The 116,612-nt window shown below is 48.8% G+C and overlaps 1 protein-coding gene across 3 annotated transcripts; it reads left to right on the forward strand.

Moving 5' to 3' along the window:
- Positions 1-29,904: 29,904 nt before the first annotated feature.
- On the forward strand, positions 29,905-108,270 carry TRAM2 (translocation associated membrane protein 2). Of its 3 annotated transcripts, none has more exons than XM_032864533.1 (11): positions 29,905-30,145; positions 71,414-71,477; positions 93,917-94,095; positions 94,603-94,719; positions 100,728-100,786; positions 101,931-102,015; positions 102,556-102,626; positions 105,149-105,253; positions 105,539-105,682; positions 106,583-106,746; positions 107,685-108,270. In XM_032864533.1, exons 1-11 carry the CDS (start codon positions 30,026-30,028, stop codon positions 107,756-107,758), a joined length of 1,182 nt encoding a protein of 393 aa, XP_032720424.1. In that variant the 5' UTR covers positions 29,905-30,025; the 3' UTR covers positions 107,759-108,270. The 3 variants fall into 3 exon arrangements, with proteins under 3 accessions (XP_032720424.1, XP_032720425.1, XP_032720426.1); XM_032864534.1 differs by having other exon boundaries at positions 29,906-30,145; positions 93,986-94,095; XM_032864535.1 differs by lacking the exons at positions 29,905-30,145; positions 71,414-71,477 and adding an exon at positions 81,112-81,140 and having other exon boundaries at positions 93,986-94,095.
- Positions 108,271-116,612: the final 8,342 nt, after the last annotated feature.

A 116,612-nucleotide genomic window follows, 5' to 3' on the forward strand; every position in this document is an offset into this window, starting at 1 on the left:
GTGTAGGTGAAGCCTGGTGATATGTCATCCAAGCTGGGGTTAAGTAAATGGTAATCACCCTCCACGCAGGTTTAACTAGTGACATTTTCCACAAGGCATAAAGATGTTGACTTTCATGCATACTTGGCCAAGGGTCTGTGGATGTTGCTTGCCAGCTGTGAACCATATGCTGCCCACCCAGATAGCCTCTGGATCTCCGTTCCCTCACAAATGGCCCAGCTAGGGCACCCTCATGTCAATGAGACTCGCTGTGGCATACACGGTGTAGGTCATGGTTATACATTCACACACAAATATTGATAGAGTGCCTTGTATGACACCATGCTAAGTCTATGAGAGGTGAGAAAGAACCACAAATACCAACACAACTAAAGCATTCCCTGAGCCTAAAAGGAATTTACGATCTACTCAGGCAAAGTGCATCCCTCGAGAAGAAAAACAGCACAAACTTTTAATACAGCATTATAAGAGATGTGGGGATCCCAAGATACTCTGTCCGCACTCGATAATATGTCCAAAAATCAAGAGTGACCTGAGTTTGTAGGACAGAGATAGAGCTTACTTTTTGTTGGAGGGAAGATCTTATGGAGGAAAGTTGAGCGGGATGCTTTTGCTGTTCTTATTCAAACCTGGCCTGAGGCTAAGCTAAAACATGCCAGATGAGTCAAGGAGAGATAAAACCATTAAACAACAGAGTGCCTGGCTTGCACAACCCAACATCCGCACTTGAAGCCTTTTCCTCTGCGTGACCAGTTCTTCTGATATTGCATAGCCTCAGCCTAATATTGCAACCTTTACTGTGCTGAGACTTTAAATTCACCGAACTTACTGTTTTAGGACCGGTAGGAGCTTTCAGCTGTCAGTTATGAAGGATTAGTCAAATCCCTGGATAATTAATAAACCAGGAAATGGAAGCCATTTCACCCTAGAATTCAGGATTGTCGAGGCACATCAGGGAGGATCCTGGAGACCAACAGAACATGCTAGACCTGATGGGCGACCCTAACCTACAACTCTGAAATCAGATCAGAGGTCAAAGCCTGCCTTTTCTGTGCAGAACCTTGGTGGGAAGGAAACCCTCTGAGATGGGATACAAAGAGTGTTCTCTGCTCAGTCCCTCCTACAAGGGGGGGAAGACAATTGGAGGTATAGAACTGTATAAGGTTGCTCATCTTCTATTCTAATCCAGAAACCCTGAGAAATTAAGAATACCATAAAAGCTTTCTAACATGATGGTTATCATAGAGCCTTGGAGATCAACCAAGGCCTTTCTACTTAAAGCCTAGGACAGCTGTTTAGCATACTGAGAAAGGGCTCCCATCTAAACGGTGAGGTGTCGGACATGGGCAGAATGAAGGAAGTGATTTCAGGTTAAGAGCAAATCCTCAGGACCAGTACCACTTGGCCTCTTGTTCACCCACAAACTCCTTTTCCTTCAAGCTTCGTCTCCTCTGGAAGTCTTCACTCACTTTGAGCCACCACGTTCCCTGCCCCACCCTCTATAATTGCATATCACATGGTAATGCAATGAGTCATTCAACCACATGAATCCCTCTTTAGACAGTGAATTCAGGGAGGGAAGAGACATCTTAATCACTTTCTATTCTCAGTGACTACTACATGTCTAATATGTCATAAGGATTCAATGTAAGTTTATAGACAGAATGAGTCCTTGGGAATAATAAGTTGATAAAGTTGTGGCCCAGGGGCCTGTTTCTCAAACTGGAGTCCTGGGGGCTCCAGACAGGTGTTTTGCGGGCCCCCAAGGGAATGTGGGGGAGAGCACTCCCAAGTGTCCCTTCCCTCCTGTAACAGTCTTTGATCCAAGTGGTTCTGCTTTTGGGTCTTTTAAATAATAGGAATTTGTTTGTTTGAAAACGGTTTCAAAACTGCCAGAAAAGTCCTGGAGGTAGAAAAAAGAAGAGCCTTTGGGACTATATGATACAGTACCAGTGGGCTATTGTTACAGGATAAAGGGGAGGCAGGCCACTCAGTAGTGTCGTGGAACAGGGTCATAGCCACAAGACTGAGTGTGGGCTAGTAGAGAGAATACCTGTAGAAGGAGAAAAGTGGTCAAAGAGATCTTCTGAATCACTCCTCAAGGGCCTCCATTTGGTCACTGGCTATGGACCAGCTTCCTTAATTTGGCAGACAAGGCCCTCCTTCCTTCTCTTGTTCTTCCCACTGTCTCACTCTATATTCCAGCTGATCTTGTCTCAAATACAACATGATATTTCTTGCCTCAAGATCTTTGAACACGCTGTTCCCTCTGCCTAGAAAACATCTTTCCTGCTCTTCTTTTCTGGGCCAGTGCTTCTTTGAGTTTCCATTGAAATGTCCCTTTCTGACATCCTACGTCCCTCAAACTAGACCAGGGTGGATCCTTTATTCCCTGGATTTCTAATTTAGTGGGCTTATCACAATTGCAGTAGTCTGTTCAAGGACTGCTCTTATTCCCCCAGATGGGTTTTAAGTTCTGAGAGAAGGAAGTTCACCACTATAGTATCTACACCTAGCACAAATTCTTTAAAAAATGTGATTGGCAACCTCTAAAAGTGCCCTGATGATCCCTACCTGCTAGTATGCACAGCCTGAGTCATCTCTTTACCTGGAGTAGCTTGCTTCAAACCCATAGAATTCAGCACTGTTGAGGGTATGTGATTTCCATTATTAGGCCACCAAAGATGGTAACTTCGTTTTCCTGATTACCTTCTCACTTTACATGCTTTGATGAAGCCAGCTCATGTGTTGGAAAAGCTCAAGAAATCAAATCCAACAGCCACATGAGCTTAGGAGGAGATGCTTCCTCCAGTCAGCCTTCGGATGAGATCAATGCCCTGGCCAACACATTGATAACAGCCTTGTGAGAGAACCTGAAGCAGAGGACCCAGCTAAGCATGTCTCGACTCCTGACCCTCAGAAACTAAGAAATAATAAATGTGTGTAGTAGTGTTAAGCCACTAAGCCTTGGTGGGTAATTTCTTACACAGTAATAGATAACTAATAAGACAAATAAGTGAATAAATCAGTAAGTGAATGAATGAAACTGAAGATCTCACTAAAGGAAGGGGAAGTTAAGACTGGGGTGGGGAGGAAATGGTCCGATGTGCTAAGACAGAGGCACTTGGTGATGCTTCCTGTTTGATTATGTTTTTCTCAACTGAAGAATCTGAAGGCGGGCCTTGGGGAAAAACTTGTCCAAAGTTTTCAGAATCAGAAACCCATCATGTGAGTGGACATTTTGTATGCCAAGGCACTATCTGATATCATTCATGAGAATTTGTGTTTGTAAATGAAGAGCAAAGATACATCCTCAGTGATACCAGTTTGGATGCAATTTATATCAAAACATACAGTCTGGGGGTTCCTGGGTGGCTCAGTGGGTTAAGCCTCTGCCTTCGGCTTAGGTCATGGTCTCAGGGTCCTGGGATCGGGCCCCACATCGGGCTCTCTGCTCAGCAGAGAGCCTGCTTCCCTTCCTCTCTCTCTCTCTGCCTGCCTCTCTGCCTACTTGTGATCTCTGTCTGTCAAATAACTAAATAAAATCTTTAAAAAAAAAATACAGTCTGGCTTGGTAGGCCTTTATTTGAAGTGGCTGTATTTCAAATCTTGATCCAAGTGACCCTCTCTGAGAATCTTTATCTCATTTGTATTTGACATTGAAAATGAAAACAGCATTAATAAATTGGACTAGGTTAGTGGGCTTTGGTTGGGTCTACAGTGCAGATATAAATAATATAAAATCCTTGATAGAGCTATAAATACTAGCTTTATCAATAGCTCTCATACTTTATAATTTTCCACTGCATTTCAGAATGCTGACTCTTACCATTTTCCTAGATTGGTTTCCTCACTTCAGAGTGATAAAAGAGTACAAAAAGTAATGATGTACTGTGGGGTGCATTCATGTTCCAATGTTCAGTTTTAATAGAGGCCTACAAAGAAGTTCCTTTCCTACCTTCTTAAATCTCTTATTTTCCCTGCCCAGTTATATATGGGAACTATAACTGATTATGAAATTTGCCTTGGGTTAAGCTTGTTTCAATAGGAACTACTAATTACTTTATCACTAAGGCATTGTAACCTGCCCTAACTTTTAAAGTTTATTTACTTTCAGATAAAGGGCATATTTTCTTCCTATTATTTGTAATCATTTTCTTAATCTTCTCCTAGAAACCAAATCCTATTACAATTGCTCATTATAAAAAACTCATGTTTGCTTTCTGGAAATGCATAAATGCTTCTAATGGCACAATGTACCTTTGTGTGTATCCAAAAAGAAATGGAGAAATTTGAAGCAATTTGAATGGTAAAATCTTGAAGTTAAAGATGAGTTATGGAGTGCTTATTTGAGTTACAAACTTCTTAAAGTTTAAACTTCATTACTGGAGCCCCTGGGTGACTCAGTCAGTTAAATGTCTGACTCTTGATTTAGGCTCAGGTCATAATCTCTGGGTTGTGAGATCGAGCCCCACATCAGCCTCTGTGCTCAGCAGGGAGTCTGCTTGAGATTCTCTCTTATCCTCTTCTACTGCCCCTATGCCTGCACATTCTCTCTCTCTCAAAAATAAATAAATCTTTAAAATCTTTAAAAATTAAAATAAAATCATTATTTGCAGAGGGATGCATTGCACTATTCCTTAAAATGTCCAGCTCTTGAACAAGTTGCAAGAGCAAGAATCTATTTTTTTAAGCTTTTGAAATTCCAGTATAATTAACATACAGTATTAGATTAGTTTCAAGTATACAACGTAGTCAGTCAACAATTCTATATGTTACTCAGGGCTCACCATGGTAAGTGCACTCTTACTCCCCTTCACCTATTTCACCCTTCCCTCCACTCACCTCCCGTCTGGCAACCATTGGCTTGTTCCCTATAGTTACAAATGTTTTTTTGATTTATGTCTTTTTTTCCTTTGTTAATTTGTTTTGTTTCTTAAATTCCATGTATGAGTGAAATTATATGGTATTTGTCTTCCTCTGACTGATCTCACTTAGCATTATATCCTCTAAATCCATCCCAGTGGATGCAAATGGCCAGGTTTCTCTCTGTTTTACGGCTAATATTCCAAGACCAAGAGTCTTGAAGCTGTGGGGTATTAGGGGCCACCACCAAGAGGTAATGGATCAGAAATGAAGATACAGTAGCTGTGAAATTGTAATAGGAGTGTACTGGGGCTGGAGAGGCACACACCTTATGCTCAAGTGGGCTGGGAAAACAGCCTGTGAGTTTCTCACAAGCTCTCACCCAGAGTTACCTTGGTCTGCGGCAACAATTCAGACAGTGCTTGAAGGAGAAGGCTTAGTCTCACCAGCATCCTTGCCCTCTCCTGTGCTTCCACAAGATAGGATTGGGGGAGGGGTGTATGAACTGAATTATCATGAGACTAGAGTAGAGAGGTTTGGAATCCAAGAAATGTCCCTGGATGCTGGGATCCCCTGCCTGCCTTCCTGACCTTTGCATACAGCTAAGTCAACTGTGGGTGTGCTTCAACAACTGGCCTCTAGGCCAGGGTTTGGGAGTGATTCCTGGCTACCTTGGTTCTCCAGACTTTTGTTAGTGTTAAACCACTCCAATCTGTCTTCCACCTAGATCCTGGTCTAGGTGATTAGCCCCTGCTCTCTGCTATAGGGTCATTTCCCCTTGTCACAGAGGGCCATTCTCTGTGACATTCTTAACTCAGCTACTTTCTTCCCTCTCACTCCATCAAGGAAATTCAGGAACCCCTCCATACCATATGGAGACCCAGTCACTGTGCCAAGTTTACTTAGGAGTAGCTATCTCCTAGGTTTGCTGTAGGACAGCTTGCAAGGCAAGCTCATCCCAGAGTCCAAGTCGTAAATTAAACAGAACAAAACAAACAAAATGCCCGTGTCCTTGGCATCACTCCCTACAACTCCCCACACTTCCCCTAAAATAGAGAGATAGGGAACCTCCAATTGACTTCCTGCCTCAAGTGACTCTAGTTCCTCTTCCCACTATTAATTCAGGCAAGAAGAAGAACTTTTATTTCACTTTTCAGAATACCTGAGATCCCCTTCTGTCATATCCTTTTCCTTGCCAACTCCAGCCTCAAGATCCTCTTCTGTCATATCTTCCACCTTGCCAACTCTAACCTCAAGGTTGAGATGTAATGACTGATTAGATAGCATATGAGAAAGATCCACTTACCCATAAAGGAACTAATTCAGGAGGCATTTTGAAATATTACACCTCTTCTGTAAGTCAGCAGGAAATATATCATCTGATTTGGAATGAAAAGTGTAACTTGATTCTTTAAATATACTTAGAAATTCATTGGATGCCACATATGTGTCAGCCTTTAAAAATGATGAGCTTTCTGCCACTCATTGCATGATTCTATTTATATGACATTCAGGAAAAGGCAAAACTATAGGGACAGCAAACAGATCAGTATTGCCTAGGGTTAGGGCTGGGGAGAGGGGTTGATGAAAAAGAGGCACAAAGGAACTTTCTGGGGTGATGTATCTCGATTGTGGTCGTGGTTACTTGATTGCATATGTTCGTTAAAATTTGTAGAAATCTATACCAAAAGGGGTGGATTCTATTGCATATAAATTACACCTAAATCAACCTGACTTGTACCAAAAAGTGATGAGCTTTCCTATTGCCCAGATTAGAGCTGACACATACTGAGCACTTAGTAAAGAATGCTCTGTTCCACCACGCTGATTGTATTAGCTCATTCAGTCTTCATAGTAACTCTCTTAGGAAGGTACTGTTTTATTATGATCATCTCTGTCCTACTGAGAAGGGAAGTGAGACCTCAAAAAGTTGAGTAACTTGCATGAAGACCACACAGTGAGTACAGCTGGAATTCAAACCCCAGATCTGTTTGGTGCCAAAGAGTGTGGGTTTCGCCACTGTGTTCTATGGCCTCTCAAGATAAACTAGTGTAGGCTGATAAATATTCAAGAAATAAACTGGTCACACCTATGTTTGCCTGTACCTGACCCTTCTAAGAGTCTTCTTCCATTCATCACATTTACTCTCAGATCAGAAAGGCAGTGGTACACCCCCACCCCAAACAGGCACACATCCCAGGAACAGATTTCCCCCTTTGCCCCATTGCCTCAGAGTGAGAGACCCATTTCTGTCAGTAGCCTTCAGTGAACTGAGAATGACTCAGATCTGGGTGAATGTTTTTTAGGAGGATCCCCCAGAAAGTTCTAGGGGTTGTGTGGCCCTCCTGACCGAGCCCCCCTCCACTATGGGCCTTGCAGTTCCAACCAACTTGCCACCACAACCTGGTACAACAAAGATGGCAGACTTATCTCCTGCTGACAGAGTTCCCTCTCAAGGTCATATTTTTGTGACCTGGGTCTCCAGCTCATGCTCCCTTAACAGCAAATGAATGAAGCACTGTGTGCATTAGTGGTTGGTGCTAGCCCACCCCAGAAATCAGGGTGACCAAGGGTCTTCCCCACTGCTTTTTTCTACAACAGATGGCTTTTCCTAAAAAATTCTGGAGGTCAGGGTAGAATAGTGGTAAGATAGAGCAAACTTGTGGGGATTCAGTGTTGGTTCTTACCCAGGAAAAGGAGTGCCAAGTCCCATACTGGTCTTCCGGCTCTCCGCACGTGGTACGTTTGCTGCAAAGCCCACTTCCCATTAGCAAGGCAGTCAGGGAGTGCACTCTATTATGACAGAGGCTTTGGGCATGTGTCGAACCCACTGCAGTGGAAATCTAATTGGTCATGTAGCAGTTTGCTCAACCAGGGACCTTGGATCAGAAGTAAACAGTGCAAACACACTGAAAGGGCAGTGATGCACCCCAGCCAATACCACTTTGTGTTTTCATCTTATCTGCTTTACTTAGGGAGCAATTTGGTCCTCCAAGTGGGTGAGTCACTGATGCCCATGGGCCTGGAGGAAAGTGCTTTGGAATCAAGACAAGACCACCCAGGCCATAGCTTAACTCATCAGTCATCAGCCTTTATTGGGACCCTGGGCCAAAGCGCAGGGCTGGTCTACCATCTCACCAAAGCACTTGCCCCCTATTCTCACTATTAAGGGGACCTGTTGGTACATTTGGTTAATTTATGATGAAGACAGGGAAGGCTAGGAGAGGTTGGGTACGTTTCGGTGGGATGGTGAGGAGGGGAGAAATACAGGTGTCAGAGCAAGGTTACAGATAGGGGGCCTTTCCTGAGCTGATGGAGAGCCTCAGAAAGATGCTCTTGAAGCCAGGGACACCTTGACACTGAGAAGAGAGGATGGAAAATAGTCAAGGAGAGCCTTAAGGAATAAATTTTGTCTGTTCCTGGTTTGGGCTGAAATAGAACCTATTTGTGCAACTCTAAATTGTTTTCAGTTGTTTGTACCTCTGCATATAGGAGTTTTCCTTTTGTCTAGAGAAGCCATGAAAATACCGGACTTCTGATGGGAAGGATCATGGTCAAGGGAATAAAGGCCTAGAGGAGTAAAGACTAGAGACAAAAAGAGCAAAATCTTGTTCATATTTACCTTTGCAGCCCAAGCCTGAAGGATAAAGAATATGCAAAACTGAGTGGGACTGGCACAAAGCAGCCGAGAGATCAGCCAAGATGCCAACACAAGGCCAGTCTTCGCTCCCAGACAGTGGGTGGAGAGACGAAGGAATGGGACTCCTGGAATTTTATCTCCTCAAACATTAGAAATCACATGCCTGAAACCTATAAAGCCATCTTACGTGCTTAAATAGAAAAGAATATTGCTACATTTAGAGTCATCCCGTTTCTTAGAAATCTCTTTTGTTATTTCAGTCCTCTTAAATCTTGTGGCTTCCATAATCTTTTGTTTCATTTAACAGAGAGCTTTTGGGTGACTGCCTGTGCAAACCTCTTGACAAAGCTTATTGCCACCAGTGTGAAAAGATGGGCATTTCCTAAAATTGCTCTGTGTTCTATGCTCAAACCATTACGAAAGAAACATTAGTGTATTCAAAAACTGAGCACCCACTGTATACAAAGCACCGCACTGATAAGGGAGGATTGTGTTTATCACGAGTAAGGCTGCCCTAGCAATTCTGAAGATGGTGAATCCCTGATTTAAAGGAAATGCCATGGGGCGCCTGGGTGGCTCAGTGGGTTAAAGCCTCTGCCTTCGGCTCAGGTCGTGATCTCAGGGTCCTGGGATCGAGCCCCACGTCGGGCTCTCTGCTCAGCTTCCTCCCCTCTCTCTGCCTGCCTCTCTGCCTACTTGTGATCTCTGTCAATTAAATAAATAAAATCTTTAAAAAAAAAAAAAAAGGAAATGCTATGAGATGGGACACTGAGTTACGAAGTTTCCATTTCCATGATTACTTTAACCTTCTGCAACCTCCCCCAAACCCCACCCGCCCAACTTGGTTTTTTGTTTTGTTTTGTTTTGTTTCTCATCTAGAAAACACACAAGATCACATTTCATTGATTTAGGTAGCTTGTTCATTGATTTGTAAACACGGATCAAGAAGCCAGACCATCATTTGTGTAAACTTGCCTTGCTCAAAGCCATGGAAACTAAAATAAATCAGACCTTGGGCCAGCAAGTGGTCAGCATGACCTCAGGAGTCAGAGACTGGGTGCTCCTCTAAGCCTGCTCTATGCTTCTTCCCATGTTGAATAGTGGTTCACTGATGCCTTGCCCTGCCCGCTTGGTTTCCTAAGCACCAGAAGATTCTTGTCCTCCCCAACCCCAAAGGTTTAGTTATCTGCAGAATGCACCTGTATGTACAATAGCAGATTCCATTCTGGTTCCTAACACTGGGGAGGCCTAGAAACTTTGAGAGCACGAGATGTTTCAAGTTTAGCCTTCAGAAAAAAAGCAATATAGGTTGGTTTGTAGAAAATTTGGGCAGTACAGAAAAATACAAAGAACAACTAGAATTTTCCTTTATATTTTCTAGCATTTTTTATGCATATAAGTCAAAGCCACCCTTAAGAATATATTTCAGAGTAAAAACAGTGATTGTGATACTGTTGTTTCTGCTTATTCTATAAGATTGCCCAAGACTCCATGGAACTTTCTTCATCCTTTGTCTGACCCTCTGACCTGATCAAGAATAAGCCCCATTCTTGGCTGGAGAGGGAGCAGATTAAAATTCTAAATATAGTAAGGCAGTCCCTTCCCAATTATCTGGGATTATGTAAGACACTTCCAAGCAATGCGGTTTCCCTGTTTTGTTCTTGGTGTGGGGAGGTGCGCATGGAGGGGAATGCCAAGAAATACACTGGAGTTATTTGTCAGTCTGGAGTGGTCCTAGGGCAAGCAGCAGGGGCAGGCTGGGAACACAGACTCCCAGGGTCCATCCCAGACCTCCTGATTGAGAACCTTTATTTTCAAGAGATCCCCAGGTGCTTCTGAGCCATGCACCTCAAGTTTGAGAAGCACTAGCCTGCGGGCCCCTTTTCTGACCTTCCTCAGCTGGTACTGATTGTCAGGATTTGTCCATAACGTTCACACCTCCTTAATGTTGGAACCAGCAATAAAAATCCCACCTCCGTGGGAGTAAACACCTTTTCCTCAGGCCACAGCTCACATTCTTTTGGGAAAACTCTAAATGTGTTACTTTCTAAAGACCCTAAGAGTTGTGGGGTGCTCCAAATGGAAGGTCAAGGGAAGAAGCCAGCCCCTCACCCTGCAAAGTCCATTCCGGGGTCACAGCTGTTGTGTTTGGGGGTCCCGAAGTCATTGTAAATCATTCACCCCAGTCGGGGACAAGAGAGAGACTCATAACAGAGCTCTTTCAATTCTGCTAGGGGAAAGATCCACAGTGATTTTTCTTTTCCTCCCCCTTCTCCACAGCCACACCTGCCTTATTTGAGGACCCAAAAGGATGCATTTAATCTTTGCTCGTCCACCAGGGGGCCCCAGGAGGCACAGGCAGGGCTCTCAGATCCTGAGGACCCTAATCAGACTCGCTAGGATCAAGGACTCTGAGTACAGTGTGGCCACCGATAGAGGGAGAAAAAGAGATGACAGAAGCCAAAACAGTGGTGTCTGTCTGGGCCGCCAGCCACAACCATGTGTGGGCCTCGGGATGGATGTGGAACCAGCCTAGGCGGAGCCCTCTGAAGGGCTGCTTTCATGAGGCCTCCCCAAACCAGGTGGGTGTCCCTGGGCAGCCATCTGAAGCCATCTGGAAGGAGTGGTCCTCCCCCTTCTCGGCCTGGAAGCACCTGGGGATCTCTGTCAAGTCATTCCCCTCTCTCTTCAGACTGGAGAGATGTCTCAAAGCCTTTCTGTCTGGCTCGCTCTGGTTCTGGCCCTGGGGCCTCCTCTGTCTTCTTGGGAGCATCTGACAAGCCCCCTGGCTTGGCCGTCGAACTGTCTTCTGGGGCCTGTCCACTCCGAGGCTGGGCTGCCCAAGCTCCTGGGGACCGATCCACAAACTCTTCCATGGGAGGATCTGATGCTTGTTGGGGTGCAGTCCCCAAAGCAGCAGGGGGAAAGGGGAAGGATGGTTAAGAGTGGCTTCTTGGGGGGCGCCTGGGTGGCTCAGTGGGTTAAAGCCTCTGCCTTCAGCTCAGGTCATGATCTCAGGGACCTAGGATCGAGCCCCACATCGGGCTCTCTGCTCAGCAGGGAGCCCTGCTTCTTCCTCTCTCTCTGCCTGCCTCTGTGCCTACTTGTGATCTCTCTCCCTGTCAAATAAATAAATAAATAAATAAAATCTTTAAAAAAAAAAAAAAAGAGTGGCTTCTTGACCCTTGGGGAACTTACCCACATCCCCCTGTCCATCCTGGCAACCTCTGCTCATGTATAAAGCCAGCAACCATGCTGATTTTCCTTCCAGAGGTTATGGAGCACAAGTGAGCGAAAACTCAGGCCCTGGCATTGCAGAGACTGGCGTCCAGATCCCGGCTCATCATCACTAGCCGGGCGACCTGACTTGACTTTCTGAAATTTTAGGCCTCAATTTGCACCTTTCTAAAATGCGGACAATACCAGCCACCTAAGTCATTATGAGGATCAAATGAGACGCTGAATGTAAAGCTCTTAGCACAGTGCCGGGCGCTTAGTAAGTACTCAGTAGGAGGTAGCTGCTGTTGTTGTTATTTTTATCTAAGAATGGACAGCAAGTCATGCCAGATAACCTCACGCGTCAGTGCTATGTCCCAGGAAGCCTGAGAGTTTCAGTTCTGGATCTGCTTGGAATTAACCTTGTGTGCCCCACGTTCTTCAACTGTAAGATGCAGAGGACACTATCTGGCTCTTTGTTTTTGTAGCTAACAGTGATCAATGCTAACTTGCTTTTGCTAATTCACTTGATTCTCACCACATCCCTTTTGGACAGAGAGAAAACTGAGGTACAGAGGCACTATGCCCAGGGTCGAGCAGCTAAAACACATGGAGCTGAGCCTCCAGCCTAAGCAGTCTGACCCCAAAGCCTGCATCTCTGCCTTTCTTACTGTGAAAAATCTAGTGGTTTAATAAGTATGAAAGTGCTTTGGGAGTGGGAAGCATGATACAAATGTGATGGTATCAGTATTTATCCAAGTCTCTTGGTGTTTGGTCTTCAACTGGGATCCTTAACCTTTCCTGGCAGGACATGACATTGAGGGGCTACTTTAGGTTTTCCTGAAGCCTTTTAATCACTGCCTGTTATGAACTGAATAGTGTCCCCATGACCACCAAATATATGTTGAAGTCTTAGCCCCTAGTACCTCAAAAAGTGACCTTATTTGGAAATAGGGTCATGGAGTTAAAATGAGGTCCTTCAAGTGAGTCCTAACCCCATTGAACTGGTGTCACGTGGACACAGAGAAGCACAGAGGGAAAATCTGTGGCAGAAGTCACAGCAGAATGCAGCATGAACATGGAGGACTATAGTAATCATCTCTAAGCCAAGGAATGCTGGAGGCCATCGGAAGCTTGGAGAGAGACACAGAAAATTCCTTCAGTGCCTTTGGAGACTGAGAGACAGAGATCACCGCTCTGCCAACACTTTGATTTTGGACTTCTAGCCTCCATCACTGTGAGGTAAAAATTTTCTGTTGTCCTAAGCCATCCCATCGGTGGGTACATGATATGGTGGCCCTAGGAAACCAATACAGATCAAGGAAGGTGGAGGTGAAGGAGACGCGTGGAAAACTCGAGGCTGACAATGGGTAAAACAATAGTGAGAGGGGCCACATACCCCTAGATGTGCGTGTGTGTGTGTCTGTGGGTGTGCCAATGTGTGTGTGCACGTTTTGACAGTGTAAAAATCGATCTGTGAGTTCACCAAGCTTGAAGATCATTCCTCTATAAGAAGATCACTTGAGAGGCAAGATGAACATGAAATTCTATTCCATCTCCACTGGAACAGGTAAGAAGGAGGAATCTTCTCTCCGAGGTCATACAATGGATTCCAACCCATTTGTTCTGCAGCAGAGAAAGTGAGGTGCGGGGGAGCTAAGCTTCCTAGACTCTTCCAGCAGCAGATAACAGAGTACGACTGGAAATCGAGTCTTCTGACTTCTGACTCTTCTGCCCCAAGGAGCGGGGGGTACCATTCTGTCACACCAACTCTCAGAGTCTTCCTTGTGGTTGGCACACAGGAATTATTCTTCCTGTCACACTTCTTTCAAAGATTACATTCTGGTCCTTTTTAAAGGAAACTTAATTGAAATAGAACATTCATACAGAAACATGTCCATCGGTGGACAGCTCAGTGAGTCCACATCCATGTAAGTGGCGCCAGACAAAGAATTAGTACATCTCTAGCACCGCTGAAGCCTTCCTGCCTCTCCCAGTTGCTAACGCCAACAAAGGAACCACTATCCGGACTCCTAACATCACAGATTGGTGTTGCCTGTTTCTGAGCTTGACATAAATGGGATTTCACAGTACTCCTTTGTGTCTGCCTTCTTTCACTCCACATTAGGTTTGTGAGATTTGTCTGTGTTTTGCATATGGAGTAGTTCCTTCTCACAGTGATAGATTATTCCACGGTTCTGGTCTTTTGAACAAAATCAGGGGGTATGCGGAGAGAGAAGCCTCATGAAATAATTCAAGCTGGTCCTTAAAAGTTAAAGCAAACAGATTATGGGAACAACAACAACAAAAGTTGTTTAATCTTTACCAACTGGATCCAATTTATTGGCCATCTATTAAAAGCCATTTAACCAGATCACTCCCCAATCTCCTTTTCCTCTCCTGTTTCCCTGGATTCCCACAGCCTGGCTGCATCGCACTGGGCTGCCCCAGTCTGGACGAACGGAATGGGGGCTGGAGGTTAACAAGCTGTGTTCCACCTGGGTGAACCCATCTCGACTTCAGAGTACCTTGGAGATTGTTCTGTCCCTCACTGGACCAGTGGGTCTCCTGTCCATCCAGCAGCCCCACAGGCTGGGGAGCTGTCTGTCACAACTGAAATTCCGGAGCTCTTCCCCTTGTCGGAATCAGCCTTCAGGATAAAGCTCCCGCAGCCCCAGGCCAGCCAGAGCAGAAGGGAGCCTGCAGGAGTGCGTTGGTCCTCTGCCCAATCCCTCCCCTTGCAACCTCCGCTTTCTCAGGCTCTGGCCCTCATTCCCCAGAGCTGTGTGGCTGGATGGGGCTGCCCCCTCTTCTCAGCTTTCCCTGGCCAGACCACAATCCAGCAGATTTCTTCATGCTGACCAACCCTTCTGGGGTCTCCCTTTTCCGGGTAACGATGACCTAATCCTAAAATGCAGTTTTAAGGGAGCTCCAATGCAAATGAGTGGGACCGCCTTCTTGAGCCTGAGTCCATATATGGTATGGTACAGTCCCTGAGGCAGGAGGAGGAGTGTGCTGAGTGTAATGCTGCACAGCTGATTCACTGGCTGTCCCGCTCCCTTCAGTTTCCAGTGACATCAGCACTGCACCCATGACAAAAGCTCAAGACAGTGAGGGGCAGGACTTCTTGGAAGGCTGCAATGTAGTTTTTCTTTCTTTCGAGGCTCCCTACTTCCTGGGAGACCGTCCTTTCTTGAATGTAACTGGGTGCTAAATCGACTTGGTGCCTTTTCTCCTTAGGTCTCTTGTTGTGGGCGTGGTCGGGGAGGTGAAGGGAGGAGACAGAGCTCCAGAGGCTTGCTCAAGCCCCGCCCACACGGACCCTTTGGAACCGGACGCAGTCACAGGGCCCCACCCTGACACTGGGCAGAGTCCAGTATTCGCAGCCCTTATGGGGAGCCTGGAATTTTCTTTGGTCTCTCCCGTCAGTTTTTATTTGTTTGGCTTTCGGTGAAGTCTGAGCAATGGAACCAAGAAATTCTCAAACACAGGAAAGAATATTGAAGGCCGAGTTATCAGACTCTCTTCAAAAGTCGTTCATGGATACTCATGTTCTTTTTATTAGCATCCTCACCACCATTCCAGTACCTTTTCAAAGCAAATCGGGGGCACCTGGCTGGCTCAGTCTGTTGCGTGTCTGACTCTCAATTTCGACTCAGGTCATGGTCTCAGGGGTCGTGTGAGATTGAGCCCTGTGTGAGACTCTGTGCTTGGCAGGGAGTCTGCTGAAGATGCCCTCTCTCACTCTCTCTCCCTCTCCCTCTGTCTCCCTCCCCATTCTCTCTCTCTTAAATGAATAAATGAAAAAAAAAAAAAAAAAAAAGAAAAGAAAAGGCAAATCCTTGTACTAGACCCTAGCAGTAGTGGGCCAGAACCAGTTCAAATGGTATGCAAACCAATTTATTAAGTCTTCAGGAAATTTGCAAGCTGATCATGAAACACAATAATTATTAAAAATTAAGTTACATAAAATTAAAACAGAATAAATTAGATTTAAAACAAAGGTAATAACTAATCAAAAGTCATTTACTGCCCAATTATTTTTCCACTTTTTACTATTTTCTGTCCTCTTGAGGTTATTCACATCCACTGTATTTGTATGGTGGAAATACCATATGATGGTGTGTTTCCACACAGTCCTCCTAACTCCTTGTTCAGTAATGTCACGTTGGGACCTTCAAATCAGCCATGATGAGAGATTTACTCCATGGGAGGGGCACCTGGGTGGCTCAGTAAGTTGAGCATCAGATCATGATCTCAGGGTCCTGGGATGGAGTCCTGTGTCAGGCTCCTTGTTGCTGCTTGGCACTTCTCTCTCTCTCTCTCTCTCTCTCTCTACCCCTTGCTATCTCTGTTGCTATCTCTCTCTCTTTCAAATAAATAAAATCTTTTAAAAAATTTACCCCATGGGAAACAGTACAAATGAGAGCTTCCCCACCCCTACCCCCCCTACCCACCGACCCTCTCCCAGAGCCAGTTGTTAATCTTGACTAGCACATCACTGATGCTGGGGTCCACTGAAGAATGATTCACCCCCTGTGCTCAAGATGCTTAGAATGTAGTGAGGGAGACAAATCCTTCCAGACTTCAGTTGGACAGTGTCTCCTCTAAAGGAGGAATGAGGAAAAGGACGTGGAGGAATGAGCAAAAGGACGTGGGCTTTCAAGTTGGTGAGACCTACAGGGGCACCCCAGGTCTGCCACTTACTGGCCAGGTCACCTTAAATAAGTTGCTGGATGTTTTGAATCATTTGCCAGATGGGAGTGATAACATCCCCTCCTAAGACTGTTGCAAAGATGTAATGGTAAAGATAAAAGGATATGGAAAGGGCGTTTCTGACTGATGGAGCAGCAGGAAGAATGACACGAAAGCATAAAAGTGAAAGGGCTTCTCAGGGACTGGCCAGCAGCCTACTGTATCTGCCTATTAAGCTACACCAGAAACATCAAGATGGGCAGAATGTAGGTATGGTGTGACCCTGGACAGGCTAGAGGGAGGGAAGAGCTAGCCTGGATGGTACAGAGCTGGGAGACAGACCCACCATGAGGGCAGCCCCAATCCAGGCCATCAAGTTTAGAGGGCAGCCCAAGTTCAGGCAGCCTCCCGATGATCATCTCAACCAGGAGGTACAGACAGGCAGGTGGCGTTATGGACTTGGGAGATCTATTCAGCCACAACTAATCCCCGGCCATCACCAGTAATATAAGAGCTTTGCCCAGCCCCTAAAGAGAGGGAAACAGGAGCGAGGCAGGAGATTAGGCTGTTTCAGTAGCTCCACACGGTCACCAAAAGGCAAGCTTTTCTTTTCACTCTGATATTCCCACTGCTTTTCTCAATGCGTTAGCTTTTGTTCTTGGTGTTGATGCCTAATGCTGGTAGGTAGGAGCAGGGCAGGACTCCTCAAAGCCCATCTATTTATCAGGGAGCAATATCCCCCCCACCCAGCAGATACCTCTTTATAGCTCCTCAGCCAGAGTGGGTCACAGGCTGTGGAAGACAGAACCATGACCTCCGAAGATGCTCCCATTCTTGTCTCCGGGAGCCTGTGAATATATGACCGTGCATGGCCACAGGGACATTGCAAATGTGATTAGGGTAGAACCTTGAGATGAGGAGGCTCTTCTGGACTATCTGGGGTGACCAGTCTAATCCCACAAGCACAGCTGGGGGACAGAGATGGCTGTGTGAGGATGATTTGTCGCTGGTCCTGAGGTGGAGAGGGCTATGTGTAAGAACTTGAAAGAGGTGTCTCAACCCTAATAGAGGTCCCTAACCGACAGCCAGGGACCTCAGTCATATAGTAGGGAACCAAATTCTGCCAATCCCCAAAAGAGCAAGGAAACCAGTTCTCCCCTAGAGACTCCAGGAAGGAACTCAGCCCTGCAGACACCAATTTTTAGCTCAGTGAGATCTGGACCCAACTTCTGACCTACATGAACACGAGATAATACCTTTGTGTGGTTCTAAGCTAGAATTCTAGTCATATGCGGCAGTAATAGTAAATGAATGCATACGCACACTCCTAAAAACAATGACAGCAAAGGAGACTGGGATAACCAGTCCTGACTTCGTCCATTTAGGGATTGTCCCCTGGGGTTGGGTGATCCACGAAGTTCCCAAGAGTGCTGGCAAGTGTCTGTAAAATTAGGAAGGAGGGAAGTTGGCAGCAGGTTTGGAGCCAACAGCAAGGAGTACAACAGCCAGTAAGTGCCAGGACAGACATGCCAGATGTTTTCAGCTGTCTTTCTGTCAGATTGGTCTGGTCATTAAACATTTTACGTATCGCCCATGGCTATGAATAGAGGGACCTGTGAATGCTGGGGAGATCACCTCCATTATACTGGACCCCATCCCGATTGGGAGGGAAAAGTCTTAGAGAACTGGCATCCAGGTCGCCACCCTCTGGCTGAGCTTCTAGAGCTCCAATCTGGAAAATGCTACTTACCTCATCACATTTAAGAGGCCTTCAGTTGTAAGATACACCATGATTTTGTGAACCACCGTGAGAGAAAAAGTACTGCCGAATAATGCTGTGCCGTCGGTTTTAGGATCCATGTTATGTGAAGAAGATGTTAAAATGAGATAAAAAGGTTCATCTTCCAATTGACAGAAAAGGGTGCTACAAATCTTTTACCAGTCATAGAGAGGAGCTCGGGACATGCTGTCTGCTCAGTCAAAATTGGCAGGGGAGGTCCGCCTGAGTCTCCAGGGGAAGACTAGAGGTCAAGGTGGGAAGGTGAGAGTGTGCTCGTGGAGCTCCTTGAAGCCAAGCTAGAGTGCCGACTTCCTCCCGCAGGCAAAGGGCAGTCGCTGAGGGGATCGCGGTAGGGGCGCTGGACAGCGGGGTCATATGGCCCCTGGTATCTGCAACAGTATTTATGACTCCATCTCCTATCAAAGTGTGAGGGCTCACACCCTCTTACCTGAGAGAGGTGGACTGGAACGGCTGCCTAGCACTGGACAGTATGTCTGCCCACTTCCAGACGGGGATACACTCAAAGAACAGGTGCTTCATCTTTTTCCCTGGGGCTGGCCATGAGTCCAAGAAATTTGGGGATCTCTCTGAGTGCCTTTATAATGAGGAAAATTATCAGTGTCACTGTACAGAAGTGCCCCAGGAAATCATCTCCTTTCCATAATTTTTCCCATCAGGAGAAGGACATTTGGAAAACGAACGTGGCTGGCCTGAAGTGACCCAGCGTAGTGGCGGGAGGAGGCTGGAATCCAAGTCCCCTGCTACCCCCAGTGCATGCTGGGAGAGGTAATCCAAGGGATGCGGGAGTGGCCACCCCCCAGGCACATCAGGGTCTGCCTCTCTCTAGCCTCACATCCCATCTTGTTCCTCCTCTAGAAACCAGGGCTAGGAATAGTACCTGCCTAAGAGAGAGGATTGTCTAGAAGACTGCATTAAGAAACGGTGAGAGCCGTAGACCATTGCCTGCCCCCTAGCAATTGCCTCGGGAAGAGGGACTGTTAAGTGTCATTCTTTCCTGCACTCTCCAGCTGCCCGCAACACCTCCCTCCTGCTATCAAGCTGGAGGTCTGAACTTTGAGACTTAGGGACAGAGGCATCTGTGGAATTTGCTCCCCTTGCTAATCTGGTAAAGTCAACAAATCATTTCTGTTCAACCCAGAGGAGCCGCTGGAGATGTGAGGACATGGCCTGCAACAGTTTCACGTGGGGGCACGGAGTGCTTGCTGGATGGAGGGAGAGTCAGCAGCCTGACTGGGGGAAGGAGGAGGCTTTTTAAGGGCTGGGGAAGCCCATTGAGTGTGGAGGGGAAAGGGAAGGGGCACAGGAGCCTTGAGGCGCCAGGGCGGGGGCACTTGGCATGTGAATGGAGTGGAGAAGGCCAGGAAGGGGGATGTGGTGTGGGCCTGTACACTAGAAAGGAAGGGGACTCAGTCTATGAAAAGAACCATTTTCTGTGGCGCTCAGGAAGGGCCTCTCACTGGGGATTTCCTACCCAGGGCTCCAGGCCTTGGCCGCCTTCCCAGGGAAAGGTGGTGTTTGTCGTGGGGAACTTGCACACTGCAAGTCTTTAGTTCAGTGACGAATGGGGCCCACTCTTGTCTCTGGCACTGCCGGTCTCCCTGAGCCTCCTTCAGCTGGGAACAAAATGCTCTTTGCTTGAACCACCTACTTCAGCTGTCTTCATGCAAGACAGGGACACGGAGGTTGAGGCAGAAGTGCAGTGGAGAAGAGTGGAAGCTATGAATAATGCTGGACTAAGGGGAGGTGAGAGCCACGAAGGGGGAGCCCCGAACCTTGTACAGAGGGGGCTATTTCAAAGGAATAGGCCCTTGCCACAGGGCTTTGGGGTAGCCCTAAACATGCTGGCCAGCCCCAGGCCCCTGGTCGTGCTGTCCTGGCTAGGCAGAGGAGCTCTGTGTGGTCTAAGGAAAAGCCTCCTTGGAGAGAGTAATTTCAAAATCAAAAAAGAAAAAAAAAAAGCACAATCAACTCCCTTTTCCAGTCTTTTCCAACCCCAATCAAAAAAGTACAGTATGTGCTATTGAAAAATCACGTCTCAGAAGCAGTGCACACGTTCTGACAGCATCTGCCAAGATTTCCGAAGAGGCTGATAGAAACAAAAGTGTTCCATTTTCGTGTTGTATAATGAGGAGATGGAGTCCTTGCACACCTGTTCCGGCAAGACAATGATGATGTTATTACAGGAGACATTGTGCTGCAAAGATCATTCCTCTCTCTCCTGCCCCTGCCCATCACCAGCCTCACTGGGCGCTTCTCCCTTCTCCTCTCTTTACCGTCCCGCTTCTCCTTTCTTCTCATGTTTCCTCTCTTGCTTTCCCCTTTCCTGGTCTCTCATTTCTTTCCTTGCTCAGCATGCCCTGCCCACCTTGAAGAAACCCAGGGGACAAAGTAAGGAATTCCCATCCTACCAAGAGGTGGGGTGCTGAGAAGGCCAGGGGCTCGCTGCTAGGGGTCAGTTGAGAGAGGAGAGCCTTTGTGTTGCTTGTCACAGTGCTGGCAGTTCCTCCCGTAAAGGGCCCATTCCTACCAGTCAGCAAGAATCCTTGAGCCTAGTCAGAGAAACCTCTGGACCGGCCCCGTTCCCACCCTCATCAGCATGGAATCAGGAGAGATAGCAGTGTGACTAGCTATTTCCTGCCAAGTAGACAACAAATGGAAAGTGCTGAATGTATTTAATATCTAGGAATATTCCACATTGTAATCGGATACTTTCCGGATACATAATTGATTTACAAAGGAATGAAATTTTAATGTTGGAATATAAGCACAAAGAATCAGAATGTGGGAGTGAATTTCAGGGTGGAGGGAGCCTTCCTTGATTACTGTTTTTCAACTCATTCATTCATTCATTCTTGGCAGCAAATGTTCACATAGGACCGACTGTGTAGCCGGGAATGAGCTGGTTCTTAAGGCACATAGATGGAAAGCTATAATTCTTGCCTCTTAGGGCCTTGAAGTCTACCCCAAGCCTAAGTTCTACCCAATCTCAATATAGCTTTGTCTTGAACATATCTCCTATGTGGAAGTAGAATCCCCTTTACTATGGAATTAACTTGGGCACCAATGTAAAAATGGAATGGTATGGATTCCTGTATATAGATCCATTAATCCACCCACCCATCCATTCTTCCATTCCATGCACTCATCCACTCTTTCATTCTATTTGCCCATCTATCTATCTACCTACCTACCTATAAATCTATCTATTCATCCACTCATGTAGGGAACAAAATGCTACGTACATCTAACCATCCACCCATCCACCTTTCCATTCATCCATCTGTCCACCCATCAATCCATCCTTCCTTCCATCCATCCATCCATCCATCCATCCATCCATCCATCATCCTTTCAAGCATGCAGGAGGTCAATTATTAGCTCAGTGGGAATCAAGGATCACCTAAACAATTATTGTGGTAAGGAGCTAGGCAAAGACAGACCCCAATAGTTGTATGTAGTGTCCATGCTTAACAATTCACAAGTGAATGGTTTCTGAACCCTGCGCTGTGATCTGAAAAACAGAGATGGGGTGAATTTCAAGGGTTGTTTGCGAAGGTTTATTGGGAATTGGCTAGATTTAATCAAAATAGTGTCTATATTTCTAGGAGTCTAGAAAGTCTAGTCTAGTCTAGAAAGTCTAGTCTAGGAAAGTGTAGGAGAGAGTGGCTCAGGGAAGGCAGTGGTTCATGCCCATCTTTCCAGGGAATTCTTGCTATTGGGCTCATCTTCAGTGTGATGGCCCCCTGCATCACAAAGGTCACTCTAACAATTACTGCTTTCTCCCTAAACATGAAAAAACTAAGGATGAGCATTTTTGTGGGCAGCTTAAGTTCCCAATATAGTTTCAATTGAACCATAGCCCCCTAAGTTGGAGAAGTCAGTGCAAATCAAGGTCTGAAATTATTCTCATGTTTCCCAAATGTTGTATTCCAGTGTTTTTTTCTGCTGTGGGAATTTTGACTGAAATTTACACTTTTCTAATGTCAACTTGAGTTGTGACTCTTTTTAAAAAATGCTCCCTTCTTCCCATATGTCAGGTGGCACATTCTTTAGTCGTCTGGAATTAATCTGTCTCTAGCTGAATGAGAGCTGGAAAGAGGAAATAGGGGGCAGTGGTTAGAGCCCTGCACGGTCAGGAGTCCTGGTTCCCACGACTTGCTCTGCCACTGAGTCACTAGCTGACACTGGATAAGTGACTCGGTTTTTGTAAGTTATTGCCTGTCTGCTAAAGAAGGGCAGGCATGGGCTGCAGAGACAGTGCTGGGGGCACTGGGCTAGGAGGGGAGAGGCTCTTGTCTTTGCCCCAACTCACCAGATCCTTATTAACCTTGGCAACTTTTTGGGCCTTCGAACTTCCTTGGTCTCTAAAAGGAAGGGAGTGGAAATATAATTTTTACAGTAGTTTCTAGTACCTGGGATCTTAATTCCACTCACTCTTATATTTAGCATATTGAATGCCTGGAGCTGATCATTTTTAACTCTCTGCTCCTCAACATGAATACAAAATTCACATATAATCACGACCTGTGACATGAAACAAATAATAATGGCAGGTTGCATTGTTTCACTGTTTTAAATTTTAAGCACATATAAAAGCTGCACGTGGTCACACAGAATGACAGAATTGAAGCCACACGTACTCTTTCTTCGGCTCTAAAATCACTGTGCTAGATTTGTTTCCAATTTGTGGTTCAAATGCAAGCTTCCGAAGTACTCTTGGGCTGGGGACATGACTGGGCTGGAAACAAGCTCAAATGATTCCAGCTGGATATGAACTTACTCAAAACAAGTGTGTACATCTGAGACCCCGTATATTAGGGGTTGACTGTATATATGAGAGTTACTAGGATTGTATATATGAGAGTTACTAGGATTAACCCGCATGTAGAAAGCAACATTTATTAAAAGATAAATAATAAAAACGTGCTAAGTTGGAACTTACATTTTTATTATTAAGACTCAACAATAGCTACAACAATTGCTTAGAACCTAGAACTGAAAGACTTGGGTGAGGTCCCATGTTTTTACCGATAACATTGTTTAGAATTGCTATAGTGATAATACAAAAAAGCCTACCCAATTTTTAGGCACTTTTGTCATTTACAAATTTTTTAAAATTTTGAAATAATTTTAGATTTATAAGAGAATTGCAAAAAATGAGATAGAATTCATAAATCTTTCACCTAGCTTATAGAAGAGTGATACAGTTATTGAAACATGGAAATTAAAACTGGTACAATGCTATTAACCAACCTACATGGTGTGCCTGGGTGGCTCAGTGGGTTAAGCCTCTGCCTTCGGCTTAGGTCATGATCTCAGGGTCCTGGGATCAAGCCCTGCATAGGGCTGTCTGCTCAGCAGGGAGCTTGCTTCCCCCCTTCTCTCTGCCTGCCTCTCTGCCCACTTGTGATCTTTCTCTGTCAAATAAATAAATAAAATCTTTAAAAAAAACACACACACACAATCTACACGCTATCTGGTTTTTAGCAGTTTTCACTAATGTCCTTTTCTGTTTCAGGGTTTTTAATCCAGGATACCACATTGCATTTAGAGGTTTATCATTGTTTTAAAATTCTTTTTTTTTTTTTTTAGATTTTATTTATTTATTTGACAGAGGGGGACCCAGCGAGAGAGGGAACACAAGCAGGGGGAGCGCGGGAGAGGGAGAAGCAGGATTCCTGCCGAGCAGAGAGCCTGATGCAGGGCTCCATGCCGGGTCTCAATCCCCGTACACTGGAATCATAACCTGAGCTGAAGGCAGATGCTTAACAACTGAGCCACCCAGGGGCCCCTGTTTTAAAATTCTTTATAAAGCAACTCCTTAGTGCTTGTTGCCGGGGATGACTGCTTTTACAGCTCTGCCCTTCGTATACCATGGATTCCACTAAACTGCTGTGATATTGGGGCAAGACGATCTGGCGGCCGTGAAGCCTCATTCTTTGGCGAAAAGGTGGTATGGAGTCTGATATCATATGCTGGGCTACCAGAGCACATACCATCCACTGTGTCAGGCTGGAGATCCTTCAGCTGGACCCTCCAACAGTAACTGTTAGGGGTAGGACATTGGCAAGGTTCATGTTCCTTCCATAAGAAATCAGAAAGCATCGCTTCTCGGCCTTTTGGCTAAGATCAAGTGTAGCATAAGAAATCAGAAAGCAAGGATGGTTTGGGGCAAGAATGCAGTGTGTCCTGTGAGGCAAAGATGTGAAAATATATAGAATAAGAAACCCTGAAAAAAATCACTGTGCAGATCCTCCTAGATGCCTGCTCCACACCTTTTCTCTTGCAATCAGAATTTTTATTTTATTCAAGTACGGGGTAGCCAGGATCTTCAAAGGAGGTGTGGAATCTCTGCAAGCTCTCTGAGGATGTCTCCCTGGTGAGGTTAAACCAATTATGTCAATTCCATTTACCTTGCCAATGGCTGGTTTAGGAATGGGCATGGGGGTGCATTACTGGCCAGTGAAGCATTAGGAGAAATCTGAGGTTTCTGGGAAAGTTTTCTTCACTCTTCAAAAGGCCCTTCTCCCCCTTGTCTGAATTTTGGGTCTTGTTGTATGAAGGAATGCATACAGAATACCTAGAGCTGTTGCAGCCACTTTGTAACCATGAGGGACAAGTTTGAGACAAAAGCAAACACAGAGTGGCAAAGTGGGAAGATAGTGAGATCTTAGTTTTCGATGAATCATTTACTTCTGGGAATGAACTAACTCAGGATGTCTTGTTATGTGAGAAAATACATTTTCCATTTGTTGGGGATAACAGTTACCTTTATACCAGCCTAGGCAACAGCACCTCTTATTCAATCATTCATTCAACCAACACTTGATGAGAATATGCCATATGGGATTCTTGTGCTTGGTGCTATTGGAAAAGAGAGCAAATGGCTAGATTCCTGCCCTGAAGGGTGACACTATTCAAAGGCAGGGTGGGGGGGTGATAAAACTCATAGACAAATACACTGCAGGAGAACGTGTTGCTACCTGAGAGGTATGTACACAGTATGGTGCCCATGCCTCCAGCCCAGTGCCCTGAAGATAGCTTCAAGAGGGAAGCACGGTCTTTACCTTTTTTTTTTTTTTTTAAAGATTTTATTTATTTATTTGACACAGAGAGAGATCACAAGTAGGCAGAGAGGCAGGCAGAGAGAGAGAGAGAGAGGTTGGGAAGCAGGATCCCCGCTGAGCAGAGAGCCCAATGGGGGGCTTGATCCCAGGACCCTGGGATCATGACCTGAGCCGAAGGCAGAGGCTTTAACCCACTGAGCCACCCAGGCGCCCCAGCACTGTCTTTATCTTGAGGGCTGGTTACCATTTTGGCAAAGGGACATGGAACAAAGGCCTTGTGAGGGGAACAAAGACATGAAGATTGGAAGCTACATGATCTGTTCTGGAGAGAGGGGCTACTCCAATTTAGTTAAGAGTTGGTGTGGCAGAATTATCAGTAGCCGTGAGGGCACAGGTGGAGAGACAGACCATATGGCCCTGATCAGTGCCATGCTTTCGGAAGTCCGAAATGCTGCGGGGTGGTCTAGCAAAGGGAACCCTGTGCTGACCTGCTGGTCTGAGTCCTGGTTCAGCTACCCACTAATTATGTGGCCCTTGGTCATTCATGTGTCTCAGAAGAGCGACAACAGGGGTTGGTAATAACCATCTTGCCTTCCTCACAGGGCTACTGTAAAGTGCAATAGAAACATGACAGGTAATTATTTCCTCCACCTCCAGATGTAACTATATATTCACCCATTCTTAGGTCCTTGCCCCAGCCTGAGGAGTTTTCCTTCCGCTTATGGTTGGAGCTGTTCTCCTTGATTTTTCAATGATCTCTAGTATTATTTTAAGTATTTTCAGTTCTGCCTTTTCTCTCTTGTTTCTTCTCCAAACATGGTCCAATCTCAAAAAAAATATGTAATTTAAAGATCCTGCCTTATATCCTCTCTATCCCCCAAGACACTATTAATTTCCCTTTCCTCACCAAACTTCTCAAAAGAATAGACTACTCTCTCACCTCCTTTTCTCATCTTCTACCCACAGTGAAGCCCACTCCAATGTCCATTTAAAAATGGCTCTAAAAAAAAAAAGATGCTCTCAAATTCCATAATGACTGCATCTAGGGGCTTCATTTTATTTGCATCCTGCCCGATTTACCCTAGCCTTGTGAAATGCCTGTGTCCTGGCTTCCGGCACCCCACACTTTGCCTTTTCTTCTCCTCCCTTCTCGGCTTGGGGTTCCCTATTTAGGATGCTGCTGCCCTCAGGCTTTTTCTCACTCAGCACACTCTCCGGGGATCGCTTACTTCCAGCCTCTCGGCTTCAACAGTCCCATTGCAGATGAACCACAAACACCTTTAATTCTGGGTTTCCCTCCCTAACTCCAGTCGAACAACCATTTTTACCTGAGCTGTCAAAGTGGCGATCTGGATGTCTCGTGACTCCTCAAGCCCAGCTTATTCAAAGGTGAGGCCATCTTCTCCTCTTATGCCTGCTCTTTCTCTGTTGTTCCACAAAAACTTTTAAATTATTTTTTATTTAAAAAAATTATATTTATTTATTTGACAGAGAGAGAGAGAGAGAGAGAGCTCAGGCCCACAAGCAGCGGGGAGAGGAAGAGGAAGAGGGAGAAGCAGGCAGGGAGCCCGATGTGGGGCTCAATCCCAGGACCATGGGATCATGACCTGAGTGGAAGGCAGCGCTTAACCGACTGCAGCACCCAGGCACGCCCACATAGTTTTTTTTAATGACGCCACCATCATTTATATCATCCCAGCTTTAAGTTTTGATTCCTTTTGGGGCACCTGGGTGGCTCAGTGGGTTAAAGCCTCTGCCTTCCGCTTAGGTCATGATCCCAGAGTCGTGGGATTGAGTCCCGCATTGGGTTCTCTGCTCAGCAGGGAGCCTGCTTCCCTTCCTCTTTCTTCTGCCTACTTGTGATCTCTGTCTGTCAAAAAAATAAATAAAATCTTAAAAAAAAAAGTTTTGATTCCTTTCACTCCTGTAGATCTTATATTAAAGCAGTTCCAAATCCGGTCAAGAGGTCAGATGGGACTGCAGTCGGCTGGGACTGTGTTCGTAAAGACTTGACGAGGGCTACAAGATCTTTCCAAGGTGGCAAGCCTGGCAAATTAGTGCTGGCTGTTGGCAGGAGGCCTTGGTTCTTGGCCACATGGACCTCTCCATAAAGCTGCTTGAGTATCTTCACAATGGGGAAGTCGGCTTCCCCCAGAACAAGTGATCTAAGACAGAAAGGGGGAAACAAAAATATCTTTCATGACCTAGTCTTAGGAGTCACACACCATCACTTATGCCATATTCTATTTATTAGAAGTGATCTGCCAAGTCCAGCCACATTCGAGAGGAGGGATCAATTGCCACTGCTTGAAGGGAGTATCAAAGAATCTGAGGACATATTTTAAAACCACCACACATGGATTGTCTTATCTTTCGTCCCTGGTAACTAGCACAGTGTTTGGCACTTAGTAGGTGCTCAACAGATATTTCTGATGGAATGGTGTATTAAAGGAGGGGGATACTCGAGGCAGGGTATCTGTGGGTAATTAGTGTGGGCCAGGTGAAGAATGTTGGGTTGGGGGATTGTTGGGAGGTTGTTCTGAGGTGCTGAGATTCATAGGCTCCATGCCCGATTGGATGAGGAGTTGGGAAGAGGTCTGTCTGGGGTTGAAGATGGTTTTGAAACTAGGACTTAGAGGGGCGCCTGGGTGGCTCAATGGGTTAAGCCTCTGCCTTTGGCTCTGGTCATGATCCCAGGGTCCTGGATTGAGCCCCGCAGCAGGGAGCCTGCTTCCCTCTCTCTCTCTGCCTGCTGCTCTGCCTACTTGTGATCTCTGTCTGTGTGTATCAAATAAGTAAATAAAATCTTAAAAAACAAAACAAAACAAAACAAAACAAAACTAGGACTTAGAGATGGCTGGGACGGCTGAAGTAGGCACCTAGTGCTTCCTCCCTGGGGTTTCGAGGTAGTGAATACCAAACCATGCATCTAAGAACCCTTTGTCTAGTTGTTCAATTGCATTTGAAAGGATTCAGGGCTGGCAGTCATCAGTATGAGCAATGTCTAAGCTATCCACTTTGCATTTCTCATTTATAAACCTGGAGGTTATAATTCCTAACTATCTTCTGGGACTTTCAGCCTGAACACAGTGTAAAGAGGTTGACAGTATCCCACTTTTTACAAGAAATTCCCACCATGATATCCTCTACAAATGATCATGCGGAAACATGAGCAAAGTATTAGGTTGAACCCTCTGAAATGCTGGTATTCTAGTTTTGACCTATAGAGAAACTGATTGCATAGGGTTCAACCTAATAGATGTGGCTGCAGTTTGAAAATATGAACACCTTTTCATAGATGAAAAATTAAGATGCTCTATAGTTCTTGATCTTTCTATTCCTCATGAGACTTGGGTCCAGCTTGAAGAAAGGTCAGCCTTGAAGTTAAATGTTTAGTCGAATATAGGCATTACTTTCTCATTTCCTGAAGTCATACAAATTAAAGACCAAAGGTTGTATGCTAAATACTGACAAGTGAAGAAACTTCAGATGTCAAATTTATCTAGGAAGTCAAGGCCTGTCTCAAGCACATTTCGTACACGTGCCATGTTTAAGAAATTGTATTTACTTAGAAGTGAAATAACTGTGGACCTAATGAAAAAGAGAATAGGAATTAAAGAGTTCTTTGTTCATTTTGCATTTTTGCACAGCTATAAAGTGATTAGTTGGCTCCTTCATTACTGGTAGGAATGAATCCAATATTTGCCTATATAAATTAATTTATTAAAAATACATTTTGTCCTTTCCAGGAGTACTTTTAAACCTTAATATTAAATAGAAACTTTACATGAGACAGTGCCTCTTTTTTCTTCTAACGTGTTTATTCTTCAGAGCAATTAATATTTGAGGCAGAATTTGGGTAAGACGTGTAGAACTAATTTATAGTAGCACAAATGTCTCAGAAGTTAGCAGACCTGCACCCATTCATCCACTCCCCTCATTGGAAAACAGGCCACCCCGGGGCAGGTTTTTTTTTTTGTTTGTTGCATTATTCCCGGCAATCCGAACCGTGCCTAGGTCACTGCCAGCTCTCAATAAACACCTGGTTGACTTGATTCATTGATCATCCGCGCCTGGCGCTGCATCCAGCAGGAAGGCCCGCCGGCAGCCCTCCTCCCTCCACCGAACCTGCGCTGCTCTCGGCCCCGCAAGGAGCATCCGGCTACCCGGCCCACCCCGCTCGGCCCGGCCGCGGCCTCCCCGGCCCTTCCCTTCCCGCGGAGGAAGAAGCGAGCGCCGAGAAGTGGGAAACCCAGGCCCACTTCCTGTCCCGGCAAGGCCGGGCGTCAGCGCCCCCCGCGGCCTGCTCCCTGGGCGCGGCAGGCGGCCCGGCCACAGCAGCGAGAATGCAGCGGGGTGCGGCGGCGGCGGGCCGGGAGGCGGGCGCCGGGCCAGGGGACCCGGGCCGCGCTCACCGCCCCGCGCGCCGGCCCCGCCCCCTGCGCGTCCCGGCGGCCAGAGGGTTAAGCGCGCGGGGGGCGGGGCCGCAGCGAAGCCGGCGCGCGGAGTGCTGGCCGCGGGTGGGGAGGGGGCTGCGGCCGGGGGCGGTTCCGGGCGGCGGGGGCGGGGGCGGGCGGAGGAAGGGGGCGGGCCCCAGAAGTTGTTGGGCGCTAGGCCGGCGCGCGGGAGGGCGAGCGGGGCAGCGGGCCGGCGGGCTGACCGGGCCGGGGCTGGAGAAGTTTGCGCGGCGGCTCGAGAGCGCAGGGTGCGGGCCCCGCCGGCCGCTGCGCGCCCGCTGCCATGGCTTTCCGCAGGAGGACGAAAAGTTACCCGCTCTTCAGCCAGGAGTTCGTCATCCACAACCATGCGGACATCGGCTTCTGCTTGGTGCTCTGCGTCCTCATCGGGCTTATGTTCGAGGTGAGCGAAACTGGAGAGGGGGTGCCCCCTCTTGTGCGTCGCCCGGCGTAGCCCTGCAGGTCCCGCGGGTCCCCGTCAGAGCCCGGGCGCCTGGCTGCCATGTACGCTCTCCGCACCCCGGCTTTGTGCACTCTGCGCCCCCTTGGCCTCCTGGTCAGCCCGGACGCCACCCCTCAGCTCAGTGCCCTGCCAGCCTTGTCCTGCTCTGCCGCCCCCTTGAGCACCCACCCTATCCTGCAGCGTTCTCTGCAGCCCTGGATCCTAAGCCTGGCCTTGAATCAACCGCAGCGCTGCCACCCTGGCCCGACTAGTGGGGTTTCCTTTCTGGTGTCCTGGAGTCAAGCCCGGAGACTCCCAGACCCGCGGTCATTGCACAATTCCCCCTCTCAGGCGGTGGCCGCCAGCTAGCTCCCTCTGGCTTTTCCAGTGGGAGGGACCTTGACTCTTTTCCACGTCTCACCTGGTTTTCCAGCTCTAATGCATCCTCACGTCTGGGATATGCTCAGGGTGTTCACGTGTGGTCCTGGCCCCATCCCAGCAGTGCCCTTCTGCCATCCTCCTGCCCCTCCTCCCTTTTTTCGCCCTTGCCTGAAAGGCGAGGTTTCATATACCCTTTATTACTCTGTGGACTGTTCATTTAGATCCATCTATAGTGGACCCAGAACTTCTCCCCTGTTACAGGGGCAAGGAGAGGGACAGGGATAGTCTCTGTTTTTAGGGGAAAGGTGATTCTCTCAGAGCTATGGGGGACAGGGGCTGGAGAGGATGGGTCCTCACCGGGACAGCAGTGCCCTGGTGTGGGCCTCACCAAGCAGAGTTTTAATAAGGCACCTGGGGGTCAGAATCCAAGGGAATGATTCTCTGCTCCGGAGAGGGAGAAAAATGTGATATCCGAAGTGGAAAGAACTGGAGAAAAGTGAGTATTAGGCTTGCTCTGGCATATCTTGTCTCAAGAGTGAGATTATGTGAGTGACACTCCCCTCACTCTCATGGATGATGTCCCCTTTGAGGCGTGCCTGGTCCTCCCTGCTGGGTTGTGTTGCTTATCTGTGTTCTTGGGCATGGGTTAGGAAGCTGTAACCATTTATAAACAGCCTTGGAATTGGAGGCTTCCCAGTGTGGCTAATTTCTCCTTCAGAAGCCCTCTCTCTCTCAGTTCCCTATCTCCCCTCTAAGGATGACAGGGGTTCTACTTAGCCCTGAAGCTGTCCTCAGGCTGGGGACACTTTCATGGTGGCGAGTCAGGGTTGGATGTGTGAATGCACCCTTGGCTGGGCTTCGGGGTCTGTAGGAAACAAACCTGGGACCAGGATTGCGGTCTGCCATCCAGATTTTGCTAGCGCTCCTCCACTTCTGTCCCTCCGTCCTTCCTTTCCCCACCCCACAACTCTCATGGTATATTCATCCTGACTCTGTCAAACCAGGGTCGTCCCTGGGTCCCCGTCTCTGCTCTGTCACTAGTCGGACTGAGGAGTTGACCGCAGCCTCAGTTTCCTTTTGGCTAAAGAGGTTAGTAAAACCTGTCTTCCTCGCAAGGTTATTGAAAGGTTTAACTGAGATCATGTAAGCAATAGAATAAGAACCCAAACAGAAGCTACAAATGTGAGAACAGGTTGCTTGCTGCTGAGACCCTGTACTGTATCATAGTACTAGCTTAATGAAACAAGAATTTTGTTTGTTGCAGCCCATATCCTCAGTATCTGTTTGCTGTCTTCTGTTCTTAAGAGGCCTCCCAGCGCCGTGTCACCAGTCTTGGAGGGAGTGGTTGGAAAGACACACGTGACAGCTGTAGCCCTTAGAGCCACAGGCCCTTTGGCCAGCGGGGTCTCTTGCATACTTGCACCTCTGCTGCATGGCAGGCAACTGCTAAGGTTCGTGGCTCTGTGGGTTTTATCTTTGCTTAAAAGAGCTGCTAACGGTTTGAGCTGGGTACCTTCTTCCCTGTCCTGCCTTCAATCTTGTGGAAAGTCCAATGCATGAAACTGGAACTTTGTGGCAGTTGAAAAGTGTTAGGAGCCCTACCTACCTGCCAGAAGAGAAAGGTCCAGGATGGAGGACATAACAGAAAAGCCCTCCCACCCCCCATCTTGGGATTGGCCTGGAGAGTTTGGAAAGGACCCTGGCAGAAATGCACTGCCAACTGACTCCGTCTTCCCACCACCCCCTGTCTGCCGAATCTTAGACCAGCAGCCGTTGGCTTTACAGCACTGGGCACCTTTTCTGGAAGGTGCGTCTGAGGTCTGTTGTGGAATTGTCCATGTATGCTCGTATGCGAGGACAGCACAGGACTTACTAGATCTTATTTAGGGTCTTCTGGGTTCTCCCCTGGAGGTGTGGCACATGTAGGGATGCGTATGGTGGGGGAGGGGCAGTCCAGCACTTAACAACCTTTTTCCTAGAAGTGAGAACGGAAGGGGGTGGAAAGGGAAGGGGAGATAGGGAGAGAGGATGTCAGGCTCTGGGGTTTCTAATTTGGGCAGAGCTAGAGTTCCTTCATTCAGAAGCTGAGTCAGGAAAACACAGTTATGATTCTTCCCACAAGGAGTGACTCTCCTGGCGGTTCCTCCCTCTGGGGTCCTCTGCCCAGCCTCTGCCAATGAGCTGGACCCCTCTGCCTCCCCCAGGCAGCCACAGCCCCTGGCATCCTGGCTGGTGGATCCTCCCCAACTCACCCTCAGCTTGCCAGCATTTAGGGGAGGCCTTCATTCCCCACGCCCTAGGACCCTAGGAGATGATGACTCCAGATTTCCTCCCTGGGGATAGCTTCCTTGGGGATCACTTCCTTTGGGGAACACACATGAAAGTGCCCCTCCCTCCTCCTTCTGGTTTAGTTTCGGGCTGTCCTAAAATTCCTTCTCTCATTTCCAGGGTGTGTGTGGGGGGGCAGGTTCTTCGCCCTGCACCCAGGTTTTCTTTCTATTCCGCAAGGCTGTTTGGAATAGAGCTGTTCTGTGCAGTCACAGCACTTGGCTAAAAAATGTCAGGAATGTGGAGCTTTATTTTCCCCCTCCTTCCCTTCCAGCTTTCTCTTTCTTAACTCTGCTTTCGGGGGAGTTGGTGCAAGTGGGAGTTTTCTACCCAGTGGTTTGGTTCTTTGGTCCTGGTGGCGGTCAAGTTGGGCCTGACCCTCCTTCAGGGTGTGGGCGGCCCGCCCGGGGGTGTGTGCGTGCGTCAGATCGGAGCAGCCTTCCCCTCCCCTTTCCCTTTGCTTTCCCGTGGCCTCTTCAGTGCCACGTTTCAAACTGAAACAGGCAGGGAAAGAGGAAAACTCTCTCATTAGTGAATGGAGAATGAGAAAAAGGCGGGCGGGGGGGTAGGGGGCGTGCATCGAACAGAGAGGAAGCAGTTATACATTACCTCTAAAATGTCATTTTGAAACAGAAACTTTTTTGTTAGTTTTAAAGCTCGTTTGCAGGCTCTGCCGGCTCTGTGACAAGGAAATATTTCTACAGTCCTAGGCCTGTCATTTGTAGATGCGGTTCCCAGTTTGGTCTGCCATGACTTAAGGGTTCAGGCCCCAGAGCTCTTTTCCAGTGGTGGCTGGTTTTGCTGCTTTCAGGGGTAGCTGCGATAGAGCTGCCTTCTTCCCTGTTCCTGACACCGTGATTGACTTGTCAGGATGACACGTGTGCTGCGTATACAATGGGAGTCCTGTTAGTGCATGGGCTCCGTGGCACGGGTTCACATCCTCCCAGACATACGGATCGGCGTTGTAACCCAAAGCCAGGTGCCCGTCCCGTCTGTTAGCCTCAGGAAACAGTTCTGCTTCCATTGTGCTTCTGTGAAGGAGACGCAGGTAAATGGCACCAGCCTGTGTCTGCGAACATCGGTTATTTCTTTGACTGTACCTTCCAGTGCACTTTTGAAGATGTTTCTCCACCAGTTTTTATAGCTTTTGACTTTATGCAGTATCCTGTCTAGGCTCTGACGTCGACGACCTTCAGTGGTGGTCTAGAGAAATGAGTCCAGGGAAACCGAGAAGGGTTACTCACTCTTTTGGGTGCCCTTGTTCTGTGGTTGGATTTCGCTCAGTGATCTGAGCAACGGAGCAGAATCTGGGAGCTAGTTCTTCTCCTGGTCAAGCCTCACATGTTAAGCCTCGCCTATGGAACCTAATAGCTCATCAGCCATCCCTGTGTCTTCCCTTGGCCAAGATGTGATATCCAGAAAGGTGGCATTGATCATTTTGTGAGTTTTAGACCCTTATTTCAGGATGAAGACTGAGACCTGTATAAAGGCCTGGCACTGTGCCTGGCCCACGAGCTCTTGATTGATGGCCTCAGTGACAACGACCATGCTGATTGCTGCTCTCCTTGGCTTCATTGCTGGGTCTTACCAGCACACCTTCCACCATCATACTGACTCGTGGGCCACCGGGGACGCGTTTCATTTTAGGAGTGACATGTGTTGCTGTGAGACCTTGCCCTCGTGATTTCCAGTGCTGGCCATTTGCTCACCAAAGGGGATTTTTGCTCTACCCTGGGTCCCTCTTTTCCCCAGGTCGCCTGGGGGACAGCTGCTCTTGGGAGAACATCTCTTTTCTGTGTGACATCCAGTGCATTAGAACAAGGGCTGTGGGTCCCTGGGCAGCCTCTGTCAGCTGTGCGCAGGAGTCAGAACAGCGAGGGGACCGCCCTGCACGCTAAATGGGTGCCACTTTTCTCTTGCTCGCTCTGTTTTCTGAGCCCTCCGTTGCTGCTTTCTCGGGGGCACTGTCCGGACCAGTCACAACAGAGCTCCTCAGTCCTGACTGTTTGTAGAGTACATGTGTTGCTATGGTGAAAACTTCACTCTGGCAGGCATGAGCTCCCTTTTGATCTGCTTCGTCGTGGGCAGGGGCCCCAGAAATCACTCCGTCGCAGAGCTGATGTGCCTCCTGTTCCCACCCTGGTAAACGATGAAGCCAGAGGGTTGATAAGACCGGATTAGAGTTCCCAAACGACAGAAGTGCTTTCTAATCAGCGAGAGCGCTCTTAGCAGGCTTCAGTGGGAAACTGCCCGATGCTATCTCTTCACCTTTTCATCCAGCGCCCTGTATCTGGTATCCACTGGTACCTAATGGTTAAAGGAAGGAGGAGGGTGGGGAAAGGAGAAAAAGAAAACAGTGAAACTACTAACATGGCTCCTGACATAGCCCTTCTTATTTCACGGGCAGACCTTTATCTTTTACACAGTCCCTTGCTCTGCCTTGATTTACCTCTGCTGTCTCAGGTGCCCCACAGTGGAGGAGAGCCCAACCCCAACCTCGTCACAGCTGGTTGGCGTTTCGAGTTCATGGTGTGGTTTGAAGAGCTTTGCAGGCAGCTCTTCTGGCCCATGTGGGTTCACACAGCGTTCCTTGCTTTTCAGCAGAGGAAGTGGAGCCAGATTGTGAGGGTGGGGGGTGGATCTGAGGGCCCCTGAAGCCCTCTGGTGAGTTTGCGGGAGCCCAGGGTTAGGTGAGGCACTGCTCCGTGGCTCTCCGCCCGAGCCACGTTGCCTCTTGACGGCTTCCCTCATGTGTCTTGAGGGGTTGGCAGCCCTTTCCCTCTGTGAAATGCTTTACTAGCCTCACCCTGTAATCTGGATGGTTTATGGGGGTTGTCATACCCATCCAGAGCCTGGCTTCCAGAGGAGAGACTTGGCCAAGGACCATTCCCTCCGAGTTAGAGCTGGAGCCAAAATAAGAATTCAGCAACGTCTGGCTCACATTTAGAGCTCAGCCCTAATGCTTCCATGAACGGGGAGTCTGTGGAATGTAGCCACAGGCTGCTTTATTTTTCTTTGTCTGAGCGGAATCTGTTTATTACCTGGAAGTAATGTCTGCAGGTCGTTGTTCCATTCGGAGGTTTTTCTGCCTGGAACAGTCACTGAAATGTGCATCTCCCTGAGCGAGAGACTACCGAGAGGGACCCAAACTCCTGTATCCCACGTGAATATAGGCGAATGGGCGGGGGCGTTACCTGCCCTGAAAGTTACTGCCTTTCGTTAGCCCACATCTGGGTAAGCGGAGCTGCCTCCAACTGTTCTATTTTCATTGCCCTTATCCTTAAGTTAATATTGTGGCCATAGCCCAAGGGCATATCTTTCTTCCACATGTCATGAGTTGAAGGGTTAGAGGGAAACCTCGAAGTCATCTACTGTTTATAGAAAAGGAAAATAAGACTCTCAGAGGTTGGGACAGTTGCCCAGGACAGTAGAGGGAATTTCTGGCAAATGTGGGGCTTGAACGTACATCTTCTGACTCAAGTTTAGGGAATTTTCTACACATTTGCCCCCTGGAATTCTCGATGGTGCCTTTGAATGCAAGGGTATGCGAGGAAGCTTGCAATTGATACATCTTTGTTAGGTGTTCCACGTTGGTTAATTTGGCAGCTGTGTATTGAATTCCGGCTGTGTGCCTGCATTGAGCTCTGGGAATGCAGATGAAGAAGTTGGGGTCCTTGTCCTCAGAGAGGTCACTGCAGGGTAGCTTGAAGCTGGTAAACTCTTTGTGGAGGGGCATCAGGCCTTGAACTTGATATAAGTGGCAGGTGCAGCTTACAGACAGACTGTCGGGCCTCAACCTCAAACCACTGCTGCTGATGGAAGGGGGTGGTTTACTGAGCCCCAACATCCTGAGTGTGGCATTGTCAGTTGTTAGAGGACAAGAACGGTGGTCATTTAGAAACCTGTGACGCACAGCGGGTAGTCTTGTACTTTATAGCTTTGAGAATAAGTGAGCTGACCAAGGCTCTGTGTGTGTGTTTGTCCCTGCTTGTGTGCACAGATGTGATTTCTAGTACTAGGAGGTCTTTATTTATTTTTTTAAAGACTTATTTATTTCCGGGGTGCCTGGGTGGCTCAGTGGGTTAAGATTTATTTATTTCATTGAGAGAGTGAGCAAAGTGTGAGCCGAGGCAGAGGCAGAGGGGGAGGGAGAATCTCTGGCAGCCTATCTGCTGAGCGGGGAGCTTGATCCCAGGAGCCTGAGGTCTCGACCTGAGCCTCAAATCAAGAGTGGGATACTTAACCAACTGAGCCATCCAGACGCCCCAGGAGGTCTTTATTGATTGAGGTTAGGAGAACTCGTCCATATGATTTCTTAAGATTTTTGCCATCAAACTCCAACATGATCTGAAATGTTCCTTTTGGGTTAATGGAAGTGACGATCATACCTGGGATAAGAAGGATAGCATCCTCAGAACCTCAGATGCCCTGTCTTTGAAGTGGGGTGAGGATTTCTTAATAAAGCTCCTGAAGTTTGCAAAAGCAGGGGTTTTTTTTTGTTTGTTTGTTTGTTTTTGTTTTTGTTTTGGTAGGCTCTATGCCCAACATGGGGCTCGAACTCATGACCTGGAGATTAAAAGTCACATGCTCTACTGGCTGAGCCAGCCAGGCGCCTCAGGGCAGAGTATTATTAATCACTTTGTTCCCTCATTTTTATTATAAAGGCATAGGTTACAGAAATTTTTAAGAAGAGACTTTTTAGTGACCCACCACTATCAGAAAGATTTCGTTGACTTTTGGGGAGGCAGAGGGCTGTGTCTACCTTGAGACAAAAGATAGAGATGTGATTTGCTGCTCCCTCCGCCTACCCCCACACTTGCTTTGAAGAATGCCCGGGATCATCCTGGTTAGTCAGCAAGTGTTTACAGTCTGGTCTGTGCGCCCGTACAGTGTGGGATCTGGCGAAAGATAGCGTTGAGAGTTGGTGAGAATGTTGCCTTAAGGCCTAGAGGTGCCGGGGATGTATTACGGGCTCCTTTCCTGAATGTGAAGAGCAGTCTGGGGGCTCCTAACCTGAAGGAGCACTCCTGGGGCAAGCAGGCCTTCCCTCCAGCAATTCCTGGAGTCCTGCAGGAAATCACTGGGCTTGCTTCACAATGCCTGGTTTCCTGCTGAGAATTCCTTGGAACTTGGAGCAGAATTGAACTTTTCAGACCCAATGCTTCTGGAGTTTAGAGTGTGTGTCCTTTGTAGTCTGACTTTGCACTGGATCAACTTTTGGCCTCTTGGGCAAGGAATCACTTGTCCGTATGGATTTTGTGACTGTTGCCTTGAAGGTAGAAAGGAATGATTGATAGCTGTTTCTCTTCGTTGTGGTGGTTGTTGTTTTAAGTTGCAGTTTGCTCTCTGGTTTGGTGCAAAGTGTGAACACGTGCTCCTCCTCCAGAGTCCTCGAGGCTTGAGTCCTGACCCGGACATGGAAGCACGTGGGGGCAAGGGCAGGGGACTAAGACCTGGTGGCCTGGATTCTTGTTGGGTCTCTGCCACTAAATGGCTACGTGGCCCATGCAAGCCCCTCGGCTCTCTGGGACCCCATTTGCTTGCTGGGTTGTCAACTGTTGTGTGGCTCGGTCATGCCATTTTCACGTGGTTACACAGAACAGGGCTGGGGAATGTGTATACGACTTAAGTTGCCAGTCAGAATTGGGTCCATATCTGGCAGGTGGCCACCAGCCACGTGTGGCCATTCCACTTCACCAACGTGAAACGAAATGGGAAGTTCAGTTCCTGGGTCACACGGGCCACAGTTCACATCTCAGGAGCACAGACACAGATAGAGCGTTTCCATCACCGCAGAGAGTTCTGTTGGACCGTGCTGGGGCACACGTTGCTTTCTGAGGGCTCGTTTCTGTTTGTTTTTGTAGTCATAAGCAGTATCTTGTGGTGTGGTTCTGTGGGGACACCGTTAGAGGCCCCGGATCACTGTGGCTAAGGTCAGGGTTCTACCTCTGGATCTGCTCTGGTTTATCACGTCCTCGTGTCTTCGCGGTGTCCTCTTGGTAAGTGGTTTCACCTCTCTGCTGTAGTTCACACGTCAGTAAAAATATGCCCCAGAGTTGTTGGGAGGATTAGGAGCGTTGATATAAAATATGTCAGAAATGTTGATATAAATACAGAGCTTGGAAGAAGGCCTGGCACAGGCTAAGTGCTTAGTACCTGCTACCTGTTGTTCTTACTGGGCTTGGACAGGCTTGGAGTGATACCTTGACTTTGCAGAAACCCCCTTTGTGTCTGCCTCCTCTGTTTGGAGCGTAGCTAAGAAGTAGGATGGCATGGGAAGGATGCGATGCAGGGAGTGGGGGTCCTGGAGCGGCCCAGGGATGGTCCCAAACCCATGTCCTGATCCCACACCCGGACTAGTTGCTCGGGCTCTGACCCCTGCTCAAAGCCCACCGCACTTTTCACACTTTTTCTATGAAGCTTGGTTATCTGGTTTCCAAGATTATAGAAGAAAGAATGAGTTAAAATGAGAGAATGGCTTCGGTAGCTGACAGCTGGAAGGACTGTCCATTAGTAAATACTTAGGAGTCATAAGAAATGAAAAGAGAAAAAGTCATGCATATTTGGTGTCATGTAGTGTACATACACAAACAACTTCTGTAGGTTTCGAGGTTACTGGGAGAGACTAGCGCACTGTAGGCTTGATCATAATGATTATCTGCAGAGAAAGTAAAAGCTCACAAACACCTTTATTTTTTTTAATTTTCACTTACTTATTTTTTAAAAAGATTTATGTGTGTATTTATTAGAGAGAGAGAGGAGAGAGCACACAAGGAGGGAGGTGGGGTAGAGGAAGTTGGAGAAGCAGATTCCCCACAGAGAAGGAGCCTGATGTGGGGCTCGATCCCCGGACCCTGAGATCATGACCTGAGCTGAAGGCAGATGCTTAATGACTGAGCCACCCAGGCACCCCTCTCACAAACATTTTTAGGAACATTACTGTCCACAAGGATTAATGTTAAAGTTTCAATACCTAGAACTTTAGCAACAGGGAAAAGTTGGATACCCAGAATCATTCAGCCCCATAAATTTCTGGCAAGCCACATTTCTTTTTGTTATAGCCTGGAAATAGAAGGCCAAGTTGGTCTATTGTACAGTGTACGTTCTTAACCACAAAATGTGGAAGAAACTTTTTTGACATTCTTCTCATTTAGCCTGGGAAATACCTTCATTCAACACTATTCAACCATCTGCCAGTCAATTTTCTTCTTCTTTTAATCATTCAGTAAGTACACATATTCCGTGCAGAATTCTGAAATCTGAAGTGGAATCCAGCTAACATACTTGCTGACATGCCTTGCTCTCCTGTGGTCATTTTTGGAGCTCCGAAACAAAGAAAATGAGATGCTTGTCGGTCACTGTTTCTTGAGTTTCATGGGTCCAGACACTCTGGGCTGACAAACTGTGGCCTTGTCAGTTGTCACTGGCCACTTCCCACACCTTCAGCCTGTAGCTGGAGCCAAGTGTAACTTGACCAATGTTGCTGGCTTCTCAGTCCCACCAGGTGGGTCGTTGCTCACGTGGCTCAATGGATGTGAATCTGGACTGAGCGATTCTGATTTCTGGCCTTGTTTTTCTGCAAACATTGATTAAAGAGAGCTTTTTTGTGAGGCATCGTTCTGGATGCTGGGAACACCAGGGAAGGACATGTTGCCCAGTTACAGGGAACCATTTTACCATGTGGTAAGGGAGATAGATAAAAGGAAATGACTACAGTTTCTTGGTGATGAGCTTTCCAGTTGAACTGCCATATTGGTTTCCCATGTCTAGCCCACAGTGGTATTCACTAAGTACTGGTCTGCTAGAGGGGTTGCTTGTCCAGGATAGGGGTGAGTGGATGTTGGTCTAGACCAGGGAGAGAAGAGGATGTGTGTTTGAGTGCACACCTGGGGCTGGCATGAAGCCTTAGCGTCCTCAGTGGGCTCGTGTCATGGGATGCCCTACGTGAGATTGGAAACGATGGGTCTGGTTGGGAGGCTGTGACACTGATCCTTGTGAAAACTGCCCCCGACCACAAAATTTCAGCCTCTACCCCAACCAGGAGGCAGAACCAGGACCCCCACATCTGAACTCTCGATTGTTGGAAGGGCAAGGCCTATTCTCCCCCAGTTTTCTTGCCTCAGGCATTCTGTGTGACACAGGCAGGCAGCTCCGGCAAGGACAGCTAAAGCTGGGTGAGAGGAACAGCCTTTCCTTAGACCTTACTGTAACCCTGAGGCATGCACTGATGTGGTGTTGCCCTTGAACATGACTATCATTGTTTTACTGTTGCATGTTGCCGGGGCAGTCTCACTGGCGTGTCCTTTGAACTTATTTAAAAGGCATTTTTTGCCTCTAATAGGATTCCTACTTGTTTAAAAAGTAGAGGGCCTCAGCTAGAGGAACATCTTTTTTTTCTGCCTTTTATTATTATTTTTTTAGCTAAATAGGCCACGAAGAGGCTTGCAGTCGAGTACTGTGGCCTTATCTATGGAAGCTGGTTCTGTTCCAGTGTTCAGGGGAGGTGGAGGGAGGGGGAGGCTTTTCTAGGCATAGGTGAGGTGGGACAGACAGGTACGTTCGTTGGTGGACAGAGGAAGGTAGGCATGGCCCTTATGGAGCATTTCATTCACCAGATTATCGAACCCTCAGTGTGTACTAGAGTCTGTACCCATATTGTGTCGACGAGGACCTGACAGGGGTGTCAGTGAAGAATTCTCTGAAGCGACCTGTCCTGTGCCTTCCATCTCTAAAATTTTGCAGACCCCTAGAAACAGATGCAATGAGACTGGCCCTCGTCTGACTTCTAGCACCTTGTTTGAACTCCTGGGGGTCTTCTTACCAAGGCCTGTTGGTGATTGTCCTCAATTGTATTGAACACCCCCTACCCCCATGAAAGGTTTATGTTGTCTCCAGAGGAGAGAGAGAAAACAAGAGCCTGTTTCGGGACAGAAACCCACAGTGGTCGGTTCTCCCTTGCCTTGTCCCCTGCATCCAAGTCCCAGCAGTTTTACCCCCTGATTTGCTCCCAAGCCCCCTCTCACAGTTCTTGGGCCTTAGCTCTGAGCCCTGAATGGTTACGTGGGTCCTAGCTTGGACCTCAGCCCGTGTCTCCTGTCCCATCCCTTTCCATACAGCTACCAGCGATGGTCATCAGACACAGAGCTGAGCCCGGGGCTCCCTTACTTCAGATACTTCCATGGTGCCACCTGAAGTCCGGGCTGGTTAGCATGGTGTTCCAGGCTCCCCTGAAGTCTGACCAGCCTTTGTCCTGGACTCCTCTGTTCCTCACTCAGGCCCTGCCCCCTCCCCCAATGCCCCTTCCCCAGGCAAACCACCTACCTGAGTTCCAGAACATCGCCTCTCTGTGCCTGCCTGCATTTGTTCATGCTCTCACCCACCCCCGGGGCTTCTCTTTCCCTCTGTCCTGTATGTCCTCCTTCTTGAACGCCTGACTCCCATGTCACACGGGCACCACCTGCACCAAATGTTGTCCCCGGCCCTTCTTCCCCAGCAGTGTTCCCTCCTCCTTTTTGCCTGCCTCTGTATTTCTCTTGTTTATTCATGCCGCCAGGCTCAGACCGAGCATTTGCCCTCTGCCAAGCCCTGTTCTTGGAGCTAGGATAAAAGACAAAAAGGCGAAGGTTCTGCCGTCACGGAGCCGAGAGTCCTTAGGGAGGTGGCAGTGTTGCTTCTGCTCTTGTGTGTAGGGCACACACTGCGAGAGTCTGGGAGGGGAGCGCAGTTCTCTGAGGAGGATTAGGGACAGTGTCTTAGAAAATGGAGAAGAGGTTTGAGCTGGGCCCTGAGGCCTGAAGGACACTGGCCAGGCAGACAGTGCACATGTGTAAAGGACAGACAGGTACAGGGGGGTGATGTGGCAAGTGGCTCCGTGTTAACCAAAGTGGGGTGGGGGCAGGGGTTACGGAAGGAAGTGATGGAAGGTGGGTCTGGACTGGCAGGCAGGGTTCGGCCTATGGTGGCTCTTGTTCAAAAATTTGGATTTACTCCTCAGCTCAGGTAATAGGGAGCCATTGAAGTTTTCGGAGCCCAGAAATGACTCCATCACATTGTGCTTGGAGGGTCCCAGGCAGTAGGGCTGGAGCTGGCTCCTTGCAGTTGCCGTAAGCTCCCTGAAAGGAAGGGGTTGCTTTGCACTTTTGCAGTATCCCCAGCGCCTCTGTGCCTAATGTGTGTAGTTGGCTGAACTGATAGAGGCTGGTTTAGTGCACACACGGGACAGTGGGTGTCTTGAGTTGCCTTTCTGCTGCCGGGGGTCATTTGCAGCTTTCCTATCTGTGCTGTTGCTTCAGGGCTCTTGGGTGCCCAGTAAGAGATGTTTGTGAGCGTATTGGGAGTGCCTGCTACTTGAGCATGTGCACGCAGGTGGGGAACCTCTAATCCAAGCCATTTAACTTTTTTTTTTTTTTTGAATAGGCAATATTTGGCAGTACGGTCACATTGTTCAAAAATCAGAAACATGGGGCGCCTGGGTGGCTCAGTGGGTTAAGCTGCTGCCTTCAGCTCTGGTCATGATCTCAGGGTCCTGGGATCGAGCCCCGCGTCGGGCTCTCTGCTCAGCAAGGAGCCTGCTTCCTCCTCTCTCTCTGCCTGCCTCTCTGCCTGCTTGTGATCTCTGTCTGTCAAATAAATAAATAAAATCTTAAAAAAAAAATCAGAAACATAAGAAAAAGAATACAGTGCAAGTGTCCCTCCCTGACCTCTTCTTATCCAGCTTCCCTCCCCTGCCCTCTCCCCAGTACCGCTTTCATTAACTTTTGTGTATCCTTCGGTTTATTAATGCAAATACAAGTAGCTGTAACCTATATGATAGATTTTGCATATGTATGTAGTATACCTGTAGACATACACAATATGCATATGTATGTGTGCCACATATACATGTGTGTGTATTCCTGTCCCCTTTCTTGTTCAGACCAGAGCATGTCGCCTACACTATTCTGCACTTCTCCTTCTTTGGTTAACAAACCATCCTAGAGCTCTTCCCACGTCAGCACTCTGAGAATTTCCTCGTGGCCGTCTAAGGTTGCCTACCCTCACGTCATGCAGGTTCGCTGTAACTCATTTCACCCGTCCCCTTTGATGGATACTTGGGTCGTTTCCAGTCGTTTGCTCTTACAAACAATGCTGCAGGGAATATCTTGGCACATAGGTCGTTTCATGCCTATACGGCCATATGTCTTATAAAATATGTTTACCGGAAGTAGGATGATTGGATCCAAGCATTAGTGCATTTGCACTTTTTTAAAAGATTTTATTTATTTGACACAGAGAGAGAGAGACAGCGAGAGAGAGAACACAAGAAGGGGAGTGGGAGAGGAGGAAGCAGGCTTCCCGCTGAGCAGGGAGCCCCATGTGGGGCTCGATCCCAGGACCTTGGGATCATGACCTGAGCCGATGGCAGATGCTCAACCACTGAGCCACCCAGGCGCCCCTGCATTTGCATTTTTGATAGAAATTGACAAATTGCTCTTGTTCTTGTTAAATACCATGCTGAAACCAAGGAATCAGCCGCAGATTCCTTGTTTACCATGTCTCGCTGAAAATGTAATACCAGTGTCGGCACTGACTTCATTCAGTATACTCTCAGCAGCTAATGTAGGGCCCGTCACAGGAGTCAAATACTTGTTGGATTTCTAAAATTAAATTGTTTGGCACATTGGGTAACGGGGTGTTCTTCCGTATTGATTATCTTTCAGCTCTTCTGTGATCTTTCTCTCTTGTCTGGCTCTTTATTTATTTATTTATTTATTTATTTTTAAAGATTTTATTTATTTATCTGACAGACAGATCAGAAGTAGGCAGAGAGATGGGTAGAGAGAGAGAGGAGGAAGCAGGCTCCCCACTGAGTGGAGAGCCTGATGCAGGGCTCTATCCTAGGACCCTGAGATCATGACCTGAGCCGAAGGCAGAGGCTTTAACCCACTGAGCCACCCAGGCGCCCCCTGTCTGGCTCTTTATACAAATATTTCTCTCCGGACACTTTCCTGCTTTTCCTTGGCCACTGTTCCTCATTCCTTAGGCCACAGCCCACCTTTCCCCAGTACCCTCCTTTGCCCCCCTGGTACCTCAGCACCAGGGGGGCAAAGGAACTTCTGCCTCAGGCAGGAACTTCTTCCTCAAGGAGGAACTTCTGCCTCAGCAGTCAGTTCCCTGGGCTCCCTTGTCCTGGCTGTCATCACCCTGCCTCTGTGGTGTGTGGCCTTGTCGCTCTGTGCGACCCGCGAGGGCAGGAGAGAGTTCTGCTCACCGTGGTGTCTGTAAGGACCCAGCACGGTACTTGGCATTCTGGTGGTTCCCCTATAATATTCTTGCAGTAAGTATGTGGCGAAGCGGAATTAACCAACGAACAACCAGTTTTCAAAGGACTTTTGTGTATTTAATTGAGGTATAATTTATATATCATAAAGTTCGCCCTTTCAAGTGTCCAGTTCAGCTGTTTTTAGTATATTCACCATGATTTGCAACTATCACCATTACTTAATTCCAGAACATTTCCATCATCTCCCAAAGAGATCAGTTAGCAATCACTTCCTGTCCCTCCCCTACCCTCAGCCACTAATCTGCTTTCTGTGTTTGGATTCACCTCTTCTGGATGCATCACGTGAATCGAATCCTATCACACGTGGCCTTTTGTGACAGCCTTCCTTCACTTCGCATAATGCTGTCAGGGTTCACCCATGTCGAAGCTTGTGTCATTCCTTCTTGTGACTAATACTCCATCCTATGCAAACACCACATCCCGTTTGTTCCCTCATCAGTTGATGGGCACTTGGCTGGGCCCAGCCGATCGCGTGAGTAATGCTGCTGTGAACATTTAGGTACACGTTGTGCGGACACAACATTTTCGGTTTTCTTGGGCCTATCTCTAGGGGTAGAATTGCTGGGTCATCAAATGATTGTAATGCACGGAAGGAGCGGGGATTGAAACTACCATTGGATCGGTTTGTTTTTTGGATCCAAGGGTTGACTCTGTCCCAAGGGCCGGTGTTGCAAATACTGTTCCTTCTTACCCAGGCTTTTCACAGCAGTGCCTGCCTATCGCAAGTTATGTTTAATAGACTTTGGCTTCATGATCATCTGTGAGTCTGAGGCAGATATCGTCAGGGTTTACACAGCACGATTTCCTGAATTCTTACCATGTGCATTGGGCTAACTCCATGGAGATGCCAAAACACACAGGACACAGTGCCTGCCCTGAAGACATCATTCATTGGAAACAACCTAAATAGCTATCTGTATTGAACAGATTAAGTCATTTATGGTGTGGTTGTACAGCGGAATCCTCATTCTATAGCTGTTTAAAAGAAGACAAGGTCGATCCTTAGGTAGTGAGATGGACTGCCCGTGTGAGGGAACAAATAGGCTGGAGATTGGTAGGCACAGGGTGAGCCTGTTTTAATAAAAAAACGTAGGTTTACATCTACACAGTCAAAATCTGGAAAGATCACAGAAGACTGTCAAGATTTATTACATCTCTAGGAGGTAGGCTGTGGAAGACTTTAGCTTTCCAAGGTTGCATGTTTCCCTTTAAAAATGTTTTTACACTGGGTGTATGGAGCTTTTCAAACTTAATTAAACTCATTAAGTTAGTGGATCGAATTTGCCCAGCTCTATTTTGGAAAAAGAGCTTGAGATAAGAGTTATATGGGAAAACACTAGATATTTGCGTGGGATCTGATACTGCATATCAGCATGTGACTAAAGCTGAGTGGGTTTGTACCTAAATGGTCTCATAAGTGGTATAGCCAGGGATGAGAGGGCACTGAGACTCTGGCAGCCAGGGGAATTTCATGAAAGAAGGGTGGGATTTTGCTTGGGCCTCGAAGGGTAGTGACATTTAGGTAGCACTTTACAGTTTATCGCAGTCAAAGAATAAATGCATACCAAGTGCTGTCATGAGTAAGCACTTCACCTATCTCCTCTTACTCAGTCTGCACTCACCGTGTGGGGCAGATACCATGATGACTCCCATTCTACAGATGAGAAAACTGAGGTTTAGAAAAGCTGAGTAACTGGACTAGGCCCCCATGGGTCATAACGTCAGAATCAAAATTCAAAGCCTGTTTGCCTGACTTCAGACCACATGTCCTGTACTCCATTTTAAAGGGAAGGAGACACTGAGATCTAGAAAATTTGAATAATTTGCCCAAGGTCACCCAGTTAGGAAACTGGGGAGCCAGGATCTGAATTTAGAAAATTCCACAGAAATCTCTGAGGGTGGTCAATGGGAGGCTGGAAGGTTCTGGGTCAGAGAGGTGTGTGAAATTCTGCATATCATGCCCCCTTTGGAGAGTCATATATCATATAAACTTATTAAAGTAGCGTCCTACATTTCTGACCTACCTGACCATCTCTCTCAAGCAGTATTTAGTAACATCCCACAGATCTCACTATGAAACGCCACCCTCCCGTCCTGTCAGGTGGCATGAGGGAAGGCAGGTTTGTGAAGAGCTTTCTGTCTCAACTTTAATAAATAGGAGTGCCAGCTCCAAGGTCAAGGTTAGAAGTGTATGAGGAAGAGCGTATTTGTTGGAATTAGTGGAGTGGAGTTCCCTGGATGGATTTGAGGCCACATCTCCACCCCCCCACACACAATTTATCAACCCTTCCTGCTTTAGAACACCTCGCTGAACATTCCGAGTGTCATAGTAATAATTGGCATAATAATTGCCACCTCGTTGTGACTTTTTGTCTCAGGAAATCAGGGTCCATTGTTGATAACAGTCACCTCATTAAACCTTCCCCCATACTTCTAACACTCAAATTAACCAACCTGTACTCAACCAAATTTCATAAAGTGTTAGAATTAATGTGTGCCACCTTTCTTCCACCCCATAACAGGTACTGTTGTTTTTTTTTCCCCCTAAAAACTGTGGTAAAATACTCATAACATAAATTTTACTATGTTAACCATTTTTTAAGTGTACAATTCAATAATGTTAAGTATATCCATGTCGTTGTGCAATCTCCAGAACTCCTTTTAATCCATTCCACGAATACTTATTGAGTAACTGCTCTGGGACACAGAGATGGTTAAGACACACTTTCTGTTCAGTCTGATGAGGAAGATGGATTAAAAAAAACCCAGTGGCTTCAGTTTGGTATGGCCAGAGTCGTGAGGTGGTCCTTATGGGATTATATCCTTGGGGGGGCTTCTGTGCTTCGCGGTGGGACCGCATTACCACCTAGAGCTTCGCCGTGGCTACATGCTGGTTGTTTCTGGCTTCTTGGTGGCTACATGCTGGTTGTTTCTTGCCCCATCGCTCCCTGGAGTAGTTTGCCACCTCTGCTGTCCAGAGCCTGGGGAGAAGTTGGGAGACTGTGCCCCTGTGAGGGCCAAGCTCTGTAGCTGAGCCCGTGTGGCCTGGGGCAGGGGTGGGGGGCAGGGTGGGAGAAGTGTGCTGTTGCCAAAAGCAGAACGGCACTAAAACCCCAAATCAATGGTTTGCCCAAATATAGCATGCTAGACCTCTTCCGCCAGCGTGTGTAAACTCAGTGTGCCTGTCCCTCAGCTTGCAAGCTCAGCATCCTCCAGGAATGACTTCTGTGATGGTTCCCGAGTGCTGTTAGTCCGCTGTGCTTTTAGAAACTGACCACAGTGACGTGGCTGGAATCTCAGACTAGGGGCATGTTGGAAACGAAATAGATCGGCTCTGAGTCGTGTTTGGTGGTGTGCATTGCCACGGAGACCTTGTGGAAGTAAAAGACAGTCGTAGACACTCAGACACTCGTACAGTACGTAAAGCTCCTTACAGAGAAGAAGGTTTGTGATGATGATTAACTCCCAGGCTCTCCTTCCCTGAAAAATAGGCTGCGGGTCTGGGGCTCGGTTGCCTTAGCCATCTGGATGCGTACCCTGATTCCCCACTGCTCGGTGCCAGCTTGTATTGGGCTCATAAATACCGCGAAGTGTGCGCAGGTTGAGAATGCAGGCTTTGAATTCAGATTGCCTCATTCTTTACCAGCTCCCTCACTTCTCTAGATAACTTGATTAAGGTACTTAACCGGGCCCCAGTTTTTTTGTCAGTAAAGCGGAAATGAAGATAATTGTGCCGACCTCATGAAGTTTTCGGAAGCATCGACCAAGCTAATAATGCACGTATAGCACTCTTACATAGCCGAATACCGCGTGAGGACTCCACCAATGTGAGCTGCTCATGAATATTAATTAATTAACTCCATGACGGTCACCGCCATCACTAGGCAGCCATTTTTCTGTGCCCCTCATTTTCATATTCCGCGTTAGTTTTGCATAGTCTGTACATTCTGGTGCATTCTGCACCAGATACAACTTTCACATTCAGACATTGCTCCGTGGGCTGTCAAGGCTGTTAAGAAGCATGTGGGTTGAGTCCATCTGAGGGCTTCTTCTTTTTTTTTTTTTTTTTTTTTATGATTTTACTGATTTGTTTGAACAGAGAGAGAGCACAAGCAGGGGGAGCAGGAAGAAGGAGAGGGAGAAGCAGGCTCCCCACTGAGCCGGGAGCCCGATGATGCCGGAGTTGATCCCACGACCTGGGATCATGACCTGAGCCTAAGGCAGACGCTTAACCGACAGAGCCACCCAGGTGCCCCTGAGGTCTTTCCTGGATGGGCTCTCATCCTGAGCCCCCAGCCCATGGTTTTCACTATGAATGTCTTTCCTTTCCAGAATTATGCCTCCCCTTTTCCCTTTCTCAAAGATCATATGGCTTCAGTACTGCTCTCTTCCTTTCCTACTTGGAAGAAAACTCTGAGGTTAAATAAGTGGAAATCAGCCACTTGAAATATTTTACATTGAGGCATGACCTGCCATAGCATCTTTTTAGACAATGGGGATTCTGTATTTTACAAATTTTTTGTTAAAGGACTTTTTTGCTCTTTGAATACTACTTATATAAACAGATTTCCTCATGCTCTTCCACAGAGCACAGTTGATTTAATTTCTATTCTGTTCTTGTGCCCAGACACTATGGTTTTTGCGATTATAGTAAAAAATACACAAACCAAATACTGATTTTTTTCCTGCTCGATATGATATCCAAATATTTTGAGATGTTAGCATTTTTAAAAGATGAGGTTTTTCCTTAATGCCTACCAGTAAGGAATTGGTTAAATTTCAAATGATGACATACATTGATATGCAGTGTCACTGAACAGTGTCCAAAACATATGGCTGTTTTTTTTTTTTTTTAAAGATTACAGAATGCCATATTGTTGTGGGACTTTTTCTATAAATGTTTGGATTTGTTTTATTTTTATAAGAGGATATCTGTAAGGATCATCATCAAAATATAATTAGTGGTTTTCTCTGTGTGTACATAGAGTTACAAGTACATTTTTTTCTTTGTACATTTCAATAAAATGTACATTATTTTGATGGTCAGAAAAGGCACATAAAAGCTGTTTTCATTTTGGAAGTAGAAAGATGGGAAGGTGGGATCAGTGACAGCCTGTTGCTTGGAGAGCAAGAAAGGTGGAGGGAGAGAGGCTGGAGCATGGGATGGGAGCTCTGTGTGTTGGGGGGAGAGGGGAGGGGAGGGGCTTCAGCAGAGCAGCTAGGGCTGCTGGAAAGATAAGCTCTTGCCCTTGATCTTAAAGATGTCATTCCCACCTACTATAAATAAAAGCTTTGCTTTTCAGAAGCCTTTTGAAGAATGGCTCAGAGGGTGAAATAGGGTTATTTGAAACCATTCAGAGGAACCTCTACAAAAGCATCAAGAAAAATGCCAAGTCAAGATCGACTAGAAGTGGAAGTGAAACTTCTCAGTTCCATATATGAACTGGAAAAGTCACATGAATGAAACGGACTGTGTTGAAAATTGAAGACTTTAAAAACAGCAATTGAACATTGAAAATTTAAGGCCCAGCACAGCAGCCCACTGTTGTCCAATTGTGGGACTGTGGAGACAGACCGCCCAGGCCACTTTTGGCTGAGACCTGTTCACTCTGGTTTACAAAGCAAACCCCCTCCTCACCGACACCCCTCCCCACCTCACACACCCTGACCCTTCCAAGGGCATAGTAAACAGGTGCTGGGGGCAGAGCAGGACAGCACTGTCCATGAGGTTCTGGGACGTTATAGGACTCCACTGCCTTGAAGAGCCTCTCTCCTGACAGCTTCCTTCCCAGTGCTGCTAGTCAAGGACTGGTGGCTCTCTTTTCCTGCCGAGGTACACACGTACCTGCCGTCTGGCAGAGGGTGCCGCTGGGAGCGGTTGCTGGCCTTACCAACACCTGTTTGTTAGGCCCCACTTGTATGTAGAGGGCTGGGTAGGGGAAGGGGCAGCACCTAACTGTGGGGCCTCCAGTAGCTTCCCATCTATAAGATACACAGAAAATAATGAGTGATAAAACCATGATAAGAAATCAGAAGAGAAATGACTAGTCATTACTTTTTGAATACTGTGATATGTGCCAGGCCTTGTGCTAGACTTGACTTTCTTATCTGGCTAATCACCTCAATAATTTCCTTTGACAGATTCTGTTATTTCTGTCCATACCAAACAAGCTAAGCAACTCCATCTCAGAGTTTGTGAGGGCAGACTTGGGATTTTGTTTATTTTGCTTTCAAAGATTTTATTTATTTATTTGACAGAGAGAGATCACAAGCAGGCAGAGAGGCAGGCAGAGAGAGAGGGAGTAGCAGACTCCCTGCTGAACAGAGAGCCCAATGCAGGGCTTGATCCCAGGACCCTAGGATCATGACCTGAGCTGAAGGCAAATGCATAACCGACTGAACCACTCAGGCAGCCCCAGACTCGGGATTTTAATACAGGTCTTTCTGAATTCAAAACCCAGGCTTATAACCATTGTACACCCCTTCCTCTCAGCAAGGAGGTTTAGAAAGCAGGTGCTTCAGATGGGAAGGAAGGAAGCACCATGGGTGCTCATGGGAGAATGGGGGAGAAGGAGGCCTAAGGGGAGAAGAGATGAGAACTGGCCCTCAAAGGAAAGGCAAAGCTGAGACATAAATGGAAGACAGAACAGAGAGCTGGTATTTCAGGCAAGAAAAAGCGTTCCAACAACTGAAGAAAGCAGTTAATAGGTGTAATGCTAACAAAAAGTTCCTGGGCTGTATAGGCTTGGGGAAATGATAGGCTAAACAGGTTGGTTTGCTGCAGGACTTGTCAGAACCTTTAATATAGTAATAATGAATACTGTATATCTGTACCAAACATATTTGTTGACTTTGGAGAGTATTTCGTGGAATAATAATCTAGACTATCCTTTGGGACACCCAGGGCAGTTGGGGGAGTTTTGATAATCAAAGGAGAAGAGGGAAGGAGGTTCAGGAATGTCAGATTAAAGGGATGTTATCCTGTAAGCAGTGAGGAGCCGTGAAGGGGGTGTCTGTGGTTTATGTGTAGCCTGGCTGTTCTGTCTAGGATGGTGGGACAGGTGGAGGGGGTTGAGTACTGAGGCAGACCATCCAGTTAGCAGCCTCTTCTGTAGGCTCGAATGAGATGAGGGTGTGAGGTTTCTTAGTAGCAGTGTGAGTGGAAATAATGGCTTTAATAAAATAATAAAGGAAAAAGCCACCAGGTGGTTGGCTGTAAGGGATAATGGGCAGCCTAGGATGTGGGCAGGAATAGGCATGCTTCCTGGGCACCAAGGAAGCGATAAAGATGCGAGGTTTGATCTGGGTATACCAAATGGAAGTTGGCCATGTGCTCTTTTGGTAGGGATGCAGGACTGTCCACTGGGAGAAAGATATGAGTGGGGGAGAGTAGATTTGAGAGTCACTGGAATAGAAGCAAGCACCGTGGCAGGGATTTCCAGGGGAGCAAGAAGGCCTGGGCTTGAACCCTGCATCCGGCATCCGGAGGTGAATCCCCGTCCTGGAAGTGCGTGGAAGAAAATCGGTGGAAGCCAAAGAACTTCTGCAAACACCCTTTTAAAAATTAAGAACCTGAGGCCTAGAGAGGGGGATGGGAGTAGCCTGCGGCCCCACATCTGGTTTGTGGTTGAGCTTCCCCAGAATGGGTCTCCTGCCTCCTCCCAGGGCTTTTTCTCTTCTGCTCTTAAGGGCTGCCGACTTCCTCTTCGTAGTAATATATAGAGCCATCTGGGGTTCGACACCTGCAGGTGTGTCAGGAGGGCTGCAGGGGGCCTTCCTAACAGGTGTGGCCACCAGTGCCCACCAGGACTTTCCTTTGTCTGTTCTTGTCCCCCCCCCACGGCCAGAGCTCTGCAGGGCGGCAGAAAGGCCCCCATGGCCTGGTGGTCTTGTGTGGTGGGCTGTGTACTCTGAATCCTGCTCCCCTTACCCTGCTGGGCTGTACATAAGAGAGCCCCAAGCGTCTGTCTTTCAGGCCAGAGACCAGGATGGCTGCCTGCGACTGCTGGCTCCTGTGTCCGCCACTGTGCCTGGCCTCCGGCTGGGGCCGACCGTGGCCCGGAGCCTGCTTGTCAGCACGTGGCTTGAGTTTTCGTGTTAACGTTCCCAAACTGGGATCGTGGAGGAGATTGAGTGTCTGTGCTGTCTGATCACGCTGAGCCTTCTCCTGCAGGCAGCTGCAAACCTTTCAAAGGGCTGTGTGTAATTGGTTTGGGAGATGTTGGCAGGGGAGGGTGGGGACCAAGATGGGGACAAAGAAGTCAGTTTTTAAAAGAAAAAAATAAACACAACAGCCTGGGGACACTGGGGTAGGGCGTGGTGCCTTGGGTACATTGAAACCCCTTTCTTCTCACCTTCCTATTTTTCCATTTCCAGAGCCCCCCTTTGGCCGGTGCCTTACTGACCCCTGCAGACCCCCTCTGTGTAAATGCGGCCTCTGCCTCTCACCCCCTCCCTCATTACACATTCCTTTAATCTGACCCACCTCCAGGTCGCCAGCTGGCAGAGACTCAGCAGATTCCAAACCCCAGCTGGTGCCAGACTGTTTACACGGGGCGGGCGGGAAGCTTGGCAGACAGCTTGCCCCCAGGCTACTCAGCTGTAGGAAAAGGTAGAAAGACGTCCCAGAGATGAGTGACCCGTTTGTTTGCAGACTCACCCTCCTCCCTCATTCCCCTTCCCCCCATGATGTCCACCCTTACTCCAATTCTTGCTCTATCCTGAGCAAATAGAAGGGAAAAGAATCTCTTTGTATTTGTCAGAGGAGGTAGCGGCCTCAGGCTCCCTGGCTTACCCCTTCCGTCTCAGGAACCCATAGGTGGCACTTTGAGCACCTAAGGCAAAGAACCTTTCAATTCCTGACTGGAGCAGGTCAGGTATTATAGAAGAGATATGATCTGTCAGTATAAAGTCAGTCTCCACTCGCAGGGCTGTGATTTTCCACGATCAGTCCTCAAGGCTCTGTGGCCCAGTGGGTGTGATGCCAGGCATGGGATTTGTTCAGGCAGCCTGAGGTCGGCGGGGGGTGGGGGGAGGAGTTGGTCTTCAAGGGCTTGTGTTGGCCTCTGTCCACAGTAAAGCCCTCCCCACCGCCGACTGACAGACAGGTGGTCACAGAGCCCCAAGGAGGGTTGTCCGTTGGCATCGTGTTCTGCCCCACTAAATCTAGTCGCCAGCACCGCTGGGCAAGTGGCAGTCAACTTCGCCTGCAGGGAGGGACTGGTCTCCTGTGGAGTGGTCCCAGCATGTGTGTCTGGGAGAGAATTTTGCTGGGTCGAAGTGCCCTGTTGCGAGTGGTTGTATCGATGTGATTCACTGTTATCCGTGTGCTGTCTCTAGTAGGTCTTTTATTTGAGGAGCATAACTGCATTGGTCCAGGTCCCACTGGAAACAGATGGGGTGATTAAAGAAAGGTTATTGAGGGCGCTATTAACAAGGGCATAGACAGGATCAGGAGAGACAGATAAGGGATGGTAAAGCACCCCAGGGTTTGCAGAAGGGGGAAGATAGCCCTAAGCCTGAAGGGCCAGGGATGGAGTGGTTATAGAACTTCTTAATATGTCAGAGGGAAAGAGAGGATGAATGGAGAGATAATCCCAGGATCTGCGACTGAAGGAGTGGGGCTGGACCTTGGATCGAGAACAGGTGGCTGCCACATCTGCCCAGCAGGGTGGGAGCCAGGTTGTGAGCACCCTCCTCGTGCCCTCTGGGATTCACGGGAAACCAGTTGTCCTGGAAGCCGGTTGATGTGCTCTGAAAAGGTCATCCGTTCTTGGCTCTGGAGCACTGGGCAGGATGGAGAATGGACATGGACGGGCAAGTGGAGAATTGTCCAGCCCAGGAGCACTTACAGACCCTCTGTTTCCTATTTGAATCCTGCCTCATTTACACCCATAGGCAATCGGAAAAGGTGGCAGAGCAAGACTGACGCCGTTGAAATACGGCAAAGTCTGACAACAGGCTTTCTGGACAGATGTTTCCTGATCTCAATAAGGCAATTTGCGTGACATGTCTACTTTCAGCTGCTTATTGCCCTGGTCTCTCGTGAGACCAGGATTGCCCTTGCTTCTTAAATTCACAGTACATCAAATGCCTTTACTTCCATCTTTTGCGGCTAGCTCAGATAATACTCAAGTACCACTTAAACCCATTTCCTTCTCTTACCCCAGTGCTTTGCACGCTCTGCCCTTAGGGATCAAGAGGAGTTTCCAGTGTAGCATTAATGGAATTCTAATCGCCCTGTCCAGTTACCACTAGTCTTTGAATATTGGTATCCAACAGGAAATTACTTTCTTAACAGTTTCACGTGGAGGAGCTCAGACTCGCTTGTCCATTAGGTAACTGATAAAATTTAATTGGTAAATTATGAAATATGGGACAGCTTTTAGAGTTTTGTGGCTGGAAATAAAGCATTTGAATCTTTATGCTACAGTGTTGCCTCCCTTACTTTGAGGGAAGCAACTGTTTCTTCATATGGGCTTGAGTAGTTTGGGGAAGCATGGTTTTGAAATGCACATTGGGCTGGAATAGGCACATCTCCATCGATGAACTCAGTAGATGGAGACAGTTGACGTTGGGGCATAGTAGCTTTTACAATAAATGAATGGATGGATGGATGAATGAATAAAAGCTTTAAGGAGTGTGATGGCCAGATTTCCCTCCCTCGTCCCATTTTAGACTTGTTTGAAACAGATGAGGATGGCTGAGGTCCAAAGTTGGCCCACACAGTGGATGGTCCCCCCAAACCCCCATGAACACATTCAGCTGGAAGGTTCCATCTGGAGTCCTCCTCCTGTACTTTCTCAGCACAGTAATGACACTGTTCTAACCCTGAGTCTTCCCCTTTACTTACCTACAATTTATGTCTTCCCCCCCCCACAAACTCTATGTCTTGCCGGCTTAGCTCAGTCCCTCCCAGAAGTCTTCCCAGAGAATATTCATCAATCTCCAAACCCAGAGCACGTAACTGATATTTTTTGAGTCCTTCCTTTGTGCCAAGGACCCTGGGGGTGCATCTCTGCCTTGAGAAAGGATGAGAGCCTTCCCTTGTCCTTTGCTTATTGTGCCCTGATCTTGTCTTAAAACTCACTTTTCATGGATCAAAGTTTTGCTCTGATCCTGAGTTTTTAGAGCCGTTGCTCAGGCAGCATGAGGCTAAGAATTCTAGCGTCATAGTCTGATGGATCTTGAGATCCAGTTCCATGTTTGGGCTTCCTAGCTGTGTGCCTTTGAGCAGGTGTCTTCAGCTTCCTGAGCCTCACTTGTTCGGTACCATATGGCCTCTGGGAGGGTGAAATGAGATGGTTTCTGTAGGAGTTTAAAGCAGCTCCTGGCATGCGGTAGGAGCTCCGTAAATAATAGTAGTAATAGTAGTAGACCTGGCGGCAGTGTTTCTAGAGTGGGAGGTTAAATGAGGTAATCGCGTTTGGGGTTTAGCACCATGCCTGGCATTTAATAAGATCTTTCACATTAGTTGTTCTTTGTAGAGTTGTTGAGGGTTGCATGAGGATAAAGTGCCTCAGCCTTGCCTGGCTCACAGTAAATGGTCAATAAAAGGTGGTCAGTTTCATCCCCTCTGAAATAAGGGAGCTGGGCTAGATAGGTCCTAGATGGGCTAAGATCACCTAGCTCCTGATTATGGTATCTGGGGGAAGGAAGTGGGTCTTCCAAGTTTTTCTGTCTCCTGTAGCACTGTGCCTTGCCCTGAGCATGCACTCGAATATTTTGATGGAAGGGTTGATTTTATATATTTTTTAATTCTGTTTTGCTGGAGATGTTGCTAAACAAAGACATGTTTCTGGAGTGTGAAAAAAATGTTTTAGCAGCTAGCTTTGCTCACGTGTGTGTGTGTGTGTGTGTGTGTGTGTTTGGGTGTGTACACATGCATACATGCATGCACACACACCCCCCCAAAACACACACTGCTTTCCTTGACACATCCATTTAGAAAACCTGGTGGGGCCATTATAAGATCCAGGAAAGAGCCCCAGAATCACCCCTGTGTCTGTGACCGCAGCCACTGCAGGTCTCAGAACGTGGACCCTGGCCCACAGCCAGACGCTTATCTGTGTGTCTGCAGGTTCTGATTCCAAGAGCCCCATCAGCCTGGCCAGAGACCGTGCAGACTGATGAAATGATAGGAAGCCAGAGGCCTCCTCCTGGCCTTTTGGCTAGCACTGTAGCCTTTACTCCCTGGAAACCTATAGGCCAGCCATCCTCATAAATCCAGCCAGGTGGCCTGGCCTCTCCCTCTTTGAAAATGAATGAAAAGTAAAGTCATGGCCACGGAGAGTAACACTGTAGCTCTCGTTCAGAGGAATTGATTTGGGGCTCATGGGTGGCTCAGTCTGTTGAGCATCTGATTCTTGATTTATGCTCCAGTCATGATCTCATCGTCGTGGGGTCTCAGGGTGGTTGGGCTCTGTGCTCAGCCAGGAGCTTGAGATCTTTCCCCCTTCCTCCCCCTAAGAGCATGTACTTTCTCTCTCTTTCTCTCCTCTCCTCCCTCTATCTCTCAAATAAATAATCTTAACAAAAATAATTGATTAAATAGAGGGCAGAAACATTTTCTAGTCCTGCCGTGAATATAATGGGGGGGGGATTTTAATTTTGGTTTTGCCTCTCCCCTACCAAGTTCTCAGTAGTCTTTCCTTTCTGTTTTCCTTTCTCAGAATTTTATATCGATTCAAGGTACATTGATTAAACATCTCTGTCTAGTATTTGTATCTAGACACTGCCAGAGCATCAGAGGGAACAGGGATCTTGGGGAACCGGGAGGGGTGGGCCCTGGTGGGGAACCCGGTCAGGGCCAGTACCCCCTCCCCCCCAAGCATCCCCCTCCTATAGTTCTTGATGCTGTTTCCTAAAGAAATTTCCCTTGGATTGATGTATTCCTCTCCAGTTCCCCCTACTTTTCTGCATACCCAACCACTCTTCTCTCCATGATCTTTCTCCTCACCACCTGTAGGTTTAAGTATCTCCCACCATGTCCCCTGACTCCCCGCCTCCGCCCCACCCCAGCCTCCCCTCTAGCTCCCAGCCACCCAGACATGCAGTACAGACCTCTGTCTCCCCACTTCCACTTCATATTCACCTACACATACTGACCTCTGCCCCCGCCCCCTTTTCTGTAACTTTTATTCTCCAAAGTTGCCTTCTGGTCCCCAAATCTAATGGACTCTTCATGCATTCATTCATTCCACAAATACTAACTGAAACCTCACTGTGTGCTGAGCACCATTCCCTCTGCTTGGGACCCATTGGGAAAAAAAAAAACAACTAAGACTGCTAGACTGCTGCCCCGCAGCCCTCCCACCCTCCACCCCCGCCGCTGTGCAGCCTGCATCTCAGCCCCAAGTTGACTTGTTCTCTCTCCCTGAAGGCCTCCCCGTGGTGACACCGACTCCTTGCTGCTGGCCACCCTTGGCTGCTAGGGGCCTCTGGGTATCCTCTGGCCTCTGGCTGGTCCTTCTCAGTCCCCAGCCCTGGACTTCTGCTGTTCTCGCTGGTGATACCACCATCTACAACATTTTTTAAATAGATTTATGTATTTATTTTAGAGAGCGAGTGTGTGTGCAGAGGGGCGGGGCAGAGGGAGAAGGAGAGAGAAACTCTAAGCAGACTCCGTGCCTAGCACAGAGGGTGGAGCTCCATATGGGGCTCGATCTCACAACCCTGAGATCATGACCTGAGCTGAACTCAAGCGTCAGATGCTTAGCTGACTGAGCCACCCAGGTGCCCCCACCATCTACAACACTTTGCATAACCATCCTGATACCTTGCATGTTTTACTTAAATTATACATTTGTATGCCTGCTTCCTGAGCGTGATCTGAGACCACTCTGGACTACTTTTACACCTTAATTTATTGTGCCATCGAATCTTCCAAAGATTACCCATCACTGTCCCGTGTCTGTGCCATAACCTTTACCCAGGCCCGTGTCACCCCTTGTTATAGCAACCTCCTTCCTAAGCTTTTCTGGGTCACCTCCCCTGCCCCAGCCCACCTCCACACCTGGAGTGGGATGTGCTCTCTGCAATGCAGATCTCCCCGTTTCACCTCCCACAGGTAGGATAAAGTCCGGTTTTTATACCTGCCGTAAAGGACCCTTAATAGACCTGTTTCCTGCCAGCTTTCCAGCCTCATCACCTTCTACACACAGACCGTTCGTTTCTCCGGGGACTCGTATTTCCCCTACTTCTCCTTAGTGCAAGCAGCCCCTTTCTTGTCTTCGCTTGGCCCATTGATCCCTTCAGGATACAGGTGAGAGAGAACATTGTTGGTGATGTTTTCCATGGAACAGAGTGATTGTGGGGAACTCAGGACCCATTTCAGTCAGGGGACCCCCTCTCATCTGCTGAACGGCTTGCGCGTGCGGTAGTCCCCCTCATCTGTGTGGTTTCCATTAGCTGCCGCCCACTGCAGTGCGGAAGCAGGTGACCGTCAGACCATCTGTAATGGCCTGATGCTGTGTCACAAGGCCCGCGTCATTCCCCTCACTTCATGACATTAAGTAGGCATATTACCATCTCACAGCATCCCAAGTAGAGGGGTGAGTACGGAACACTAAGATATTTTGAGAGAGACCTCATTCACATAACTCTTCTACATCCTGTTATAATTCTGTTTTATTATGAGTTATTGTTAATCTCTTACTGTGCCTGATTTATAAGTTAATAGCATAGACATGTAGGTTTGTATAGACAAAAACATAGTATATGGAGGGTTCAGTACTGTCTGCAATTTTAAGCATCCAGTTGGGGTCTTGGAACATATCCCTCATAGATAAGGGGTACTACTCTGCCCTCTAATAATGATCATTTTGTTGTGTTGGAAGTGAGCTTTTACATACTGGTTTATCTGACTGGGCTCCCCATTTGGGTGTTGTTTTTCCTGCCTGGGATAGGTGTTTGGAGTAGGAGGGGGAGGGGGCATTCTTGTGTCTAGGATTTGGGGGGGGGTGTGAAGCTTGGAAAGGTGAAGTGGAGTACCTGTGGGTCCTGTGAAACCACGCAGGGGCTTGATTCTCTCCTAGGCACTCAGGAGTAATGGGGGACTGTAGAACAAAGCCTGCAGTGTTTTAGGAAGATAGGATCTGTCATCTTTGCCAGAAAGAGCACTTGAGTATAGTCCTTTAATCTGCCCTCTGCAGGCCATGGCCTTGGTTCCTGCCCCGGGCAGACAGAGCAGTGGCTAACGAGTGAAAGGCGCAGACCCGCACCCCCACGCCCAGGGCCCTATTAGCAGGGAGTCTTTCCTTTCTCCCTCCCACTTGATGTGTGTCTGTGTGTGGCTGTGTTTTCCCCTCCATCAGCTCTCACTGTGTGATTGTCTTGCATGGAGATTATCTGTGTTTCTTGGCCAAAGCTTAAGGTCACTGGTGTCCCAGGCAGTTCCTGTTCCTTTTTGTATCCCCCTGAAAGAGAGTTGCCCAGTGGGCCCCGCAGGGGGGTACACCTGACCTCCTGGCTCTTGTTCTAAGGCCTGGATTTATTAGCAAGTGGGGTGTTCCACATCAAGCCTTATATGAGGGGCCTGCAGTCTCCTGTCAGCTCCTGAGGATCCCCTATGAGTTCAGACGGGGAGCCAGGCTTACCCTCTGATGGATGGTTTTCTTCCTGGGCTGTCTTTGCCTTGTGTGGGGTCACAGTCAGGCCCCTGGGGTGCAGAGAGGCTGGACAGAGAAGAAGCAGACCCAATTTGTAGATGTTATTTAAAATGTTACTTTGTATTTTTTTTTTTTAAGATATTTGCTTATTTATTGGGCAGAGAGAGACACAGTGAGAGAGGGAACACAAACAGGGGGAGTGGGAGAGGGAGAAGCAGGCTTCCTCTGAGCAGGGAGGCCGATGTGGGGCTTGATCCCAGGACCACAGGATCATGACCTGAGCCAAAGGCAGACACTTAATGACTGAGCCACCCAGGCACCCCAGTATTACTTTGTTTGTTTGTTTGTTTGTTTCAGGGATTTATTTATTTATTTGAGAGAGAGCATGGTGGGAGGGGCAGAGGGTGAGAGAATCCCAAGGAGACTCTGTGCTGAGCACGGGAGTCCAGTGCAGGGCTTGATCCCATGACCCCGAGATCACCACTCTAGCCAAAACTGATGCTCAACTGACTGCTCCCCCCAGTTGCACCTAAAATACTACTTTCCATTAGTAAAATGAGTTCTGTGGTAATGTATATGCCTGTATATTTGGGGGGTGTAGGGGGTAGGAGAGATGGAGAGGGAGATATCTTGGAATATGGCATTATAACCAAGTATTGACATTTGCCCAGACTTTATTAGGTTTAGGGGTATGGAGGGATTGGTTGGGGGCACAGTGTGGGTAGTGTTTACCTCGGGCAATGACTTCGGGGCGAGATTTGTATTTTCTGTTTATCTGTAGCACGTTTCTCTGGGAACTCTTGCCTTTTATGTTGTTATTTTCCTGCTCCACTTTGCAGATGATTTGGAATATCCCCCGTGAATGTTATTTGCTGACGAATAGGGATATCTGAGTGCTCAATGTTTTTCATTAACCTTCTTGGCCTTGATTTAATCCACTTGAATCAAATCATCATCATTAAATTCTGTGTATCAGGTGCTGTCATTCAGGTGGTCCTAGACGGGTCTTTGTAGACCCCTGCAAAACGGGCTGGATGCCAGACCAGGATGGGGCTATGATGTGTGTCCTGTAGGATCAGGAGGCATTGTTGTGACACAGAGCATGGTAGGGAGCAAAGGTGATGCAGAATCAAGAGGCAAGTAGCAGGGGCTCCCTGGCCGGACCTCTACTCCTTGCCGTGTGTGGAGGAGGATGGTTCTTACTGGTGTTAGACTGGGACCCGTCACCTAATCTCTTTCACCCCTCAGTGGAGTTAGGATGTGCAGAAACTGGGACAGCAGAGATCACACGTTTAAAATTCCTACAGAATGGCTTATTTTAAAAACTCACTTATTTGCCTCCTAGCTCTGGTGTGCTCAGTTTAAATATGGGCAGAGGTGGACATGCTGAGCGAGTCCGGGCCTCTCTTGAGGCCCCCCAACACAAATAACTGGAGGCACCTGAGGGCTCCTGGGTTGAATCAGCTGTTGGCCCCCTGGCAGGCCTGGTTTATGGCCCATGGAGATGGCTTCACTTCGCTCCATCCCTGTGAACTCACAGTTCGTTTTTCCAGCAAGCTCTAATCCCCATGGCTGGCTCTACAGACAAAACATGGAGGTTGACACACTGCCGTTTTGAATAGGAAACTTTCCAGGTGATAGAGAATAATTACAAATGGTTACCGCAGAGAGGTCACCTTCTGCCTTCTCTTTCTTCCCTCTGGAGGGTTCCCAGGCTTGGGAACCCCTGGATAATCCTTTCATTTCCCAGATGCCAAGGGCCTTGAGGGTGATTCTCCCTGACACCCACTCTTGACCACTGGCAACGATCAGATCAGAGACTTGCTGTTGTAGACACATCTGTGACGATTCAAATTGCCCCCTCCTGGTGCATCCTGCTTTATGGTGCTCAAGCTTCGTGAAAAACTGCAGTGGAGATGACATCCCGTCCCTGGCAGGGGCCCCTCTTCCGCAGTCTAGTCTGAAATGGGACCCAGTCTTCCCTTGCAGCCCGAAATCCCACACTCCAGAGCCTCTTCCTTTTCCTTTTTGATTTTTAATTGATTTTTAATTGTATATTTCTCTCATATTTATATTCTCTCTGAATAGGTGGCTTTTGGTCACGTTTAAAAATATTTCACTCAGACCAACATGCGTGTGTTAGGAATGTACACGGCGTGGCCAGTGATCTGAACTCTGCCAAACAGCCCAAGAGAAATGCTTCTGAAGAATACCGATATTTTAGCAATTATTTTGTGTGCATGCTTCCTTGTTTTCCTTTAGTTTTTAACTTCCACATGGCATTGTTTATGAGTCTGCCCTGCTGTCCAAAGGCGGGGAAAGCTTTTGGGATGGGGGACGGTGAGGAGACTGAAGTATGTAGTCAGATAGGAGACTGGAAGTATTGATCCAGGGATCTTTTTTGAGGAGGCAGATCAAGTGTATATGTTAAGGCCTTGAGAGAAAATACATTTCATGGGAAAGTGTGTATGTTATCTGAGGCTGTCCGTAAGTACCTCATAGGTCAAGTTCAACCTGTGCAGACATGGATTGCTTGAATATGCAGTCTTCTTGAAGTGATCGTTCAGTGGTGGATATAAAGGCCGTGGGGAAGAGCTGTCTTCCCACAGGCCGCCTCCTGTGTTTCAGTACATAACTAACTTCCCAAATGGGGGATGGATAGCATGACACACTCGATCTTCAGATGCATTTTTTTTAAAAAGCCCAACTTCAAAGATTTCTGAAACTCTTTGACCCTTTCTAAATTCCTGTTTATCCCAGTATAAAATGTAGACCTTGGAACCGATGCATATAATAAAGCAGGTAACATAATTTTATCATGGCTGTTCTGATTATGGACTTTTCTCAAAAGCACTCATTGTCATTTTTTAATCCAATATGGATTGTGACTGTTAAGGGTAAGTCTGTTCGGCTTTGTGGACATGGGCTTGTTGAGAATCTGTCATGCGTGTGTGTTTGTGTAGCTTTGGTAAATTCTTCTATCAAGGCAGTTTCTCAAGTGAGAAAACCAGAATCTCTAGGCGTTGCTAAAAACCACACAGAAAGGTACTGTCAGAACTCTGCCTCCTGGTTTCAGGCACCCAGCCCTCCCCGCCAGCTTCTGGTCATCCCAAACGGAGAATTTCAGAAAGTAGAAGTGAAAAGCATCTTTGTTCCAGCTGTATCTGCCTTCTATTGAGTGACTGAGGGACCGCAAACCGGGTACATCGAGTCCCGGTCATAAAAACGTGCGTGTAGGTGACCAGCTGGACTCCTGGGGTTCTCCCGAAGCAGGAGCCTCAGGGAACAAACGCTCCAGGAAAGAGGGGCTAAAAGACTCTTTATTTAAAAAAAAAAAAAAAATCTTCCTCACCAATTGGGCGTAACTTTCAAATATTTTCCTGTCTGACTGAAATTTTCCTGCCTTAGCAGCAAGATGCAAAATCAGTGTTGGGAAAGTCTGAGTTGAGTCCATTTGGCTGAGCTGGGGGACAAGGACATTTCATTTGGCCCTCCGTGTGCTTCTCAGGAGAAGGATTCCAAGCCCGCTGTCCCTTAGGGGGTCAGGGTTCCCCACATGCTGCTTCTTGTGTTCTAGTCCTGAGGTAGGAGTGGTGGTCGTGGGGCAGCAGCCGTTGGAACAGAGTTGCTTCTATGAATCAGGCCTCACACCCTCTCCTGTCTTCAGTGGTTGGTCTTCCAGCCCAGCCCCTTCCAAGTGCCCACGCTTGGTTGTATCTGCCAAGGAATGAAGAAAACCAGCCAAACCCAAGGGTGAAATGCTACCTAAGAGGAAAGCCATGAGTTTGCTTTCACTGCATTTCTTCTCTCTTATCTTTGGTGCCTGTATCTCAACTTGCACGGGAGAGACAACAGTTTGGGGCATTCTGGGAGCCTAGGTGTGCACGGGGTCTGTGGCTGGCCAGCTGGCAGGTAAGCTCAAGAGACCTTGCTTCCTTGCTCTGTCAGATACACGGGATACCCAGGCCCTGTCCCCACAAGGTGGAAGAGCAGTAATACGGTTCAGACTTGGGGGAGGACCTCCCCAAGTTGTCTGTGTAAGGCTGTGCTCCTGGGGGTTGATGGGAAGTAGGATCCAGAAGTGATAGCCTTTAAGAGCTGAGGGTAGAGAGGATCTTCGAGGACATCCATTCTACCTGACTTGGCCTGGTCCTTTCCACCTTATCTGTACAATGGGGATATTATTAGTATCTCTCCTGTAGAGCTGTTGTGAGCATTCCATGCAATAATTTAGGTAATGCCCTTAGGACCATACCAGGTGCTGACCGAGCACTTGATGACATTAACTGCCATAACTGTTGTTGCGAATGGGTGAGAAAACTGGGGTCCAGTGAGGTCACCCCCTGCCCCTCAGCAGACCTGGGCCTGGAATCCAAGTCCAGCATGCTTTGCTGGAAGTAGCTATTTGCCTAGCATCTCTGGTCTCCTTGCAAGCAAGAGCTCAGCTCCGTGTGCCCCTAAGAGACTATGGCACATGGACTGGTTTTAGTTTTGTTATGGCTTCATAGTCATGTGCTCAGTGTCCCTGCCTTTGTGCTGGATGCTCTGTTTGAATGAAAAAGTTCAGTGAAGCTCTGTGTGTGTGTGTGTGTGTGAGAGAGAGAGAGAGAGAGAGAGAGAAGGGAGGGAGGGGGATGTGGCCCCTCCTACATAATTTAGTGTTCTCCCTTTGCATTAGCATCTTAGCACATTTTCACTTTTAACCTTTCGCCCCCTGAGCCTGGCATTTAAAATGCTATTAAACCCCATAATGTTTCCTATAAACAGCCGGGATGGGAAATAATTGAAATGACATCTTTAATAAGCTCCTGTTTCTCAGCCCCGGATGCTCTGTGAACCCAACAAGAACTTGCGGAAGGGGAACTTGGTCATTGCTCTGTCCTTGCTCTGAGGTTGGCAGAGGGTTATGGAGGGAGATTTTAGAGGTGCCAAAGGACCTGTTTTTAATTAAGCACAGAGAGTAGTTTTTATGCTGGAGAAGTAGAACTGCTTTTTTGGAGTAGTCTTGTTTTTTAAACTAGTGAACATGGTGAATGAAGGAGCAGATCACTCCTTCCCCTTTCAGAGGGCTTCAGGAGAGCATTGAGCCGAACTTCTGGCCACCCTTAGCCAAGGAGAAGAAATTCCTGGACTGCATTTTTGTGGATCAGCTTCTTTCCTTCTTCCTCCTCTTTGCCTCTAGTAGATAGTTGTTGGTCCTCTCCTGCTTCTCTTTCATGCTGCCGTTCTGTTCTATGTGCCATATTGTGTATATCCTAAATCTGTTTTGGGCACACATTTTTTAAGAGTCAAACTGAACGTGCCTTTTCTGCTTATAAAGCTGTGAGGTCTCGGGAGGCCACTGTGTGTGTCGGGGCCGCACGTTTATCTTCTTCGTCTGTAAAGCAGGGACACGGACATCAGCTGGATGAGACGTTGTAAAGTGGAATCACTTCTCCCACGGAGAAGGTGCATGGCCCAGAATGGTTTCTCCTGCTGCTGCTCAGGGCTTGGGGATGGAAAAGTACTGGAATTTGGTGTTTTTGCCTTAATCAGAGTCCTAGATCCTATTCTTCGAGACTCATGTTCAGAATTTGTTAAGCATTCATCTGTGGTTACTATTACAGCTGCTTGTGGTGTTAGTTCATCAAATAGGTGTTTACAAGATACCCTATGACAGGCCCAGCACCGGGGACCCCGGGACTGGGGAGAAGAAAGGACATGACCCGAGCGTAAATGGGGGCAGATGAAAGGCACAATCCTGGTTCCCCTGTTGAATCGCTGTATTCATTTAACAGGCACTTACTAAGTGCTGGTTGTGTCCTAGACCCTACTTCAGGCTATGGATTGAAGCTAACTGAGACAAGTAAGACCCCCACTTCCCTCGTACTTCTCTTGCAGTGGAGGGAAAGTTTAAAAGGAAGTAAAGATAAACCCCATGAAGCTGTACGCTACAATGGGTAAATTTTGTAGTGTGCAAATTATACTTCAGAAAGGCATTGCAAAGGAAAATATCTTGGTCCTCGTGTAGCTGGCAGTCAGGTCTGTCCCAACACAGTTGATCCTCACCCTTCACACATTTCGTGTCTGCTGATGCTCCTACTCCCTAAAATTTATCTGTGACTCTGCAGTCAGCACTGGGCGATTCTGTAGTCATTTGTGGACACGGACACCGCAGTGGAAGCTTTGAGTCACCCCACGAGCACGTTCCCAGCTGAAGTCAAGCAAGACGAAGGCTTGCCTTCTAGTTTCAGCCCTCCTGTTGTAAGCAAGTGTCCTTTTTGTGGTCTGTTCTGTGCCACATTTGTTTTTTTTTGCATATTCGTGTGTTTCGTTGCTGATTTTGCTGTTTAAAAGGTCCTCAGCCTGGGTGCTCGAGTGCTATCTATCGTTCATAGGCATGAGGAGGCTCCTGTATGCCCCACTGAGAACATACTTGTGTCAGATCAACCTCTGTAGGCACGAATCGTGGTGCTGTTGCACGTGGGTTCAGAGTTCACTCTTCAGCTGTATATATTAAATAGAGCATCTTTATTTTTTTTAAGATTTTATTTATTTATTTGACAGAGAGAGATGCACAGCGAGAGAGGGAACACAAGCAGGGGGAGCGAGAGAGGAGGAAGCAGGCTTCCCGCTGAGCAGAGAGCCCGATGCAGGGCTCAATCCCAGGACCCTGGGATCATGACCTGAGCCGAAGGCAGACGCTTAACGACTGAGCCACCCAGGCACCCCTAAATACAGCATCTCTAAACAAAACCACACATAAACAAGGTTCTATATTGATGGGTTGATGGAAATGTTGTGACCAGAGACCATGTATTTCCATATATTTCCCCTGTATTCCCATGTATTTCCGCTAACCCAGTGTCCAGTGACTTCATTGAACAGAACTTATGTGAACAACGAGATGTGGCTGTCAGGACTAGGGAAAGAACACAGGTAGAGCCCGTATACCAAATGTCTGTCTTCTTCAAAGAAAAAAAAGTGGGAGGATTCTTTCAGGAGTTAGAGTAGCAGATTTATATACATTTTTATACACCATCAGATCCCGTCTTATTTAGCTGAGCTTTATGGTATCAAATATTGGTGAATCTGTGGAAAATCTAATGAAAATACTAGGATGTGTCAGGAAGCTTTTATTATATTCCCAGGTGTTTGTATGTTGACACAAGTCAATGGAAGTTGACCTAACGTTTTCCACGTAGCTAACTGTATTCACATACTTTGATATATGTTGAGATTTGTATTTTTGCCTATAGGATCCTGCAGTAACTATTTTGCTGACAGAGCTAAAAATGTGATTTAAATGTTACTTATAAGGTGTAGCTCCTTTCGCATTTTTTTCACTCTTTTATCCCTTGGGACAAGTTATATAAACACAGCTCAAGTCATAATGTCAAAATAAAATGAAATGAATTCCGAATGGACACATGCGTAGGAAGAGCTCTCAGAGAGCTGGCTTCAGACGTGTGGAGGGAGACGTCAGTATGGGCTGCTGAAGGGAAGAAAGCAAAGAGCACAGAGGCGATGTGAGGTTCTTATGTATTCCTGAATTGTTCAGTGCTTTCAGTGTATGTATTTCTTTAGAAATTTAAATAAAAATGTACTTAAGACATACATTAATTAAATTCTGTGAAGGGCACAGGACAAGTTCCAAGACAGAGACTGGCCTGCCAGGCTTGCCCCAAGAAGATGGTGAGGGCTAGTCTCTGCCCGAGTGGCTTACAGACTTGGCTGCCCATGGGAGAGCTCTGGGCAGCTTAGCGACGTGCTGATGCCCCAGAGGGTCAGATTTGGTGGGCTAGTGGTGACCCAGGCATAGAGATTTTAAAAGCTTCCCAGGGATTCGAATGTGCCAGCTGGAGTTGAACACCAGGACTCTAATGGAACTATACTATATCACAGAAATGGACTCTGGCCAGCTTAAGGAGGCTCTCTGGGGGTTCGCACTGTTGTTGGGGCTCTGAGGTGCTCCAGAGCAGGGCTGTGAGAACTGCAGAGGAAGCATCTGGGTAGGCACACGGCACTGACCAGCCCGTTCCTCCATTCCTGCCCCAAATACAGAGTCCAGGATAAAGTGTCTGATTGACTGGTCTTCTGTCCCAGAGAGTCTGGCCCTGTCAGCCTTCCAGGAGGAGGCTGGTCACCAGAGTGACTGCCTCCCCCAAACACACACATGCATGGACACACATACACACGCACACACAGCTGGGGAGAGGTGTTTCCCCAGGAAATGCTGGTGCCTTCAGGAAGCGGGGAATGGATACCGGTCAGCCAAAAGCTCACTGAAGGCCCAGTGGAGGCCCACTCTATCCCACGAACTTAAAAGAACTTAAAAGATGTGTGTGTTTCCTGGATGAAACTGAATGAAGATTTGTGTCTAGAACACATGCAGTAGTTGGTAAATACTTTCTTCTTGTCTGCCTTCCTTCTCTCTCTTCCCTCCTCCCACTTCCTCTGGCTCCCACGTCTTCTCTCGCAGGGCTGTCAGCCTGAGAAGACAAGGCTTACCCTCAGAGGAGTCATGGCAGACAGTACAGAGTCAGGCAGTTGGGTCAAGGATGCCCAATGGGAGTGGAGCTCAGGAGGGGACCCTCCATTCCTACAGTGGTGGGGGGGGGGGGCTTCATGATGGCATGATGGCATGTGGTGGGTTAGCACCCAGATGGTGTCAAGAAGGATCCTGGGGGTGACAAGTGCGGTGACAGAGAGGACGGCCAGAGTGATGGCAGTGGGGCAGCTCTCGTAAAAGAGTGGGAACAGAACAGCTGAGTGAAGCAAGCCAGTCCAGACTCAGCTTTCCATTCTCTGTCTTGCCCATTGAGTGGTTCCTGAGCCCTTCCCACGCGCGTCTGGGTTAGTCCCTGTGTGCAGGGGGTGGCACGTGAGGAGAAATACGAGGAGGAGACAGAGAGGGTGGTGTGGGGGCCACAGCGCAAGGCACCTCCAGTAGAAGGTGTCCTCGGACTCCGTGAGCAGTTAGGGAAGGCTTCACGGAGGGGCTGCAGGTGAGCTGGGTTATGACGGATAAATGAGATTCTGATCGATAGGATTTGGTGGTGTGTGTGTGTGCGTCGGAGGGGGGAGTGTAACGGAAGTAGGATACAAAGTGCGAGGGACTAAAACCCCCCAAAGGAAGTAGTGAGTAGCACGTTTTGGGAGAAACAGTGTCCATCTGTTCTAAAGAAACACAGGCAGTTGGACTAGAAGGGAGGTTGGGAGCCCCCTGAAAAAGGTCTTGTGGACCACAGTAGGAAGCTTTTGGGGTGGAGGCGGGGGAAAACCTGTGCGTTCGGATAGGGCTTTGTGTTTTCCAGAACGCCTTCTTATCCCTAGTCTCATTTGACTTTTTCCCTGCGAGCATGACCGAGCATGTCTCAGACAACAGCACAAACACATGCGAAGCCTCAAGCATCACTGTGGACAAAGAGCAAAGGACACCTCGCTGCAGAGGCATGGGGCTTGGTGATGGGGAGAGTGGCTGAGCACAGTCCCCTCCTCCTGGGTGTGTTGAGAGTCCAGCCCGGGAGGGTCTGCAGTGTGTCCCTCACTCCGTTCCACGCTGCTTTGGCTGTGCCCAGTGTGTTCCCCCCACGCCCACAGTCCAGGCTTCAGACCTTTTTGTTTAGAGGAGAAGCAGTCAGTCATTGCTGAGGTGTACCCAGGGGCATCCTCCCCGCTACAGAACGGTGTGGGTGGTGCTTCTGAGCCCCAGCTGCACATCAGAAACATCTGGGGAGCCTGAAACCGCACTAGCAGCTGGGCCAGCACCACCCAGAGCAGCTGGAGGACCACGGATGTCCCTGATTTTGTGGACAAGGGACTGAGGCTCGGGGTGCAAGTTCACACCCCTCGCTCATGGCAGAGGCTGCATGGGAACCCAGGTAGTCCACTTCGATCCTTAAGTGCAAGCTTTGAATCCCTGCATTTGGTCCGCTCTTCCTTCAGACCGAGTTGCCGGAGTACTGATTTGGCAGGTAACAGCCAGGTGGCAGGCTAAACCAGGCATAGCCCAAGTGAGATTTTCGAGGCAGCTTTCGAAATAAACAACCAGCCGTGCGGGGTATTCCGTCTTGCCCCGTACCCCCCGGCGCAGTGGATGTGAACTTCGCAGCTGCAGTTCTCGGTTTCTGAAGCTCGGGTGTCGACTTCTGGGGCTGCTGGCCAGCATGCGGTTAACCAGCATGCTGGGGACACCTCAGCTCCATGGAAGCTTCTTGAAGTCGGAGTCATTTTCTACCAGTTTCTGTCTTCCACAGCACCTGTGCCTAGGACTTATTACTCAATACTTGAATGGATGGCAGGCGGTCTGTGCCCTTAGCCTCTGAGCTCTCAGTGTGTGGTTTTATCTGCAGCAAGTACAAGCCTAGATACCGCCCAACGCCCCCTGTTGTTGTTTTGTTTGTTTTTAGTGCAGGCACTGGGAGTCGGGACAGTCAAGAAACACAGGGAAACAAACAAACAAACAAACAGTTCTACCTTTTGTGGTAGGATAGGCCTTCGGGTCTGAGATGCAAACAGAAAGGGCCCTGGGGGCTGGTAGCAGGATCCCCTTGTTTCTTTTGACGTGGCCAAGAAGCTGAATTGGAACATTTTTCCTTTCTTTTACAGGTCACCGCCAAGACTGCCTTCCTATTTATTTTACCTCAGTATAACGTTAGCGTGCCTACAGCAGGTAAGAAAAGCACGAGTCCCCATCTTGCCCTGGCCCCATGAACTCGGAAGGCCTTGGAAAGCTTACTGTTCCTGTCTGTGTGCATGCATGGTCTTCTTAGCTGTTAAAGCTCAGCCTCCCACATCCTAGCTCTGCTAAGAGACAGCCTCAAGCCACGTGCAGCCCTCGGCCCATGCCTCTGCCCTCTCAGGCCCCTCAGGTCCCACCATCAGGAACCAGGCACTGCACCCCTCTTCTAGTAGCAGAGTGCTGGGCGGCCTCTCGGTGAATATAGGAGGAATTTCTGTTCGCTGAATCTAGTTCTTTCTTCATTGGTACAGAGGGGAATCATCTTGTCTTCAAGAGGAGAATCTCTTCTTTGCCTGACTCTCCCAGTGACTCGCTGAAGGATTCTGGGGGCAGTCCCTTACCCCATGGCCTCCAGAGGATGTAGACTCGGGGAAACTGGGCTTTGGGGGCAGCCCGATCCATCCCCTTATTTGAGAGTCAAGCTGTGGGGCACTAGAGAGAGAGGAGGAGAACTCCATGGTCAGGAAAGGAGACAGGAGCCCCATGGCCAGTACAGATGGTGAGGAAACAAGGCCAATGCTTCCTCGTCCCTGGCGCACTCCAGCCCTGGCAGGCAGGGAGGGTTGTCGCACTCGGTGCTGTGTGTTCTGAGGTCCAATTACGCCTTCTCTGCTCCAGTCCCTCAGCTCTTTTATTAAAACTGAAGTAAAGTCAGAACACAGTGTTACACGAGCTATTCCTGTCTCCTGAAAATCCTAGTACCTCAGCCGCCTCTAGATCCAGTGGTCCATATGATTTACTAACTTGAAAAAGCATTTAGCTTTTCTCTCCTTTTTAAAAGATTTACTTGAGAGAGGGAGAGAGCGAGAAAGAGTGAGCGAGAGAGAGCACTGGAGCACGAGCAGGGGGAGGGGCAGAGGGAGGGAGAAGGAGAGAGAATTCAAGCAGCAGCTCAGCTCCTGCTGAGTGGAGCCCAAAGACTCGGGTCTCTGTCCCAGGGCCCGAAGGTCGCTACCCGAGCTGAAATCAAGAGTCAGATGCCTAACCAACTGAGCCACCCAGGCGCCCCCTTTTTTCCCTGTTTTTTAAGGAAGTTGTGATAAAACACACATAACAAACAATTTACCATCGTTTTATAACCCTTTCTAAGTGTAAGCCCAGGGGCGTTAAGCACATTCACGTTGTGCAACCGTCACCACCGTCCATCTCCAGAACTCTCTTCGTCTCGCAACACTGAAGCTCTGGACTCACTAAGCAGTAGCTCCTCACCCGCCCACCCCCGCCCTCCAGCTTCTGGCAACTTCCGTGCTACTTCCCGCCACTATGAAATTTGATGACTCTAGGTAGTTTATGTAGGTGGAATCATATAGTATTTGTCCTTTTGTGACTGGTTGAAATTTACTTTTGTATAGAAATGTTTTTCAAAATATGTGACATGTGACACTCCAAGGAAATTTATAAAATGCAGATAAACATAGGAAGATAAAAATCACACAGGACACCATCATCCAGCTAACCACCACAGTTGACTATTGATTCATAACCCACTATTTTTGCTTTTAGTAGATGATGAGCCTTCTTCCCATGCCATTAATTATTATTCTGTTCAGTAAAATATTTTGAAAAACTGCAGAGTATTTCTTAATAGGGATTACCACAGATTATCTGTTCAATCCCATGTTATTGGATATTTAAGTTTCCAGCTTCTGTTTTAAACAGTGCTACTATAAACATCCTTGGGACTAAATTTTAATGTGCATTTATGATTATTTTTCAGGATACATTCCTATTACTGGAATTTCAGGGTCAAGTACTAGGTACATTTTAAAGGTTTTATATATGCATTGTCAGAATACCCTCTGTCATCTAATTCTTGTGACCCATAAGTCCTAAGTTTTTAGGGATGGTTTTTTTTTTTTTTTTTTTTGCAAATTTAAAATGGACAGGCCTTTTCTTTTTTTAGTGTCAGAATGCCAGTGTATTAATTTATAAAGAGATCCAGCTATCAGATGTTGTATTGGTATTTTCATTGCATTTCTCCCAGAAGTCCATTTATACGGGATGCCAGATCATAACCCAACACTGCTTTATTAATTTAGCATGAGAAAGCATGGTCCTGAGGACTCTAGGAGCTGACGCGCGTGTGACCAGAGCATGCTTTTATTGTAGGAAGGGCCTCAGAGATACTGTGGGTTTGGTTCCAGACCACTGTCGTAAAATGAATAGTGCCGTAAAGCAAATCAGATGAATTTTTTGGTTTCCCCGTGCATATAAAAGCTGTGTCTACACTCTCCTGTAGCCTGTTAAGTGTGCAATAGCATGATGTCTAGAAAGCAGAGTACGCACCTTAAGTAAAAAGTAGTTTCTTGGGGCGCCTGGGTGGCTCAGTGGGTTAAGCCGCTGCCTTCGGCTCAGGTCATGATCTCAGGGTCCTGGGATCGAGCCCCGCATCGGGCTCTCTGCTCAGCGGGGAGCCTGCTTCCTCCTCTCTCTCTCTCTCTGCCTGCCTCTCTGCCTGCTTGTGATCTCTCTGTCAAATAAATAAATAAAATCTTTAAAAAAAAAAAAAAGTAGTTTCTTGCTAACAAATGCTAGCCACCATCTAAGCCTTCAGGGAGTTATAATCTCTGATCACAGATGATCGCCGCAAACATAATAATAACAAAAACCTTTGAAATAGTTTAAGAGTTACCAAAATGTGACACAGAGGCAAGTGAGCAAATGCTGTTGGGAAAATGGCACCAACACACTTGCTTGACACAGGGTAGCCATTAAGCCTTCAATTTGTTTAAAAAAAAAAAAAAAGCAGTGTCTGCAAAGGACAATAAAATGAGATATGCCTGTGTGTGTAAAGCCAGATCACGAGCAGAGAGTTAATTTTTGAGTTTGAAACATTCCCAGAGAAATTAGCAGGCAAGTGATATCCTAAAAGAACCCGTCTCCCACTGGGATGAGAAGGTAGACTTCTGGCTCCTGGGCTGAACCTGGAACCTCTGAGCATGAAGCGCTTCCCGCCAGGATTTGGTGGTATGCCACCATTGATCATATCACGCTCTCATTTATTTTTTTGTTTTGTTTTAAAGATTTATTTATTTATTTGAGAGAGTGAGAGAGAGAGAAAGAGAGGCGGGGGAGGGGCAGAGGGAGAGGGAGAGAGAGAGAATCCTCAAGCAGACTCCCAGCTGAGCCTGAAGCCTGACATGGAACTCAATCCCAGGACCCTGAGATGGAATCGAGAGACTTGATGGAATCAAGACCTGAGCCTGGAATCAAGAGTCAGACACTTAACCAACTGAGGCACCCAGGCACCCCTCATTTGTTTGTTTTAAATAATTAATGAATTGATCAATCAATCCAGACAAATGTGTATGTGCCTCCTTGACTGCAAGTCCTGGGGGTTAAGTAATTTATAAAACATGTATGATTTCTTTCTCTTTTTTTAATGAAAAATTTTAAAAATTTTTATTAAAAAAACAATCTGGGAAGGGTATGACCTATTTATTGATGAACAAAGCAGTAAGAATTCCATCTGAGTTCTCAGAAACCATGAAGAAACAAGAAGAGTGAAGTGACATAAAGTTTTTAATTTTCATTTTCAATGTTTTTATTTGGGTGGAACTGACATACAATGTTACATTAGTTTCAGGTGTACAAGTTAGTGATTAGACAAGTTTATACATTGTGCTGGGCTCACCACAAGTATAGCTATAGTCTGTCACCATTAAGTGCTGTTATAGTATCTCTGACTATATTCCTTATGCTATGCTTTTCATTCCTGTGACTTACTCATTCTGTAACTAGAAGCCTGTATCTCCCCTCCTCCTACCCCCATTTTGCCAATCCTCTTCCCTTCTCCCTTCTGGCAACCATCAGAGAACAATACAGTTTGTTCTCTGTATTTATAGGACGATTTTTCTTTTTTTTTTTCTTTTTTTTCCTTCTTTCTCATCTTCTTCTCCCCCCCCCCTTTTTTTTAAAGTAGGCTCCTTGCCTAGTGTGGAGCCCAACACAGGGCTTGAACTTACAACCTGGAAATCAAGACGTGAGCTGAGATCAAGAGTCAAGATGTTTAACTGACTGAGCTACCTAGGAGCCCTTGATTCTGCTTTTTGTTTATTCATTTCCTTTGTTTTTTAAGATTCTACATATTAGTGAACTCATATGGTATTGTCTTTCTCTGATTTATATCACTTAATGTAGTACCTTCTAGATCCATCCTTGTTGTTGTATATGGCAAGATCTCATCCTTTTTAATGGCTGTGTAATATTCTGTTCTCTCTATATATTTTGTGTGTGTATAGACACACACACACACACACACACACGCACACATGCACCATATCTTCCTTATTCATTCGTCTATGGATGAACACTTTGGTTGCTTCCATGTCTCGGCAACTATAAATAATGCTGTAGTGAACAAAGGATGCATCTTGTCTTTTTGAGTGAGTGTTTTCTCTTTCTTTGGGTAAGTATCCAGTAGTAGAATTATTGGGTCTATGGCATTTCTATTTTTAATTTTTTGAGGAAACTCCATGCTGTTTTCCACAGTGGTTGGACCAATTTACATTCCCACCGGCAGTGCATGTGGGTTCCCTGTTCTCCACATCCTCACCAACACCTGTTAGTTTTCTGTCTGAGTCTAGCCATTCTGACAAGTGTGAGGTATTCTCGTTGTACTGGTTTGCATTTCCCTGATGATGAGTGATGTTGAGTTACTTTCCACCTGTCTGTTGGCCATCTGTATGTCTTCTTTGGAAACATATCTGTTCAGGTTAACTATGTATTTTCAATTAGATTATTCGGTTTTTTGGCATGGAGTTGTAGGAGTTCTTTACATACGTTAGATATTAGCCCCTTACCAGATAGATCATTTGCAAGTATCTTCCCATTTTGTAGGTTGCCTTTTTGTTTTGAGGACTGTTTCCTTGGGTGTGCAGAAGCTTTTTATTCTGCTGTAGTCCCAATGCTTTGCTTTTGCTTTTGTTTCCCTTAGGAGACATTTTTAGAAAAATGTTGCTGTAGCTGATGTCAGAGAAATTATTGCCTGTGTTCTCTTCTTGGATTTTTACGGTTTCAGGTCCCAGATTTAGGTCTTTAATCCATTTTGAGTTTATTTGTGTGTGGGTTGTCAGAAAGTGGTCTAGTTTCATTATTTTGTGTGTGGCTCTCCAGTTCTCCCAACACTATTTATTGAAGAGACTGTCTTTCCCCCATTGTATATTCTTGCCTCCTTTCTCATAGATTCATTGACCATAGAAGCATAGGTTTATTTCTGGGCTCTCTTTTCCAATATGTTGATCATTGTGCCTATTTTTTTGTGCACAAAACATGTCTGATTTCTGACTCCTAGAGCTCACCGTTTATTAGGGAGGGATAGATAATAAACGAGTAAACAGTAAAAAATTATGGTTGTGATTGGGGTGGTGAAAGGAATAAAACATATGTGTGATAAAGAAAGATGAAAAAAGTAAGGACAGAAGATGTTGCCAAGAAGCTGACATTGGGGCTGAGTATGTGTGACAAGTTGTGTTGGGGCCATAGGGGGAGAGTCCAGGCAGAAGAAAGAACATTCCAGGCACAGGGATTAGCATGTGTGAAGGCCTCAAGTGAGAAACAAATATCTTGGCACATTCTAGTGCCTGAACGAAGGCCAGTGTGACAGGGCCAGCTGGGTTTGGCATTTTTCTAGGGTGGGGTTATTGAATTCTGCTCCTGGCATCCCCTTCTAGGCCAGAACAAAGCCTTGGTAAAGGTGAAGATACGTTATAATCCATACTGAAACAAGGAGGTTTCAGTTACTCTAGGAAGAGAGGATAAAGTATTGTTAAATAGCCTATCTCTTGTTTAAATCTTGCCACCTGGGGCTATTTGAAATATGACAAGCAAATAATGAAGAGTGGCAATGAAATCAGAACAGCCTGCTTCATTTTGTGTAGGGCCTCCTTACACGGCAGCTCTGTACGGTCATGTTTGGTTTGTAAGTACAGGAGGAAAGCAAACTCCTCTGGGGAAAACAGCAGTTCACAATAATGGGTCTGTTGAGGTTGCGATTTTCAGAACCCTCCTCCCAAATCTCTTTGAGGCCGAGGGTGCTTGGGAACGTATCCTTTTTGTATAACCTGGGTAAATTCTGATTTCTAAGGTTTCTTTAAATTGTGTGTAACTTGCTCAATTCAACATTTATTTACTTATTTTTCAATTCGTCATTTATTTTAAAGATTTTATTTATTTATTTGAGATAGAAAGAAAGAGAGAGAGAGACCAGGAGCAGGGGACCAGAGGGAGAGGGAGAAGCAGGCTCCCTGTTGAGCAAGGAGCCTGTTGCGGGGCTCGACCCCAGGACCCCAAGCCCAAGGCAGATGCTTAACTGACTGAGCCACCCAGGCAGCCCTCGGTTTGACATTTAAATTTGAATTTTAGTAGAGCAGTGACTGTGTTCATAAAAAAACAGTCTGCCATTTCTGACTCCCTGCGTCTTTCCTCGGCTGAGGTTTTCAAGTTCTGCAGACAATAACTAATGGTAATGTTGATGAGTTTCTGGCCTCTATTCTTCTCTCTTCCCTCCTCCCAGCTCCCTGCATCTGTTTATAGGGCTAAGGTCACAAAAATGCCACAAACTGAGTGGCTTACCAAGAGAGATTCATTGTCTCACAGTTCTGGAGGCAAGAGGTCCAAGGTCAAGGCATCAGCAGGGCCATGCTCCCTCTGCAGGCTCTGGGGCAGGGTTGGTCCCAGCCCTTAGTCCTGGCTTCTGGTTCCTTGGCTTATGGCCTCTCTTCATATGGGATTTGCACTGTGTGCATTCAGTCCCCACGTCGTTTTCCCTTTTTATTAAAACATCAGTCACATTAGGTTAGGGGCCCACTCTACCCCAGTCTGTGACCTCGTCTTCACTCACGGCATCTGCTACGATTCTATTTCTAAATAAGGGCACGTTCTGAAGTGGCAGGGGTTAGGACTTCAACAGTTGAATTTGCAGGGATGCAATTCAACTCATAATACCAGCCATAAGCATATGATTTTGACCCATTATAACGAGCTGGCTAAGCAGATTAAGCCCCAGTCAGAGAAATGGGCATTATTGTTGTAGTAATAAGCTGTGCGCCTCCTGATGGAATGCCTACCATGCCAGCATCCTTGTGTTTTTCTTTACAGTCAACAGCCGTGAAGCAGGAAGTGTTCCATATTACCAAATCCCTACTGTCCTTATTCCCATTTTGCTACCCTGTTAGGGTCGCTAGACTTAGCAAACAGAAATCCAGGACTGCCAGTTAAATTTGGAATTTCAGATACACAGTGAGTATTTTCTGTTTTCTCTTTTCCTATGAGTATATCCCAGATTATACGTGGGACATAATTATACTAGAAAATTATTCTTTATCAATCTGAAATTTAACTGGCTTTTTTTTTTTTTTTTTCCCCCCTGAGTAGGCTCCACTCTGGGCAGGGCTTGAACTCAGCAACTCTGAGGTCAAGACCCAAGCTGAGACCCAGAGTTGGGCGCTTAACTGACCCAGGTGCCCCAGTCGTCTTGGGTTTTATCTGGCAACCACACACCCTGTCCAGCTCTGGCAAGGAATAAAATGCCCGGTTTCTGGTCTTACTATTAGACTCCGAGTCTTCTTCCTGATGAAAATACCACAGAGTGTCGGTGTTATGGCCAGAAATAGAACGTAAAAGCTCGGAAAAAGATTCTTTACACAAACCCTTCCGTCTAATCCAGAGCTGATGACACCAGATGGGTTTTTACAAGGTCGAGCATTTACAAGGTTGTTTTGCATTGTGCCATTAATTCGCCCAGTGACTCAAGGCCGCTGGCTTTTCTTCTGACCTAGAACAGGTGACCCCAGCTGGGCTTAACATTTATAAGGTTGTTTGGGGTGTCGTGGTAGCACTGCTTAACATTTGTTGTCTCCATCCTTCTGCAAAACTGAGAGCTGTGGTCCCGGTCTCAAGCCCATGTGTTTACTGAATACAAGAAGCCCTGAGAGTCCTCTCAAGTGCTTGCCCCTCAGATTGTCCTCAGCCCTACACTGTTCACATCGCCTGGGGACTCACTAGACATGCAGGCTCCCAGGCCCCACCAGGCAACTACTGCATCATATCTTGCTTTAAAAAAAAAAAAAAAACACATGTATTTATTTGTTTGAGAGAGAGAAAGAGTATGTGTGCTCTCGAGCAGGGGGAGGGGCTGAGGGAGAGAGAGAATCTCAAGTGGACTCCCGGCCGAGCGTGGAGCCCGATGAGATCATGACGTGAGTGGAAACCAAGGGTCAGCCAGGGAACCCACTGAGCCACTCAGGCGCCCCCAGCTCTTGCTATTTAAGGAGATCCACAGGTGATTCCTGTGAAGACTGAGAAGTGCTGTTCTCAGTGTCCTTCATAAAAAGCACCAGGCAGGCTTTCACATGACCCTGCGCTTCCGGACACACACAGTCCTGGGACTCGTTTGCATTTTTCTCTGCTCTCCCAGTTTTGGTTGTTCTAGAACGCTTTGGTATGGGGGGAGCGGGTGGAGGGAGGTGAGGAGTACCATGGGGTAGCTTTGGGTTCGAGCTGGGCGGTAGCTCCCAAAAGTCATGGCCGCATTTGTAAGGCTGTGTGTGGGTGGAGGTGGTGGTCACCGTGCATTCCCGAGCCCACCTGTTGCTGCTCCCCTTGATCAACAAGGCTGGGCGGGGGCGGGGGCTCTTCAGGAGAAGGTTTGTTTTGTAGTCCTCGGAGGTGACAAGGACACATCCCACGCTCTTGTGGTCGTCAGTGGTGGTTTTATCGCCCCCAGCTGCTGGTGGCATTTTGCAGCGGGGAATGTGAAGGCCAGGGACTAGCCCCACCAGAGCTCTGCTGTTGTTCCCACGGTCCCCGGTAGAACGAGACACACCACCCCGTAAACTCCCAACAGACAGATGGTTTTCAGGCCTCTTTCAGCGGAACGCCTTTGTCCAGGGCTCAGGGCGTGTTTTTGTTCCCTGTGCTGCCTGGCGGGAATTACCCTTGTCTCCTGCTTGAAAGACTGGCATCACATAGCAGACTGAGCCCCTGTTTGTCAGATAAGCTTGTGGGGGACAAAAGGGAAGAGACAGGTGGGCAGCAGTGGCTCTGGAGACGGAGTCTTGCTTGATGACGGAGCAAGCTACCCACCTTGGAGGGGGCTGAGACACCCAGAGCTCTCTTCCCAGGGACCCACCCCAGGCTGGGCTGTTTCCACTGCGTGCAGCACCCGGGCCCAGGGAAGCCGGGGAAGGCTGGGTTTGTGAGGTGGGGCCGTGGGGAGAGGTGGGGGGAACCACCAGAGAGGCAGAGACCTGGCTCTGTCCTGGCCCCTCAGGTCAAACAGCCCCCAAGATTCTCTTTGGCCCTAGAGTCCTGTTTGTATAAGAAAAGAACCCACATTCCCCAGTGTCCCTGGCCTTACTGGTCAACCTTCTGAAAAAGATGGGGGAGTCTCTGACCAGGACTTATAGCCAGCCCTGTACTTGATTTCCACGCCCCCCCCCCCCAGTAAACTGAATGAAACTTGTTATTAAACTTACTGCCTTCCTCTGTTTGGTCTGCTCAAACAGAATCCCACAGACTGGGTGGCTTATAAACAACAGAAACTTCTCTCTCACCGGTCAGGAGGCTGGAAGTCTGAGATGGGAGTGCGGTCAGGTGAGGCCCCTCTTCCAGGCGTCCTGACAGGGTGGAGGGCCCCGGGAGCGCCGGGGGTTCCCTTGTAAGGGCCCAGCCCCACGAAGGCTTCACCTCATGACCTAAGCACTCCCAAGGGCCCCTACCTGTAACACCTCTCATCGGGTTAGGAACCCAGCAAGTGAATTTGTAGCTGGGAGTGGGGACACCTTCAGAGCAGGGCACCGATTATTGAAGCCTAACAATTGTGTAGAGAAGCCAGCAAACCGTAAGTGGTTGGCTCAGTGAATTTTCACAACTGAACACATCAGCGCCTCCAGTGACCCCTTCCAGCCTAGACCTGATTTTCTCCAGGTCCCTGTTACAGCCCAGGGGACTCCTCCCCTTCAGTGTGCAGTTCTAGAGGTTTAAGTGAGTGGAACCCTGAGTGCCTGTGGCTGAGGTTCACCAGCCAGAAGTCGAGCAATGGCATCCTTGACCTGCTGCGTCTGCCATTCTCTTGTCTCCTCTGGCGAGTTTTCTTGCTCTTTTCCTTCCCTCCCACACATCATCTGACCCAGACCCCATCCTACATTTTGCTTCTTCACATTCCCGTCTTTCCTGATCCAATCTTGTCTTCTGTCTAGCTTGGGTAATTGTTTTCTTACTCAGTTCTTACTGAAATAATTTTTTGTTCCCAATTTAACAATGGACTTGTTGACATTGTTATCTTTATCCAGGGGGAAGAGGAAAAACTGTGATTCTAGATTTTTCTTTTTCTTTCTTCCTTTTTTTTTTTTTTTGCACGTGGTTCTTGAAGAGTTATTTTTCCTTTGTGGATCTCTGAATTTTTATTTTTATTTATTTTTTTGTAAGCTCACACTTGCCCACATGTAGACATTTTCCATGTGCTGTTTGTTGTCTGCGCAGGTGGATTGTAGATCGAAGCCCCACGTTTGTAAACTGCGGGGGTGCCGAGTGTGTGCTTGGCACCTTGGAATCATTGCTGTATTTCTTCCTGGCAGCCGTGAGGTGTGGGGTTTGCAGCCTTGTGAAAAGGAAGGGTACTTCAAGAAAACAGTTCCAGAGTTAGGCCCTTTCATGAAAGTATCCTTTTCTTATCTATTTTACTAGAAAACTGGTGAAAATCTATCCCAAATCCTGTAACTTGGAGTTAAAATGGTAACCTTGATGATTCCTAGCTTGATCTTTAGTTACCTGGGTGGAGGGGGGTTTGTGTGTGTGAGGAAAGATAGTATAAGGGCACATATTTTTTGCTAGGGCTGCTGTGACAAAGGACCACAGACCCAGTAGCTTCAATAACAGGAATTCATTGTATCACGGTTTTGGAGGCTAGAAGTGCCAAGATCAGGGTGTTGGCAAGTTGGTTCATTTGAAGGTTGAGTGAAGGCTCTATTCCAGGCCTCTCTCCTCGGTGTATAGATAAATGGCCGCCTTGCCCATGTGTGTGTCTGTATTTCCACTTTCCCCTTTTTGTAAGGACATCAGTAAAGTTGAATTAGGGCTCACATTAATCTCATTTTTAACTTGATGACCTCTGTAAGGACCCGGTGTCCCCGTGAGGTCATATTCTGAGGTGGTAGAGGTTAGGACTTCAACTTAATCACTTTGGGGGGATGGGGAGGAAGAAGCCACATTCAACTTCTAACAGCCGAGCGCATGAGTGCCTCGGTGATGCTTGTAGCTCTGATGTCACCAGCCACAGCTTCCGGGTCTGGAGGCCAGTGAGCGCATGGCCTGGCCAACAGAGCAGGAGTATGGTCAGCATGCTGCCCTTTGAGGCTCTGTGCCCCGCACCTGTCCTCCACCCCATTCACCTCCTGGCACCTCGAGGAGAAGGCAGGCCTTCGGGGTTTAACAGATGCACCATCTGTAGGATTTGAAGGGAGGCAGAAGGCCAAGAGGCCTCGGCCCCTGTTGCTGGCCACATGCCTGGGGGCTTGGCCCACCCCTCACTAGCTGTTGGCCTCACACCTCAGTTGCCAGTGGGCAAAATGGGCAAAATACATGGGCTTCCTGTGAGAGGTGACTGATCCCACTTATAAGATGTGTTTACTACCATGCCTGGTGCAGAGCATGTGCTCAATAAATAGATGGTTGTTCATAATCTTGATCCTAAATAAGTACCCTCATGGGAGTACTTCCTGTGTGTGGTGCGCGGTGATGGTTGTTCTTTTACCTTCGGATTCTGGTGGAAGCGTCATAATGATCCCGTCTGTTTGTGTAGCCCTTCACGGTTTGTAAGTCCGTTATCTCATCCTTCTGCCTTTGATGGTGTAAGGTAGATGGCCTGATCCTCCTTGTCTGAGGGGGTGAGTGCGGGCAGAGAGACCCCGGTCATATGATGGGTTCCAGAGATGAGCTTCGGGTCTCTCCATCTAGTCTGGGTCTCTGTGGTAAAAAAAAATAAAATAAAGCAATGAGGTGGGAAAGACAACACCTCCTACTTTTATTTGTACAAAGTGGAAGAATTTGTACATGTATTTATTTAACGATTATTTTTTTAATGGAAGCTGCACTCTCCTGTCCAGCAAGTCTGCGTAAAAGTCTTGTTCTCACCCTGAGCTCTTCCTTTGACACCCACATCCCCTGTAGATAATCCCTGTTCTTTCCTCTGTGCCTTTCCTGGATTTCTCCTCTCACCTTCCAGTATTTCTTTATGCACACACAAATAACACATGTTTGTTTTCTCTTTCTTCTCGACTGGTAGAGTACTGCGTGTTCTGTACGTACCTTGCTTTTCCCCCCACTAAGTAATCGATCCTGGACATCCTTCCATGGCAACACGTAGAGCGCGTCGTCGTTTTTCTCACAAATCATCCTGAGGTATAGCACACGCACTCCGTGAGGCCCTGGCTCAGTGAATTGGTACACAGGTGCACACCCATGCCGCCATCACCCAGATCAAGGTACAGAGCACCCAGCCTCATCCTAGCCAGTCCCCCCTCCTAGAGCGACCATGATTCTGCTCTCTAAATCTGATTAGTTTCCCCTGTTTTTGATCTTGGTCTCTCATTTTAAAAAACAGCCCCATTGTTTATGTCGGTGCTGCTTAAATTTAGTATATGCATCAGAATCACCTGGAAATGTCATTAAACATGAAGTCCAGGGCCATCCCCGGAGTTTCTGATCCCACAGGCCTGGGGTTGATCTGCACCAGCATTCACCTAGCTGATGCTGGGACTGCTGGTGTGCAGCCCCACTTTGAGTAGCCCCAGTGCACGAGAACTGTGATCTATGTCACCAGGCCCCAGCAGATGGAAGCCACTTGGACTGCTGCCATCAGTTTATTGTTAAAAACAGTGCTGCAGTGCATAACCTTGTACACATGTCATTTTGAACATGGCAGGTGTTACTATAAGATAAATTCCCAGAAGTGGAGTTGCCACATCAAAGGGCTGATGCACTTGTAATCGTGATCAAAATTGCCAAATTGCCTTTGCAAAGAGGGGGTCCGTTTTGCGTTCTCATCAGCCGTGTGTGAAAGAGAGCCTGAGTATATTGTCAAGCTTTGGATTTTTGCCAATCTGATAGGTATGAAATGGTGTAGCTCACTGTAGTTTTAATTTACATTTCTCTTCTGTGTAGAGTTGAGCATCTTTTTAAATGCATAAGGGCCATCTCTCTTTTCTCTGTGAATTGTCTGTTCCTATCCTTGCCCATTTTTCTGTTGTAGTTTTGAGCTTTTTATCCTCAAGTGCTGGGAGCGCTTTATATGTTAACAAGATTAGTCCTTCATTTATGGTCTGAATTATGAATATTTTCCCTCTAGGTAATCATTTGCCTCTTGATTTTGCTTGTGGTGCTTTTTTTTCATATCTAAGTTCTCCTCCTTTTTCTTCTTTTTAAAGCTTGATTATTTTTTTTTAAGATTTATTTGAGAGACAGCGTGCCAGAGAGAGAGCACGAGCAGGAAAAGCGGCAGAGGAAGAAGGAGAAGCAAGACTCCCCAGTGAACAGGGAGCTTGATGCAGGACTCAATCCCAGGACCCTGGGATCGTGACCTGAGCTGAAGACAGGTGCTTAACCAACTGAGCCACCTAAGCGCCCCTAAGTTCTTCTTTTAGAACTTCAAAATAATTTGGAAACAGAATTGGCCATAAGCCTAGAAAGTAAGTGAATTTTGTCAGCCTGGATGTGCAGGTGTTGGGAAAGGCGCCGGGAACCAGAAGACAGCCAGAGTGTGCAGTGAGGCTCTCTGAACAGCGAGATTTTCACACAGAGTCGCAAGTCTCCTTGGCAGATGCCCGGACTCTAAGGATCTGAAAGGTGGATGGGATGGCTCCAGGTGGCCACCCACCAGCTCAAGTCACAGGAGGACGTGCGAGACTGCATGGGAATACCCGGATGAGATGAGAACACGTAGGGCAGACGGGAGAAGCTGCTTACAGGTGACACCAAAGGAAACAGGAATGTATCTCTTAGTCATAGGAAGCAAAACAGGATGTCCATTAGAACATTACTCCTGTCAAGGGACAGCTGCTGACAGAGGTGGTCAAAACAGCCAAGGGGCTCGTTATGGACGACTCTAGATCTCTCTTTATTTTTTTTAATCATTTTTTTAATTTATTTTCAGCATAACAGTATTCATTGTTTTTGTACCACACCCAGTGCTCCATGCAATCCGTGCCCTCTCTAATACCCACCACCTGGTTCCCCCAACCTCCCACCCCCCCACCTCTTCAAACCCTTCAGATTGTTTTTCAGAGTCCATAGTCTCTCATTGTTCACCTCCCTTTCCAATTTCCCCCAACTCCCTTCTCCTAACTCCCCATGTCCTCCATGCTATTTGTTATGCTCCCCAAATAAGTGAAACCATATGATAATTGACTCTCTATGCTTGACTTATTTCACTCAGCATCATCTCTTCCAGTCCTATCCATGTTGCTACAAAAGTTGGGTATTCATCCTTTCTGATGGAGGCATAATACTCCATAGTGTATAGGGACCACATCTTCCTTATCCATTCGTCCGTTGAAGGGCATCTTGGTTCTTTCCACAGTTTGGCAACCGTGGCCATTGCTGCTATAAACATTGGGGTACAGATGGCCCTTCTTTTCACTACATCTGTATCTTTGGGATAAATACCCAGTAGTGCAATTGCAGGGTCATAAGGAAGTTCTATTTTTAATTTCTTGAAGAATCTCCACACTGTTCTCCAAAGAGGCTGCACCAACTTGCATTCCCCCCAACAGTGTAAGAGGGTTCCCCTTTCTCCACATCCCCTCCAACACATGTTGTTTCCTGTCTTGCTAATTTTAGCCATTCTAACTGGTGTAAGGTGATATCTCAATGTGGTTTTAATTTGAATCTCCCTGATGGCTAGTGATTATGAACATTTTTTCATGTGTCTGATAGCCATTTGTATGTCTTCATTGGAGAAGTGTCTGTTCATATCTTCTGCCCATTTTTTGATATGATTATCTGTTTTGTGTGTGTTGAGTTTGAGGAGTTCTTTATAGATCCTGGATATCAATCTTTTGTCTGTACTGTCATTTGCAAATATCTTCTTTCATTCCATGGGTTGCCTCTTTGTTTTCTTGACTGTTTCCTTTGCTGTGCAGAAGCTTTTGATTTTGATGAAGTCCCAAAAGTTTATCTTGGCTTTTGTTTTCTTTGCCTTTGGAGACATATCTTGAAAGAAGTTGCTGTGGCTGATATCGAAGAGCTTACTGCCTATGTTCTCCTCTAGGATTCTGATGGATTCCTGTCTCACGTTGAGGTCTTTTATCCATTTTGAGTTTATCTTTGTGTACGGTGTAAGAGAATGGTCGAGTTTCATTCTTCTACATCTAGCTGCCCAGTTTTCCCAGCACCATTTATTGAAGAGACTGTCTTTTTTCCACTGTATATTTTTTCCTGTTTTGTCGAAGATCTCTCTTTAAACCGTGATCAGAGATAAGCCAAGCAAATGCCGTGTTTGGTGGGTGGGCACTAATGCATCTACAGTTGGAAGGTGCTTTCTTCCAAAGCTGGGCCCATTCCTGCAGAAGGGCATTTTGACATACTCCATGGGGGTGCGTGGGAGGAAGGGTGTCAGGGGTCATGGAGGATCGAGGCTCCCTGCTGGTGGCCCGTGGTCAGAGTTGGCATGCAGGTCTGTTTACTTTGGCCAGTCTGGTATTGGCCCATGAAGTGTTTTTTTAATTTTGAATTAGTCCCCAATATTTTTAAATCAGATGATTTCACGTAAAAATTTTTCTCTTTGCTTCTGGAATATTGGAAATCCGGCCCCACTGGGCTGCTCCTTTACCCTGGCACGGTCTCTGAGGAGCACCTTCCCCACTCGTTCATCACCCCCCGGGGGATATACGCTATGTGGCTTCCCATGGCCACACTCCCCTCTAGTGTCCCTGACCTCGAGACTACCTGTCAGCTAGTGTGTATTCCAGTTTTAACTGTCTTTTAGTAAGGTAGAAAGCAAAGTGGATATTTTTTTCTTGTACTGAGAAATTTTTTAAAATTTAAATTTTAGGGGCGCCTGGGTGGCTCAGTGGGTTAAGGCCTCTGCCTTCGGCTCAGGTCATGATCCCAGGGTCCTGGGATCGAGTCCCACATCGGGCTCTCTGCTCAGCAGGGAGCCTGCTTCCCTCTCTCTCTCTGCCTGCCTCTTTCCCTATTTGTGATCTCTCTGTCCAATAAATAAATAAAATCTTTAAAAAAAAATTTAAATTTTAATGAATACACAGTGCAGTGCTGGTTTCTGAAGTAAAAAAGTCAGTAATTCTGCATTGTACAATACATGTAAGTACATGCAATGTAAGTACATACTACACCCACTTGTCATCACAACAAGCACCCTCCTAACCACTCATCCCCCATCTAGCCCATCCCCCCACCCACATCCCTCCATCAGCCGTCAGTTTGTCCTCTGTAGTTAGGAGTCTCTTATGGCTTATTTCCCTCTCTCCTGTTCATCTGTTTTCTTTCTTAAATTCCACATATGAGTGAGATCATCTGTTATTTGTTTTTCTCTCACTGACTTCTTTCATTCAGCATAATACACTCTAGCTCCATCCATGTCGTTGGCAAATTGCAAGATTTCCTTCTTTTCGATAGCAGAGTAATATTCCATCATATGTATATACCACGTCTTTGTAGGAAAGTGGCTATTTCTTAAATCTGTCCCCCTCTCAAAGCAGAAGGGTGAATAATAGACCAAGAGGGCGCTCCGTTTAAAGAACATCAGCATGCAGGGTCCTGTGCAAGTGGAGGTAGCAGCTGTGTAAGGCAGCAGACCTCTGGGCTGAAAGGTGTGACCTTGCCCGACCCGGACTGCCTTGCTCCTTTGGGTTGCCTCTCTGGTCTAATAGTTCAGAGGCCTACATGTTACAAGTTACTTTTCTGCAAAAGTAGAGTAGGTTACTGCAAACCGTTGCCAGCCTCTTTGAGAGCTTGTGCAAGACGGGCAGACGCTTCAAGAGCAGAAGCTCCAAAGAGCAATCAAAATCTAAAAAAATATATATACCAGAAACATGGATCAGCTTATGGCCTCCTAGAAGATTACAAAGTTCCAGCCTCCCTGGCTCTGTGGAGAGTAGAAGGAGCCAAACCGGTTCCTTTCCTGTTGTGATGGAAAGTGGGGAGATGGTGGGTCGGGGGAAAGTACCAGAGATAATGTGTATGAATCAGAGCCCAGCTTTTGAGTGTTTGGGGATACTGCTGCTTGTCCTCAAAGTAGAAGGACCTCAAGGAGTGGATTATCACCAGTAAGGATGCAGGGCAAGCGGAGGGCGTGAGTGGGTGATGGTGACCCTTGAGGTGGCATTTGTTGGCTGGGCTGGGGCACCGAAGGCCCTGAGAAGGGCTCCTCTTACCTCTCTGAACCCCATAATCTCCCCTGTTCTCCTTGCCCATCTCATGAGATCAAACAGAATATCCCATGTTGTAGAATTCTGAAAGCATGAAGGAAGGCTCCAGAGTGCCGATGAGGTTCCAGAAGGAACTTGGGAACAGTTCCCTATGGTCGCTCTATCTCCCACCTCTATCCAGATGGGTCTTCTCGCCATGACCTGGCACCGTGCTGTTCTGCCTTCCGTGCATGCCTCTCTGACTCTCTAACTCTCCATGGGGCAGGAAGAGTGAGCTTTCTAAATATGGCACCAAAAGTCTCAGTAGCCTGTCAGAGCCTTTCAGACCTCGCTGGGACCTTAAGGGGACACAAAGGTCATGGCCCACCCACTTCTGCAGTCCCCCAGACCCCTGGTCCAGTCTCACTCCTCCATCACCTGCCTGGGGCCTCTGCCCTTGCCAGCTCTCTCCCCCACCCCCGAACAGCCTGGCTATGTCCCCTCCTTGAGTGAGTGACACTTCTCCCCGTTACCACCCCTTCAGCCTTCGGTCCACTTCAGAGCACTTATCTAACACCTGGCTGCTGGTGGTGGTTTTTTAATTTAAACATGCATAAGATAAAATTTACCATCGTCACCATTTCTAAGTGTTCTAAGTGTACAGTTCAGTAGTGTTAAATACATTCATGTTGTCTGGCCCATCTCCAGAATGCTGTTCTTGTCAAACTGCAACTTTGTAGCTAAACCAGCAACTCCCCATTCCCCTCCCCCTCTGGGCCCCCAGCCCCTCCGGCCCCCCACCCCAGCCTTCTGGTTCGTGTCTGTGAATCCGACTCCAGCCACCTGCAGGTTCATCTGCGGTGTAGCCCATGGCAGGATTTCCTTCCTTTTTAAGGCTGAATAATATTCTGTTGCATGTGTATACTGTATTTTGTGTGTCCGTTCATCCATCAGTAGACACGTGGGTCATTTCCACCTTTGGCTGCTGTGGAAAGTGCTTCCGCGAACATGGGGCACAAGGGCTGCTTTGAGACCGGCTCTCAGTTGTTCTGAGCATATACCCTGAGGCAGAATTGCAGGATCATACGGTAACCCTATTTTTAATTTTTTAAATGGAAATCTAGTTGACCTACAATGTTGTAGTAGTTTCAGGTGTACAGCATAGTGATTTGACAGTTCAGTACATGACACTGGGCTCACCACCCCGAGTGCTGTCACCCTCTGTCACCGTACAATGTTACTGACTCTATCCGCCATGCTGTTCTCTTTACCCCCGGGACTTAGTTTAGAACTGGTGGTGTGTACCCCTTGACTCCCTTCACTGACTTCACCCATTCCCCATCCCCACCCTCGGGCCAACACGTTTGTTCTCTGGATATAGGAGTCCAGTTCTGGTCAGTTATTTTTTACTTCCCACATAGACATGAAATCTTAAGGTTTTTTTTCTTTCTCTGACTTCATTTAGCATAATACCCCATAGATCCATCCATATTGTCCTAAGTGGCAAGATCTTCTTTCTTCTTTCTTCTTTCTTCTTTCTTCTTTCTTCTTCTTCTTCTTCTTTTTAACAGCTGAGTAATGTCCCTTTACATGTGTACCACATTCATTTATCTCATCAGCGGACACTTGGGCTGCTTCCATAATGTGACTGTTGTAGATAATGCTGCAGGGAACATAGGGGTGCACCTATCTTTGCAGATGAGGGTTTCATTTTCTTTGGGTCAATACCCATAGTAGAATTGCTGGATTGTATGGAATTTCTAGTTCTGGTTTTGGGGGGGGAACCTCCATACTGTTTTCCACAGTGGTTGGATCAGTTTCCATTCCCACTAACAGTGCACGAGGGTCTCTACTCTCCACGTCGTCACCAACACTTATTTCTTGTCTGATTCTAGCCATTCTGACAGATGGGAGGTGATCTCTCATTGTGGTTTTGTTTACATTTCCCTGATGATGAGTGACGTTGCGCAGCTTTTCAGGTGTCTGTTGGCCATCTGGATGTCTTCTTTGGAAACATGTCTGTTCAGGGCTTCTGCCCATTTTTAATCAGATTACTTGTGTGTTGACGTGTAGAAATTCTTTATATATTTTGCCTATTGATATGTCATTTGCAGATACCTTCTTCCATTCTGTAGATTGCCTTTTTGTTTTGTTGATGGTTTCCTTTGCTGTTCAGAAGCATTTTATTTTGGAGTAGGCCCAATAGTATATTTTTGGTTTTGTTTCCCTTATCTCAGGAGGCAGATCCCAAAAAAAGTTTCTAAGGCTGATGTCCAAAAGATTACTGCCTATGTGGTTTTTTGTTTAGGAGTTTTTATGGCTTCAGATCTTACGTTTAGGTCTTCCATCCATTTTGAGTTTACTATTTTTAATATTTTAGGAACTACCATAATGCTTTCCATAGTGACTCTCCCATTTTACATTCCCGCAATCTGCACAAAAGCTCCATTTATCTATGTCTTCACAAACACTTGTTATTTCCTGTTTTCTAAAAATTTATTTATTTATTTATTTTGTTGGTGGCTTAAAAAAAAGTAGCCATTTTAACGGATGGGAGATGGTATCATGGTTTTGATTTGCATTTCTTAATGATAGCGATGGCGGGCACTTTGTCACATACCTGCTGGCCATTTGTATGTCTTTTTTTAGATGTCTGTTTGATTCCTTTGCCCGTTTTTAACCTGGTGGTTTGGTTTTGTTGTTGTTGCTGCTGCCATTGGCGTTTTAGCCTCTGGTTTTTTCATGTGAAGATTTGATGTGCACCCACTGAGTCCTGGGGGGCAGAGCCGGCCTCACCGACTTCATGGTCTTCTGCCTGCACGCAGAGTGGAGCCGCGCACATGGGTTATACTTGGTGCAGAAAGACACATGTCAGTCTCAACAGCAAAGGGACAAGAGAATATATTAATTCACACACTCATTCTTGTTCCAAGAAGGGTCAAAGCTTAGGGTCACATCTCTTCGGAACCCCGGTATTTGGGGGTAAAGAGCGGCACATGGCCCTGAAGAGGCCTTAAAGAGGATAATGCAACGTCCTGATGGGTCTTTTCTCACTACCCTGGGATCGTGCTTGTCTGGCTGAGTATAAATCCCGTTTTGCCTAGTAACACTAGTCTTGATGAAACTTCGTATGTGTTTATTTTATGGTTTCAAAACAGGCTCCCATCGAGTTTGTGTCCTTGGGTCCTTCCTTCTGAAGGAGGCAGGGCAAGTGTCCTTCCAGCTGCAAAGCCTTCTCCTCCGGCCCTGGGCCTGACCCTCCCCGCCCCCCAGCCCTCAGGACCTGGGTGGGCCCAGCCCTGCATGCTGCCCCTTCTCTCACTGGTGGCCCTCTCCCCGCTTTCTCTCTCTCTCCCTCCTTTAATGCAGGCCTCCATGGTTCCTGATGTGGATCATGGCGGCAGCTCCCTGACCAGTGTCTTCACCTCCAGGCACGACGCTGTTCACTGGGGCCAGAGTCCACTTCCCCAGACCCAGGGTTCATCATTTGCATGTTGAATGAATTTCATTGTGTCCGTGTCACCTTCAGGTTCAAGGCCACCCCCTTTCACAGGGCACCCAGGCATTCACCGCAGCCTCATCCCCTGCATCCCCTACGGATGCCCCCATCCTCTGCCTAGATTCTCCCCCCAACCTGACTACCCGCACCCACCCCCAGGTTCCGACATGGTCCTGTTGCGCCCCGACCTACTCCCCGCCACCCCCACCCCAGCTGATATTGGGCCCTGGCCTGGCGTGGCTCACTGGGGTGCTCTGTGTATCTCTTGGACTACGTGCCTGTCCGTGGGGGTCATTGTGCATTTGCTTGTCCATCGCCTCCCCGGTCCGTGTGCCCTGAAGCTGGGCCAGTGTCCCTGATCTCCACACTTTTACAGTTAGCCCTGCGCCCCTCAGAGGGTAGGTCCTTGTGGAAAGGAGGCAGGAGAGAAAACAGGCAAGTGGGTCTGCCTTCAGGGTTGCCGTGCTCGCTACCCTCCCACCCCTTGGCACCGTGGACCTCCATTCTCTCATGTCCAGGGATGCAGGGGGCGTGGTGTGGCTCCCAGAGTGACCCTGTCACCTCTGCTCCATTCTGTGGCCACCCTGAGCCTCCCTGAGCTGTGTCTGCATTCTGGTGAATGATGACTCATGGGTGTGTGACTCAGTGTGAACGCTGCACAGCTGGAAAGGCAGCCAGTGTGTCTGCTTGGCCAAGTTCTGGGGTGGTTTATGGAGCAGCAGAGATCCAGGTCCAGGTTCACGGGCCCTGGCCATCCTAGCTTGCCGACTGGAAGGAGGGTAGAAATCCTCCCCTGTCCGTGGAGAACGAGGCTGCCGCCGCAGGACTTTGTAAGGCTTCTATGTCTGGGGTTCTGATGAGTGTATTGCTGTGCGGTGATACCATTAGCGCATGCTTGCCATGGGTGTCGACACTGATCCGCATCTCACATACAAATTATTCCACTTAATGCTCACACCAGCCAACAATAACAAAAATAGTAACAAATACATATAGCACTTACTGTGTGCTGGATAAGAGTTCTGAGCCGTTTGCAGCAAAGTCCTCTGATTCTCAGGGAGACCCTACAGTATGGGAACTGCTGTCACCCTCATTTTACAAATGAGGAAACTGAGGCCCAGAAAGACCACCTAGAGAAGTGTCCCAACATCTTGTAGGAAATGACAGCTGTGATATAAACTCGGGCTTCCGAGTCCACACTCCTAACCCCACTCCATGCTTCCGTGATGAAGGCTGCAGTCCCATCTTACAGGGAAAGAAATTGCGGCTCAGAGAGGTTGGTTGCTTCTGCCTAGTCACACAGCCAGGGCCTGATTGAGATCGCTTGTCTCCCACCCTGCCTCTGAACCACTGGGCTCTCCTTGCCCAGAGGCAGGGGAGGTAGTCCTCATGGTGTTCCTCAGCCCTCCCCATGGCGGCATCCCAGGGGCCACGTCCAGAGGTTGGGTAGGATTCTAGGGAGGAAACTTTCTGCGTCTAAGGGTACAGCATGGCACATTGTGCTTCAGAGGTCTCCAGTTCGGGGTCCCACAGCACTTCTTCAGCACAGGGTGCTGATGTGGCCTTTACCTCCACAGACAGTGAGACTGTGCACTACCACTATGGGCCCAAGGACCTGGTCACCATCTTGTTCTACATCTTCATCACCATCATCCTGCACGCCGTGGTTCAGGAGTATATTCTAGATGTGAGTGACGCGTGTGGGCCCTAATGTCAGAAGCTGGGGAGATGCCGTGTGTGGAGAGGCCTCACCCCGGAGGAGACTGCAGCTCCTGGCCCCTCTGTCTCCTAATTCGCACGCCCTGATTGGTCCTGTTGCCTGGACGTCCCTCCCCACACACTGTGGGTCCCATCCCCGTTCACAGCCTCCTTTGTGTGTGGGACGGTAGCACTTACGACGGGAGGGCATCACGCACCTGAAATGGCAGGATGGCACCCTCATGGGTCTGTCCTATAGCCTGACTGGGGGATGTTTTCTTCACATCTGGGCTGAAGACCTCCATCTTGCCACTTTCTCAAAATACGTGCCTTGAACTTGAGTGCTCCATGCACACAGCAGGTTTACACGTATGAGCCCGGGTCACGCCCAGCTCCTGACTGCTGCCCTTTCATGGGTGGGAAATGGGAAGTCAAAGCCTGCCTTTTAGCCATCCACCTGCATACATTAACATGCAGGCTTCTCTTTATTCCTTAGAAAATCAGCAAACGGCTTCACCTCTCCAAGGTCAAACACAGCAAGTTCAACGAATCTGGGCAGCTGGTCATCTTTCATCTCAGCTCAGTGGTATGGTGCTTCTATGTGGTGGTGACGGTGAGTGGCCCTGGGGACTGGGGCCTAGGCTGATGGTGGCTCATCTCTTCTTGGATTCTCGGATTGCTAATCAGATCACTGTGCGGGGCTGAGCGGGGGGTGGGCGGGAGGCAGGAGCACTTTGTAAAAACTTGGAGCAGTGTCTTGGAACTGAAGCTATTTTTGCATCCTCCTGGTACGAGAGGGGCCAAGTGGTGTAGCCGCTCTTCCATAAAGGTAGAGAGAGCCCTCTTGTCCGAAAACAAGCACGTGTTTTCGTTATTATGGGATGGTGCGAGAATGACACTGTGCACTTCCATAGCACCGCGTCATTTGGGCCCTCCCACCAGTGCTGTCCAGTGAGAGGAGCCTTGTGTTCACTCTGGTTCCCGTGTTAATGAATTGAAGACCTTCAGGATCGAATTTTGCCGTTTCCCCGTGGTTTGGAAGCGGCAAGGACCAGACTTGGACTTAGGAATCTGGTTCCAGGTCCAGCACACTTTCCATTTTCCTGCACTGGCCCCCCCCCGAAGGCAAGGCCAGCCTCCCCCCATCCACACATCAAAACCTGTGCCCTTCCCACAAATGCCTGGACCACCAGACAACTCATCTACTTCTCCTTTCTACACAATAGGACTCTTCTTTCAAGCAGCCTTTGATACGGCAGATTTCCTTCGTGGCAAGGAATGTGCACAGCCCTTTGGGGTTCACCGTAACAAGACCTGGCCTGTGGTGCATGACCGAGCAGCACCCCCCGCCACACACACACACACTTGGAGCAGCTCCTGTTTGGAACTTGGTCTCTTTCCCAAGAGCTAGATTTATCCTATGAGAAATGCAGACCTGGGGCTTGGAAAATTCAGCAACCCTGTGATCTTTTAGAAGTTCCCTTCCCTATCTTCCACTGAACTCTCACCCGCTTCCTCTTCCTTCAGTGACCACGATGAGCTTTCATCGTAACATCCTAAGAACTCCGCATCCAGAGCCGAACGCTGAATTCCTAGTCTGAAAGCGGGAGTCAGCATGCCCTTTTGTATCTTGCTTGTGTTTCTGTTATCATCTAATCATGGAACAATCTTCCTAGCCAGAACATTAGGAGTTTTAAATGCCAGGACCGAAAGCTTCTGTGCCCCAAGAGGGAATGCCCTGTTGAATGGTCCCCGGGGGAAGACCTACAGTATGGCCTGTGTGTGGAGTACCCCCTGCGTTGCACAGTGCACGTCCTGGCCCCCTCGGGTCTGGGTAACAGAGGAAGCATTGCCTCATCTCTGGGTCACTTTTCCCCAAGTAGACAGCTTCCTCACCCCCAGACATTCTGCCCAAGCTGGGAAGAATTCAGACCAGGTTTTAGAGGCCAAAAACCATGTTACTTAACACCCCTTCCAGAATGTTCACTGCTCAACTGCTCTGTCTTTTCTTATCTCAGGCCTTCAAGGGCTTGAAAACGATGAGCTCTGTAGTCTGGGAGCATGCAGCAGTTTATATGGTAGAGCTCGTGATAGGCTTTTATCATGGGGAAAGCCAAGTCCCCACTCACCATCTTCCATAGGAAGTGGAGACCCAGGGGACGCTGGAAAGCTCCAATGACCCCAGCTCCTAACAGCACTGGGGGGCCCCTGGTCCGCAGCTAATTCCATCTGTACTGTCCAGTGGGGAGTGAGGCTGCTTGAGGAAGAAGAGAGAGGATAGTTTTGTAAGAGGAGTGAGACATAGCTAGTGTTCTTTAAATGTTCTTGCTTAGTGAGGATGAAGTTTTTTTTGATCCTTTCTTTCCCCACCCACATTCTGTTCATCAGCAGGTCCTCCCCTCCGCTTCCACCCATGAGCATGTCAGGTTTCCATTGCGCCCGCTTTCTGCCCAGGCCCGAGGTCCACAGGGGAGATTTGCGCCCCTGGGGACACTGGCAGGATGCTGCTGGCAGCGGTGGCTGGAAGCCTGGGACGCCACTGAATGTCCTGCCATGCACAGGCCAGCCCCCACGACTGAGAATTGTCCGGCCTCAGGTGTCAAGGGTGCCGAGGCTGGGAATCCTGGTTTGCAGTCCGAGCCACCATCCTCTCTTGCCTGGCCCACTGACTGTTGCCCTTCTAGAAGGGGGCTGTTTCTGCACCAGTAGACTGCCACCCAAATCCGTTTTCTGCTCAGTCGACAGGTCTTTTTGGAACACACATGCAATCCCACACCCTGTGTCAGAGCCGCTGTCCCACTTGCAGCAAAATCGTTTTCTTCCTGAGTCTGTGATCTGGGTCCCCCTCTTCTTACCTCTGCTCTCCCACCTCTGCTGGCCCTCTGGCTCTGCGTGGGTGGGTCCTCTGCCCAAATGCTCCATGCCCAGAGGCCATGGCCAACTCCCTCCCAACTAAGTTTCCACCTCAGAGTCCCCTCCTGCGGAACCCTGCCTCCCAGTGTGTGCTGTGTACACCCCAGCCAGTGCTGGGGTATTTTTCTCGTTCATGTGTGTGCTCTGCTGTCCGTCTGTCTGTCCCCCGAGCCCTGAAGCTGCTTGTGACCAGTCTGTGCCCACCACAGTGTCTCGAGTGCAGAGCCTGGCAGGTACTGAGTGCTCAAAGCCGTGCTTGTGAGGGGGGAGTAAACTGCAGGCACGGCTTCTTGCTCTGGCCCTGATGGTTTGTCAGATCATGAGTCACTTTTTATAAACTTGTAGATGATCCTTTATTTAAAAAGATGAGCAATACATAAAGGTTTTGGTTTTTGTTTTTTTTGTTTTTTTTTTTTTTTTAGAAAAAGTGAACATTTGCCCCAGAACCTTCCCCCTAAAATAACTGGGTTTTGGGGGGTGTTTGATCTAGACATTTCTGTCTGCATTTATACCAGCAGAGTGATGAGAGCCTGGCTGGACCAACCAATAATGTGGGAGAAGGTCAGCCTCCTTCCTTTTCGTTTACCTTTGAGCTGCTGACTCCTGATTATTAGAAGACAAAACAAGACACCCACGTTCTCCTCAGGGAAGCCGGTGAGGGGGCAGGCGTCTGGTCTCCCTGCCCAACTTCCTTGGGAGGTCTCCCTTCGTATCTTAAAACCTGAAGGCTGGTGCCCCATGAGAGCCTGGTAGAGGGAAGGCCCTTCCCTCTGGACTGGTTCCTATTACAGGGCTGGCCCCTTAGAGCAGAACTCGAGTACATGATTGTTCTTGAAGGACGAGTGATGTTGGTATGTCTGAGTCTAGGTAGCAGCCGGCTGTGTTATGACTGAGTTCTGCTGTTTTTGTGGTTCTCTTTGTCCTTTCACCAAAAAGGAAGGCTGCAGGGGCAAAGGGAGAGATTGTTCCAGTTTGCTTGTACCTCCCTTAGCTCCTAGGGTAAGGAGAGAACGAAGGACTTCAGGAGCTCCCCCAGCCTCCCAGCCCGTGCCTGTCAGGGACCAGGGTTGGGGCAGGGTTGCCACCCACATTCAGCCCCCTGGGATCTCAGGTCCTCAGCCTGGCCTCCGGAGCTCAGGGAACACCCCAGCCCCTGGCCGCCCTCAGGCAGCTGCCTGGCCTGAGGTCTGGAAAAGGCTGTTCTCAGAGCTGTGAGTCATTTTCCTCTGACTCCTCCGCCCTCCTCCCTGCACTCCCTCCCTGCACTCCCTGCGGACTAGACATTCACAAACAGGCAGCATTTTTCTGGGGAGTTTCTTTGCTTGTTGGCTTCAAACTTCTGGCCTCTTTGTCTCCTAAGAAAAGGGGCCAAGCGGAGGAGGGTTCCTGTTTAAAATCACTAGGTCATCTGGGCTTTAGGTTTCTCTGAGGGCTGCTTCTCTTGGCCAGTCTTTTTGGGCAGAAGTGTCCCTCCCACCTCAGTCCCAGATGGACCATTTTCCTCCTTAAATAAGTACATCGCTGCTTCCTCTAAGAAGGGATATTCTCACCAGAGCTTTCCCTGGAATGAAGTAGAGAGTGGAAGACCATATACGTTGCTGTGTACTGGGTCCCCCTGAGCAGCGAAGAGGGCAGGCAGAGCCTGAGAGCAGAACTGTAGGAGAGCCCTCCTGTTACCCTCCAGAGGCCCCAGAGCCTTCCTTCTCTTCCTTAGTGTGTATGTGACCAAGGGAGAAAGGCAGGGGTAAGGAGAAAGGACTGGAAATGAAGCCATGAGAGGCTGGGGCAAGACCTTTTCCTTCAGCTCGGAGTTATCATGCCCACACTGGTCCATGGACCTGACTGGACCTATCAGTTTGGTCATGGTGCTAATGGGACCCCAGGTTGTGGTATGGGGGCTGGGGACCACATCCAAAACATCCAAGGCCATTTAGTGACTTGAGGGTGGCTGGGCCAGCCCTCCCTTGGAAATCCAGCTGAGGATCACTGGGCAGGAAGTTGAGTGTTGTCCCCAACCCCTGTAGGCTTCTTCTTTCTCCAGAGCCCTGCTAACACCCCTGACCTGAGTCCCAGTGTGACATTTGAGTCTGTCTCCTCCTCAAAGCCACCAGCTCAGTGGCTGACATACTGAGGAAGCTGTCTGGAGGTTCTTGTACCTCAGTTGAGGTTGGTGGCCCAGCTTAGATTTCACCGACACTGCTGAAAAAGCATCTCCTTTTGGGAGCTACTTCCTGTCTTTCCCTTCACTTCCCTGTTTCTGAAATGGGGTTGTACTGCCCTTTCTCTGAGGGACAAATAAGAGCCTTGTTCTTCGCTCAGAAGAGAAACATTGCCTAAAGCATTCATTATTGATTCATTCATTCAACCAACAGGTTTTTATTGAATTCTTGTAATGTCAGCTGACTCTCGTCACAGTGGAGTGGCTCCTCTTGTGTTTTGTAATTTTGGATTACAAACTCATCTTCGGCAAGGTTTTGTGCGTGAGAATCCTATATATCCTTGGATGAGAGTATGCCCCAGTGGTATCACTGGCCCACAGTATTAATAATATTAATTCCTAAGCTTGGTAGTTCTTGGACCGTACAAGGAGTATGAGTTTGAACTCCAAACCCATGTGAAAGTGAACCCGAGGTTACAGATTTTCAAGGGATAATATATTGTGCTTTTCATCCTGAGCCCAGGATGAGCAGAAATCTTTATCTCTCTTTATTGGTTGTCAGACCATACTCCACCCTTTCCCTGGTCTAACCCAAGCTTCTGCAAACTCTAGTCTAACCATCTTTTGCAGCCCTTCAAGGGTCCTGATGTTATATAAGGCTCTTAGATTCCACCTCTGGAGGCCCATTTTTGTTCCCATGTGGGCACGAACACCCTGACCCCAAGATTAGTAACTTCTGAGCTGTTCCAGCCTCACCCCACTGCTCTGGCTTTTAGCCTCCTGTCCCTTTGGAATCCCTTTCTGGGAAAACCCTCTGCATGTAAGAGAGTAATTGTTAGCTTGCATCCAGCATTTCTAGATGTTTCATGATGGGAGGGCTTTAAGGTTACCTCCCTTACTCTATAATAGGCCCTGGGCTAGGTGCTGGAGGTATAGAGAAGGGTGTGATGAGGCCCTGGCACAAAGGAACTTGTGGAGTGATGGAGACCTCTCGTGACAATGACAAAGTGTGGTAGGTCTCACACTTACGAGGCCTGTGGGGTCCCGCATTCTTTTTATTCATAGTGATGCGAAAGGCCAATGTAGGCTTTTCGTTTTTCTAGTGGATGGTGATTCTACAGTCCACTTGCTTATTCATTCTACAAGCATTTCCTGAGTGCCTTCATGCGAGGCATCATGCTAGACACATAAACATAAGCTATGACATTTATTTCTAATAATAACTCTGCAAGGGTATTTTTATCCTCATTTTCAGATGAGCCAACTAAAGGTAGGGAGACTAACAGTGCCGGGCCCACATGCAGACAGTCTTTAGACCCCAGAGTAGGGCTCTTCGTACGGTATCATGGCTCTTTCACAATAAGGAAGCCGGCTGAGGGCCGGGTGTGTCCCGTGCAGAGAGATCCTTCATTTTCGTGTTTCCTGTCCCTTCCTCTTTCTGGCAGCTGGGGATGGGGTGCGCCCTTGACCTCTTCCCCTGGCCCTGCCCAGTGCCCCAGCGGTTCTCCTCTCCCCCCTCTCTAAAGGCCGTCTCTCCTTGCCCACTGCAGGAAGGATATTTAACAAACCCGAGAAGCCTCTGGGAAGACTACCCGCACGTGTACCTCCCGTGAGTATTCCCATGACTGCGTCTCCAAGGAGAAGCAAGCTGGTCCCTGGCTTCCTCATCCCAGCCTGTGGCCAGAAAACCGCGGGCCAGCTGGCACGAGGAGCCGCTCACGCCCCGAGCCTCTTCGGGCGCCTTGTTGCAGACGGCAGTCCTGTCTGCGAGCTGCTTCCTCCTAGTGCGCTTGACTGGAGACTCCCAAAATAACTTGTCCTGCACTAGCCCCATCACAGAGGTGACGTCTTCACTCCGCCTGCTGTCCCGGAATGTCAGAGGCTGGTGGCTTAGAAATTATACAACAGAGACATGTTGCTCACAGTTCCAGAGCCCGAAAAGCCCACGATCAGGGTGCCGGCAGATTTGGGGTCTGGGGAAGGTCTGCTTCTGGGTTCATAGTGGGCTGTCTTCTGCTTGTGTCCTCACATGGCAAAGCCCAGGAGCTATCTGGGTTCTCTTTAACAAAGGCCCAGATCCCATGAAAGAGGTCCCCGCCCTCATGACTCAGGTCACCTCCCCAAGGCCCCACCTCCAGATAGCATCACACAGAGAGTCGGATTTCAACCTGTGAATTCTGAGGGATACACACATTCAGTCCGCAGCAGGCAACCACACTGTCAGAGCACGATCACGGAAGCAGGGCGTCTCTGTAAAGTTCTCTGGCCCCATACCTTCTCGATGACCTGCACCCCCTCACAGTGCACCTTCCTCCCACCATTATGAGGCTGGTGCTCCTCACGAGGCAGCCCCCCTTCCTCGCCTGCTCTGTGCTGCTGAGACACCAGGAGGGTCTGCCTCCTGCAGGAGACCCTCTGTGCCTTTCCTGAGACCCTTCCAGCAGAACAGGGGGCTTACAGCAGAGACGCCACCTTTGCCACTTACCTCAGCTCATCCTTCAGTATACCGGTGGCCCATCTTCACTGTCCGTGCTCAGCCTTCCCTTCTCCGAGCCAGGGGACCCTCCTCTCTTCTCTCTTCCCCATGTTTGGTTCCCTCCGTGGGCTGCGTCCCTGGAGTGCTCTGGTCTGTGGAGCAGGGTCCCTGGGCTTGGGGCATGCCTCTGGCTCCTGGACCAGCTCCTCCCACAGTCCTGCCCTCCCTCCTCCTTCTGTGCTTGGCCCTTCCGGGTGACGCGTTCCCTTGTCTCCAGCTTCCAGGTGAAGTTCTTCTACCTGTGTCAGCTGGCTTACTGGCTGCACGCACTTCCGGAGCTGTACTTCCAGAAGGTACGGAAGGTGAGTACTCCCCATCTGGGAAGCCCCATGTCCTCCACACCCCAGCTTCCCAGTGGGTAAGCTGCAGCACCTTCCTCTAGAAGCCCAGAGCTGGGGGTAAGAGGGCAGGGCTGTGTTGGCGGGTTGAAGAGGATGCTGAGCCAGCGAAGTCTCCATCAGGCTCTCCCTGAGAGCAGGCCTCCAGCGGGTCTCCTGCCTCCCACGCTAGACATGTGGCTTTGGGGGAGGTCTGCCTCTTGTCTTCCGGATGGTGGATCAGAGGTTTTTGTCTCTCTCGGTTTTTTTTTTTTTAATAGCCTCCCTCTGAATTACTTCCAAAAGCCCTGTTCCCCCAGTCCCTGTCTCTTCTTTCTCAACCCAGTCCCGCCTCATGGACTGGAAGCTGGTGCCTAGCAGCGTGGGGCACGGGCCTCTGGCGTGATCTGGGACCGGCTGGAGCAGAGCACCCAGGGCCACCATCGTCCCTCTGCACCTCCCCTCCGTTCCTGCATCTTCTGTTAGGGAAGGAGCATGCTTACTGCTGGTTTCTCTTGTTTGCAGGAGGAAATCCCCCGCCAGCTCCAGTACATTTGTCTGTACCTGGTCCACATAGCCGGAGCATACCTCTTAAAGTGAGTGAGACCCCAGGGCTGGTCACATTGCCATGCCCTTTTACTTCCGAGCAGCTCTCCACACAGGCATTCAGTGAGGAGGCCTTTATTAGACACCTTCTGTTTGCCAGGCACCGTGCCAGACCTGGGAACACGAAGGGGGTGATCACTTTATCTTGAGTGGTTCATGCTTAGCCCAGCGGGAGATACAGACCCAGGTCAGGAAAGCTCAGTGTGACCAGCATGGGGCTATGGTACATGGCCTCTGCCGTGGGAACCCAGAAAAATGACTGACTCCTCCCGACCCAGAGCAGCAGAGGCTTCAAGGGATGTTGGCACTTGAACCATGGCTTTGAAGTCGGAGGAGCTGCCATAGCGTTTGGCCTTGAGCGTCTCTTACAAAAAGAATCCTGTCAAGAGTAGGATGTGTCACTGCTAACTTGGAATTTTCTTGAGCTTTATCTGTGCAGCATAGGACAACACCCTGTACTTTCTCTGGACTGACATTTTGAGGGTTCGCGATGGATAACTTTTCGCTAGGCTCCCCGGAGGCCCCTGCGCCCCTCATCTCCCAGGCCCTCTCGGCTGGCATCCTACGAGAGTGACTGCCCAGGGGTGGTGGAGTCAGGAGGAAGGCAGCTCTTGGCTGTGGTCTCTTATCTCTGACGGCTGATACGGCATCAACCCCTGGCTGGGTCTTTGGGGAGCAAAGGCTGTCTCTGCCCTTGTGTGGCAGAGACCCGGGTGAGAATGTGCGGGGAGGACAAGGTAGAGAGTGTCCTGCTGTGGGGTCCCTGTTGTACCATCGAGGTTCATCCCAAAGACGGAAGATGCTCTAGAGTCTGTATTTCTCACACCTGGCATGTCCCAGAGAAGGAGACGGACATGTATCTGACCCCGTTCGGGCAGGGTTCTGTGATTCTTGTTTTGGAATCAGAATAGAACCGAGAGGGCAGGGAGCAGCAGATCCTCCAAAATGAGGCCCATTCCATTCCCCAGTGATGCTGGCACAGCTGCCTCTCTGCCCACGTGAGGACCATAATTTTCCTTCTCCATCCTTGTTCTGGTTCTCAGGAGTGTGGGGGAAAGGAGAGACCCTTGACTACAGGATTGCCCCAGAAAGACACACCGTTGAAATGGCGACTGCTGCAGGGCCTTGTTTTGGTGAAGAGCTTGACTTTTAGAAGCCTTCACTCACTCAGCACATACCTGAGCTCCTCCCTCAGGCCAGGCTGCCTGAGAAGCTGCTGTCACATCTGGGTGAGGGCAGACCAAGGCCTTGCTCTCCTGAGGTGTCCATTCTAGCAGGTGGCGATATCAGCTCAGGGTATGATCTCAGGGTCATAAGATTGAGCCCCGCACATTGGACTCTGTGCTCAGTGTGGAGCCTGTTTGGGATTCTCTCTTCCTCCGCCCCTACTCCATTCCTCTCGAAAAAGGAAGGAAGGAAAGAAAGAAGAAAGCAAACAGAGTTTCGTGTGTTGCTAAGTGTGATGAAAAGAATAATGAAGCTGGGGACTGAGAGAGAGCGACTTGCCTCCTGGCACCTTTGTTGTGGGGCAGGAAGGTGACTGAGGAGGTGACTCAGGTTGAGGCAGGAATGACAAGACTTGGGCACATGAAGATCTGGGGGGACAGCGGTGCAGGCAGAGAAACCACAGGCACAGAGGCCCTGAGATGGGAGTGGGTGGAAAGCCCGCTGTGGCTGGAGTGCAGAAAATGAGATTTGAGATGAGGTCATGGGCAAGATCACGTTGGACTCTCCAGGTCATGTGAAGACATGGGCTGGTTTTCACGTCATTCCCCAAGCATCCTCAGGAACCCATGACCCTCCCCGTCCATCTGGCCCTGGCTTGGTCTCATTGGGTGGAAGCGGCAGGATCCCTAGTTAGCACTGCTCTCCCATCATCTTGCCAGCTTTCCGAAGCCCGGCGTGTTCAGCACGATCTGCAGTTTCACTTTGCAGCCCCTCTGCATTTCTTTGAACTGCCATTGACCCTCTGTAGCAAACTGCCTAAGAAGGTCCGTAGCGACCCTGTGCCTGGAATTGAGCAGACGGGAGTCTGAGTGGGTGGTGCCAGTGTTTTCAGAGGTTGGTTCAACTCACACGTACTTTTGTGTTATGTTGAGTTTCGCTTCTCCGTGTACTTCTTAGCCGCGAAGACTTGGATGACGAGACACCAGACGGTGGGAATCCTATGTATTTCTACCCGCAAAGCTCGGCCCCTTGTTCTGAGCACCTTTTGTGTGCTTGGCCCAGGCCAGGCGAAGCATGCAAAGGGACAGGTGCTGTGAGAGCGGAAGCCAGGTTCACTGTGGGAGCGGGGAGGGGCGCTGGACCCAGACAGGCCAGCCAGATGGCCGGGGGATTCAGTCTTCTCTTAAAGGCACGGGTGCAGAACTGAGTCCCCTAGGCGGAGGCCCCCCCCCCCCCCACTGGCCAGGGAGAGGAGGTGTGGCGCGCGGAGCCTGGGGTGCGGGGCCCTAGCCTTGGCTCTCCATGGCACCCGGGGTGGACTGGGACGCTTGTCCTTTCCTCCCAGCCTGAGCCGCCTGGGCCTCATCTTGCTGCTGCTGCAGTATTGCACCGAGTTCCTCTTCCACATGGCTCGACTCTTCTACTTCGCGGACGAGAACAACGAGAAGCTGTAGGTGGCATGGGGCCGGCTGGCTGGTTCGGAGGGGCTGTGGGCAGGGGCCGCCTGTGAGGCCCGGCTGTGGGAGGCTCCTGCGCGTGGTGTGAACTGTCCCTTCCCTGCAGGTGGTGTCCGGAGGCTGGTGTTCACAGCCTCTTGTTCTAGCTCTCTCCTCCCTCAGACACCCCACGGCTGCCCTTGCACGCTCTTCCCATGTGGGGTTGCTTCCGGAGAAGTGGGTGACAATTCCCTCATGGGCCCTAAAGGCTAACATCCCTTTTCTGCCTCCACGAGCAGGTTTAATGCCTGGGCTGCTGTATTTGGGGTCACCCGCCTCTTCATCCTCACACTCGCTGTGCTGGCCATTGGCTTTGGACTTGCTCGCATGGAAAACCAGGCCTTTGACCCAGAGAAAGGGAACTTCAACACCTTACTTTGCAGGTGAGTTGGGAAAAAGTCCAAGGAGGGAAATCAAGGCTCCCTAAGCCCTGCCAGGAGCCCCCTGAACTTGGCACAACTTTGGAAGGTTGGGGGCAACAGATCTCTGAGTCTCCCACACATTAATGTTTCGAGGGAGCTCTCTAGACAGCAGGCCTGAGAGGAGAAGAACCCCAGCCTTCTGCTTCCGCAAGACCGTCTTCACAGCCAGCCTGGCCTGCTGGGACTGCAGTCAGGATCCCCAAGCAGGACTCCCCTCATCCTTGTCCAGGGCTTTGTGGGGGCACAGGACTTGCATCGTGCCCCCACGAAGGAGTTGTTAAACCGATGAAGGGGTTGTTAAAATCCCTTGGCTGGTTGTTAAAACTGCACTTGGACTCTGTACGGTGGTGTTCTTGGCAAGTTGGCCAGTGGCCTTCCATAGTGGCAGGAAGGCAGGGAGGAAGCGATTTTGCTTCCGCGTGACCGTAGGGCGCAGGAGGGGGTATGATTTGTCCGGTGTTGCTCAGCTTTCAAGTGGCATGCGAGATGAGAAGCCAGTCTCCTAGAATTATTTTGCTATATCCTAATTCAGTTCATTTGAGTTCTTTCACTACATCTGTGGAGCTGAAAGGAGTCCCATTCTGTGCCGTGGGTCAGAAAAGGCCATGGGGGCCATGTGACTAGGGAGCCGGACAAATGTCTGTCACCTCCTCTTTCCCAGTCTCCCTTCCCCCTGTCCCTCTGTCAGCACCCGTGCAGTGTGCTAGAGGGGAGGCCAGCGTGGACACACGCTCTCCTGGGGGCTGGCGCTGAGGGTGCCCCTGGGGGGCTGCGGGGCTCCTGACCTACCGTGTCTCCCTGTCTGCACCCCCACCCCCGCCGGGGCCTGCACCCCTGAGCCGGCCCTCACTCCCCCCACAGGCTGTGCGTGCTGCTGCTGGTGTGCGCCGCCCAGGCCTGGCTCATGTGGCGGTTCATCCACTCCCAGCTGCGGCACTGGCGGGAGTACTGGAACGAGCAGAGCGCCAAGCGGAGAGGCCCAGCTGCCCCCAGACTGCCAACCAGGCTCATCAAGAGGGAATCTGGTGAGTGCCAGGCCCCTGGGCTGGGAGCAGCGAAGTCTGTCTGGGATGCGCAGGGAGGAGCCGGGGCCCTCAGGCTCTCCCCCGACCAGTCCCGCCACTCCTCCAGCCTCCCTGGGGCCCTGGCTCCTGGGCTCCTGGGCTCCTGCCGGGGCCTGACTGGCACGTGGCTGGGCAAGGGCCAGGGACGCGTTGTGGGTGAGGCTGGCCCTGACGAGGCAGGGAGTTCTCCTGGCCATGGTGGGGCGGGGCAGCAGCTGGGTGGGGAGCTCTGGAGGCAAGCGTGTCCTCGAAGTGGCTTCTGAACGCCGGCCAAGGTCTGCCGCCTACTGCCTGAGCGGCCCTGTCCTCACCTGCCCTCCGGCTCCACATTGCACCATGTGCCTGCCTCCCAGGCTGCTGGCTCCTCTCCATCTTCAGGAGTGACTCTGGGGACATGATGCTTGGTGGACGGCAGGGGTGGGACGCCCTCTTCTCTTGTGGCCCCAACCACATTCCAGTAACCGTTTGCCCCGGGTCCCAGGCCATGGCCAGCCCTGCCCTTTCTGTCCAGCCTGGGGGCCTGTCTGCACCAGGCTCTGTTCTCTGACTCACCTGCCTCTCTCCAGGTGTGGCCTGCTAGGCAGGGGCCCCCATGCGTTTGGAGCAGACACGTGCACGGCTGGGTGTGCTGAGTCCGGCCAGGGTGGGAGGGGATGTGGGGCAGGAGGCTGCAGCTGCATGGACTCGGAGCAGGCACAGGGAGGGGTTTTCGACAACAATAAAAAGATGGCAGAGTTTTTTCTGCCAGAGGAGCATTGGGCCTCTGAGTAATGTCTGTCCCTGCAGCCTCTGCTGCCTCCTCCCCATTACCCCTCCCTGGGAGGGCATCCCCCCAGCCTGTGTGCGCTGCACCAGTCCCACAGAAACACCATGTTTGTCTGTCTCCCTTCACGTCCTAGGTTACCATGAAAACGGAGTAGTGAAGGCAGAGAATGGCACCTCCCCACGGACTAAGAAACTCAAGTCTCCTTGAGGCCAAAGTGCTGGAACAGGGATCCTCTCATGGGGGCCCAGCAGGGAGGTGGGGAGTCCTGCCCCCGCCACTGCCTTCCCCCTTCTGCTTCTGATGCTGCCTCCCCAGCAGCGGGAACCTGTCTCCAAACGGGGCTTTTCCTCCTTTTTATTTCTTGGCTTTCTCTTCTTAGTCTTCCATAAACCATTCTCCATAAAACCAAAACTCTTCTTCTTCCTCTCCCTCAAGCCACCTCATGTCCTCACCTCTGTGCTGTGTTGGGTTTTCTAGAAGCCCAGGCTCTCACGGTTCTCTCTTGGCTTGCCTCCTCTTTCTCTTCCTTCATGGCTGCTTTCTTTGACTTTTCACCATATTGTGCAATTTTTCTGTGTCTGATTTTTACAACGAGAGGGAGCTCAAATTGCAGTTGTGGCCATCCGACACCCAGCATCAGTGTCCAGGACCTGTCAGAGTCAGAAGCCTGGTGCCCAGGAGACTCCGCCCAGAGCCGCTAACAGGCCCGGGGTTGGGGGGGGGCGGGGAGTATTCGGACAAGGAGAGGAGAGACCAGCCTTCTTGGATCATCATCTCCAGGTGCTGATTAACTGAGATGTATGATTCCAGTTCTGCACGTACCATCTGGAGGCCCGGCTGCACCCCTGCTACTTGGAAATGCAAAGGCGTTTGGCTGTGGGCATGGCGACCCAGCCCAGAAAGGTGGTGGTAACTGTGTGGCTGGTCCTGGACACAGGCCAGCCGGCCCTCGCTCTGCCAGGGAGGTGCTGAAGGAGGACAAGTCTCCCCACGCGCTGGAGCAAGAACAAAGCGCTTCTGGAAGGGTAAAGGTGGCGGAGGTGCTGGAGTGGTCACCCTTGGCCTGCCTTCGGCCACAGCCCCAGCTGCTTTTTCAACTGTTCACCAGCATTCAAAACCCAGCCCAACCCAGTTAGTTACCAGAGCGGCCTGGCAGATGCCAGTCCCGAAGCCCAGAGCCATGCAGCCGGGGGAAAGGCTGACCTCGCTGCCTGACTTCGTCTCTCCCACTGCAGGAACACCAAGCCCTGCATTGGCCCCTGGTGCCACGAGGAGGCTTGCCTAGCCGGTTACCCTCTGGCTCATCTGTGGAGTGTCTGTGGGCTGGTCACTGTCATCCTGTGGTGTTTGAGTGCGCCTGTAACATTTTAGACTGTATGAAAGCAGGACTGACTCTGAATGATCTGCAGGGCAGATGAGCAGACATCTGTGCCAGTGGGAGGCGCTTTTCTCCCTCCCTCCTTCCTTCCCTCTGCTCCACCTAAAGACAAGGTCTCCCTGGGGGGGACTTCCAGAAGGGGTTAGGCTTAGTCCTGATTAAGAACTCTTGAATTCTGTGCTGAGGTGCAGGGAGCAGGTTCTGATGGGCATAGAAATGTGTCATTTGAGGTGCCGGTCCTCTTTCTGACCTCACAGTGGAAGCCTGACCTTGGGTTACTACCCTGAAGTCGGTGGGGGGGGGGGGGGCTTCATCAGGGCAGCTCCCCTTCTCCATGGGAAGAAGATACATTTAATTTTCCAGTGACTGGGGAATTTGTACCCGAACATGGCTGTAGAGCCTCCTCTCTCTGTCCAGTCTAAGGCTGTAGAAATGGGAAGAACTGCCCTTGGCCTCTGATCACCCTTAGGAAGCGGGACAGCCTTTTTGGAGATCTGTATCTCTCCCATTCTTCTCTGACACTTCTCTGGACTGCAGAGCAGAACAGTGCTAGGAGGGTGGCTTGGTATCACCCCAGCAAACCTGAGCCAGGACCCCTCAGTCGTTTGGCCAAATACCCCTGCCCCGGCTGCGGTTTTGTTCACAATCCCCACCTTTCCTGGTGAGGGAAGGGCGTCCACCCAGCAGCTCCAAAGCTGTCCCATGAGGCTCCCCGCCCATCCTGGTTCTCTCCTGGCCATGTCCCGGGCCACATGCTGGTCCCTACAAGGGGCCGCTCCCTCAGGTGAGCACTGGTGAAAATTCGGCAGCTTCGCTGTGGGCCGCCAGCTCAGAGTAGGGCAAGCAGCTCGAGGCCTGCTGTCAGCCTCCCTTCTCATGGCCGTAGGTCTGAGTGTCTGTTGCCGCGGGCTGCGTGGCTCCGTGTTCCCTGAGTGCCCTGCAAGCTTCTGGCGCTGGGGTGGGTGTGATTCAGAGGTGGTACTGCCAGCCCAGGGGCGGGGGCCAACGTAGGCTCTGTTGCTTGAAGGATAGGGTGTGTGCAGGGATGAAGGTTAATAGAAGGATTGTTTTTTCTGCCGTGTCAACACCCGAAACCATGAGTAAGGCTAGCGTGTCCCCAGCCAGGCCTCAGGAACGCTTGTGGGGTGGGGAGGAGAATAATTGTAGGGATCTCTTGTCACCCCCCTGGCATCCCAGCCATGTTTATCTCCACACGGAGCCCCGGCTTTGGCAGGCTGGCTCAAAGCAGAACGCCAGGAGCCAAAATAACCCCACTTCGTCCTGTGAGCTTGGTGTGCTGCCTTGTCCTGATGTGGCCACTTTGCTGTCATCTTCAGTCTTAAATGCTCTCTCCAGTTCCCAAAGTGTCAAGCTGTCTGTGAGGGCCCTGCCGCCCAGCAACGAGTGTGAGTGCCGGCTCAGCAGGAGCTGGGGACAGATGCTCATCTACCTCAGCAGCAGCCACTGCTCTCTAAATGTCCCTGACTGCCACTGGTGCAGGGCAGGGGAGGGAGGGCGAGCAGGTGGCCATGGTGGGGCAGAGTGGCTGTGGTGGTGGGGAGGACCCAGGGCTGCTGAGGTCCAGTGGTGGGAGAGTTATTTTTACCATCAGGCTCTGATAGCTGCACTATTAATAAGTTACATGTGTCCTTTTTAAAGGTAGGGGAAGGTTCAAGAGCAAAGGGGGAGCAGGGAGAGCCAGGAGGGGAGCTGCTGCTCCCCTTTCTAGTCCGTTCCAACCGTGTGTGTGTGTGTCTGGGTCACCAGACCTACATTGTTGCCCAGAACCTTTCGTGCTTCTGTCCCAAGGCAGCACTTACATTTCAGAAACCAAACTAGACTTCGTGCTCTGGCCCCCTTTGCAGCTGCGGCTCTTGACTGGAATCCTCAGACCCTAGAAACCCCTGAAGCCTGGCTTCGGTGTTCTTCCGGCAAAGCCTGCGTCTGGGTTTTCCTTTAGGGACCTTCTTCCTCCACACCCTTTCACTTTCTTTCTGAATGGTGAAGAAGAGATAGAGGCAGAGCATATACCCCTCCCGAGATTCCACAAGAGAAAATTCTATTCCCTGGATGCCTTTTTAGATTTGCAGTGGCTTGCCAGGCCCCATGCAGCTCGGGAACTTCCTTCACAGGTTTCAGCCTTCCTAGTCTGTTTTTCCTCTCCTGCTGAGGACTGTGGAGACCCAAGTGAACAGACTTCGTTCCCGAATGTCGTTGCCGCTCTCTGTTCTCTGATGGAGGCAGGACAGCAGAGTGGTCGGTCTTTCCTCCTGCTTCCTCCCCTTCCCACGGCCCTGCTCCTCAGAAGGCACTCTGGGCACGACCTGGGAACTGGGTCATTGTCAGATCGTGTGAAACTTCAGTGGAACCCCTCTCCGGCCCCGGCTAACCCTCTCGCTTTACTCTGCTCCCCCCGGGGACAGTTTAATGGCTGCCCCTCATCCTCTGCATCCCCTGCGGCCCCCTCTCTCTTGTTCTGGAGGTCTCAGAAAAGCATTGGGATGTCTGTGTTCTGTGCTGACCCTGTGCTCGGCGACCCCTGAGAGTGCTTGTCCTAAGTGGACACCCCTTCTCTTTGTATAAGAAGTGCCTTACTTGCCGTGTGGCCTTCCAGCCTCCGCACGTGCTGTGTGGCCAGGCCTCTGGGGCAGGCTGTCATGTGCAGTTGAGGACACTGGACCCTGGTACATTCCATGTGAAAGGGACACAGATTGTGAGAGTTTGGCTTTATTCGTCTCTGTTCCCTCCCACCCCCCGACCATGGTGTTGGGGTCTGTGGTATATTCTAGGTTTTGTTTCTGGTTTCTCCCTTGTGTTGGCTTTCTAGCCCACAGGGGTGGCTGCAGAAGCCTTGAGGACCCAGCCGCAGGCACCTGCGTCTTCTATTGTGGAGGGAAGCCCAGGGACCTCCAGGGGCACAAGGCCCCCCACGGCAGACCCTGCCCTGCTAGTCCTACCCGCCCCCCACACCCCCAGTTAAAAAGAGAAGTAGCCTGGCTATAACCTCTTCCAATCTGTTCTGCCTCCCATTCATCCCACAGTTGATCTGATCAAGGTGTTTACTTTTACTTCCCAGTGGCAAGTGTGTGCTCACAGACCCCAGGCTGACAGGGGGTCTGGTTTGGCTGTTGCAGAGTTTCTTTGTGCTCCTAACTCAGTGTTAGCCATGTTAGCAGCCGCAGCTGCCTGCCTGCCCTCTCCTTGCTCCTCCGGGTTGTGCAATAACTCTCCCAGCCGGTGGTCTTTCCACAGGCCCTGCTGTCCCTAAGCGCCCTGCAGCTGGGAAGGGAAGGGACCCGCGGGAGGGTGGTCGTCCTCCCCTACAGAAGAAACGTGTGCGCTCCTCTCCCTTTATTGCTGCCATCCTCTTCATCCTGGGTGGGTTTCTGTGGCACTCTCCTAGAGCATTGTAGCATCACCTTAGAAGTCCATAGATTTTTTTTTTTAATCTGTTGAAAAGGAAGAAATAAAAACCATCCTCATGATGGGGCATTAAAGAAGTCAGCATCTGGGAATAAGATCTCTTGGGACACCGGAGATGTCCCCGTTACTGTCTAAGAGCTTTCCAGAGCTGCTCGTTCGTGTGCAGAGGAAGGAGGCGGTTCTGAGGAGCAGCCATGCGTGGCCTGGCCACTGACAGGAGCCGGCGGGGACGGTAAGCTCCACGTGTCCTTGGGTGCGGCCTCGAGTGTTCGGTGAGGAGACCCTACACCTCACTCTTCAGTTCTCTTGTTCAGTAAACACCTGAAGGGCGAGCTGCGGCTGCCGGTGCCGTGAGCAACTCCTAATGCAAATGTGGACAAGTTGTCTTCTGGTTTGTCTACTTTAGCCTGTTCATGTTATGGACCAAATTTCAACGAGGAACTCAAGGAAAATTTGTACCTGCCGTATTTATGCTTTCATGTAAAAGGTTTTTTTGGGGGGGCGGGCGGGAGGGGGGAATCTTTTTACTTTCAGTGAACTTTTTTCAAAAGCCTTTTCCACGGTTTCTGTCTGGTTTTAAAACAAATTACAGTTTTGTATGGATTTTTTTAATGTACATTTTGAAACAAATGATCAACAAATATTTTTGAAATAACTGAATAAAAGACATAGAATTATCAGTCTAATTGTCTCTGGTCACATTCCTTATATTTTTAATCTGGATGCTTATGTTTTCATTTGAAAAATAATTTTATGTCCCATTTTAGTCTCATTTACAAAATTTTTCGCTCTATTAGTCCTTCCTTGTATAGCTTTTTGAAGCTGTATTTGTTCCTTTTGGTCCTAGGAAGGAGGGAATTGGAATGAAGGATGGAGAAAGTTCTCTTGAGTGTTGGGTCATTCTAGGCATTTTTTTTTTTTTAAGATTTCTATTTATTTGACAGAGATCATTCGTAGGCAGAGAGAGAGGTGGGGAAGGAGTCTCCCTGCTGAGCAGAGAGCCCGATGCGGGGCTCAATCCTAGGACCCTGGTATCATGACCTGAGCCGAAGGCAGAGGCTTTAACCCACTGAGCCACCCAGGCGCCAACATTCTAGGCATTTTTTGAGTCTGTAACCATAAAGTAGAAAAGCGGAAAGGAGTTTTCTTGACACAGGGTCTGCCGACAAGCTCCAGGAGGAAGCACTGCGAGCTTGCTGCGTGACGAAGTCACAGGCTGAGGTGTGCGTGTGAACTCTTGGTGCTGAAAGTATTCATCCCAACTGTGGGCCGTGGGGATTGCTGGGGCCTGTTCTGTGACCTGCTCTTGGTGGCAGCAGTCTCTGTTTTCCAGAATGTTCTTCAGAGAGTGCAGGGGAGGAGTGCAGCTACAGGAAGCAGTTAGCCATGGACCCCCTCGGGGCATGAGGCTTGCATAGGAAGTGTTCACCTGAGGTGAAGCTGAGGGACCCATGGAGGGCAAGTTCTGCTGCAGACCTGGGTCCAGTCCAGAGGACACTAGTTAACCTTTCTGGGCTTGTTGGCTCATCTGTGTTCTACAATTTTGGGGGTTGTGTGCTTGCTGATTGTTTTTTCAGGGAGTGGTGGTGGGGAGACTTAGGGATGGTCAGTGCTGAGTTCATGGTACAGATAGAGCACTGGGGGTTTTTTTGTTTTGTTTTCTGTACTGAGCACGTGTACTGTGGCTCTTCAGTGCCAGCAGGATATTAAAGAGTCACTCACCGAAGTGGCCCTTGGTTCCCGGGAGACATTTAGAGAGGCCTTGTCCACCTGTTGGTCCCAAATGCCCTCAAAGCTTATAGGTACGGGTTTGATACACCCTGATGAGCTGGTATTTTCCAGGGTCCTGGGTGGTGTAGACAGTAGTGGCTAACTCAGCCCATCTTCACCCACAGGGCAGATTTTCCTAGCCCCGAATCCATAAGCCATCCCAAGCCATCCTGTCGCCATCGTTCAGTTAGAGTGGACAGCCACAGCTCTCAGTGGCCTCTGTGGCAGACGCGAGGAGCGAGGCGACTTGTCCCTCCCGGTGGCCGCTACACTGCTTGCTGCAGGCTAACGCTCTGCTCTTTGGTCACCTCAGCCAGGATCCCACCGCGTGCAGGGGCGACTAGCCTCCATGGCCTCGGGGGGCTGCGGTGCCGCTTGGAATCCAGGAGAATGATGCTTGTGTGGCTCTACCTTCAGCTGTCTTATCTAAGCTCATGGGGCTGAGCAGGGAGGTGGGGACCCCAGAAGTGACCTGCTGGCTCTGGTCTTCTGGGGAGTGGCTTCTGGACCTGGTGATGGAGCTTCCCCGCTCGGGTAAACATGGGGAGGAAAGGAGCCGGAGCTGAAGGCCTGTAGGTGAGCAGGGCAGGCTGTCCTCGGCCCAGCTCGAGGCCCCGGATGTTCACAGGTGCACACGTACAGGGGACCAAGAGAAGAACTGTCCCAACAAGGCGAGAAGGGTGAGGAGCACTGGGACCTCAAAAGGTGAGTAAGCGACATTTTCCTAATGTCTCCCTTCCAGCTAAGGACCGAAGTCAGCAAGTACCTCTGTCCGCTGCAGTTGGTGCAGATCCAGGAAAGACTGAGGATGCAAAGTTTTGCGAACTTCCCTCTCCCAGGGGTTGTGGAGAAGTCCCTGGAGTGCGGTAGGTCCACAAGCTAAGTGTGGGAGATGCCCCGAGTCGCCTGGAGCTCAGAGCAGGAGAGTTAGTACTGCATTCTAACCTCCAGGGAGCCTCCAGCAAAGGGACCAGCTGGAACTGCACAGCCCAGAGAGCAGTCTAGTGGACACACTGGCAAGAGTGGAGGCCCTGGGAGGGGAAGCCCGAGGGGACCCCCCCATGCGGAGGGCCTCTGGAGAGGAGGAAGAGGAACATGGAGAGAACGTGCTGTTAGAACCAGGCATGCTGGAGATGGGGAGATGGAGACATCAGAGGGTGCACAGCGACCTTTCTTGGGGGGGGGGGTCCTACGATCACACAAAAACTGCCCTGGGCATGGGGGGAGGGGAGAGCCAGTCTTTCAGTGCACAGGACACACAGAAGGCCCTGACCCAGATGGGGACTTCACAAGCCACAGAAATAAAACTTTGCCCTTTCCCTCTGGTGTCTACTCCCTCCCCTTCCCGGACACTACACAGGCCAGAAACAGCAGTGTGGCTGAATGGGGGCAAAGACAGCGAAACCAGAAAGAAGGGGAAACCCACTGTACGTGTCGTAAGGCTCAATCTCAATCTCTCTCTCGCTCGCTCTCTCTCTCACATACACATACACACACACACACACACACACGCGCGCGCGCGCACACACACACAGGCTTCTAGGCTTGGGCAGGCAGGATAGAGCTTAGTAGTTTTACTTTAGACTGAAATGGATTTCTGAATATTTAGAAATTAGGCTTTCAATAGTTAAAGTGACTGGGGGTAACAACTTTAAAAACGGGTTCTTCTGCAGATAAGGGCCTGGAGCAGGAAAGTAGGAGTCAACGTGTATGGTCTTATAGCCTTTTGAATAAGCTAGTTGGATGTGGCTTGGCTCATCAGTGCAGGAAGAAGGAGCAGTTCTGAGAGGGCAGGTGTCCTGGATCCTGTAGGGACAGCTCCCCCTCCTCTACATCCCTGCCCGAGGAAGGGGGCAGAATCTGGGCTGGCACCTGGAAAGAGGTGGGGGTAGCTTCAGCTGGGGAGCAGCCCCAGTTCTAAAAGCTGAGGCAGAGCTCATCAGAGGACCAGTACCTACTTTTCCTCCCATCTCAAAGCCAGGCTCTCGAAAAGCAGCATTTTTCAATATATTTTAACCATAATTCACATCAAGGAATACATTTTCCATTATGGCCCAATAAATACACACTCAGTTGAAACAAAAAGTTTCGTGAACCAGTATATAACCTATTTGTACCATACTCTGATATTTTCTTTTCTATTCCATTTTTTAAAATGTAGCTCTACTAATGGGCCTAGAGCCACAGTTTGAAGAACATGGATTTCCCCAATACTGGGGAGAGCAGGCATGTGGTGGGGGACAGCGGCTCACAGCAGCATTAGACTGTGTGCTTAGTTCCGGCACCCCAGATGCTGCTGCTCCCTGCGAAATCTAGCTTTCCTTCTGCTCGTGGTCATTCCACACCTGGGGTAGTCAGGGTTCTCCAGACAAACAACCAATGGAACGTGTATGTAGAGAAAGAAGTTTCTTACAAAGACTGGGCTTTCAGGATTACGGAGGCTGACAAGTTCCAAGATTTGCAGCCAGCAGGCTGGAGCCCTGTGAGAGC

The sequence above is a fragment of the Lontra canadensis genome, unplaced genomic scaffold, assembly GCF_010015895.1.
Source record: "Lontra canadensis isolate GAN:19392208 unplaced genomic scaffold, GSC_riverotter_1.0 scaffold27, whole genome shotgun sequence".
Lineage (NCBI taxonomy): Eukaryota > Metazoa > Chordata > Mammalia > Carnivora > Mustelidae > Lontra > Lontra canadensis.

What these genes read in the sequence shown, in the direction of transcription:
- TRAM2 (XM_032864533.1), top strand. Translation starts at nt 30,026, where the DNA reads ATGGCTTTCCGCAGGAGGACGAAAAGTTACCCGCTCTTCAGCCAGGAG. An exon ending in TTCAGGAGTATATTCTAGAT is followed by an intron (nt 94,096 to 94,602) that starts GTGAGTGACGCG and finishes TTTATTCCTTAG; the next exon opens with AAAATCAGCAAACGGCTTCA. An exon ending in GCTTCTATGTGGTGGTGACG is followed by an intron (nt 94,720 to 100,727) that starts GTGAGTGGCCCT and finishes TGCCCACTGCAG; the next exon opens with GAAGGATATTTAACAAACCC.